We start from the raw sequence: 144,179 nt of genomic DNA, 5'->3' as shown, positions 1-144,179 counted from the left end.
AGCTAATGCAGCAATCCGTGCTCCATTTCCCACTCGTAGGTCGACTTCACCCTTGCTTAACTTTCTACTTCTTCTTAGTCCCTGTGAATTGGAACATAAGTGTGAGCCACAACCTGTATCTAATACCCAAGAAGTTGAATTAACAAGTGTACAGTCTATAACGAAAATACCTGAAGATGGAACGACTGTTCCGTTCTTCTGATCTTCCTTTAGCTTCAAGCAATCTCTCTTCCAATGCCCCTTCTTCTTGCAGTAGAAGCATTCGGATTCAGAAGTGGGTTGACTGACCTTCCTCTTTTCAGACTTGGCGCCAGTTTGCTTAGTTGGGCTGGCCTTGTTGCCACCTTTCTTAGCATTCCTCTTCTTTCCAGATTTCTTGAACTTGCCCCCACGCACCAAAAGCACATATTGCTTATCAGTTTTGAGCGTCTTTTTAGCGGTCTTAAGCATACCGTGAAGCTCAGTGAGCGTTTTGTCCAGACTATTCATACTGTAGTTCAGTTTGAACTAATCATACCCGTTATGAAGAGAATGGAGGATGGTGTCTACAGCCATTTCCTGAGAGAATTGCTGATCCAGCCGACTCATATTCTCAATGAGTCCAATCATTTTGAGAACATGTGGACTTACGGGCTCGCCTTTCTTAAGCTTGGTTTCAAGAATTTGCCTATGAGTCTCGAATCTTTCGACTCGAGCCAGATCTTGGAACATGTTCTTTAACTCACTGATGATCGTGAAAGCATCTGAGTTGATGAACGTTTTATGTAGATCTGCACTCATGGTTGCAAGCATTAGAAATTTCACATCCTTTTTGGCATCAATCCAATGATTGAGGGCTGCTTGAGTGACCCCTTCGCCTGCGGCTTCGGGCATCGCCTCTTCCAGGACATACTCCTTTTCTTCCTGCATAAGAACTATTTGCAAGTTCCTTTGCCAGTCAAGGAAGTTTTTCCCGCTCAACTTCTCCTTTTCGAGAATTGATCGAATGTTGAATGAATTGTTGTTTCCCATAATTAAAACTACAATTGAAAAAGAATAAACAAATAAATAATCATTCACAGTTTCTCTTAATAAACTTAAATTCTAGCATACATGTAATTCAATGTTCATTAAGCATTTTATTCAAGTTATGTGTTCCGGCAGGTGTGAATAAAATGATTCCAAGATCCTAAAAACCATTGAAGAATTAAGCACATTATGTATTTAGACTCAATTCTAAAATCTTTTAGGTAAGCAAAAGCCTTTTGCTAATAGTCTAGAAACTACTCTTGGTTGATAGGTACGTCTAAGAACTTATTAGGTAAACCTATCAATTTTGCCACGACATAAAAGGATTCCTTACTTATATCGTTGAGTTTCACCAAAACTAACATGTACTCACAATTATTTGTGTACCTTACCCCTTTAGTATCGATAAGTAACACCTCGCTATGGCGGAAAACTATTACTAAGATCGATGAAAAAAGGATATCCAAGTAAGTGTTATTTTGGCATGGCACCTTTTAACTCAATTTTTAAGTTTGGAACTTAAGGCTCTTACTATGTTGGTTAGATTTTAAGTGAACTAAAATCCTTAATCATGCAACATAATCAAGCTTCGATCTCATGCATATTTAAGATATATTTAAAAGCAATAAATAATTTAAAGCATGCATAAGATAAATGTGATCTAGTATGGCCCGACTTCATCTTGAAGCTTCAACTTCAAAGTCCGTCTTGAAAATCTCCGTGGGAGGCGCCATTTTCTTCAAATAGGATAAGCTATAATTAAACTAATTACAACTATTTGATGGTACGCAGACCATATTTGAATTGAAAAACAAATTTGGTACTTTAGACCAATTACATTCAAATTAATGGTACGCAGGCCATATTTTCTATACTATTTGGGCCATACTAGTCACTTCATAACCTGCAAAACAGTACATATACAATATATATACCATTCACCTATTCATTATCATGAATGGCCCACATAGCTGGTTAGTAAAACACGTTATGCATCACATAAATATTTGCAGCAATTAATCAAGGGCACCAATAATCTACCAATTATTCAGTCCTTATTAATTCTAATCAAGTTGTTTAACCTTAAAGGATTTGTAGACCTAATCAAGAGTTTATGACTAAAATTGCTCCCACTTAAACCAATAAATTCATATGCTTTACTAATTTTAAACATAAAAATGTATTTCTAGTCTAACCGGAAACATACAAATTTAATTAAAATTTAAAGCTCATATAAATTTATAATTGAATCCACTTATTTAATTTATTTTTCAGTTGGATTTAAATTAAATCAAGGTTTTTAATTTTAGAAAAATAATTAGAATAAATTAAAATTTATAATAATTATAATATTCAAAATTAAAATCCAAGAAAACAATTTAAATTATTAATTATAAAATTAATTAAAATTACATGAACTGAAAATCTCAAATTAAAATTTAAAACGATTTAATCGTAACACAAGGTACGCACATCACCACACAACGCACAACCATAGGCCACACGCACACGCAACCATCGCTGGCCACGATGCGCGCAGCCTCTGTGCTGTGTCGCGTCTGCTGCTGCTCACCCTCGCAAGGCACAGCACGCGAGCCAGCGCTCGCTGCGCGTGGCAGCGCTCGTTGCACGCGGGCCAGCGCTAGCTGCACGCGGCAGTACGCGCTGTGCCGCAGCTCGCTTGCTGCCCACACGCGACTGCTTGCTTGCCTTGCCCCTCGCCCTCGCCCATCGCATAGCACACACGGCCAGCTCCTTAACTTCGCGCGCGCGCCACGCTTTGTTGCTCGATGCATTCGTACCGCACGGGCGACGAGCTCCCTTGCTCGTCGTCGCGTGCCCGCACTATACAACACCCCTTAAGGGTAGCACGTAGCTTCCATTGCTTTGTGCGTGCAACATTCATGAGAGTTTTCATAAAAATTTAAAATTTTTAATTCAAAATTAATGACAAATTAATAAAACATATTAATTTCATAATTTTAGGGCGAAAAATCGAAAATTTATTAATTAATTAGTTTCCGATTAACATGGATTCAAATCTAGGTCATAAAAATTAAAAATTTAACATAAATTAACAATTTTTTATGGTGGATTTTAATCATGGATACCTAATTAAATTATTAATTAATTATGAAAATCAAATCAATTCTAAATTATTCGAATTTCAACAAATTAATCATAATTACAAATTAGGTTGTATAATTAACAAGTCTAGGCATTCATAATTGTTAAACATATACTGTAGGTCAATCAAAAACTCAAGATTTATCAACAAGAATCGCAAATACTTAATTTAACATCTTAAATTTACAAACTTTTGCGTTCGAAAAACTAAAACCTCCAAAAAGTCATAGTTAGGCTTCGAATTTGGGAATTCTGGGTTCGGCCGAAAAATTCTTTTTTTGTCAAAATTTTAGAATGCCTTTTACATGCAGAATTGATATAAAAATCACTCGATTTGGATGAGTAACGAAGAAACTGCCGAAAAACTGCGTACATATAATTAAATAAACGCAATTTGCAATTAATTACGAAAATTAATCACCCCTTTAATTCTTTGCAAATTTGTAAAATTTAACCATGTTCATGTAATTTAGATTATGAAAATAATAAGAGGCTCGTGATACCACTGTTAGGTTATGATACATATGAATAAACATAAATCATGCGGAAAAACCATAAAGCCAGGAAACATATTATTTACACATAATCATATAGCATAATTTAGATGCATACACTTTGTAGCGTGCCCTCCCTAGCTGCGCCCGATCGAACAAGAACAAGTCTTTAGGACTCCAAGTGTCGTCCCTCCGTAGATAGTCCACATCACGTCCGGATCCGCCTTAAGATTGACCAACTAGAATCGCCCTTAAGGTACCATAATTTTCGGGTATTATAGGGCAATAATATGACTGAATTTTGCTCTCAAGAATGTCACTTTGAATACTTGAAAAACTCGTTATAAATTGTGAACCTAGGCCACATATTTATAGGGGTATGGAAAGAGAATTGGAATCCTACTAGGATACGAATTAATTAAATTAGAATCCTAGTAGAACTCTTATTTAATTAATTTATCTTTTAGGATTAGGAATTTAATCATTAAACGAATCCTATACGCTTCAGGTTTCGTATGTGAACACAAACACACACGCACGCACAGCAGCCCACGAGGGGCGCTATATATGCGCGCGCGCACACAACCCGAGCAATGCAGCCCAATTACCACGGAGCCCACGACTGCCGCAGCCTTGGGCGCGCGCTGGGCCTGCCTTGCGGTGGGCCTGGTGCTGCCTTGGCTGTTCGTGTGGAGTGCTGGCTTGCTGGGCGATGGCCCGGCTTCGTGCTGGGCCTTCGTCTGTCAGGCCTTGTCCGATGCTAATTCGTACGATATGCTTCCGATTAAATTCCCGATTCCGGAATTTATTTCCGATACGAACAATATTTAATATTTTCGATTCCGGAATTAATTTCCGTTTCGAACAAATATTTAATATTTCCGTTTCCGGAATTATTTTCCATTTCCATTAATATTTTCCGATACGTACCATGTTTTCGTTTCCGGCAACATCTACGACTTGGATAATATTTATATTTCCGATACGATCCATATTTCCGTTTCCGGCAATATCATCGTTTCCGGAGTATTCATTTGCTTGCCTTTGACGATCTCAGCTCCCACTGGAACCAAGATCCGTCGATTCCGAATATCCATAGATGGAGTATTTAATGCCATTAAATACTTGATCCGTTTACGTACTATTTGTGTGACCCTACGGGTTCAGTCAAGAGTAAGTTGTGGATTAATATAATTAATTCCACTTGAACTGAAGCGACCTCTAGCTAGGCATTTAGTTCACTTGATCTCACTGAATTATTAACTTGTTAATTAATACTGAACCGCATTTATTAGACTTAATATTATATGCATACTTGGACCAAGGGCACTATTTCCTTCAATACGTGCCATGAATCTCAAAGGAGTGGACATGTCCATGTACTTACTAGCCTTCCCTTTGTCTTTGAGAGCAACTCCACTTAAGTTGTTTTATCACCAGGACCCTAAGACCTTCCCCATCGGGGAAGAATTTGTCAATATTTTCACCAAACAATACTCATCTAACATGGCCTTCCAAGTAACCATGCGTGAGTTAGAAGTTCTTTCTCAGAAAAAGAACGAAAGTTTCACAACCTACTTTGCTAGATCGAGGGATTAGGCAGCCCAGCTAATTCAAAGGCCTCTTGAACCCGAGTTGGTCCAAGTTTATTGACAACATGAACCCGGCTTACAAGCAGCACATCCGGTACTTAGGCCTAGACTCCTTCAATAGATACTATGATGTGGGCATCAAAATGGAAGACGATCTTGTCAAAAGTGCCCAAAGTACCTATTGTAGACACCTACTTTTGTCCCTATTCCCGCAAGGGAAAGGTTCGATGATGAAAGCATAAAAACTCCACTTGACAACGCATCTCCTATAAAATAAACGAATCTCGATTCCCTATTTCATTTCACCCGAAACCTGCTATTTATGGAAACCTGCTAAAAATAGTAACTGCCGTAAAAGGTAGCGTCTAAAAGTGGCAAATCATAAAAGATAGAAACCTGTCAAAATTAGGTGTTGCACTCCAACATAAATCCTAAATGAGATAGAAAACCGCGAGAATCCTATTCCTAATAGGATTCGGAAATAAGAGTTACGTATTAATTAAAATCCTAACGAGCCTAGAGTTCGTAACGGGCCCAGACGCATTCCGTCATAAAAATTGATACGCGCTAAAAGACTCGAATTAATCTCAAACTCTTCGGATTTCAGGAATCCGAATCTGACAAAGAATTCGGCCCAGACATCACTTTCAACGCCCAGAGCTGGGCGCCGAAATCTTTGACGCCCAACCCTGGGCGCTTAAATTGCATGGATCTCTATTTTCAACGCCCAGCCCTGGGCGCCGAAATCTTTGACGCCCAGAGCTGGGCGCCGAAATTACCTGGGACGTGTTTTTTCCTAATTCTTTATGGATTAGAACTCTGCAATTCTATCTTTCCACGAACTCTTCCCTATAAATAGACCCCTAGTTTCGACGTGAACACACAACAACACATAATATATTCTGAGTATTGACTCTAAACCCCTTAGCCTAAGCCTCTCGCTGCGAAACTGTTCACGCGTTCTGTCGCAATCGATCCATAAATCGAACAGAACGTATCCTGTCCCATAATCGAGATTCGTTAAATAAAAAGGAGAAATAGCAAAGTCAAAGTGGTTAGTTTTCTGAGAACCCTGACGCACCTCTCAAGGGTGCGTCGTAATGTGTCCCGTTTCGATGATTTAACTGCTTTCCTCGCCCTTTTTATGAACTGTTAAACTAACCTAATATGATTGTTCTATCACGCCTAATAAATATAATATTTTTGGGAAATCGGATTATCATGCTAGGTCCCTTAATGCTATTTAAATCAGATAATCACGATCGAATTAGTATTATATGCTGCATGTTGCTAAAATCAATTCAGATTAGTTTAATAGTTAACGCATGTCCCTTCAATTATTTATGTTGAGCTAGTAAGGATATCCTGCCTCTGGAGTTATCGACGAGCGAATTACTCCTCTCGGTAGTTACAGTCCCCCGAACCCTCAATCTCTACCTTGCGGGTGTATATTGAGAGATCCCCACACCAGGGATCACAAGGGAACCTACGGCCGTCGTGGTCAAACATAATTGCACTCCCTTTATGTCACGATAACCGGGTTTTGTCAGTTTTTCTCATTGTCGTTAAAAACTGAATGGCGACTCCTATGTTACTAGTCAATTGGGTGTATACTCACAGGAAATCCAATTACACTTGATTGAATAAAAAGAATCGTCACACCCACGAGGGACAGGTCACGCATTAGCCTCGCGCTTTTTCGACCCCCTCACAGTGGCGACTCCACTGGGGATAGTGAAGGAAATACTCGTGCTTGTAGGTAATCAAAATAGCCGAAGGGTGAAACGATCCTACCCCGCGTTTATTTCCCCATCAAGTTGGGACGACCTGAAAATCAGCATATTAATGTGAACGGGCAGAACCGCATAACGAATCTCGGCTCCCTCGGGAGTTGGGACTAAGGATGCCTTTTTTCGCCAATAGGGGGGTGCATACGCCGCGCATGTTTCCCACTCGGTACTTGTGCAGGTAGTACACCTACCCCGAACCCAATCGCTCGCCCATTAGGTCCCTCTCGCCTGCATGCCCCCTTGGCTTGCACTTGCGGGTTGGCCTCTTGGGCGAAATTCGTCTGTTGAAGACACTACCTCGACCGGGGCATGTGTTGGATCTACGATAGAAGCGGTACCAAGCCAGGCGCAAATACTACCCATAGAAGCCTATCATAAACTACGTGACATATTTAATTTTCAAATCCATGTTTGTAATGTAGTTATGTGTAGCGAACTATGTGACTATGTTATGATTGTGCGTACGAATAATGCTAGACAAATAATGCTAGGAAACCAACGACCTTAAAAATTGCCCAAACATTCATGAACCAATTGGCCAAAGAGTTATACCAAAATACGTATTCCGCAAGCCCGAACGATCGCCACGAAAATAAGCGACGCTCGGGATGGCCGTAACGAATCCCACAAACGATGCACAACGCGTAAAGGACGTTATAAGGCAAGCACGCAAAATTAAAGTCGCAAAAACAAAAGTATACGCAAACAGAAAGCGAGAACCAGCCAGGGACGCATTTTCAACGCCCCTGGCTGGGCGCCACAATTTCTCACGCCCACTGCCAGGCGCTGAAGTTGCTGCCTGGCCTTTTGGTCAGGCACAGCAGCCTCGGTGCCCACGCATGAAGAAAATACGTAGCAAAAAAAAACTTTTCGTAAAAATGGCTGCAAGGGCGTATGAAAAGGCACTCGGTTCTAAAAGCGACTAAAAAATAAAAAAATAAATAACTCTTTGTGTCGTTGTTAGGCCTCCTACGACGACAATGCTCGGCACCAAAAACCGAGCATGCTAATTAAACGACCTTGAATGTCACATGGGCAAGTATTCAAAAAATAATGTTCGAATAAAGTCTTCAAGAAAAAATAAATGTTCAAATAAATCCGAGTCTAGACTAGGCTATGCCAAAATACAAATCCAAATCCTAAGTCTTAGTTGTCTTATCCAGAGAATCGGTCCTAATGCTTGGTGTCGTTCTGCAAGTTAAAAATTTAAACCATATTGAGTCTCCCCTCCTAACATTTAAATCAATAAGCACCCATATGTAATTGTCATCCCTTGCTAAGAATCCATGGCCTCAATACTCTCTCACCAATAAAAAGAATATACTATAGTATTTGCAAAATGGAAACAGTCACATTCTGGAAATCATCCCCCATAGTCGCACAACCCCAAAGTGAACCTAAGGTGTCAACACCATTAGCAAAGAAAAAAATTAATGGCCTCAAGGCTTATAATCACATTGGGTTACGACTATCATAGTCCTCTCGAGTCACCCACTCCATGAAATACTACTAAGTAGGGACTAAAAGATTTTCCATGAATGCAACATGACCAACCATGAAAATACCCAAATCGGCATGCTATAAGACAACCATTGGGGTAAAAGCAATACACACTAAAAGAGAAGCCGCACTAATGACTCTAGTCTTGCAAAAATAAAATTCGATCTCCCCAATTAACTACCTTGCCAACATTAAGCAAAATGGCGCATGACGAATAAACACACAAAGGTTAAAATCTAAAGTGTCAACCAACGAAAGTTATGGTCCAATTAGCCTAAGTCCGAGAGTCGCTTGGTCAAGTATTATAGGCTTACGCCACGTCATTATTTTGAGTCTAGGCCACCTCCTTGTATTCATACACGGGTTATAATCAGAAAGATTAATGAAAGTTTGAGTCTAAATCACAACTTCCAATTAAATCCCAGAAACTAGAATCTGAAAAGAAACAAAAATTACTTTCGATGTAATTCTTTCGTTAAAATTCAATAAAGTAAAAACAACATTTTGAATCTACGCTATTTGCATGTTTTAAGAAACGACTAAATACGCTTGCAAAGTAAGACAATTTAAAGGTCCACCCTAGGCATACTGAAATTAAAGGTCCACTATAGGCCTACCAAACGAGGCTCACTCAGTCTCGCCTCGTGACTCAAAGACCACAACCATCTACCTTTTAGACCAAATTAAAAATTGAAGAATTTATGTTGGGGGGGAATCCCAAGGAAAAAAGAAAGAAAAAATAGAAAGAGAAAAGGGAGAGCGAAAAGAGCAAGCCATGGAATACTTATCCTGTAGTGCAACATTTACGAAGGAAAAGAATTGAGTCAACCAATCCAAATCATAAAATTCTACGATGTCTACCCTTTCCAATCCTTATGCTCTTAGACGCCTTCGCTCTGGGGTCCCTGTTCAGCTCATTTAACCTATCCATGTTCTCATTGCCATGACTCAAGAAACCATTACCTCGACTCTTGTTCTTGAACTTGTTGTCAACCGCAAACCACGCACGGCCATTGACACGTGCGTCATACCCATCATTTCCAAAGCCCAAAACCCATTATTACACCACCGTTAGCATAATAACCATATACCTTGTTCAGACACATCCTGTTGATATACCCTTGAGCCGTTCCCATGCTACTCGTTGTCCTTGGTTGATGTAAGCTCATGACACTAGCTTGAGGCCGTAAAATGTGAATCCTAGCAGATGTAATCCTTATGCTTGACCAAAACCTATACAAATTACCCTATCTCATTCAACCCATCTTTCAAACCGTCTTGAGTCACGAATAAAAAAAAGAAGACAAATGAAAAGTACAAAAAATAATAAATAATAAAAAAAAACGAACTTTGCAAAGCGCCTTTAAAAATTCGTTTAAAAAGAAAAAGAACATTTAGCGCACAAAAAAAGATTCACAAATATTTGGCACAAAACCAAAAAAATCTGCCCAGGTATCATTTTCATCGCCCAGAGCTGGGCGCCGAAATCTTTAGCGCCCCAGCCTGGGCGCTGAATCTCTCTGCTTGCTAAAATTTGTCCAGAAGTGCTCGTCATCTTATCCGCACATGCACGGAAAAATAACGAACACTTGGGGGGTACAGCACATATTCAGATATACGTACCACCAAAAAAATACATGTACTCAAACGAAAAATATAAAATAAATTTTTGGCTTACGGCAAAGCAGCAAATTAAAATAATAATGAACTTCACTTATCTCATCCTATTTCAAATAATACGTTTCCACCTCAGAACGTACTTGTTTAAAATCGGCATTCCAAGAAACCATTTTCTAGGCTAAGAACTACGCAACACCTGATTCCAAATTAAAATTATTTAAGGCGGATACGTAGGCAATCCATGATTCGGTCCAACCAATTTGCAAAAATATTAAAAGCCTATAGAATAACAAGAATAAAGAATAGAAGTCCCTTCTTGAAATTTAATTACTTGCAATCCAAGTCGAAAGAAAAATTTAAGTCAAAGCAAGAATCCAAGCCATCAATACGCCAAAATAAGCACACATCGAAAAATAACAAGGGCATGTACCCTTGCCAGAAGGAGCACTCACACTCCTAGGCACTTAGCCAAGACTCAAAAGACCGCTTTGCCTCAATTGAATGGGGGCTAGCGCAAACGTCCATGACCTCTAAAATACTCGACTTGACCCTCCCTAAAAGCAAACTAACTCACTTAAAGACTTTCTTTCACCACTAGACATAGTCGTTCGCTTAAAGACCTTCTTTCACCCCTAGACACAGTCATGATCGCCAACAAGTAGTAACGGCAGTAAGCTTGCAATAAAGAGGATTGTTCTACGGCATCGCCCCATCGTTCCTTCGAACTCAGGGCACCCGTTCATGGTAATTCAAAGGCTTGCTAATCTCCTTTGAAAAAAAAAAAATCAGACATTGTCAATAGAACTTGGCGCTTAACCAAGGCTCACTCTACTCAGACATATGGCACGGGCATCTAAAATCGAAATCTAAAAGTATTATTAAAGGGAAGACATAATAGCAACTGGGGGCTAAAAGATTGAACTAGGGAAAGAAATAAGTATACCTTGACCTTTTGTACAGACCTACACCAAGTAAATCTAAGTCAATTTGAAAGCGGTTCATATTCCCGCAATTCTGGAAAAGATGGCCCTAAAAACCCAAAGCATGTGCCACACGGGCACAAGTATGTCTTGACACCTGCACCCTGGCTTCCAGCAAATCCTTAGACAGCATTCCAAAAATCGTAACAGTATTTTGATTCACTCATGTAATCCTGTACGAACCCTTCTATAAGTAAACCTACTTAGGACACCTCGGATTTTACACAGTAGGACTCGTATTTTAAAAAAAAAATTCAAATGATTTTTAAAAGACTTCTTCGAACATAATAAAGTGTCGTTGGTTTAAGCTAAGTATGCGTTCATCTCGATGTTGCAAGTGCGGTTATGGGTAAAGAAAGACACCTAACTTTTGGTCAAGGCACACTTCAACATGTGGCTACCTTGACCATGGCAATGTCGCACAATACGACATTTACAAGAGAAGCAGCAAAATCACTACTCGAACAGACCTCGCACTAAACGAGTCTGGTTCAAACTATTCATGATCCGTGTCACCGTGAATGCATAAAAATGTATGCAAAGCATTATAGCACCAAGCCAATCCCGTAGCTACAATTGGAGGCTTGAGAAAAACACTCTAAAAATGCTCGAAATGACGATTTTATCGCAAATTCTCGACGCTAATGCTATACATACATCATAGGGGCACAATCCTAAGCTTTAATCATGTAAAACGAACCTTAGAATGGCTGCAACCCCTCCCAAATTCTAAGCATTACTTAGAGTATGTAAAGTCGCCCCACTAACAAGGGTAACTGAAAATCGCGAGTCACCAAAACTCCGATCAAGCTACTGCACATAACGCTCGCCCTACAAGCGCCCGTTACACAGTCTACCTCGTTCCAAAGCAAAAGCGTAAGAAAAAAAAATCATCAAAATATACCCAGAAATCGATTTCAACGCCCAGAGCTGGGCGCCGATATCTTCAACGCCCCAGCCTGGGCGCTGAATCTTTCTGCTAGCCAAGTTTTGCCCAGATATAAAAATAAGGGAAGAAACACCTATGAATCCTCGCATCGAACGAAGTAATAAGCCGTGCAAACCCACGCAGAAGGTGCTACACTTGTTCGAGCACCTGAACGAGGCATGATGAAGTACTCCAATGCAAAAAATAATAATGTTATATCCCAACACTTGGAGGAATGTTCTAAGATACGCCGTTGGGCCACACAAGCCTACGTCGCACCATAAGATCAACCGTCCCACGGTACAAGTCTAAAAAAGGAGTAAGGCATATTGCACTAATGCAGGCACAACCAAAAGCATGTGTAAAAGAGGCAAAGACTACTTGTCGCCTCAAATTCAGAATGCAAGCCACACTACTTCTACATTAAGGATTGAAGGTAGCAAAATATTACCTACTACGGAAAGGATAGCTCGCACCTACACGAGCGGAACCCCAAGGCACCTTTCTCGAAGGAACCTACAAAATCGTACGCCAAAAGGAAGCGTCCCAACATGCATACTTGGGAGCTCCAAGCTACGAAACAACCATGGCATAATAAAAAATCTCGAGGCAAATGTTTGAACAATCGAAAGGGCACGATGTTTGAGCCCACTTCATGAATGGACCTGACCCCTATCAAGCTTCTAAGCAAACTATTCAAAATCAGTCATTGCTCAAAAAAAATGATTCAAGCAAACTGATTAATGGACCGCACACAACGGCCATTCTATGAACGCTCGTTCGCACATACATATCATCATTCACGAACACGTTCAAAAAAATATAAGAGCGATTAAAGTCTTACACCTCAAGGTATGTTCCTCGGGCCATATAGACTCGCCCGACTATCGCAATAACTGTACGCCTTAAGAGCAATAGTTCCTTAAAATAATCGCCCCGAAGCGACAAGCACCGTAGTCCACCAATCGGCTACGGCTTCTCAAAGAAAATCATCACGTTCTAAAAATAAAGAAAAAACAAAAGAAAAGAGAATACATAGAACTTCCAAGTGAAATAAACGAATGAACAAGAGGCCAACTGTGTCATCAAAAGACCAGCCCGAACAACACTTTCAACGCCCCACCTGGGCGTGAATTATTTCAACGCCCAGGCCTGGGCGCCAAAAATGTACCCATGCTCAAAAAAGGCCCTAACTTCTAGTGGGCCCTGCCATACTCATTCGACTTGAAAATTGCTGAAAGTCGCACCTCACGACTTTGTTAAGAGTAGCACACCACTACAAAGGTCGCTCGCACATACGAGCATGACCCCAAACATGATTACAAGATACGAAAAACAACCGACGAGCCCCAACACTTGGGGGCTCGCAAAAAGCGGACTCCAACAGGGAGCGCCAATCAAAATCACATTCCCAGACTGCGCCACGCACCATAACATGTTTGGATATCTCAAAAAATATTGTTAAACAAAAATATACACAATGTGGATCCACTTATAGGACACATCTAATCAGGAAATATTACGACCCACCAACAAGTTGTAATCACCAAAAGCCCTTCTACATAGGCAAAATAAGAAATTCAAAATGGGCTTGCCCACCCTCATCGGGAAGGGTCTGCCTCACTAGCCGCGCAGGTCCTCAGTTTTCGAAAAATAAAGTCTTCAAATTTAAAATAGGCTCGCCATCTTCAGCCGGCGGGGTCTACGGCGTAAACCGCGTAGGTCCTTATTTTCAAAAAAATTTAAACAGATTCGTCCACTTCTATCGGACGGGGTGTCCACCCTCAGCGGACAAGGTTCGCCACCTTCAGCGGGCGGGGTCTACGTCACAAACCGCGTAGGTCCTTATTTTCAAAAAATTTTAAACAGATTCGTCCACTTCTATCGGACGGGGTGTCCACCCTCAGCGGACAAGGTTCGCCACCTTCAGCGGGCGGGGTCTACGTCACAAACCGCGTAGGTCCTTATTTTCAAAAACATCAAACAGATTTGTCCACTTCTATCGGACGGGGGGTCCCCCTCAGAGGACAGGCTCGCCCACCTTCAGCGGGCGGGGTCTGCGTCACCAACAGCGCAGGTCCTTAGTCGCTGCAGCGATAAATTTTACTGGATTTTTCTTCGTTTTACTTCCTATAAAAACAAGGGTACTGGATTTTCCTTCGTTTTACATCCTATAAAAACAAGGGGGTTTTCTCGTTTAGCCAGCCCTGAAAATGAGAATCTTTAAAAACGTTTTACCTCGTGATTGGGCTTGGCCAGGCCCAATTACACTTTACAGCTTTAATTTCGAAAACATCTGTAGTTACTCCCAATGACAAAGTGAGGGAGTTTTCTACGCATCTTTAGATCCTTCCAATAACAAAGTGAGGAAGTTTCTATACTATCAGTTGACAAATCCCAATGACACGTGAGGGATATGTCGACACTTCAAGTGATGACCCTTAAGTCAAATGTTATCACTCGGGGGCTCGTGAGACCCTCGCAAAACAGGTCACATACACCATGGCTTGTGTGACGCACTCCGTCTAATACTTTGACCATCGTCTTACTCCAAGACTCAGTCAAAGTGGGGGCTAACTGTAGACACCTACTTTTGTCCCCATTCCCGCAAGGGAAAGGTTCGATGATGAAAGCATAAAAACCCCACTTGACAACGCATCTCCTATAAAATAAACGAATCTCGATTCCCTATTTCATTTCACCCGAAACCTGCTATTTATGGAAACCTGCTAAAAATAGTAACTGCCGTAAAAGGTAGCGTCTAAAAGTGGCAAATCATAAAAGATAGAAACCTGTCAAAATTAGGTGTTGCACTCCAACATAAATCCTAAATGAGATAGAAAACCGCGAGAATCCTATTCCTAATAGGATTCGGAAATAAGAGTTACGTATTAATTAAAATCCTAACGAGCCTAGAGTTCGTAACGGGCCCAGACGCATTCCGTCATAAAAATTGATACGTGCTAAAAGACTCGAATTAATCTCAAACTCTTCGGATTTCAGGAATCCGAATCTGACAAAGAATTCGGCCCAGACATCACTTTCAACGCCCAGAGCTGGGCGCCGAAATCTTTGACGCCCAGCCCTGGGCGCTTAAATTGCATGGATCTCTATTTTCAACGCCCAGCCCTGGGCGCCGAAATCTTTGACGCCCAGAGCTGGGCGCCGAAATTACATGGGACGTGTTTTTTCCTAATTCTTTATGGATTAGAACTCTGCAATTCTATCTTTCCACGAACTCTTCCTTATAAATAGACCCCTAGTTTCGACGTGAACACACAACAACACATAATATATTCTGAGTATTGACTCTAAACCCCTTAGCCTAAGCCTCTCGCTGCAAAACTGTTCACGCGTTCTGTCGCAATCGATCCATAAATCGAACAGAACGTATCCTGTCCCATAATCAAGATTCGTTAAATAAAAAGGAGAAATAGCAAAGTCAAAGTGGTTAGTTTTCTAAGAACCCTGACGCACCTCTCAAGGGTGCGTCGTAATGTGTCTCTTTTCGATGATTTAACTGCTTTCCTCGCCGTTTTTATGAACTGTTAAACTAACCTAATATGATTGTTCTATCACGCCTAATAAATATAATATTTTTGGGAAATCGGATTATCATGCTAGGTCCCTTAATGCTATTTAAATCAGATAATCACGATCGAATTAGTATTATATGCTGCATGTTGCTAAAATCAATTCAGATTAGTTTAATAGTTAACGCATGTCCCTTCAATTGTTTATGCTGAGCTAGTAAGGATATCCTGCCTCTGGAGTTATCGACGAGCGAATTACTCCTCTTGGTAGTTACAGTCCCCCGAACCCTCAATCTCTACCTTGCTGGTGTATATTGAGAGATCCCCACACCAGAGATCACAAGGGAACCTACGGCCGTTGTGGTCAAACATAATTGCACTCCCTTTATGTCACGATAACCGGGTTTTGTCAGTTTTTCTCATTGTCGTTAAAAACTGAATGACGACTCCTATGTTACTAGTCAATTGGGTGTATACTCACAGGAAATCCAATTACACTTGATTGAATAAAAAGAATCGTCACACCCACGAGGGACAGGTCACGCATTAGCCTCGCGCTTTTTCGACCCCCTCACACCTATGCTAAGCCACAATACATGCCTAGAAATAATGCGTAAAAGTAAGGCGAGTCTTCCCAAGCACATGAAGTTCATGCTGTTGACGGTAATTCCCCTCAAAGAACCAAACGTTGGGTCAAGGTAGAAAGTGCGCTTCACTCGGGCCAACTCTCGAAGCAGCCTATGAAATGCTCCATGCCCAAGGAAAAATGACCCAATTGGGCCAGCACCTGAACCAACGGTCAATAGTAGATACTGGAATGGCTTTGTCTATTGCAAATATCACAGAGGCAATGTCCATGATATTGAGGATTGCTGGAACCTTAAAAACACGATCCAATCTATGATAGAGGACAACATCATTCCTCTACCCAACGTTAGCAAGCCAAGCAACGATAAAAGCCCTATGGGAGCTTGCTACATCTCATTAGATCACCTTGAGTGTGCAATGTCTGATCCTATGATCTATATAACTCCTCAAGGAAAACCACTGGCCAAATTACAACACTGGATCTAACTGGTAATATCTGCAGTTTCTGGACCTATAGCTCTACAGACTACACTTGCTATGGCTCTTTGGGGCCACTCGCCATGGATAACGCTTCTATGTTTGTAACATGATGAATTATGAATATCAAAACCATCATTCCTTTGGGCTACTGTTCTGGTTAGAGAAGAAACCAGCCAAGGGAGAAGCTGCAATAATGACCCTGACTCTACAAGATGAAGAATTTGATCCCACAAAGCTGATTGCTCCATCTCCTGCACTAATAAACCAAGTTGAACGTGGCTGGTGTAGCACCAAATATGTCAAGTGCAGGCTCATTTTCAAAATTGGCAGCACCAAGTTTATCAAGTGCAGGCTCATATTCTAAAATTGGCAGCACCAAATTAGTCAAGTGCGGGCTCATTTTCCAAATTGGCATCACTTGAAACATCAAGTGCTGCCAATATTTAGGCAGCACTTGAGAAACATCACGTGCGGGCACGCCATGTGTTGCACATGTAAAAGCCCGCACTAAACCCCTTAAAATGAGGCCGCACTTGAGCTTTTTTTTCTCTCTCCTCTCTCATTTCTTCTTCCCCAAGTTTCTCTGTTTTTATCTCCTCTCTTCTTCTCTCTCTCTTCTTGCATATGCCCAGCCGAGCAACGTCCAATACCCTTGTTGTTGTTGCCTTGTCGTTGTGTGCCTCGGTGCCCATGTGTCATGCTGCTACGTGTCCCAGCACCCCAGCGCCCCAGCGCCATATCCTCTCGTGCACCCCTGCTCCTCGCGCACGCTGCTGCCCGCAAGCAAGCAGCCTTTCTGCTGTGTTGCCGTGCACCATTCACCCCCTTTGCTTCCATTTTTGCGCCTGGTTACATCAACTAAGTAATCATGCCGTGCTATAGGCCGGCTTGGTATAATTTCTCTTCTTCCTAACCTTCTCTATTTTAAAGTTTGGATTTTAATTATGTTTGATGATGGATTTGGATTATTATTGTACTTGCCATTGGTTATGAACACCAAAGTTGTGGATTTTGATGATTAGAATGTTAAGGACTATTTTTGATTTAAGGATATTAATTTTCATATTTGGTTGTTGAATAAAGCTTCAATCTTTAAGGGTTTTAATGATTCTAATGATGATTTAGGGTTAGGGTTTTGGCTTACCCCTTATGGCTAATTGATTAACATAATCAGGTGACAACTTTAATTATGGTAATCAATTATAAATTTCAGATTTGTTTTATGACATAAAGTGTCAAATTTTAATGGTTTTAAGCATGAAATTTTTAATGGTTCTAAGTAGACCTGTCAAACGGGTCGGTCGGGTCGGGTTGTAAAAAATTATTTTCGGGTTCGGGTTAGATCGGGTCGGTCACTTTCGGGTTCGGGTTTACAAATGCTTGTTCAAGACCCAGAACTTTCGGGTTCGGGTCGACCCAACGGGTTGAGAGATTTTAAAACGCGCATTATATTTTCATTAATTTAGGTGATAAATATACAAAATATGGGCACAAATTAACAAATTTTCCTACACAAGTTTATATTTAGTCAAATTCAACCATAAAATGACGTATAATTCAAATTAAAATCATATTACACACAATAATAGTAAAAACAGCGTGTTTATTATGCTTAAATTTTCTCATAATCGCATTTATTACTATAAATACAACGATTTTCAATCGGTCGGGTCCAAAACGGGTTCCGTCGGGTTTTGACCCATTACTTTTCGGGTTGCTCGGGTTCGGATAAAATCGGGTTACGGGTCACAAAATCTTGTTCAGGACCCAGTATTTTCGGGTCGGGTTCGGGTCGGTTTTCGGGTCGGGTCGATTTTTGACAGGTCTAGTTCTAAGCAATCTTCCAAATTATGATCTAGGACAAATTGATGAAGTCAGAGCACAATGGAGACGACATGTTCTTCTCGTATTAATATTGGTGGATCAATTATGTTTTTCGACAAGAAATTATCTACATCATTCTAATTTAATTTAGTGTGTTGATTTGAAATTAAAAGAAGTACTACATGACAAGGATACTTCTTTTTGTTTTTTAGTGTGATTTTTAGGCATACATGATTTTAAGTTAAGAGACATCGAGACGTTTATTTTATCTATGATAGAAATAAAGTTATATATATATATATATATATATATATATATATATATATATATATATATATATATATAAAACTTTATTTCTTAGATATTTGTGGGGAGCAACATATATATATTCAACTCTTAATACAAGTTATTAATTTTTTTATTCTTTTTTACAGGTATTTAATAAGTAAACCTAAAATGAGCCCAAAAATTTAAAAATCACCTCTAATAACATCGCTTTTTATTTAAAAGCTACTAATTAATTTAAATTAATTTAGTTGTTGGGTGCGCAAATTTTTTCTCCATACACTAGAGCTTTAATATAATTTATATATGGAACGATGCTAAATGAGGCAATATTAACAACGCTTTTTAAAGCGCTGTTAACAGCGCTTTAAAAGCGCTATCTTTCATTGGAAAAAGCGCTATTAAAATCTTTTTGTGGTGTAGTGTAAGTTTAATTGAATCACAAAGTGTCCCCACTACTTAGGTACTCAAGGTACGTACAAGTCTAGGGCAATCCAAATTATTCATGTGAATACATGTTATGTTTATGATGTTGTGATTCATGTTTACTTGGATTATTGATTCATGTTTGATTATGGAAGCAATCATGTTAGTGTGATTTATGTTTGTTGAATTTAATAGTAAGCATGTTATCCAAGTATGATTTATGCATTTAAGGTATATGCACGTGTAAGAAGTTTATTTATGCTTTGTGCGTAGGTCAAGCATGTTGAGAATATTATTTATGCTATGTACGTAATGTTTAGATGTAATACCTCGCATTTTTATAATAATTATAAATATATTTTATTATATTTATAAAGCATTTTACGATTTTTAGAATTTATTTCGCATTTAAATATTATTTAAATGTATTTTAATTAATTAGAATATTTATTATTTTAATTAATTACGAAACGAGTTTAATTTTCGAGTCGGGAAATTTAATGGGTCGCAAGTAATTTTAAAGGTTTGGGTTTTAAATGAAAAGTCCAACTCGTTTTATAAATCGAGCCCAATCAAAAGAATTTAATTCTAAGCTTAAGGCTAGCCCAATCATTTAAATGCTAAGGCCAATGTCAAATTGCCAAGCCTAACCCACTAGGGATATGAGAGCCTATAAATAGGACTCTCCTCATTAATGAACCCCTTATTTTTCACTAAACCTTTCCTCTATTTCTTGCCCCACACTCCTCCTCTCCTCTCTCTCTTGTCCGGCTCGCAGCCCGCACACCACGAGCACTCGTGTGCTGCGTGCCTTCGTGCCTTCGTGCCCTCGTCTTCGTGCCCTCGTGCCTTCGTGTGTTGTCGCGCCCAGCGCACTCCCTCACTCTCTCTCTCGCGCCAGCGCCCAACACTCCCCCTCTCGCCCTCTCGTCTCTTGTGCGCACAGCGCCCTCGCCCATCCGTCCCGCGCGCCCAGTGCTGCTGTGCTCGTCCTTCGTCCGTGCGCCCACACGTTGTGTGTGTGTGTGTTTTTGTTCCGTTCGTTCAATTCTTTCGCCCAATCACAATTTTTGTGGTTGTTCCGTGCTATAGGCCGGATTGGTATGATTCTCTTCTTCCTTACCTATTCTATTTCAATTCCGTATTCTAAATTATATTATTATTGTTTTGAATAATTAAAATGCTGGGAATCGGTTGTGAACTCCGTACTTTGAGGATTTATATGTTTTGATTCATGAGGCGTATTTTAATTATTAAAGCATGAATTTTCAGATTTGTTTATTTAATAAAGGTTTGATTTTTTTATGATGTTAAATTGGTTTTATTGAGAATTTCAAGTTAGGGTTTTAACCTAGACTTAATGGGTCAATTGATTAGCATAATTAGGTACGGGTGATGAATTTAATTATGATAATCAATTATATTTTCAGATTTGTATAAAGGTTTAAAGTGTTGATTTTTATTGATTTTAAGGGCGGAAAAAGTATGTTTTCATACTAGGGATTAGTTTTGCAAATTGAGGCGATTATTTTATTAAAGAACGATTGAATTCTAATTTTTTAACAAGGTTTAATATTTTATAAAGTTTCTGGAAATTTAATGAACATGGAAATAATTAAAGTTTCATTATTTTGATGATAGGAGGTGATTTCTAAGTGAGTGCTCGTTTTGCAAAGTGACCCCTACGCTTAGGTATTCAAGGTACGTACAAGTCTAGGGCGACCACACCATTTGTCAAAGACATTACATGATTGTTGTTGGTATGAATTATATTATGTGGATTCATATTTGTTTTGGTGAACGATCATGTGGATTATTATATTGGAATTATTGAATTATTGGTTGAACAAGCATGTTGGGATTATTATGAGTATGGGTTCCATTGTCAATCATGTTGTTCAATATTTATGCATGTATGGTTTGTTTCACATGCAAGGGATGAATTATTTATTGTTATGCTATTGTACCGGATGTCTAGCATACTTTTGAGCCAATTATTCGTACCACGTTGTACTATTTATTTTACCACATGTGAAGGGTTAGCTCACGTAAGCCACTGCACATGTAGGGTTCAGTTGGGAATATTTTTATATGAAATGAATTAGGATTTTTCGTGCAAGGGCACAACCCTCATGTTAATAGGCATGATGTGGAATCTCACTTTGTGAGAAGGAACTTGGTAGTAATTTCAATACGTCTTGATTTATTGATCACAAGTCCTAAAGGAATTAAAATGAATTGTTTTGGTTGTCGTTATTAATTGTATGTATGTATGTATGTTTGTTGAGTCTCGAGTTCGCCTTTAATAAACTATTAATAAACGTAAAGTGCAACCAGAACAAGCTTCAAAACTCTTGGAACGTATATACCTTGAGTATGAACAATGAGGGGAGACTTGCCGGAAAGCTTGATCTCCTACTAATGATACAAGACGTTGTTTCATTTAAATTATGCGATGGAATTCCGTCGGTATGGCCCGACACTCGGTATAGTCCGTTATTTATTATTTATTATGGTGTTTGGTGGGCTCCAAACACCCTTCCTTTATGGAATATTCTTTTGGCCCGTTCGAAGTTTATTCTAATTAAATTGTGAGTCAAGAGTCGAGTCTTGTATTCATGATTTACTTGGTATTTACTAAATGGGTTTTGCATGTTGATTAGTACCTTAGCAACTGATGCATGTTTATAGTTTTATTTCACTCTAGTCTTGTAAGTACTCAGCTTTTTGCTGACTACGTGCTTTGTGACTTTTGTCATGGCCTTTGCCTTAATGACCTTATGATGATCCATCATTTGCACTTGCATTGTTGGGGAGTAGAATAATATAGCAGGTTGGTAGATCGAAGTACGATCGAAATCATGCATGTGGCTTGGGATGATTGAGAGAGTTGCATGCTTTCGTACTTTAAAACTATTTTTATCTATACTTTAATTATGTTTGGGTTTTGTTGAATTTTTAATACTTTGGTTTTTGGGCCGTTATGGTTCCAACTTGTAGGAGGCCTCGATAATTTATTATTTATGTTTTTAAAAGTTAGTTGACATTAAATTCCGCTGCGTAATTCTGGTACTAGCCTTAACCGTTATCACGGTGGCGGTAATACTTTAGTAATTCCTTTATTTAAGTTGGAAAATGGTTTTATAAAAGCAAGGAATTATTAGGGTGTTACAACTGCGGTCTGACAGAGGTGGTGAATATCTGAGCTACGAATTTGATGGCCATCTGAAAGATTGTGGAATCTTGTCAGAATTGACTCCTCCTGGAACACCTCAATGGAATGGTGTATCGAAACGGAGGAATAGAACCTTGCTAGACATGGTTAGATAAATGATGGGTCAGGCCGAACTTCCAATAGAATTTTGGGGACATGCACTAAACATAGCTGCACTCACACTGAATAGAGCTCCGTTAAAAGCTGTCGAAAAGACTCTTTATGAACTATGGTATGGAAAGCCTCCAAAAGTGTCTTTTCTTAAGATTTGGGATTGTGAAATATACGTCAAACGATTAATTTCAGACAAACTTCAACCGAAATCTGACAAATGTATCCTTGTGGGCTACCTAAAGGAAACAAAGGGGTATTACTTCTACAATACATCTGAGAACAAGGTGTTTGTTTCTCGAGATGGTATCTCTTTGGAAAGACAACACATTTCCAAAATGACAAGTGGGAGAAAAGTAGACCTCAAAGAACTTCGAGTCGAACAAAAAACTCTAGAGAATAATCAAGATCATATTCAGGTTGAAACTCAAAGATCTTTAGAATAATCCGGTGAGGTTCAAAGACCAACTGGAATTGTTGCCCCGCGTAGATCGCAAAGGTATAGGTCTCAGGCAGAAAGATACGTGCGGTATTTTATTGTTTGAGAGCCATCAAATTCTATTGTTGGAAAGCGATGAGCCTGCGACTTACAAACAAGCTATGATGAGCCCTGTAGACACCTACATTTGTCCCTAGGCCCGAAGCGGTGAGTTCGATGATGAAACTATAACCCACTTGTCAACAATGCACTCTGATTAGCTGAAGAGCGACCCTCGACTGACTGAAGAAACCATCCGGAGTAGAACCTGTTAAATATAGTAATTCCATAAATAGAAAGCTTCCTAAAATAGATTGGACACATATTTAGTCGCTTCGCATCTCGATACGGATTTATATGTGGTTACGTCGATAGAAAGATAGAATATGACTATCTGCATTACAACACACCTGTACGCGCCACAGTGTTCTAGTGCCTGCCATCAGGCTATAGAATAACATAGCTCGAACAACATAAATTCTCAAACTCATAATTATTGGGCACAATACATGTTAATGTTAACCCAAGTTACTTAAAAATGCTTACGAGTGCCTAGAATACGCTCGTTAGCCCGTTTAGCAAATGATACGTCCTTACGAAGTCAAAGTATGTCTTATAAATTATGATTTGGATCATTCACATAACATTATTGAATAGGCCTTGGAATAAGTTTTTTATAGGCTTATCATAAGCCCAAATCCGATTTAAAACGAATAAGTTATAAGACTTTTACTTGGGCTTCGCCAAAACGGATTGACCTCCACTCTTTGGGCCATAACTCGAGACTTACGAATCCCATTTATGCGAAACCAACGGCAATGGAAAGCTGGATTCCGTAGATTTACAATAAGATATTATTTGCAAGAATCCTAGTTGGTATGAGGAGGTATGAGCTGTTAAAGATCGAATTTTCTGGAAATCCGCAGATCTGCCTGCGCTAGAAATTTCCAGTGCTTGGATCAGAAGTGCTATTATTTTCTAGCGCTTCACATGTGAGCGCCACTTTTTTCTAGCGCTTCATTTTGACTTTTACTGAAACTCAAACCCTTCAAATTCTATCTTATGCGCGCTAGAAATTTCTAGCGCACACAGTGGCAGCGCTGCTTTTTTCCAGCGCTCACATGGCGAGCACTACTTTTTTCTGGTGCATCCATATATATCTTATTTCGACTGCCTACACTATAAATACAACCCTTCTGCACCCCGATTTCAAGAATTAATTCAGTCTCACTCCTCTGATATTCTGAATTCTCTCTTTTCTCTCTGGTATACTGAAATTTTGTTTACGTCCCACCCCGTATTCGTAATAGTTCTGCCGTATTAACTCTTTTTAAGCAGAACTATGTCCATACAAGCATTCAAACCTTCCCAATTACTACCAAAGTTCTAGCCAAGTCATAATCCAAAACTAAGGAATCTAAGAGGAAACTCTGCCGGAACTAAAGGAAGGACTAGGATCTAAAAAGTCAGTATAAAGGTTGTCTAAAGCTAAAAGGAGGCTCTGCTAAGGCAAGTGGTAATTGTTCCTGAGAACCACAGTATAGCCTACGCTATACTAGAACCTTAATCTATATTTTACAGCTTTCACCACCATATAAATATTTTCACTTTAATCTGCTATATTATTCACGCCTAAATCAGATAACTCTAGGACAAACCAGTTTATTGCTAGGCACCTTGAATTAACCTAAATCAGAGTTTTGACATCTGTTTAGTAATATCTGTGCATTAAAATCAATCCAGAGTATTAATATAGCATACCTCATGTCCCATCGTCGTCACAATTGAACTAGTAAGGACCGCGCCGCGTGGGCTAATGCTGTTCACTCCCTGTATTAGTAAACGTCCCCCGAATTCTCAATCTCTGCTCCGCGGGATGTACGTTGAGGGATCTCCACACAAGGGATCACAAGGGAACCTATGGCCGTTGTGAGTCAAATATGTTTGCACTCCAGGCATATCACGATAACCGGGTTTTGTCAGTTTTCTGAAACTGAATGGCGACTCCTACAGACTAGTAAAAAGAGGCTAATTCCCACAGTTAATTCCTATTTACTTAATATGCTTGCCACATCCAGAGGGGAATAGTCATGCGGACCGTATACTCATTAGAGGCGCCCCGTCGTGTTTTTCGACCCCCTCACAAGCCCTAGCTCCAAGCAATGGCTAGAAGCCATGCAATCGTAATTAGACTCCATGTCTGAAAATCACACCTAAATCAGATAACTCTAGGACAAACCAGTTTATATAGCAAATGGGTTTTCAAGTTGAAAAAGGACAAGGACGGGAAACTAGAAGTTTTCAAAGCTAGATTGGTTGCAAAATGATACAGGTAAGTCCACGGTGTGGATTATGATGAAACCTTTTCACCAGTCGCAATGCTAAAGTCTATTCGGATAATGTTAGCAATCGTTGCATATTACAATTATAAAATATGGCAGATGGATGTCAAAACCGCTTTCTTAAACGACATTTTAACAGAAACTGTGTTTATAACACAACCTGAGGGTTTTGAGGATCCAAAGAATGCGAAAAAGGTATGTAAGCTTAAGAAATCTATTTATGGATTAAAGAAAGCATCAAGGAGCTAGAATATACGTTTTGATGAAGCAGTCAATGACTTTGGCTTCATCAAGAACGGAGACGAATCTTGTGAATACAAGAAGGTCAGTGAGAGCAAGATTGCTTTCCTAGTATTATATGTCGATGACATATTTCTTATCGGAAATGACATTCCTATGTTGAAATCTGTAAAGAATTGGCTTGGGAAATGTTTTTCGATGAAGGATCTAGGAGAAGCACAATACATAATGGGAATCAAGATCTACAGAGATAGATCCAAGAAGATGATTGGACTTAGTAAAAGTACTTATATCCATAAGGTACTTGATAGGTTCAATATGGCTGACTCCAAAAGAGGTCTCTTACCCATGTCTCATGGAATGACTCTTAGCAAGACTCAGTGTCCAAAAACACCAGATGAGCGAATACGAATGAGTGGGATATTATATGCATCATTGATTGGTTAAATAATTTCTGCTATGATATGTACACGCCCGGATGTTTGTATGCACTCAGTGCTACGAGTAGATACCAGTCAGCCCCTGGAGAGGCACATTGGACTACTGCCAAGAACATCTAAAGTACCTGAAAAAGCACAAAGATGATTTCCTGGTCAATGGTGGAAATGATGAATTGATTGTTAAAGGCTATACGGACTCAAGCTTCCAAACCGACAAAGATGATTTTAGATCACATTATGGGTTAGTCAACTGCCTCAACGGAGGAGCAGTAAGCTGGAAAAGTGCCAAGCAAAGCACTATTGCGGATTCTACAACTAAAGCGGAGTACTTTGCTGCACATGAAGCAGCAAAGGAAGCAATTTGGATAAGGAAGTTCATTGGTGACATTGGTGTAATCCCCTCCATTAAAGGACCAGTAGCTCTACATTGTGACAATAATGGAGCTATTGCCCAGGCGAAGGATCCTAGACATCAACAAAGAGTCAAACATGTACTTCGTAGATTTCACCTTCTACGAGAGTTTGTTGAAAGAAAATAAGCCAAGATAAGCAAGATTGGAACTGATGACAACATCTCAAATCTATTGACAAAACCTCTGCCACAAGAGAAGCACAACTCGCACAAAGCAGCTATGGGAATCAAGCATGTTGGAGAATGGCTTTGATGTCTTTTGATGTTTTAAAGTTTTAAGTTTCGAATACTTTGTAAAACATGATGGTTAACCATTCATAGAAATGAATTAAGTTTCATTCTTCAATTTAATTTTTATGGTTTTATTAAATGGTGACTCCTTTCAATTTGACAAAATTTAAGATAGACTCTCAAGACCAGTCCTGTGACTAAGAAATTTCTATCAAGTGAACTTGAATGTAAAAAGTTAAAAATGGTCCCTGGTCGGAAGTTTTCTATAAAGGTGAACGCATAGAAAACGCTAGACGACTAGAATGCAAGATGACTAGTAATGCATAGATACTTACTTGACAAGACTAGTATCGGACAAGACCTACGAAAATTTACTGTAAGAGATGAAAATCTGTCATAAGTAAATTTCATTATCTTATTAGACAATAACCCTCAATACCTGAGTGATTTGAGCTTACTTGTTTGAGAACTGGTTGCTTTGACGCTGTCAACCGTCACACCATAAAAGGAGACCATAACGGCAACGATCGGGTAATCACCTATCAAGCGAAGTCTAAACTCAAGATCACAAGATTGGGATTGTGCTCCCATAAATTGGGAAGAGATGGCCAAAAGTTGTATAAAGGCCACTCGGAGAGCTAGAAACTATAAAATGCATGGCCGTGCTAAGATGAATCATATGCTATGATTATCTATTTATTTGACCAGTTAAACTCTGACACCGAGAAATACCTCTGAACGTAATAAGGATGACCAGTCTTAACTTATGTTCATGAGCAGGCATCGAGTGACAAATGAATTAGGAAATGCACACTTGTCCCTAAGGACAAGTGGGAGACTGAAGGAAATAATGCCCTTGGTCCAAGTTTGCATTTAATGCTAAGTCTAATAAATGCAGTTCATTACTAATTAAGAAAGTTAATTATCCAGTGAGATCAAGTGATCTGAATGCCTAGCTAGAGGCCGCTTCAGTTCAAGTGGAATTAATGTTATTACTGCCACAACTTACTCTTGATTGAACCCGTAGGGTCACACAAATAGTACGTGAATATTATATTCAATAAATACTCTGAATTATGGATATTGGGAAATGACATATGTTGGTTTCAGTGAGATCTAAACAAACTTCCAAAAGGCAAAGAAAGAATATTTGCCGAAAACGGAAATATGGTTCATAACGGAAATATAAATATTATCAAAGTCGAAGATATTGCCGGAAACGGAAATATGGTTCGTATTGGAAATATTATCGGAAATAGAAATATTGCTGGAATCATAAATATTATCGGAATCGGAAATATTGTCGGAATCGGAAATATTATCGAAAACGTAAATATTGTTCGAATCGGAAATAAATTCCGAAATCGGAAAAACAAATCGGAAGCTCGACGAGCGACAGGCCAACACATGGGCCAGCTAATCGCTCGACGAGCCAGCCCGCAAGTGCATCGCATCACGCTAGGAAACAAGGCCCAACGCACATCAATGCACGCCAAACCACAAGGGCCAGCGTACAAAGCAGCACGAGCGGCTGGAGCTAGCCAGCACTGCTGTTTGGGCCAGCGCACAAAGAAAGCACCAAGTCCTTGCTTGTGCATCAAGGCTGGTCCGTTTTCTTTCCTTGCAAGAAGACGACCAGCACCTAGTGTTTTAAGGTTTTTGTTTTTTGGTAGTTTCCCAAAACTTTCCTAAAATGTTCTAGGGTTTTGGCTCATAGGGTTTTTCCAATTTCTTATAAATACATGGCCTATGGTCATGAATAAATACAAAGTGTGTTCGCTAAAATGATTATGTGCTTTTAATTTGGATTTTGGCATTTATGGAAGATCACATAAAACTAAGGTTCATCCGGATAGATGGACATGCGTCCTCTTGAATGAAAACTTAGAAGCTATCATATTAGATAGTGATGAACCTATGCCCTACAAGCAAGCTATGACGAGCCCAAGCTCCATAAAATGGTTAGAGGTCATGAAATCTGAAATAGGCTCCAAGTCTGAAAATCAAGTATGGGATCTTGTTGATTTGTCGGATGGGTTACACCCATTGGAAGCAAACGGTTCTTCAAGTTGAAGAATGACAAAGATGGAATTGTATACATATACAACGCTAGATTGGTAGCAAAAGGTTACAGACAAGTTCGCGGCGTTGACTATGGTGCTTAAGTCTATTCGGATAATCCTTGCGATTGCCGCATTTCATGACTATGAAATATGGAAAATGGATGTCAAAACTGCCTTCTTGAATGGTGTTCTTGAAGAGACTGTGTTTATGAAGCATCCCGAGGGTTTTGTCGATCCAAAAAATCATGGAAATGTGTGCAAGCTTAAGAAATCCATTTATGGATTGAAGCAAGCATCAAGGAGTTGAAATATACGATTTGATGGAGCAGTCAATGAATTTGGCTTCATCAAGAATCAGGATGAATCTTGTGTATCTAAATGTTAGTGATTTGCATCTCATTTTTGTACTCACATACTTTGCACATGAGTACATGAGATTTTTTATGTGAAATCTAGGTTGCACCTTATACATAACTTATCGATCTTGTCTATTGGTTAACACGATGTTACATAATATACATTTTCTACTAAAAGTGATATAACTAACATCATGATAATGTGTAGTACAAGTTTAAAGTTTGTCAAATTGTACTAATGTATAGTGTATGAATATGTCAACAAATTGAAAAATAAGCATAAATTTGTCTAGGTTGTTTTACTATTTGTAGGATATATGAGGGACAAGTTTTATCATGTATTTGGATATATAAATAATCTATTTAAAATATCAAGTTAAAAATTTTATGAGAAGAAGACATGATATTGTGTTAGCCCATCGACCCTTGTGTTATAAATAAAATATTTCAAGTTAACTGGAGTAATATGAAGAGAATCCATGAATCAATTAAATTTTTCATGGATAAAATAAATTATTTAATGAAAGAATATAACTCAGGCCGATACAAACTAGGCAATAATATACTCGCCAACTATGACCAAGCGAGGCTTGTCTTACTTGATAAGAGTTATATCTTGGATCTCAGAGGTCTATCGTTCGAATCTTGTCAAATGGTGGTACTTTTTGGGTGGAGATTCAATTCCCTTACCTCTACCCTACTGAAAAGTGTCCAACACACAACTATTGGACCAAGAAAATGTGAGGGTTGAGGGATTTTTTTCTACTAGGCTTTAACTAAGAGTTTTCTAGAAGATTGGTCGGATGACGAATTAGTTTAATCTTGGCATGTGCACTTTCCAGAAGATGATTGGCTTGAAGACTTTGAAGAAGAAGTATGTGATGCATGCCTTGAGCTTGATGCATGACTATGACTATAAAATTGACCTGAATCTTTTCCAAAAATTCTTTGATTTGCAGATGAACCTGAAGATTTACCAGAACCTTCACCAGAATATTGACTAGATTTTTTAATAGAGCCTTGATTTGTTGTGGATCCTAACACTTTTCCTTCACCTGAACCGAATATTGTGCTTTGACCTAACTTGGATGTTTGACTTTGGCTTGATCCTAACACACCCACATTTGGACCCATGTTGGAGCCTACAAATATTCCGGGTTGTTTATGAAAGTTGACATTGCCACCTAATTCTGTTCTATCGTGTTCTGATCCTTTGCTTAAGCTCGATGCTCTTCCTGAATTTGAATCTCTAATACTTCCACCGAAACTAGATCCATGATTTTCAAACTTAATATTGTTACTTGATTGATCTTGACCTTCTCCTGAACCTGGGCTTGAGGTTGATACTTGGGATGACCCTTGCTTTGAACCTTGGCTTGAGCTTGATGTTTTTGTTGACCCTTGTCTTGCACCCAAAGCTCCCAATTCTACACCATAAGTAGAAGTTACAGAACCTCCTTTTTGTTTATCAAAGTTCAAGTTACTAACCGAATGATCCTGACCTTGTACAAGGCCTTGCCTTGAACCTCCAACCTGCTTATTATTGCCATTAAATTGGGATTTTCCTTGACCTTGGCCTGAACTTTGGCCCACACCCGATGGTTGGCCTGAACCTGAGATTTGCTTACTTCCATCGATATTAAAGCCACCAGAGCCTCTAAAGTGTTTACTAAAATCGAACTTGGTACCGAATTGTGCTTCACCTCGGCTTGAACCTTGTCCCGACCCTTGGCCCACACCAGATGCTTGTCCTGATGAACTTGAAACTTGCTTACTTCCATCGATTTTAAAGCCACCAGAACCTCTAAAGTGTTTACTAAAATCCATCTTGGTACCGAATTGTGCTTGACCTCGGCTTGAACCTTGTCCTGACCCTTGGCCTACACTAGATGCTTGCCCCGAACTTGAAGCTTGCTTAGATCCATCGATATTAAAGCCACCGGAACCTCTAAAGTGTTCTTGACCTTGGGCTTGGGATTGTGCTTGACCTTGGGCTTGTGCTTGACCTTGGGCTTTTGCTTGACCTTGGGCTTGGGCTTGGGCTTGGGATTGTGCTTGACCTTGGGATTGTGCTTGATCTTGGGCTTGTGCTTGTCCTTGGGCTTGTGCTTGACCTTGGGCTTGCGCTTGGGCTTGGGCTTGGGCTTGTGCTTGACCTTGTGCTTTGGCTTGACCTTGGGCTTGTTGTTGTGCTTGACCTTGGGCTTGGGCTTGTGCTTGTCCTGACCCTTGGCCCACACTAGATGCTTGCCCCGAACTTGAAGCTTGCTTAGATCCATCGATATTAAAGCCACCGGAACCTCTAAAGTGTTCTTGACCTTGGGCTTGGGCTTGTGCTTGACCTTGGGCTTGTGCTTGACCTTGGGCTTTTGCTTGACCTTGGGCTTGGGCTTGGGCTTGGGATTGTGCTTGACCTTGGGCTTGTGTTTGTCCTTGGGCTTGTGCTTGACCTTGGGCTTGCGCTTGGGCTTGGGCTTGCGCTTGGGCTTGGGCTTGGGATTGTGCTTGACCTTGTGCTTGACCTTGTGCTTGGGCTTGACCTTGGGCTTGGGCTTGTTGTTGTGCTTGACCTTGGGCATGGGCTTGGGCTTGTGCTTGTGCTTGACCTTGGCTTACCCCTTGACCTCCACCATATACTCTGTTACTTCTTCCTACGCTATACCCACCGGATCCTCCAACTTGACGATTATAGTTAAAGTTACCGCCAAAATGCACATCACCTTGATGTTTTACATAAGATGTATAAAAAAATAAGTTCAAATCAATGCAGTTAGATAACTAAAGATTGAACTTATTCTAAAATAAACTTAGAAATTATTTTCTTAAATCTTCCAAAAAAAAAATTAAAGAGCATATGTAGCTACAATGAGATTGCAAAAAAAAAAAAAACGTTCTTTATGTTCCTGTTTTCCTTCCTATAACCTAAGTGTAGGAAAACATGAAAGAAAATAAAGGTGAAATGGGCGGAGTAAAAAATGAAAGAATTGTTATATTGAAAACTACTTGGTTTATGTTCAATAATCTTTACCTCTATGGTGAAATCCCCCTCGCCATATGCCTCCTACAGGAAGAAAAAATGTTGCTTCAGTAGCTGTTATTGTTATCTGCACAAATGAAAATAAAAAGAAGAGAAAATGAACTTCAAATAAATAAAGTGAAAGAAGAATAAATTGGAATTATCACTAAAAAAAGACAATGTTCTTTACATAAAGAATAATTGTGATCTTTATGATGTAAGACTCCATTGAAAGTTATTCAAATAGACTAATAGCTATATGAAATGTAGACAAATGGTAAAATATTTCTTTTTCTATATTCTCTTTTTTTCCTTTTTTTTTTTACTTTAGTAACTAAGATGGCGATAAATAAAAGATAATAAAATAAAAATATGATTTGGTGAGATAAAGAATTTTGGGACTGGGTATTTAAAGGAATTGAGAAAAAAGACATTGATTTATCCTCCACCATACAACAATTTGCGGAAAGTTTAAGGACAAATGCATGGCTAAAACTGTAGTGAGCTTCTCAAACAAGAAAATGTAACTGTATTATTTCTAATCTAGGATAGAACAATATTTTCGCTAAAGGAGAAATTAGAACTATTTTGTTGATTAAAACTGTAAGAAATTTTTTCATACGTTTCAAAGAATGAGGTATTGTTTATGACATCCTTTGTGATGGAATACATTCCTAGTTAAAAAGATGGGATCAACTTCAAATAATACATCTACACCCAAAATCTAGTTTAATTTTTTACAATATTAAAACATTACCTGATTTCAATCGTTAAAAAGAACATCAAAACACAAGAAGTGAATTTTACATATAGTAACTTTTTAAGCAGCTAAATGAAACTATAAAAGCAAATAAATTAATGAACAACTATTGGCAAACAAATAAATTTTGATTATATGATATTTCTCAACTCCATTATATCTAAATGTAGATGTGTTTTTTAGTAGAAATCTAAATAAATGCACATATTTTCAAGATGTCATGTTATTTTTTATATACATGTAAATTAAAATTAATACCAGTATTACCTCGTAAAAAATATTTAGTACATGTTAAATTCTTACTATAAAAAATTATTTTTTAAGTTAATTTAATTTTGGCATAAAGTATGAGTTGTACGTGTTTTAAACTCCACCGGTCTTATATTATAAAAATAAGATGGCAGACAAGAGTTTACAGTAAGAATCATTGTCCACCAAATTAAGAAACCCAAATCCTTGTCCATATTTCTAAACTAAGATAAAACGATATATGTTTTAATTTATATATATATCGCAGATTTTCCTAATTCTAAAATTAATAATATGAAAGATTATATATATATATATATATATATATATATATATATATATATATATATATATATATATATATATATATATATATATATATATATATATATATATATATATAAAATCTTTCATATTATTAATTTTAGAATTAGGAAAATCTGCGATAAATCAAATTTAAAATTATGATGAGAATTACTTGTTGAATTACTATACATCTCTCTTATGCTTTTAAAATTAGGCTCTATCAGGTTTTATTTATTCCTAAAATGGCCTTAGCCAGCATAAGTGTTCTCTATAGACATTTTTGTGTGTGTTCGGGAGGGGGCGGGGGAGATGTCGTTTATAAGGCTCCTCCGGTACTTAAGATAGGGAAGGCAAGACAAAATATCATGAGGGTTAGGGTTTAGAGATTGTTTTTCATAGAATAAAGCTGATCCAGGTAAGCATTTTTGATAGAGTGCTATGAAAATTGATATCCTTTGGGTTAAGTGGATTTACCATAGCTATTCAATTAGTCGCAAAATTAAAGAATAAGTCAATCTCTCTTGAGTATACACGATCATAAAAAGGCAATGGTACTCTCGCATTGAAAGTCAATATTTCGAAATGTAAATGTGCCTTTAAGAGTATAATCTCTCGATTATAACTCATTTTGGCAAATAATTAACTCATGAAATAGGCCTATTACATAGAGTAAACAATTAAAGAACCAAATCAATTGGAAATATGCATTCACCATTTAAATTGCCAAAGAAATTAATTACAAAATTGAATTAATCATGGTACAATCATGACTCCCCTAGTAATCCCCAGAGCAGAACTACTTACTCATGCATAGAATATCAAAAGAAATAATTAGTGATAAAAAATTCATCAGAAAAATACCATAAAAAGTACTTAATAAAAATTAAAGAGAAAAAATTGAATAATACCCTGAATCTCTATCAATGCAGGAAATTCGAACTAGGGTTCACAATGAAGAACATGTATGAAGCACGTAAAAGAAAACTAGGAATAAAAAGCATAAGGAAATTGAGATTTTCTAAAATAAAATAAAATAAGAAAATAAAATAGAAGTCGTTAATGGTTGGTGATAGACGGCGACTAAGCGAGGAGATTAAAAAAACGAGAAGCTGATGCTCGGATTCTAGCTTCGTGGGCGATGGCGCACTGTGTTGGCGTGTTGTGCTGGTGTCCAGGGTGCGAGTAATGGTGTTATGAGGCAACGAGTATTCTCAAAGAAGTGACCATTGGACTTTGATGTGAAGAACGATGGAATGTGGGTATTGATGAACAATAGTGGTCAACAGACGAGGGGAGTGATCGTCCATAATGTTGGTATGTCTCTCCTCCGAGAGAATGGTGGTGTTGCGGCCTTGTGTTTTGACTTTAGGGAATATACCAAATTGCCTTAACAAGCGAAAATATTGATAGTCATCGGGGGAATCAACGTAAATCATTCCGGGAAGCTCAATTCTTTAATCAAACACTTCGATTGTCTTCGACTCGAACCATCAAGTAATTATCTGATCCATGTGTAAACACCTTGAAAGCATTCAAATGAACATAAAATCACTTGAAATATTAAACATAAAATAGAGTATTAGAGTACAACAAAGAAAACTTATGCCTATGCAGCCATAAATGCAAATAAAATGCGATGGGTGCCTAGAAATGCAACCTAAATGTATCAAAACACTCTATGTAAATGTGAATTATCATATTATCTAAGATCATCAAAAGGTATGCCCATCATGTCGGCAGGGAAAGCAACTGATGAAGGAAATAATGCCCTTGGTCCAAGTATGCATTTAATGATAAGTCTAATAAATGCGGTTCAGTATTAATTAACAAGTTAATAATTCAGTGAGATCAAGTGAGCTGAATGCCTAGCTAGAGGCCGCTTCAGTTCAAGTGGAATTAATGATATTAATCCACAGCTTACTCTTGACTGAACCCGTAGGGTCACACAAATATTACGTAAATGGATCAAGTATTTAATGGCATTAAATACTCCATCAGTGGATATTCGGAATTGACGGATCTTGGTTTCAGTGGGAGCTAAGATCGTCAAAGGCAAGTAAATGAATACTCCGGAAACGATGATATTGCCGGAAACGTAAATATGGATCGTATCGGAAATATAAATATTATCCAAGTCGTAGATATTGCCGGAAACGGAAACATGGTACGTATCATAAAATATTATCGGAAATGGAAATATTGTCAGAATCGGAAATATTGCCGGAAACGGAAATATTGTCAGAATCAGAAATATTATCGGAATCGGAAAATAATTCCGGAAACGGAAATATTAAATATTTGTTCGAAACAGAAATTAATTTCGGAATCGAAAATGTTAAATATTGTTCGTATCGGAAATGAATTCCGGAATCGGGAATTTAATCGGAAGCGTATCGTACGAATTAGCATCGGACGAGACTTACGAGACGAAGGCCTAGCACGAAGCCAGGCCCTCGCCCAGCAAGCCATACACATCAAACCACACGCCAAAGCCTCGCCAGGCCCAGCGCAAGGCCAGGCCCAGCAAGGCGTGGCGCGCGCGGAGCAAGTGGGCTGCGAAGCAAAGGGCTGGGCGCCGTGCAGTTCGTGTGGGCCGCGAGGCATGCGCGTGGGCTGTGCGGTGCTTGTGCTCGTGCTCTTGCTCGTGCGCGTGCTATACGAATCCTAAAGCTATCGGAATTCGTGTTATGATTAAATCCTAATCCTAGAAGATAGAAATTAATTATTTAGAGTTCTATAGGGATTCTAATTAGTTAATTAAGTATTCTAATAGGATTCTAAATCTTTTTCCATGATTCTATAAATATGTGCCTAGGGTCACAAATTTAAAAACGAGTTTTAATAAGTATTCAAACAATAAAAGCTAGGATTTTTAAGCTGAAAAATCAGCCATATTACTTGCCTATTTAGCCGAAAATAATAGTACCTTAAGGGCGATTCCAGTTGGTCAATCTTAAGGCGGATCCGGACGTACTGTGGACTATCTACGGAGGGACGACACTTGGAGTCCTAAAGACTTGTTCTTGTTCGGTTCGGGCGCAGCTAGGGAGGGCACGCTACAAAGTGTATGCATCCTAGACTAATTATATGATTATGTGCAATTAATATGTATCCTGACATTAAGGTTTTTCCGCATGATTTATGTTGTTCATATGTATCATAACCTAACAGTGGTATCACGAGCCTCTTATTATTTGCATAATCTATAAATTGCTTAACATGGTTAAATTTTACAAATTTGCAAAGAATTAAAAGGGGTGATTAATTTTCGTAATTGTTAATTAATTGCAAGTTGCATTTATTTAATTATATGTACGCAGTTTTTCGGCAGTTTATTCGTTACTCAACCAAATCGAGTAATTTTATAGACTGTTCCCGTTGTTTGATTGCTAAAAGATAGATTTTCATGTACTACTATCTTTTACTGAATATCTCAACATTCCATGTGTTACGAAATAAAGCAATTAGAATAAACTTATATAGATGTTGTGAATGGCAAACAGAAAAATTGTAGTGTTGTAGATGAACCACTGCGCTAAAAAATAATTCCGCGCTACCCCGATGCAGTAGAATGTTTGTAGTTATCCTTCAGGAATCAAGATTAGCACAACACCAAGGCTCATGTGTACTCACAAGGCTCGATTGCAGACCATTTGGTTGAGTAACGAATAAACTGCCGAAAAACTGCGTACATATAATTAAATAAATGCAATTTGCAATTAATTAACAATTACGAAAATTAAATCTTGAATTTTTGATTGACCTACTGTATATGTTTAACAATTTTGAATGCCTAACCTTGTTAATTATACAACCTAATTTGTAATTGTAATTAATTTGTTGAAATTCGAATAATTTAGAATTTGATTTTCATAATTAATTGACAATTTAATTAGGTATCTATGATTAAAAACCACCATAAAAATTGTTAATTTGTGATAAATTTTAATTTTTTATGACCTAGATTTGAATCCATGTTAATCGGAAATTAATTGATTAATAAATTTTCGATTTTTCGCCCTAAAATTATGAAATTAGTATGATTTATTAATTTGTCGTTAATTTTAAATTAATTTTTTTTTAATTTTTATAAAATTCGCCCATAAAAGTTGCACGCACAAAGCAAAGGACGCTACGTGTTACCCATAAGGGGTGTTGTATAGTGCTGGCACGCGACGACGAGCAAGGGAGCTCGTCGCCCGTGCGGTACGAATGCAGCGAGCAACCAAGCATGGCGTGCGCGAGGCAATGCTGCCTGGGCGTGTGTGCTGTGTGCATGGGCGATGGGGCGTGGCACAACAAGACGAGGCGCGCACGCGAGAGCGAGAGCTGGGTCGCCCAGCGAGCGCTGCTCCGCCGACCAACGAGCGCTGCCTCGCCATCGATCGATTGCTCGCGCCCAGCGAGCGATGCATCCCTTCGGTAGCTGCTGCTAAGCGAGCGAGCATGCTGCGCGCAAGCGTGGCTTGGCTTGCTGCGTTTGCGCGTGGCTGCTGCTGCTTGTGCCATGGTTATGCGATCAGTAGAGGGGCATTGATTCCTCGTGCACTCGACGGGGCTTGGGCGCAAGCCCAAGTGCCTCGTCGTGTTACGATTGAGTCGTTTTGATTTTAATTTGAAATTTTCAGTTCGGAAATAATTTTAATTAACTTTGAAATTAATAATTTAAATTGTTTTCTCGGATTTTAATTTTGAATATTATAATTATTATAAATTCTAATTTATACTAATTATTTTACTAAAATTAAAACCTTGAATTAATTTAAATTTATTTCATTCAACTGAAAATAAATTAAATAAATGGATTCGATTATAATTTTATATGAGCTTTAAATTTTAATTAAACTTGTATGTTTCCAGTTAGACTAGAAATACATTTTTATGTTTAAAATGAGTAAAGCATATAAAGTTATTGGTTTAAGTGGGAGCATTTTTAGTCATAAACTCTTGATTAGGTCTACAAATCCTTTAAGGTTAAAACAACTTGATTAGAATTAATAAGGACTGAATAATTGGTAGATTATTGGTGCCCTTGATTAATTGCTGCAAATATTTATGTGATGCATAACAATGTGTTTTTCTAACCAGCTATGTGGGCCATTCATGATAATGAATGGGTGAATGGTATATATTGTATATGTACTGTTTTGCAGGTTATTGAAAGTGACTAGTATGGCCCAAATAGGATAGAAAATATGGTCTGCGTACCATTAATTTGAATGTAATATTGGTCTAAAGTACCAAAGTTTATTGCTTTTAAATATGGTCTGCGTACCATCAAATAGTTGTAATTAGTTTAATTATAGCTCATCCTATTTGAAGAAAATGGCGCCTCCCATGGTGAAAGTCAAGACGGAGTTTCCAATCCATTTTCAAGACGGACTTTGAAGTTGAAGCTTCAAGATAAAGTCGGGCCATACTAGATCACATTTATCTTATGCATGGTTTAAGTTATTTATTGCTCTAAAATATGTCTTAATTATGCATGAGATTGTGGCTTGATTATGTTGCATGATTAAGGATTTTAGTTCACTTAAAATCTAACCAACATAGTAAGAGCCTTAAGTTCCAAACTTAAAAATTGAGTTAAAAGGTGCCATGCCAAAATAACACTTACTTGGATATCCTTTTTTCATCGATCTTAGTAATAGTTTTCCGTCATAGCGAGGTGTTACTTATCGATACTAAAGGGGTAAGGTACACAAATAATTGTGAGTACATGTTAGTTTTGGTGAAACTCAAAGATATAAGTAAGGAGTCCTTTTATGTCGTGGCAAAATCGATAGGTTTACCTAAAAAGTTCTTAGACTTACCTATCAACCAAGAGTAGTTTCTAGACTATTAGCAAAAGGCTTTTGCTTACCTAAAAGATTTTATAATTGAGTCTAAATAGATAATGTGCTTAATTCTTCAATGATTTTTAGGATCTTGGAATCATTTTATTCACACCTGCCGGAACACATAACTTGAATAAAATGCTTAATGAACATTGAATTATGCATGTATGCTAGAATTTAAGTTTATTAAGAGAAACTGTGAATGATTATTTATTTGTTTATTCTTTTTCAATTGTAGTTTTAATTATGGCAAACAACAATTCATTCAACATTCGATCAATTCTCGAAAAGGAGAAGTTGAGCGGGAAAAACTTCCTTGACTGGCAAAGGAACTTGCAAATAGTTCTTATGCAGGAAGAAAAGGAGTATGTCCTGGAAGAGGTGATGCCCGAAGCCGCAGGCGAAGGGGTCACTCAGGCAGCCCTCAATCGTTGGATTGATGCCAACAAGGATGTGAAATGTTAATGCTTGCAACCATGAGTGCATATCTACAGAAAATGTTCATCAACTCAGATGCTTTCACGATCATCAGTGAGTAAAGAACATGTTCCAAGATTTGGCTCGAGTCGAAAGGTTCGAGACCCATAGGCAAATTCTTGAGACCAAGCTTAAGAAAGGCGAGCCCGTAAGTCCACATGTTCTCAAAATGATTGGACTCGTCGAGAATATGAGTCGACTGGATCAGCAGTTCTCTCAGGAAATGGCTGTAGACACCATCCTCCATTCTCTTCATAGCGGGTATGATCAGTGCAAGCTGAACTACAGTATGAATAGTCTGGACAAAACGCTCACTGAGCTTCACGGTATGCTGAAGACCGTTGAAAAGACGCTCAAAAGTGATAAGCAAGATGTGCTTATGGTGCGTGGGGGCAAGTTCAAGAAATCTGGAAAGAAGAGGAATGCTAAGAAAGGTGGCAACAAGGCCAGCCAGACTAAGCAGCCAGGCGGCACCAAATCTGAAAAGAAGAAGGTGAGCCAACCCACTTCTGAATCTGAATGCTTCTATTGCAAGAAGAAGGGGCATTGGAAGAGGGATTGCTTGAAGCTAAAGGAAGATCTGAAGAACGGAACAGTTGTTCCATCTTCAGGTACTTTCGTTATAGACTGTATACTTGCTAATTCAACTTCTTGGGTATTAGATACAGGTTGTGGCTCACACTTATGTTCCAATTCACAGGGACTAAGAAGAAGTAGAAGGTTCAGCAAGGGTGAAGTCGACCTACGAGTGGGAAATGGAGCAAGGATTGCTGCATTAGCTGTAGGAACTTATTATTTGTCGTTGCCCTCTGGGCTAGTTTTGGAACTGGAAGACTGTTTCCATGTTCCAAGTCTTACTAAAAACATCATTTCTGTTTCTTGCTTAGATGCTAAGGGATTTTCCTTTTTAATAAAAGACGATAGTTGTTCGTTTTATTTTAAAGAGATGTTTTGTGGATCTGCTAGATTAGTCAATGGACTTTATTTATTAGATCACGACAAACAAGTTTATAACATAAATACCAAAAAGGCCAAAAAGGATGATTCAGATCTCACCTATCTGTGGCATTGTCGATTAGGCCATATTAACTTGAAACGCATGGAAAGACTTCAAAAGGAAGGAATTCTAGAACCATTTGACTTAGAGGATTATGGTAAGTGCGAATCATGTTTACTTGGCAAAATGACAAAGCAACCTTTCTCTAAAGTTGGAGAAAGTGCAACTGAACTATTGGGTTTAATCCATACAGATGTATGTGGACCAATGAGTACAAATGCTAGAGGTGGTTTCAGCTACTTTATCACTTTCACTGATGACTTCAGTAGATATGGTTATGTCTACCTAATGAAGCATAAGTCTGAGTCCTTTGAAAAATTCAAGGAATTTCAGAGTGAAGTAGAGAATCAATTAGGAAAAAAGATTAAGGCACTGCGGTCTGATAGAGGCGGTGAATATCTGAGCTATAAATTTGATGACCATCTGAAAGAATGTGGAATTCTATCAGAACAGAACCTTGCTAGACATGGTTAGATCAATGATGGGTCAGGCCGAACTTCCAATAGAATTTTGGGGACATGCACTAAATACAGCTGCACTCACTATAAATAGAGCTCCGTCTAAAGCTGTTGATAAGACTCCATATGAGTTATGGTTTGGAAAGCCTCCAAAAGTGTCTTTTCTTAAGATTTGGGGATGTGAAGTATACGTCAAACGATTAAATTCAGACAAACTTCATCCAAAATCTGACAAATGTATCCTTGTGGGCTACCCAAAGGAAACAAAGGGGTATTACTTCTACAATACATCTGAGAACAAGGTGTTTGTTGCTCGAGATGGTATCTTTTTGGAAAAGGATCACATTTCCAAAATGACAAGTGGGAGAAAAGTAGTCCTCGGAGAAATTCGAGTCGAACAACAAACTCTAGAGAATTCTCAAGATGACATTCAGGATGAAACTCAGAGATCTTTAGAAGTATCTGGTGAGAATCAAGGACCATCTAGAGATGTAACCCCGCGTAGATCGCAAAGATATAGAACTCAACCGGAAAGGTTCTTAGGTATTTTGACGAACAAGAGCTATGACGTTCTATTACTTGAAAGTGATGAACCTGTGACTTACAAACAAGCTATGACGAGAACTAGCTCCAAGCAATGGCAAGAAGCCATGCAATATGAATTAGACTCCATGTCAGAAAACCAAGTTTGGGATTTGGTCGATTTGCCAGATGGCTACCAAGCGATAGGAAGCAAATGGGTTTTCAAACTGAAAAAGGACAAGGATGGGAAACTTGAAGTTTTCAAGGCTAGATTGGTTGCAAAAGGTTACAGGCAAGTCCACGGTGTGGATTACGATGAAACCTTTTCACCAGTTGCAATGCTAAAGTCTATTCGGGTAATGTTAGAAATCGCTGCATATTACGATTACGAAATATGGCAAATGGATGTCAAAACCGCTTTCTTAAACGGCGTTTTAACAGAAACTGTGTTTATGACACAGCCTGAGGGTTTTGAGGATCCAAAGAATGCTAAAAAGGTATGCAAGCTTAAGAAATCAATCTACGGATTGAAGCAGGCATCAAGGAGCTGGAATATACGCTTTGATGAAGCAGTCAGTGACTTTGGTTTCATCAAGAACGCAGACGAATCTTGTGTATACAATAAGGTTAGTGGGAGCAAAATTGCTTTTCTAGTATTATATGTCGACGACATATTACTTATCATGTTGAACTCTGTCAAGATTTGGCTTGGGAAATGTTTTTCGATGAAGGATCTAGGAAAAGCACAGTACATACTAGGCATCAAGATTTACAGAGATAGATCTAAGAAGATGATTGGACTTAGTCAAAGCACTTATATCAATAAGGTGCTTGAAAGGTTCAAGATGGCAGACTCCAAGCGAGGCTACCTACCCATGTCTCATGGAATGACTCTAAGCAAGACTCAGTGCCCAAAAACACTTGATGAGCGTAGACGAATGAGTGGGATTCCATATGCATCATTGATTGGTTCAATAATGTATGCTATGATATGTACACGCCCGGATGTTGCGTATGCACTCAATGCTACGAGCAGATACCAGTCAGACCCAGGAGAGGCACATTGGACTGCTGCCAAGAACATTATGAAGTACCTGAAAAGGCACAAAGATGATTTCCTGGTCTATGGTGGAGATGATGAATTAATTGTTAAAGGCTATACGGACGCAAATTTCCAAACCGACAAGGATGATTTCAGATCACAGTCTGGGTTTGTCTTCTGCCTCAACGGAGGTGTAGTAAGCTGGAGGGATTCTACAACTGAAGCGGAGTACATTGATGCACATGAAGCAGCAAAGGAAGTTATATGGCTAAGGAAGTTCATAGGTGAACTTGGTGTAGTCCCCTCCATTAAAGGACCAATAGCCCTATATTGTGATAATAACGGAGCTATTGCACAGGCAAAGGAGCCTAGACACCACCAAAGAGTCAAGCATGTACTTCGTAGATTTCACCTTCTACGAGAGTTCGTTGAAAGAAAAGAGGTCGAGATAAGCAAGATTGGAACTGATGACAACATCTCAGATCCGTTAACTAAACCTCTGCCGCAGGCGAAGCACAACTCGCACACTGTAGCTATGGGAATCAAGCATATTGGAGAATGGCTTTGATGTCCTTGTTTAATGTTTTAAAGTTTTAGAGTTTAATACTTTGTAAAATATTATTGGTTAATCATTCACAATAAATGAATAGAATTCATTTTTCAATTTAATTTGTGGTTTATTAAATGATGAGTCCCTTCGATTTGACGATATATTCAAGATAGACTGTCAGGACCAGTCCTGTGACTAAGAAATGTCTATCAAGTGAACTTGAATGTCAAAAGATGAAAATGGTCCCTGGTCGGAGTTTTCTATAAAGATGGACGCATAGAAAACGTTAGACGACTAGAATGAAAGATGACTAGTAGTTTTGTTTCTTGAACTATGAGGACATGGCAATGTCATAATCATTTGCATAGATACTTACTTTGGGAAGACTAGTATCGGACAGACCTATGAAACTTTACTGTAAGAGATGAAAATCTGTCATAAGTAAATTTCATTAAAATTATTAGACACTAATCCTCAATACCTGAGTGATTTGAGATTACTTGTTTAAGAACTGCTTACTTTGACGTTGTCAATCGTCGCACCGTAAAAGGAGGCTATAAAGGCAACACTCAGGTAATCACCTATCAAACGAAGTCTAATCTCAAGATCGCAAGATTGGGATTGTCCTCCCATAAATCGGGATGAGATGCTGAAAGTTGTACAAGGCCACTCGGAGAGCTAGAAACTGTAAAATGCATGGCCGTGCTGAGATGAATCATAGGCTATGATTATCTGTTTATTTGATCAGTTGAACTCTGAAACCGAGAAACACCTCTGGACATAATAAGGATGACAACTCTTACCTTATGTTCAAGAGCAAGCATCGAGCGACAAAGGAATTAGGAAATGCACACTTGTCCCTAAGGACAAGCAGGAGACTGAAGGAAATAATGCCCTTGGTCCAAGTATGCATTTAATGATAAGTCTAATAAATGCGGTTCGGTAATAATTAACAAGTTAATAATTCAGTGAGATCAAGTGAGTTGAATGCCTAGCTAGAGGCCGCTTCAGTTCAAGTGGAATTAATGATATTAATCCACAGCTTACTCTTGACTGAACCCGTAGGGTCACACAAATAGTACGTAAACGTATCATGTATTTAATGGCATTAAATACTCCATCTATGGATATTCGGAATCGACGGATCTTGGTTTCAGTGGGAGCTAAGATCGTCAAAGGCAAGTAAATGAAAACTCCGGAAACGATGATATTGCCAGAAACGGAAATATGGATCGTATCGGAAATATAAATATTATCCAAGTCGTAGATGTTGTCGGAAACGGAAACATGGTACGTATCGGAAAATATTATCGGAAATGGAAATATTTCCGGAATCGGAAATATTGCTGGAAACGGAAATATTATCAGAATCGGAAATATTATCGGAATCGGAAAATAATTCCGGAAACGGAAATATTAAATATTTGTTCGAAACGGAAATTAATTCCGGAATCGAAAATGTTAAATATTGTTCGTATCGGAAATGAATTCCGGAATCAGGAATTTAATCGGAAGCGTGTCGTACGAATTAGCATCGGACGAGACTTGCTAGACGAAGGCCCAGCACGAAGCCAGGCCCTCGCCCAGCAAGCCATACGCATCAAACCACACGCCAAAGCCTCGCCAGGCCCAGCAAGGCGTGGCGCGCGCGCGGAGCAAGTGGGCTGCGAAGCAAAGGGCTGGGCGCCGTGCAGTTCGTGTGGGCCGTGAGGCATGCGCGTGGGTTGTGCGGTGCTCGTGCTCATGCTCTTTCTCGTGTGCGTGCTATACGAATCCTAAAGCTATCGGAATTCGTGATATGATTAAATCCTAATCCTAGAAGATAGAAATTAATTATTTAGAGTTCTAAAGGGATTCTAATTAATTAATTTAGTATTATAATAGGATTCTAAATCCTTTTCCATGATTCTATAAATATGTGCCTAGGGTCACAAATTTAAAAACGAGTTTTAATAAGTATTCAAACAATAAAAGCTAGGATTTTTAAGCTGAAAAATCAGCCATATTACTTGCCTATTTAGCCGAAAATAATAGTACCTTAAGGGCGATTCTAGTTGGTCAATCTTAAGGCGGATCTGGACGTGCTGTGGACTATCTACGGAGGGACGACACTTGGAGTCCTAAAGACTTGTTCTTGTTCGGTTCAGGCGCAGCTAGGGAGGGCACGCTACAAAATGTATGCATCCTAGACTAATTATATGATTATGTGCAATTAATATGTATCTTGGCATTAAGGTTTTTCCGCATGATTTATGTTGTTCATATGTATCATAACCTAACAACTTATATTTTAGGTAATCTCTCTTGGGTTTTAGGAAGGAAAAAAAATTTCATTTGCAGGGATGTGCTTGAAAAGATGGTTTGAGAATAAGTATTTTATCTTCAAGGGATAAGTGGGTATATTGGAAGGTTCTAGTGTTCAATTAACATGTCCTCTTGTCTGATGCCAAAACTATGAAGGTTGGCAGGTTTATATTGCGGTGCGCTGTTGGAATACACATTTGATTAGGGATGCCTTTGGACATGAAAATGATGCATTATCAGGGTCGTCTCAAACATTTTGGAGGCCCTGTTCTTAATATATAAGTTGGGGCCCCTAATATAAAAAGTTCGTCAATTTTATCAGTTAGAACTTGATTTTTATCTCTTTAAAAGAGTATTTAGCATAAAAAATTCAAGTAACTAAGGGAAACAAGCATTTTAGCAATTTCTCATGGCCTTGAAATAAAATCTAAAGTTCAACTCTTTTCCGAAAAAAAAATACAACCTTAAGAGGAATATTATGACAAAATAGGTAGTGAATTTTTGCCTTTCAAATAAAACTTGTAGGATAAGTTATGTATGGATTTGGAAAATAATATTCCTTCTGAAAACAAATACTTAAATTGAAATTGTTGAAGAAAATATTGAAATTGGATAGAGATACTATTAGAAAAAATATTATGAGGTACTCCGTATAATTTTTAGCCATTTGCATACAAAAATTATTTAGGATTTTTTAATCTTCCATTAAAAATGTGGTTATTTCGACATTTTTATTCAGTATTTTTTAATCTTACTGGAACTCTTGACATAACCAACAAAACTAATGGGTAAATGGAGGATGACAGAATACAAAAGGTTGGAAGAGAAATTTAAGGAAGAATTAAATAAGTCAATAAAAATAAAGGAAGAATTAATTTGATTCTTGGAAAGAGAGAGACTTTGAACAAAACAAAAGGGAAGCAAAAGACTAGTCCGTACGCAGTAATGGGCTTGCACTTCAAAATCAGTCCGCATGCGATCATCAAAGACCACTGAACAAAAATTCATATAGGCTTCAAAATTTTTTGTGGCCCCCAAAATTTCGGTGGCCCTGTGCCGAGGGTCTGGTTGCACAGCCCTTTGGCCAGCCCTGTGCATTATCCTTGTTACAAAACTCCGTTATCGTGCCAACATGATTTATACTAGGCAATCACGTTGTTTGACGATTAAATGATCTTAATATTTCCACCAACCTAGGATTGGGAAAAGGGACCTATTTAAAGGGATTGGGGTTATGAGATAGATTTTTTTAACCTTTTATTTTATTGAACTCCCACTACAAGAAAAACTCTCATCAACGACGACTAATGCGGTCGTAAAAAAGCATATTTGGTCGTAAAAATTCTTTTACGACGAGAAATGCGTATTTTTGTCAGTCTTCGCTATAGGCTCCGTCACGAAAAGTGTTGGACACTTTTACGACAAGAGTGTTATGGTCGTCGTAATTAGTTTTTTTAAGACGAGAATCTAATCTTGTCGCAAATAATTTTATCTACGACGAGATTTCTCGTCGCAACTGTTGTTTTTCTTGTAGTGTGATCCCGTCAAAATTAAAAAAAAAACTTATGGAAATCGTGTAATCCCCCTACTTAATTTTCTTTACAAGGATTCAACGAACTACTTATACTACCAAGGTGCACGTTTCTTTTAGGGGGCCCGTGTGCTAAGAAGCTCCACAATAAACCGTGCTTGGCTTGGAGTAGTCTTAGGATGGTTGACCTCCTAGAAAATTTTCCAGGGTGCCCATTAGTGAGTATAAAATGCACCGGAAAAACTTATGGTGGTTTATGGTGAAGGAAATGTGTCCTTCACCCAATGTGCATTAGTCTAATACCAAAAGTTCAGATCAATTACGAACAATTAATTCCGTGAGATCAAGTGAACGGAACAGCTGGTTGGAGCAATGCTTCCGATCAGTGAGTTCTAATCCTAATTAGGCTCACATCTTACTCTTGACTAAACCTATAAGGTCACACCATTGGCATGTAACAAATCACCGGATTAAATGAATCGAAAATTCATTTAATAACTTTTCGGGAAATTAGTTCGGAAAACATAATTATAAGATTAAACGTTTGATCGGAAATCGTATATCATATTGCGTATATTCGTAAGCTGGGAGAAACAAATAACCGTATCGTACGACGTTGAATCGTCAAATACAAAACGATAATTAAATTAACAAAGCATAATTTAATCGCAACACGAAGAAGCAACCAAGAGTCAAACGCACGAGGCGCAAGGCCCATGGGCGCAGCGGGAAAGCGTGCAGTGATGGCCCATGGCCTCGCTGCCCAGGCGTGCGCACATGGGGCAAGCAGGAGCAGCGTTGCGGCCCACGGCCCAGCAGCGTGCTCGCTGCGCGTCGGTGCTTCGAGTGGTTTGAGCTGGCCGGTCGAGGCTCTTGCTTTGGCGGGTTAGCTTGGAAAGTTAAAAGGTTATTTTAATAACCTATTAACAAATGTTTTCCTAACCCTAATAGGTTATTCTAACCTAAGCACCTAGAGAGCCCTAATTCTCTCTATGACTCTATTAGAGTGTTCTTCCCAAAAGCAAAATATCTTGAAGGAGATCTAAGCCATCAATCTCAAGACGTATCTGAACGTGTAAGTGAACCAAGTAGAGGAACGACATTTGGATTTCTTATTTGTGTCTGTTGAACTAAGGGGAAAACACGGTACAAATGTAAGTTATGCTTAATTTGTACTTATACATGTTTCATGGCTTTGGGGTTATTCAACTATCATGTTATGTATTTAACTGTAAACCACTACAGTGGTATCATGAGCATCATGTAATTAAGTAAGTTTTAGCATGTTTACATGTTTATGATATTGTCGAAATTTTTCTAAATTTTTTTCGTGACTTTTCGAATATTTTCTTGATTATTGGATGAATCGTAGAAAAGGGTTCTGAATTCGTTAGGTGTCGGAATTTCAACTTTTCTGACCCTAATCTGATTGGAAACACCGTTGTAAGATAAACCCATGAGAACAGAATGGCAAAAAACAGGCCCGAAGTTTGATTTTTTGGGCGTTTTGTTGTTTAATGAATATAATCATTAATTTTGATACGTTTTTAATTAATTATACGACCAAAGCAACTTATAATTAATTGAAATTTTGTCCTACTATTTTTTATGATATTATGAACCTATGGTAATGTTTTCGTACATTAATTTTAATTACAAACCCTAATCCCAATTTAACCTAGATTAATGGATTTTAGATGGAAAATTAATTTAATTGGTTAGATCTGAAAATTTATTTAGGTGAGAAGGGGAATATGATTTCATGTTTAAGTGGGCATATTTAAAAATTAAAGGATTAAAATTTTGATTGGATTCGTTAATTTTAATCATTCACCTAAACCAAATTTGATAAAAAATCTAAAATTTAAATGTTTAGAAGGATTTAAATGTTTGGATTTGATTATAAAAGTTATTCAAATTTTTGTTGATGTTCATCGTTCGTTAAATTTGAGTATTCGTTAGCCTAGATTTATAAATTTCATGAATTGGATTGTTTGAAATTTAATTAAATCACCCACTTTATTTTTTCCATAATTAAACGATTGGAATTGTTAATATTATGAAAAATATAATTCGTGCAATTTTCGTTTCAAACATTAAAATTTAAATTTGTTTTAATTATCGGACAAGCAAGCCACTCGCACAAGGCGAGGGTGGTTAATGTCCATGCGAGACGAGGGCAGGCAACAAGCCTGCATTGGCACGCGCATAGGCTTGCCTTGTTTCCTACAGTGTGTGTCATCGTGCATAGAGCTGGGCGAAGCCTACGGCCGAGCTCACAGCACGCAACAAGCAAGGGGCCAGCGATGTTGCACCAGCGAGAGAGTTGGCATGCCTGCGCGCGATGGCCAAGGGCAGCGAAGGAGTAGGAGCAGCGACGAGCATTGCACTCGTGCACAGGGGGGCGACAGCATTCCCTGTGCGCTGCTGCTAGGGTCTTGCACGACGTTGTGGGCCTTGTGGCATGCGCATTGGTGCGTTGATCCGATGCACAACACATCGTTTGGGCTGGGCGCTTGCCTATCCCACGATGCATCAAATTGTGCAATATTGTTTCGTTTTATTTCAAGGCCTAATTTTTTGGCTTTGGGCTTATTTTTGCACGAAAGGGATAACGGTGGAATTTTTCATTATTTTATTTTATTTGACTTGGGCCGGGCCGCGAGTTTAAATATTTAAAATTAAAGGTACAAATTAAATATTGGTTTAAGTGGGGGCCGTTTAAATGAAATTATTTAAATTAATTAATGTGAATTAATTTTTGTAGGACTCTTTATTTTAATTAAATTAAATTTTTATTAGAATAATTCCAAGGATTAATAATTTGGAAGTGATTAATCTTTTAGGACGCGTTTACATGAACGTAATTTTAATTAATCATGTAAATACTTGCATATTTTACTTGGGCCATTCGTTTTAGGACACGAATGGGTGAATGCATATTATTATTATGTATTGCAGGTATTCAAGGTGACTAGTATGACTAAACTAGGATAGTTGAATACGGTATGCGTACCATTTTATCTTTGAATGTAAAGTTTTAAATATGGTCTACGTACCATGAACTTTTGATGTAATAATTAGTGTATTAAGTTCAAGTTCTTCTAGTTTATTTAAAATTTTAAGTTAGCCTTTTGAATGGAGTTCAAGACGATGCCAAGCTAACAAGGTGAAGGGAAGATTGAATGCTATTATACGTTGATGAATGTATATTGTGCATGAATGCGTTGTTTGTATGTTTGATTAAGGATTTATTTCACTAAATAATCAAACCAGCATAGAAACAACTAGGTCCAAGTAATATTGAATTTAAAATTGCCTTCCAAATCAAGTACTTAAAAAAATCTTCGAACCTAAGATAGTAGGTTTCTGCCAAAGCGAGGTGCTATTTTAGTATTCCTAGATGGTAAGGTATCACAAAGGAACACGTTGACTGTGATTTCAACTCAAACAATATTGGTATATGTTGTGGCAATGGAATAAATTATGGCATTAGTTTATTAACCAAGAGTATTTTGGATATTACTAGCAATTGGTTTTGCTTACCTAGAATCTTAAAAGACTTAAGACAAGCCAAAGCAAGCTTAAGACTTAAAGGCTTTTAGGGTCTTGGAATCGTTTCATTCATTATGGACCATGTTTTTTTATCCATGAATGAAATGTTTAATAGATTTAATGATTGCATGATTGCTTTTATTTCAAAGTTATTAAAGGATTATGAATGGTTATTTATTACAAGGTCTTTTCAAATTGTAGTAATCAATGGCCGCAAACAATAACAACTCATTCAATTTGCGTTCAATTCTTGACAAAGAGAAGTCGAATGGCAATAACTTCCTCGATTGGAAAAAGAACATGAAAATATTTCTAATGCATGAGGAAAAGGAGTATGTCCTTGAGGAAGAGTTACTGGAAGCCGTTGGGCCGGAGGTAACTCATGCTGCCCTTAACCGTTAGATCCAGGCCAACAGGGATGTCAAATATGTGATGCTTGCATCCATAAATCTTAAACTTCAAAAAACTTTCATCAAATCAGATGCTTATCAAATCATCTCGGAGTTGAATAATATTTTTCAGGACCAGGCCAGAATCGAAAGATTCGAAACTCAGAGGTTAATCCTTGAGACAAAGCTCGAGAAAGGAGAACCTGTGAGCGTGCATGTTCTTAAGATGATTGGATTGTTTGAGAACATGAGGGCTCTAGATTCTGATGTCTCTAATGAGATGGCCATTGACATAATTCTCCATTCACTAAATAGTGGATATGATCAGTTCAAGTTGAATTACAACATGAACAGTATGGAGAAAACTCTTACTGAGCTTCACGATATGTTGAACACCGCTAAAAAGACGCTTAAGCAAGAGAATATGAAAGACATGCTTATGGTGCGTAAGGGCAAAGGCTTCAAGAAATCAGGCAAGGGAAAGGGAAAGAAGGGTTTAGGCAAGGCTACGCCCACACCTAAGCCCAACGGCACCAATTGTGGTAAACAAAAGAAGGTTTCTTGTTCTCCCGGTGACTCTGAATGCTTCTATTGCAAGAAGATGGGGCATTGGAAGAGGGATTGCTTGAAGGGAAAAGAAGATGAGAAGAACAGTAACTGTAATATCCCGAATTTTCGGGTATTTTCTAATAAATTATTTTCATAAATTAAGATAATTTTACAATTAAAATAAAGTTTTTAATGAGTTTTAACTACAAGTATATTTTCAGATTTATTTTTCAAATTTTCAGAAATTAGTCTCCTAGTTATACCCTAATACCCTAAGATATAAATACCATGTTATATCAAAAGTTTCCGTACGTAATTGCATTAACCTACTCAAACCCTTCTCCCTCCATCAAATCGCCTCTGCCGTCACCAATTTCCACCATCATCATATCATCGGTAATTCATGGAGTATACCTCCATCTGCCCAACTCTAATTTCTAGCATGATTTCATAGTTAGACCATATGATTAAGGTAGTTAAGTTTTTGCCTTTTCCATGTTTTAATTGATGATATGACTTTCATTGTTTGCCCATTGATAACATCCACCGACTTCCACCCTCTATGTTTCCATACCTGAACTACTCAACTTCGTACGTGTATATATACATTCATTCACCAAATTAAAAGTATTTATACCTTTGTCTTTGTAATTCTATTGGCAGCAACGTCTATCATTGATCTTAAATGAGTTTAACTTGATTTTTCTATAACACTTCTCCTTTGACTTTTATAAATCTGGGTTAATAGTTTAGGAGGGTTGTCCTCCTATTCAATTCGTGAGTAATAGTTGTAGGCTAATTTAGGTTATTTATTTTGTGTAATCGTAGACGAAGGCTACGTAGGGAGTACGCAAGGAGACTACTAGTTTGAATACGCGCGTGTTTAAGGTAATTTTCAATGTCCATCATCTTTAAATCCCGTTAAGAAAAATATTTTGGACATGTCTATGTGCTATTATGTGTTAGGGAGACTAAGTGTTATTTATATAAGGTATACGATTAGAGATTATGAGAATGTATTACAGTACTAGTATTACGATAAGACTATTATTTGAAAACCATGAATATATACTTTACAAAAATGGTATGTGGACATGTTTTATAAAGTGCCCTTAATTAACTTTTGACTAAGTGTTCTTGTTATACTTTGATTGTGGTGATAAGTTGCTGCGATTAATTAATGACCTCTTTAATATCAGTTCGTGAGTAGGGCAAATGGACGCCAGTGTTAATTACATTAGCAGGTAGATTATGCGGTCGAATGAGTAGATAATTTTGGACTGTGACATTGGTAATTGTTTCGTGTGAGTATATACTTGTATTATGTGTTTTGGTCTTGTTAAAATACTATAATTACTTGTCAAAATATCCTTTCTATGTTAGAGTTAAAATTAGACAATATGGGTATTTAGTAATGTGGACATGAACTAATTGTGGATATTTCGCTGGTAATGCATAATTGAATCAGACTTATTGATGATTTTAAATGAGTCTAGTGGTGAATTATGAAAGTATAAGTGACAGACCTCGATTTGGTTTATTGGGTTTACTTGTTTGTACGTTTGGACCTTATTAAAATACTAATGATTTAAAGTGTAATCTTCGAGGGAAAAGCCCGTAAGGGTTAGGAACAGGTTGCCCTTCTAGATGTTGTTCTATCGGTGCACTTTAGTGGAGACCCGGTAGGCTTCTAGTCGGTTTTTATTATTCTGTTAAACTTTCTGCTTAGTCTTCCTCCTAATTCTATTGGTGCGCGGTCGCGGAGACCCATAGTTAATTAGTGAGGGGTGTGCACACTAGGGACATTCTGTACTCATCTTACTTTGGCCATTCTCAAGGGTTACGCGCGACCCTTAGCGTTCTTTTTCCCTCACTTAATTAATATTGATCTTTATGTGATAAGTTTAATAATGGAGTTATTAAATTGGTACTGGTTGTTTAATTGTCTATTTTATGTACTCAAAATGTTTTCAAACTAAAATTATTTATTTTACGGGGTGGAGTTGGAATTACTCATTTTATCTGATTTTTGGGAGTTCGTCTCTCTTGTCTCTATTCTATTTATTTTTGCAGGTTGGTAAAGGTACTTGGCTACGAGTGAGGAGACGCTTAGAATAACCACCTAGTCAAGAGACAATTTCTATTTCAGTTTAAGTTTAAGTTGGTTTTTGTTATTCATTTTATGGGAATTGGTTGTAGTTTTTATGGGGCACCTTTTAGACCACTTAGTTAATTTTGACTTTAATGATTTTAAATTGTTTTGTTGCTTTGCATTTATTTTCTATGGAGAATAAATGTAGCAGTGACACTCCCAAGGTTTGGACGATTGTTTTATGATATAAAAACAGGGTTTTTGATTATATAAAAGGTCCAAATTTTGGGGGTGTTACAAATTGGTATCAGAGCTTAGGTTGTTTTCGAATTTAATTAAAATTATTTTCTCTTAGGAAAATGGGAACTAATAAGACTAGGTAAAAAAAAAAAAAAAAAAAATTGTATAAGGGGTTTCTAATTTAAATAGGATAAAATAAGTACTAAGTTAGTAAAAGCCGTGAGCGTGGAAATACGTTAAGGGGATTTTATGGCTTATTTGAAAGTACTTGTTTAGTACTTACATTATGTTGTTTTCTTCTTTATTTTGTCTGTGCTTAGATGGTTCGTACTAGAATATGCTGAGAAGTTTAATGAATATGCTAGGTTCTGTCCCAATGTGGTACCTGATGAGAGAGCTAAGGCTTCAAAATTTGAAGATGGGTTGATTTCCAGAATTCAGAAGAAAGTGATAGCAGCTGGCGCAACAGCAACATTCCAAGAAGCATACGAAAGGGCTTGTAACACCGAAAGGGTGATAAAACGCGAAGAAGAGGTGAAGAATATGCACAAGAAGAGAAATAATGCTGAAACCTCCAACCAGCAAGGGTATGACAAGAAACCTCGCTATGGAGGAAATAGTAATGGCTATGGCAATGGCAATGGAAATGGCTATGGGAATGGAAGTGGCAATGGTAATGGCAGTGGCTACAGGTCTAACGATCGTTACAACAACAATAACCGCAACTACCAAGGCCAAGGAAATCAGAATCAGCAAGGATCCCTTCCTTGCAAGAGATGTCACAAGAGCCATCGTGGTCGTACTTGCCAAGGAGACCCAATAACTTGTTACGAATGCAAGGAGCCTGGACATAAGGCACGTGAATGTCCCAAGAGGCAGGGGAATAATCGCCAAGGTCATAATGGAAACAATAATAGCAATGGAGGCGGCTATGGAAGGAACTCGAACAACAATGTCAATGGACATACCAACAATGGTAATGCTGGAGCAACAAACACTAACCAGAACAATGGCAATGGGAGGACCAGCAATGGAAGGATATATGTCATGAACCAGAATGAGGCTAGCATCAATGCCAACGTTGTGACGGGTACTTTTCTAGTTAACTCTAAGCCTGCTTACTTACTTTTTTATTCAGGGGCGTCTCATTCTTTTGTATCCACTTCTTTTGTGAGTAAAAATGCATTGAAACCTTCATCGTCGTGTCAAGCCAATATAGTGATACCATCTGGGGAAGTTGTGCTTTGTAAATCCCTATACCAAAACATTCCCATTAATGTAGCTGGGACTGAGTTACCTGCAGACCTTATCCAGTTTAACCTGACTGATTTTGATGTAATCTTGGGAATGGATTGGCTTAGTAAGTACAGGGCTAGAATTGAGTGTCACACCCAGAAAGTGTCTCTTAGGGGGCCAAAGGGGAATAGAATTTCTTACCATGGAGTTGTGTCTAAGCCTGAACTCAGTATTGTGTCAGCCATGACTTTTCATTCTTATATTAGGAAAGGTTACCCCATATACTTGTGCCATGTGCAAGATGTGAATGTAGAAGAGAAAGCCATAGAACAGATTCCGGTAGTAAGAGAATTTCAGGATGTATTCCCAGAAGAAATCCCAGGGATGCCACCAGCTAGGGAGTTAGATTTCAAAATAGATTTAGTGCCTGGGACAGGAGCTATTTCCAAGGCACCATATAGGATGGCACCCGCTGAGATGAAGGAGTTGAAAGTGCAGTTAGAGGAGTTGCTTGAGAAAGGGTACATTAGACCGAGTGTCTCACCTTGGGGAGCACCTGTTCTGTTTGTGAGAAAGAAGGATGGGAGCATGAGATTGTGCATTGACTATCGAGAGTTAAACAATGTCACAGTAAAGAATAGGTATCCGTTACCTAGGATTGAGGATTTATTTGATCAACTTAAGGGTGCTGGGATCTTTTCGAAAATTGATTTGAGGTCGGGATACCACCAGTTGAGGATAGCAGCAGAAGATATACCTAAGACAGCCTTTCGCACAAGATATGGCCATTATGAGTTCACTGTCATGCCTTTTGGACTCACAAATGCGCCAGCAGCTTTTATGGACCTTATGAATAGAACTTTTCAGCCGTATTTGGATAGGTTTGTTGTGGTGTTTATAGATGATATTTTGGTGTACTCGAGGGATAAGGAAGAGCATGAGGAGCATCTAAGAAGAGTGTTGGAGATACTCCGTGAAAAGCAGTTGTATGCTAAATATTCTAAGTGTGAGTTTTGGCTAGAGAAAGTAGCATTCTTAGGCCATGTGATATCGAAAGAGGGAGTTGCAGTTGACCCATCTAAGATTCGAGCAGTGACTGATTGGCCTCGACCTACTAGTGTGACAGAAGTAAGGAGTTTCTTAGGCCTTGCTGGTTATTATAGGAGATTTGTGGAAGACTTTGCTAGAGTAGCTCAACCAATGACAAATTTAATGAAAAAGACAACGAGATTTCAGTGGGATGAGAAATGTGAGCAAGCTTTTCAAGAGTTGAAACGAAAACTTACCTCTGCACCAGTTTTGACATTACCCTCGGGAGTTGATGGCTTTGAGGTGTATAGTGATGCATCAAAGAACGGTTTAGGGTGTGTACTTATGCAACATGGGAAGGTTGTAGCTTATGCATCGAGGCAACTTAAGCAGTATGAGAAGAATTACCCCACACATGATTTGGAGCTAGGGGCAGTGGTGTTTGCTCTTAAGATTTGGAGACACTACTTGTATGGTGTGAGGTGTAAGGTTTATACAGACCACAAAAGCTTGAATTACATATTCACTCAAAAGGAGTTGAACATGAGACAAAGAAGATGGCTAGAACTGATAAAAGACTACGAATCGGAGATCTTGTATCATGAAGGAAAGGCAAACAAGGTAGCTGACGCATTAAGCAGAAAGACAAGCCACACGATGAACACAATGGTGTTGGCAAAGGAGTTATGTAAGGAGTTTCAAAAGCTGAATCTGGAGGTGATGGAAGCTGGTCAAGTGGATGCTCAGTTGAATGCAATGTCAGTAGAACCTACCATATACGATGAGATTCGAGAGAAGCAAGCAACAGATGAATGGTTGGGAAAGGTGAGAAAAATGAAGGAAGAAGGAGCAGCTATTGACTTTGAAATCGACGATACTGGAGCAGTGAAATATAAGGGAAGATGGTGCATTCCAAAAGATGAAGATCTAAAGAGGAAAATCTTAGAGGAGGCTCACAATACTCCATACTCAGTGCATCCGGGCGGAGATAAACTTTATAAGGATCTTAAACAACATTTTTGGTGGTCTAACATGAAGCGTGAGGTAGCTGAGTTTGTAGCAAGATGTCTGACATGTCAGAAGGTAAAGATTCAGCATATGAGACCTGGAGGGAAGTTGCAATCTTTAGAGGTACCAGGATGGAAGTGGGAGTCGATTTCAATGGATTTCGTGATGGCATTACCACTTACCAAGACAGCAAAGAATGCAATTTGGGTCATAGTTGATCGCTTGACAAAGACAGCAATATTCATTGCCATGAAGGATACTTGGAATGTGAACCAACTAGCAGATGCATACGTTCGTGAAATAGTGAGACTGCATGGAGTTACTAAGCACATCATTTCAGATAGGGACCCGAGATTCTTGTCAAACGTTTGGGGTACTTTTCAGAAAGCATTTGGTACTATACTAAAGTTTAGCACAGCATTTCATCCTGCTACCGATGGGCAGACAGAGAGGACGATTCAGACTCTAGAGGATATGTTAAGGGCTTGTGTAATGGATTTTGGTGGGTCGTGGGATTAGCGATTGCCTATGATTGAGTTCTCATATAATAATAGCTACCATGCAAGCATAGGAATGGCACCTTATGAAGCGTTATATGGGAGGAAATGCAGGAGTCCTTTGTGTTGGAGTGATATTAGTGAGTCGTTGACATTGGGGCCATAAATGATAGAAGAAACAATAAGGCAGGTTAGGTTGATACAAGAGAATATGAAGGCAGCCCAGGATCGGCAGAAGTCATATGCAGACCAGAATAGAAGGGTGGTGGAGTTTGAAGTTGGAGAAAAAGCATTACTTAAGGTGTCACCGACCAAAGGTATCATGCGATTTGGAAGGAAAGGAAAGTTGAGCCCGAGGTACATTGGCCCGTATGAGGTATTGAAGCGAATTGGAGAGGTGGCATATCAGTTAGCTTTACCAATGGAGTTAGCCAATGTCCACAATGTTTTCCATGTCTCCCAACTCAGAAAATATATCCATGACCCTAACCATGTAATCCAACCAGAGTCTATAGAGTTAGACGAGTCATTAACCTCCAAAGAACGCCCTATTAAGATTCTTGATACCAAAACCAGAAGTACGCGGAACAAGGCCGTTAAGTTAGTTAAAGTGCTATGGTCGAATCAAAATTCCGAAGAGGCGACGTGGGAAGCTGAGGATGACATGAAAAAGCGTTATCCAGAACTATTTGAGCAGGTATGCTAAGTTTCGAGGACGAAACTCTTTTTAGGGGGGGTGAAATAGGATGCTAACAGGTCAGTATCGTTCTTTTAGCACATTGGGTTAACCTTAAGTTCGAGGACGAACTTTGTTTTTAGGGGGAGTAGATGTAATATCCCGAATTTTCGGGTATTTTCTAATAAATTATTTTGATAAATTAAGATAATTTTACGATTAAAATAAAGTTTTTAATGAGTTTTAACTACAAGTATATTTTCAGATTTATTTTTCAAATTTTCAGAAATTAGTCTCCTAGTTATACCCTAATACCCTAAGATATAAATACCATGTTATATCAAAAGTTTCCGTACGTAATTGCATTAACCTACTCAAACCCTTCTCCCTCCATCAATTCGCCTCTGCCGTCACCAATTTCCACCATCATCATATCATCGGTAAGTCATGGAGTATACCTCCATCTGCCCAACTCTAATTTCTAGCATGATTTCATAGTTAGACCATATGATTAAGGTAGTTAAGTTTTTGTCTTTTCCATGTTTTAATTGATGATATGACTTTCATTGTTTGCCCATTGATAACATCCACCGACTTCCACCCTCTATGTTTCCATACCTGAACTACTCAACTTCGTACGTGTATATATACATTCATTCACCAAATTAAAAGTATTTATACCTTTGTCTTTGTAATTCTATTGGCAGCAACGCCTATCATTGATCTTAAATGAGTTTAACTTGATTTTTCTATAACACTTCTCCTTTGACTTTTATAAATCTGGGTTAATAGTTTAGGAGGGTTGTCCTCCTATTCAATTCGTGAGTAATAGTTGTAGGCTAATTTAGGTTATTTATTTTGTGTAATCGTAGACGAAGGCTGCGTAGGGAGTACGCAAGGAGACTACTAGTTTGAATACGCGCGTGTTTAAGGTAATTTTCAATGTCCATCATCTTTAAATCCCGTTAAGAAAAATATTTTGGACATGTCTATGTGCTATTATGTGTTAGGGAGACTAAGTGTTATTTATATAAGGTATACGATTAGAGATTATGAGAATGTATTACAGTACTAGTATTACGATAAGACTATTATTTGAAAACCATGAATATATACTTTACAAAAATGGTATGTGGACATGTTTTATAAAGTGCCCTTAATTAACTTTTGACTAAGTGTTCTTGTTATACTTTGATTGTGGTGATAAGTTGCTGCGATTAATTAATGACCTCTTTAATATCAGTTCGTGAGTAGGGCAAATGGACGCCAGTGTTAATTACATTAGCAGGTAGATTATGCGGTCGAATGAGTAGATAATTTTGGACTGTGACATTGGTAATTGTTTCGTGTGAGTATATACTTGTATTATGTGTTTTGGTCTTGTTAAAATACTATAATTACTTGTCAAAATATCCTTTCTATGTTAGAGTTAAAATTAGACAATATGGGTATTTAGTAATGTGGACATGAACTAATTGTGGATATTTCGCTGGTAATGCATAATTGAATCAGACTTATTGATGATTTTAAATGAGTCTAGTGGTGAATTATGAAAGTATAAGTGACAGACCTCGATTTGGTTTATTGGGTTTACTTTTTTGTACGTTTGGACCTTATTAAAATACTAATGATTTAAAGTGTAATCTTCGAGGGAAAAGCCCGTAAGGGTTAGGAACAGGTTGCCCTTCTAGATGTTGTTCTATCGGTGCACTTTAGTGGAGACCCGGTAGGCTTCTAGTCGGTTTTTATTATTCTGTTAAACTTTCTGCTTAGTCTTCCTCCTAATTCTATTGGTGCGCGGTCGCGGAGACCCATAGTTAATTAGTGAGGGGTGTGCACACTAGGGAAATTCTGTACTCATCTTACTTTGGCCATTCTCAAGGGTTACGCGCGACCCTTAGCGTTCTTTTTCCCTCACTTAATTAATATTGATCTTTATGTGATAAGTTTAATAATGGAGTTATTAAATTGGTACTGGTTGTTTAATTGTCTATTTTATGTACTCAAAATGTTTTCAAACTAAAATTATTTATTTTACGGGGTGGAGTTGGAATTACTCAGTTTATCTGATTTTTGGGAGTTCGTCTCTCTTGTCTCTTTTCTATTTATTTTTGCAGGTTGGTAAAGGTACTTGGCTACGAGTGAGGAGACGCTTAGAATAACCACCTAGTCAAGAGACAATTTCTATTTCAGTTTAAGTTTAAGTTGGTTTTTGTTATTCATTTTATGGGAATTGGTTGTAGTTTTTATGGGGCACCTTTTAGACCACTTAGTTAATTTTGACTTTAATGATTTTAAATTGTTTTGTTGCTTTGCATTTATTTTCTATGGAGAATAAATGTAGCAGTGACACTCCCAAGGTTTGGACGATTGTTTTATGATATAAAAACAGGGTTTTTGATTATATAAAAGGTCCAAATTTTGGGGGTGTTACAGTAGCGTTGCTTCTACTTCAGTTATATATATGTTATACATTGTAATCTTGCTAATTCTACTTCTTGTGTATTAGATACTAGTTGTGGCTCACACTTATGTTCTTATTCACACGGACGTACTAAGGAGAAGTAGAAAGCTTGATAAAGGAAAAATGGATCTACGTGTGGGAAATGGAGCACAGATTGCTGCATGAGTCGTAGGATCTTAATTTATATATTTGCCCAGTAGTTTTGTTCTAGAACTAGAAAATTGTTACTCCCTCCGTCCCAGATTAGTTGTTACACTTTCCTTTTCGTCCGTCCCTGATTAGTTGTTACACTTCTAAATTAGGAATGACCCCACAATTATTATATTGTCTCTCTCTTCTCACTAACTTTTTTTTGTCCCCACACCCTCTCTCATTCAATTAAAAAAAATACCCCACTAACTCCTATCACATCTAATTTTTCATTAAAATAACAATTGATAACCAAACAACCACTTATCACCTAAAACTTTGTGCAAAGGTAAGCGTAACAACTAATCTGGGACGGAGGGAGTACTATGTTCCTAGTATCACCAGAAACTTCATTTCCGTTTCAAGTTTGGATTCTAAAGGTTTTAGTTTTCAATTTATAGACAACAGTTGTTCATTTTTTTTGAATTGAATGTTTTATGGTTCAGCACAACAAGAAAATGGTCTATATGTGCTAGATACAAGCAAACAAATCTATAACATTAATACCAAAAAGGCTAAAATGGGTGATTCGAATCTCACATGTCTGTGGCATTGTCGATTAGGCCATATAAACACAAAACGCATGGAAAGACTTCAAAAGAATGGCATTCTAGAATCATTCGACTTAGAAAAGATTGATCAATGTGAATCTTGTTTACTTGGGAAAATGACAAAGCGACCTTTCTCAAAAGTAGGAGAAAGAGAAAACGAACTACTAGGGCTAATACATACGGACGTATGTGGGCCTATGAGTACAAAATCTAGAGGTGATTCCAACTATTTCATAACGTTTACGGACTATTTCATCAGATATGGCTATATTTACTTAATGAAACACAAGTCTGAATCGTTTGAGAAATTTCGAGAATTTTAAAATGAAGTAGAGAATAAACATGGCAAGAAAATCAAAGCTCTAAGATCATATCAAGGAGGTGAATATCTTATCCACGAGTTTGATGACCATCTAAAAGAATGCGGTATTCTTTCTGAATTGACAGCTTCGGGGACACCTCAATGAAATGGAGTGTCGGAATTGAGAAATAGGACCTTACTAGATATTCAATTTTGGGGACATGCGTTGAAAATAGCAGTACTCACACTGAATTGTGCTCCGTCAAAAGTTGTTGAAAAGACTCCATATGAATTATGGACTGGGAAACTTCCAAAATTGTATTTTTGTAAGATTTGGGGTTGCGAAGCATATGTCAAGCGATTAATTTTGGACAAGCTATCACCGAAATCTGACAAATGTTTCTTTGTTGGGTATCCAAAAGAAACTAAGGGGTATTACTTCTACAACAAGTCAGAGAACAAATTAAAGTATTCGTTTCTCGTGACGGTGTCTTTTTGGAAAGAAATCACATTTCCAAATTGACAAGTGGGATAATTATATACCTCGAAGAGGTTCAAGACAAACAACGAAGAAATCTTTATAAGAAGTTCAAGATGAAGAACCTCCAAGGCGTTTGGAAGAGCCAGTGGGAGTAGTTCTTAAAGACGGTGTTGCCCCTCGTATATCACATAAAACTAAGGTTCATCCGGATAGATGGACATGCGTCCTCTTGAATGAAAACTTAGAAGCTATCATATTAGATAGTGATGAACCTATGTCCTACAAGCAAGCTATGACGAGCCCAAGCTCCAAAAAATGGTTAGAGGCCATGAAATCTGAAATAGGCTCCAAGTCTGAAAATTAAGTATGGGATCTTGTTGATTTGTCGGATGGGTTTACACCCATCAGAAGCAAATGGTTCTTCAAATTGAAGAATGAAAAAGATGCAATTGTATTCATATACAATGCTAGATTGGTAGCAAAAGGTTACAGACAAGTTCACGGCGTTGACTACGGTGCTTAAGTCTATTCGGATAATCCTTGCGATTTCCACATTTCATGACTATGAAATATGGCAAATGGATGTCAAAACTGCCTTCTTGAATGGTGTTCTTGAAGAGACTGTGTTTATGAAGCATCCGGAGGGTTTTGTCGATCCAAAAAATCAAGGAAATGTGTGCAAGCTTAAGAAATCCATTTATGGATTGAAGCAAGCATCAAGGAGTTGAAATATACGATTTGATGGAGCAGTCAATGAATTTGGCTTCATCAAGAATCGGGATGAATCTTGTGTATCTCAATGTTAGTGATTTGCATCTCATTTTTGTACTCACATACTTTGCACATGAGTACATGAGATTTTTTTATATGAAATCTAGGTTGCACCTTATACGTAACTTATAGATCTTGTCTATTGGTTAACACGGTGTTACATAATATACATTTTCTACTAAAAGTGATATAACTAACATCATCATAATGTGTAGTACAAGTTTAAAGTTTGTCAAATTGTACTAATGTATAGTGTATGAATATGTCAACAAATTGAAAAATAAGCATAAATTTGTCTAGGTTGTTTTACTATTTGTAGGATATATGAGGGACAAGTTTTATCATGTATTTGGATATATAAATAATCTATTTAAAATATCAAGTTAAAAATTTTATGAGAAGAGGACATGATATTGTGTTAGCGCATCGACCCTTGTGTTATAAATAAAATATTTCAAGTTAACTGGGGTAATATGAAGAGAATCCATGAATCAATTAAATTTTTCATGGATAAAATAAATTATTTAATGAAAGAATATAACTCAGGCCGATACAAACTAGGCAATAATATACTCGCCAACCATGACCAAGCGAGGCTTGTCTTACTTGATAAGAGTTATATCTTGGATCTCAGAGGTCTATCGTTCGAATCTTGTCAAATGGTGGTACTTTTTGGGTGGAGATTCAATTCCCTTACCTCTACCCTACTGAAAAGTGTCCAACACACTTCTGTTGTACCAAGAAAATGTGAGGGTTGAGGGATTTTTTTCTACTAGGCTTTAACTAAGAGTTTTCTAGAAGATTGGTCGGATGACGAGTTAGTTTAATCTTGGCATGTGCACTTTCCAGAAGATGATTGGCTTGAAGACTTTGAAGAAAAAGTATGTGATGCATGCCTTGAGCTTGATGCATGACTATGACTATAAAATTGACCTGAACCTTTTCCAAAAATTCTTTGATTTGAATATGAACCTGAAGATTTACCAGAACCTTCACCAGAATATTGACTAGATTTTTTAATAGAGCCTTGATTTGTTGTGGATCCTAACACTTTTCCTTCACCTGAACCGAATATTGTGCTTTGACCTAATTTGGATGTTTGACTTTGGCTTGAGCCTAACACACCCACATTTGGACCCATGTTGGAGCCTACAAATATCCCGGGTTGTTTATGAAAGTTGACATTGCCACCTAATTCTGTTCTATCGTGTTCTGATCCTTTGCTTAAGCTCGATGCTCTTCCTGAATTTGAATTTCTAATACTTCCACCGAAACTAGATCCATGATTTTCAAACTTAATATTGTTACTTGATTGATCTTGACCTTCTCCTAAACCTTGGCTTGAGGTTGATACTTGGGATGACCCTTGCTTTGAACCTTGGCTTGAGCTTGATGTTTTTGTTGACCCTTGTCTTGCACCCAAAGCTCCCAATTCTACACCATAAGTAGAAGTTACAGAACCTCCTTTTTGTTTATCAAAGTTCAAGTTACTAACCGAATGATCCTGACCTTGTACAAGGCCTTGCCTTGAACCTCCAACCTGCTTATTATTGCTATTAAATTGGGATTTTCCTTGACCTTGGCCTGAACTTTGGCCCACACCCGATGGTTGGCCTGAACCTGAGATTTGCTTACTTCCATCGATATTAAAGCCACCAGAGCCTCTAAAGTGTTTACTAAAATCGAACTTGGTACCGAATTGTGCTTCACCTCGGCTTGAACCTTGTCCCGACCCTTGGCCCACACCAGATGCTTGTCCTGATGAACTTGAAACTTGCTTACTTCCATCGATTTTAAAGCCACCAGAACCTCTAAAGTTTTTACTAAAATCCATCTTGGTACCGAATTGTGCTTGACCTCGGCTTGAACCTTGTCCTGACCCTTGGCCCACACTAGATGCTTGCCCCGAACTTGAAGCTTGCTTAGATCCATCGATATTAAAGCCACCGGAACCTCTAAAGTGTTCTTGACCTTGGGCTTGGGCTTTTGCTTGACCTTGGGCTTTTGCTTGACCTTGGGCTTGCGATTGGGATTGTGCTTGACCTTGAGCTTGTGCTTGTCCTTGGGCTTGTGATTGACCTTGGGCTTGTGCTTGTCCTTGGGCTTGTGCTTGACCTTGGGCTTGCGCTTGGGCTTGGGCTTGGGATTGTTCTTGACCTTGTGCTTTGGCTTGACCTTGGGCTTGGGCTTGTTGTTGTGCTTGACCTTGGGCTTGGGCTTGGGCTTGTTCTTGTCCTGACCCTTGGCCCACACTAGATGCTTGCCCCGAACTTGAAGCTTGCTTAGATCCATCGATATTAAAGCCACCGGAACCTCTAAAGTGTTCTTGACCTTGGGCTTGGGCTTGTGCTTGACCTTGGGCTTTTGCTTGACCTTGGGCTTTTGCTTGACCTTGGGCTTGGGCTTGGGCTTGGGATTGTGCTTGACCTTGGGTTTGGGCTTGTCCTTGGGCTTGTGCTTGACCTTGGGCTTGCGCTTGGGCTTGGGCTTGGGATTGTGCTTGACCTTGTGCTTGGGCTTGACCTTGGGCTTGGGCTTGTTGTTGTGCTTGACCTTGGGCATGGGCTTGTGCTTGTGCTTGACCTTGGCTTACCCCTTGACCTCCACCATATATTCTGTTACTTCCTCCTACGCTATACCCACCGGATCCTCCAACTTGACGATTATAGTTAAAGTTACCGCCAAAATGCACATCACCTTGATGTTTTACATAAGATGTATAAAAAAATAAGTTCAAATCAATGCAGTTAGATAACTAAAGATTGAACTTTTCTAAAATAAACTTAGAAATTATTTTCTTAAATCTTCCAAAAAAAAAATTAAAGAGCATATGTAGCTACAATGAGATTGCAAAAAAAAAAAAAAACGTTCTTTATGTTCCTGTTTTCCTTCCTATAACCTAAGTGTAGGAAAACATGAAAGAAAATAAAGGTAAAATGGGCGGAGTAAAAAATGAAAGAATTGTTATATTGAAAACTACTTGGTTTATGTTCAATAATCTTTACCTCTATGGTGAAATCCCCCTCGCCATATGCCTCCTACAGGAAGAAAAAATGTTGCTTCAGTAGCTGTTATTGTTATCTGCACAAATGAAAATAAAAAGAAGAGAAAATGAACTTCAAATAAATAAAGTGAAAGAAGAATAAATTGGAATTATCACTAAAAAAAGACAATGTTCTTTACATAAAGAATAATTGTGATCTTTATGATGTAAGACTCCATTGAAAGTTATTCAAAGAGACTAATAGCTATATGAAATGTAGACAAATGGTAAAATATTTCTTTTTCTATATTCTCTTTTTTTTCCTTTTTTTTTTTTTACTTTAGTAACTAAGATGGCGATAAATAAAAGATAATAAAATAAAAATATGATTTGGTGAGATAAAGAATTTTGGGACTGGGTATTTAAAGGAATTGAGAAAAAAGACATTGATTTATCCTCCACCATACAACAATTTGCGGAAAGTTTAAGGACAAATGCATGGCTAAAAGTGTAGTGAGCTTCTCAAACAAGAAAATGTAACTGTATTATTTCTAATCTAGGATAGAACAATATTTTCGCTAAAGGAGAAATTAGAACTATTTTGTTGATTAAAACTGTAAGAAATTTTTTTCATACGTTTCAAAGAATGAGGTAATGTTTATGACATCCTTTGTGATGGAATACATTCCTAGTTAAAAAGATGGGATCAACTTCAAATAATACATCTACACCCAAAATCTAGTTTAATTTTTTACAATATTAAAACATTACCTGATTTCAATCGTTAAAAATCACATCAAAACACAAGAAGTGAATTTTACATATAGTGATTTTTTAAGCAGCTAAATAAAACTATAAAAGCAAATAAATTAATGAAAAACTATTGGCAAACAAATAAATTTTGATTATATGATATTTCTCAACACCATTATATCTAAATGTAGATGTTTTTTTTTAGTAGAAATCTAAATAAATGCACATATTTTCAAGATGTCATGTTATTTTGTATATATATGTAAATCAAAATTAATACCAGTATTACCTCGTAAACAATATTTAATACATGTTAAATTCTTACTATAAAAAATTATTTTTTAAGTTAATTTAATTTTGGTATAAAGTATGAGTTGTACATGTTTTGAACTCCACTGGTCTTATATTATAAAAATAAGATGGCGGACAAGAGTTTACTGTAAGAATCATTGTCAACCAAATTAAGAAACTCAAATCCTTGTATATATATCATTTTATAATCTTTCATATAATTATTACAATTAATGTAATTAATAATTGATCTATTTGGTACGTTTAAATGTCGTGATTTGATTTGATTTTAGAATTAGGAAAATCCGTTATAAATCAACTTTAAAATTATGATGAGAATTACTTGTTGCATTACTAGACATCTTTCTTATGCTTTTAGGAATATGTAAGTGAATTTTGTACTCATGAGTACCGATTTATATTGGGCTCGGGTTTTCTTTATTCCTATAATGGCCTTAGCTAGCATAAGTCTTCTCTGTAGATATTTTTCTGTGTGTTGGGGAGGGGGTTGGGGGGAGATGTAGTTTGCAAGGCTCCTCCGTTACTTGGTATAGGGAAGGCAAGACAAAATATCAGGCGGGTTAGGGGTTAGAGATTGTTTTTCATAGAATAAAGTTAATCCAGGGAAGCATTTTTTACAGAGTGCTATGAAAATTGATATCCTTTGGGTTAAGTGGATTTGCCATAGCTATTCAATTCACTACTACAGAAATATGCTTTTATAGCGTTTTTTTAATAGCGGTTTTACCCATTTCGCTGTCAAAGATATCAAATAAGGCATTTAATAGCGCTTTTAAAATAAGCGTTGTGATATGTACTTTCTATTATAGCGGTTTCAAATAAAACGCTATTAAACCCTTTAAAAATAAAAATATAAAAAAACCGCCCAAGAAAGCCTTTATTTGGGTTTTAAAAAAAGGAAAATTTGTTTAGATTAAAGTTGTGCTCTAATTCTCCAAACCCAAACCCCCCCCCCCCACTCCTCAAATCAACGAAAACCCCTCTCTCCTCTTAGCATGTCCTCCTAGCATCTCCTCCCCTGTCGTCCTTGATGTTTTACCGTCTATGGAAACAGTTCAGCGACAATGGTGTTGTGGACGGTGATGTTGGCGATTGTGGCGCTGTAATTTCTTGATTAGGGTTTCGATTTTGGTTTTTTATGGGTATGAGTTTCTTCAATTTTCTCAAATTTTGGTTCTTTTGTATAATTCACAAGTTTCAATCTTGGTTTTTCTAAATAGATTTCTGACTTAGGTTTAGATCTTAGGTTTTCACATAATTGGGTTACTCGACATTTGGGGTGATATAGTTTGATTTGCGCTACTCGGAGAAATCAAAGGATAACAGTGTTTACTTGATCTGCAGGTCTGTATTGATAATTTTATTTTATATGGCTTACTTAATACTGCTAGTTTTTTTGTTGAATTTAGAAGTTAAAGGATGCTTTATATTATTGTATTGTTTATTTTGCTCGAATGGGTTGTTAATTGTTCATTGGTTATACTAGTTTTTACTGGATTCAACTGCCTGCTAATGTTTTAATTTGATTATTTAGGTTCTCAAGAAGCAGTATGCTTGAATAGCATCAAAACGTGTTTTCATTGTAGCGTTACTTATTGAAATTTTTTGGAACTTGCTTTAATATAATTTGTATTATGTGTACTAATTTGGGATTTTTTGCCAGAATTTTCTATAGTCTTACTGATTAAGATAATTAACATGTGGCTTAGACTTAGAATGTTGCCTTTAGAGTTCAGTCCAATGTCAATAGTAGTTTTAAACGAGCAAAGTGTTGTTGGTTGGGTGGAAGAAGAGAATTGAACGCAATGAAATGAGCTTTCATGTCACTATGGTATCTCAGATCTGCAATGCTATTGCAATTAAATGCAGACCTGTGAACCTACAACCAGTTATCCTGCAAAAGGGAGGCTCATGAGAATCGAAACCAAACAAATGAATGACTTCGATATACAACCATGCACCAAGGTATGAGCACAGCCTTCAGAATTATATTAATAATATGTTTCTACACAAAACTTTCCTTTGCATTTGCAAATGGTCAGTTAATTCAACAAGAAAAGCATCAAAGAGTCGTAGAAAAGAGTCGTTCTGAAATCAATATGTTGATATGTTCTTTCATTTATGTTCTTTTGCAGCTTTCCACATATAATCATCAAAGGACCATATGTCCATCACAGAATTATAAATTGTATGCCATTGTTTACTTATTGGACTCGATATTGGAGCAACTCCCTTTATCAGCATTCTCAAGAATCTCGTAAATAACTTGAAAGAAAACAATAAATTGTATGCCATTGTTTACTACTGAATCTGATTAGCTTTGTAGTGTTGATTGTGAGACCTTCTAAAATATTGTTTGAGAGAGTGTTCTAAAAACTAGAAGAAAATTACAATTCAAAGATGCTTATTCAGATGCTAGTCATAAAATGAGCAAAATATCATCTTGTTCCAGTGGTTTTATGAGTACTGAACATCTAAATAATTAGCATCTTTGAATTTAATTGTCTTCCATTTTTCAAAAGGTTTGGAGATCAACAGAGAAATAGACTACAAGTGTACAGAACAACTACTCTATCCAGCAAATTTTCTCGGTTCCTACGTAGGAGCTCAAAAATTAGCTTACCAAAATGAACACTGGTTTAGGAGAAATATTAGTATTAGATGCACAACAGAAAAATGCAACTTCGAAAGTATATGTTTGTTTGTGATGACATTATACACAAAAAAGTAGAAATCATTGCACAACATAGAAATGTAACTCCAAAAATAGATCGGGGGGCCATATTTTCTTTTCTCTTAGGAGTATGTATGGATATTGACTTGCAATTGCAAATAGCCTGTTTGAACCGTATAAAGTTCATTGTATAAATTTGGGGTTAAACATGTTTTCCTTATTCAACAATCTATGATGTAAGATACTCTGAATCATAGGCTCATAGCCATCTAATATTTTGCTGTTTCATTCAGACTCGTCGGATGATGGGTAAATTGGATATCTACCGGAAGTTCACTAATGCTTTGGTAGTAGCTATTATTTTGTCTGTTGGTTGGATAAGCTATGAGGTACATAGAAATTGCAACTTCTATATATGCTAAATTGGATGTTTTTGTTACTTTTCTGTTCTCACAAATTATCTGCTTCTTTACATTTAACATTCAAATAATTCCTTAATATTTTGTATGCAGTTATAGTTTAAGGAAAATGATGCATACAACGAGCATGGGCAATGCTTGGATTGTTCCAGCATTCTGGCAGGTTCTTTCCTTCTCTTTATTAACTGTGATTTGCATCCTCTTGGCGCTTTCCCAAAACTCGACAAGGTAAAATATGGGTGTTTATGCTTTTCTTTATCATTTCTTCCAGCTCTACCATTTTTTCACTGCTTCACTTGCTACCCTTTGATGTTTAAACAAGTTAGTTTCTGGAACTGTTGATTACGTAATCAACAGTTCCAGAAACTAACTTGTTTAAACATCAAAGGGTAGCAAGTGAAGCAGTGAAAAAATGGTAGAGCTAGAAGAAATGATAAAGAAAAACATAAAGACCCATATTTAGATACTACCTGACTACTTAACTAGTCTTGCATACTTAAAAACCTGCAGAAGTTCTTAATTATCCAAATTCGTGCACACGTTGATGCTAGTCAGTTGAGTCCTGGTTCTGAATTGAGACTATTGTTCTTAATTCGTCTGTAGTGATAATCAAAAACTTGAAACAGACTGATGTTGCTGATGAGTGTGATACTTTTTATCGCAACTCTATGAGGAATGAGGGTTAAGGGATTTAGTGGAAATATTGGCATGATTTACATTGTCTGAAATATCATCTGTCTTTTTAATACTGCACCGGCTTTATTTTAATACTTTCAGTTTCATTTAGGTTAGCATTATAGAATTGTAGTAATAAGGGTTAGTGCTCAAAAACTACAGTAGTAGTGAAGAGGATCAAAGGTCCTTCGAATAGTGAGTCCTTGATGCTTTCTGGATATTTTCTTTTTCATGTTTAAGACATCTCTCATTCGAGGTCCTTCTAATGAAGTGATTTAACATTTTATATGCTGAAAGTTCTGCAACTAGGATGCTAAGTTGCCAACTCCTGAATTTTAATTTTGTGTTTTGAAATTTCTCTTAATCAACTTCAGGACGTTCAAGATAGGAGTGATACTAAATCAAAAGTCAACGAAGACCAATGGCTTAAACATTCATGAAATAGAAAGATCAGAATCAACCACTTGAAATTTGTGTTGAAGATATTCTTATTAGAATTAATTGGAGGAAAAGATGTCAGATGATCGACTCAAATCGATCTCATTGTCGCCTACTTTGATGTCATTAAGACTCACACAATAGGTAAATTGTAAGTTATGTGCTATTGGTTTTCACCTACTTATATGAGTTAGGGGAATACTGGAATCATTATATGGAAAAGATGTGCAAAAAATGTGCAGGAAGTGTTTTGACTAGGGGAGACAAAGAGTATATTGACGAAGTAAGAACTCAACGGGTGCTTCATGTTGTTCAACAATTGTATATTAGCTAGGTTACCTTAAACGGACCAACAAACATACAACTATGTTAATTAATGTATTTTGCCTAGTTTAATGTTTGTGGTCTTATTTTAGAACATATCTATGTAATCATTTTTATTAGGGTGACAATTGTAACATTATTTTCGTTCAGGATTGAAAATTAATATTCAATTTCTTTTTTATTATCCTCTTCAATGTATGATAATTTTGAATTATGTGTAGTTATTTTGTGCGGTAGAATGAAATATGCAGCCAACGAAATTGTAATTTTAAAAAAAAACAAATCACTTTAATAGCGCTTCATATACATCCGCTATTAGAAAATAATTTAAAAGTTGGCGGCAAACATTTAATAGCACACCTTTAATAGCGCTTATATTGTGCTATAAAAGAAAATTTTGAATTTTCCTAAGGGTACTTTTAATAGCGCTTTTAAAAAGCGCTATTAAAAGTACATTTTACTTTTAATAGCGGAGCCATCAACAGCGCTTCGAAAAGCGCTGTAAAAAGCAAAAATAAGCGCTATTAAAAGCATTTTCTGGCGTAGTGATTAGTCACAAAATTAAAGAATAAGTCAATCTCTCTTGAGTATACACGATCATAAAAAGCCAATGGTGCTCTCGCATTGAAAGTCAATATTTCTAAATGTAAATGTGCCTTTAAGAGAATGATCTCTCGATTATAACTCGTTTTTAGCAAATAATTAACTCGTGATATAGGCCTATTACATAGAGTAAACAATTAAAGAACCAAATCAATTGGAAATATCCATTTACCATTTAAATTGCCAAAGAAATTAATTACAAAATTGAATTAATCATGGTATAGTCATGACTCCTCTAGTAATCCCTAGAGCAAAACTACTTACTCAAGCTTAGAATAACAAAATAAAAAATTAGTGATAAAAAATTCATCAGAACAATACCATAAAAAAGACTTAATAAAAATTAAAGAGAAAAAAAATGAGTAATACCTTGAATCTCTATCAATGCAGGAAATTTTAACTAGGGTTCACAATAGAGAACATGTATAAAGCACGTAAAAGAAAACTAGGAAACTAGGAATAAAAATCATAAGGAAATTGAGATTTTCTAAAATAACATAAAATAAGAAAATAAAATAGAAGTCGCTAATGGTTGGTGATAGACGGCGACTAAGCGAGGATATTCAAAAACGAGAAGCTGATGCGCGGATTCTAACTTCGTGGGCGATGGCGCACTGTGTTGGCGCATTGTGCTGGCGTCCAGGGAGCGAGTTATGGTGTTATGAGGCAACGAATGATACTACTCAAAGAAGTGACCGCTGGACTTTGATGCGAAGAACGACGGAATGCGGGTATTGATGGGAAAAAGTGGACAACGGACGGGGGAGTGATCGTCCATAATTTTATTGTTGGGGCCCCAAGCTAGTTATGGCTCTCCTCCAATCGAATGGTGGTGTTGAGGCCTTGCGTTTCGACTCTAAGGAAGATACAAAATTGCCTTAAAAAGAGAAAATCTTGATAGTCATCGGGGGAATCAACGTAAATCATTTCGGGAAGCTCAATTCTTTAATCAAACACTTCGATTGTCTTCGACTCGAACCATCAAGTAATCATCTGATCCATGTGGAAACACCTCGAAAGCATTCAAATGAACATAAAATCACCTGAAATATTAAACATAAAGTAGCGTATTAGAGTACAATAAAGACAACTTATGCCTATGCAACCCTAAATGCAAATAAAATGAGATGGGGTGCCTAGAAATGCAACCTAAATGTATCAAAACACTCTATGCAAATGTGAATTATCATATTCTATAAGGTCACAAAAAGGTATGCCCATCATGTCGGCAGGGAAAACAACTGATATTTTAGGTAATCTCTCTTGGGTTTTAGGAAGGCAAAAAAATTTCATTTGCAGGGATGTGCTTGAAAAGATGGTTTGAGAACAAGTATTTTATCTTCAAGGAATAAATGGGTATATTGGAAGGTTCTAGTTTTCAATTAACATGTCCTCTTGTCTGATGCCAAAACTATGAAGGTTGGCAGGTTTATATCGCGGTGTGCAGTTGGAATACACATTTGATTAGGGATGCCTTTGGACATGAAGATGATGCATTTCCTTGTTGCAAAACTCCATCATCGTGCCAACATGATTTATACTAGGCATTCACGTTGTTTGACGGTTAAATGATCTTAAGATTTCCTCCTAGCTAGGATTGGGGAAAGGGACCTATTTGAAGGGACTGGGTTATGAGATATATTTTTTAAACCTTTTATTCTATTGAACTCCCACTACAAGAAAAACTCTCATCAACGACGACTAATGCGATCGTTTTCAAAAATAATTTTATCTACAACGAGATTTCTCGTCCCAACTGCTGTTTTTCTTGTAGTGTGATCCCGCCGAAATAAAAAAAATTCTTATGGTAATCGTGTAATCCCCCTACTTAATTTTCTTTACAAGGATTCAACGAACTACTTATACTACCAAGGTGCATGTTTCTTTTAGGGGGCCCATGTTCTAAGAAGCTCCACAATTAAGCATGCTTGTCTTGGAGTACGCTTAGGATGGTTGACCTCCTATGAAATTTTCCAGGATGCCCATTAGTGAGTATAAAATGTGCCGGAATAACTTATGGTGGTTTGTGGTGAAGGAAATGTGTCTTTCACCAAATGTGCATTAGTCTAATACCAAAGTTTCAGATCAATTATGAACAATTAATTTAGTGAGATCAAGTGATCGGAACAGCTGGCTGGAGCAATGCTTCCGATCAGTGCGTTCTAATCCTAATTAGGCTCACATCTTACTCTTGACTGAACCTATAAGGTCACACCATTGGCATGTAACAGATCAATGGATTAAATGAATCGAAAATTCATTTAATAACTTTTCAGGAAATTAGTTCGGAAAAAATAATTATACGATTAAACGTTGGATCGGAAATCGTATATCGTATTGGAGATATTCGCAAGCTAGGCGAAACAAATAATCGTATCGTACGACGTTGAATCGTCAAATACGAAACGATAATTAAATTATCGAAGCATAATTTAATTACAACACGAAGAAGCAACCACGAGCCAAACGCATGAGGCGCAAGGCCCATGGGAGCAGCGGGCAAGCATGCAGCACTGGCCCATGGCCTCGCTGCCCAGCCGTGCGCACATGGGGCAAGCAGGAGCAGCGCTTCGACCCACGGCCCAGCAGCGTGCTCGCTGCGTGTTGGTGCTTCGAGTGAGCCGAGCAGGCCGGTCGAGGCTCTTTCTTTGGCCGATTAGCTTGGAAAGTTAAAAGGTTATTTTAATAACCTATTAACATATGTCGCCTAACCCTAATAGTTGGTTCTAACCTAAGCACCTAGAGAACCTTAATTCTCTCTGTGCCTCCATTAGAGTGTTCATCCCAAATGCTAAACAATCTTGAAGGAGATCTAAGCCATCAATCTCAAGACGGATCTGAACTCGTCGGTGAACCAAGTAGAGGAACGACATTTGGAGTTCTTGTTCGTGTTCGTTGAGCTAAAGGGAAAAACACGCTTCACATGTAAGTTATGATTAATTTGTACTTTATACATGCTTCCTGGCTTTGGGGTTATTCCGTTATCATGTTATGTAGTTAACTGTAAACCCCAATATGTGGGACCAGGTCTTTGTCCAAGATGCTGATTTCATTAAAATCGGATCCACTCTAATTAAGGGTTAGGGAGTTACACATTGTATCAAAGCGACCCTACGACCGTATATTCATTCTCTGGATTTAGGGTCCCAGATGATTCCAAGATTATGTACTTTGTCGCAACACGTATGGAGGACTGGATTTTCGAACATTCAATCAATTCAAAATGAGGATCTTTGTCATACAGAAAGGATCCTTATATATCTTGCAATTTTCTAATGAATAGTGGACTTTGGGAAATAGGTTGTTGTACTTTTTTAAGTACTTTATAACAAGGCTTTATGTGTATCTAGGAATAACCAATTTTTTAGAGGTGAGTGTTAGAGATTGTAGAATAGTGTTTGGAAAAGCAAGGTGGTCGTGGAATATTTTTAAATCTATGTAATGCTTCCTGGGATAAGGGACTGTTTTCTTCTTCCACCAGAGAATGGGTCATTTTACCTTCCGGGATTTCCAAAAGTTGACAATAGCATATTACAAGGAGGTGCGCTACAGTGTGGCCTGCAAGTTGACAGAGCTTGGAAGAAATAGTCCAAAAAAGAAGAAAAGGGGATAAAGGTTCACCAACATGGGTTTGAGATGGAAGAGTCAACGGAGTTAGTTCTTTGGGTATGGCTCATTGGGCAACGCAAGGTGAAGAATGCCTTGAAGGGATGGAATTGCTCCTAGCCTATTCCATTGACAGTATCACTATTTTCATAAACTTTGTTAACCTTGTCACTAATTGGGAGGAAACGCGGTTTCCTAAGTCCAACTACTTTTAATGATTACCTCTATTCTTCTAAAGGAGAAGGACCTTACCCACCACGTCATATACAAGGTGGAATCTTATAATTTAGCCCTAGCATAGTCAATGAAGAGTTGACATTTTCTTCCTTTACTTTAGAGTCAGATTAAGGATTTTTCTTTTAAGTTTTTATTTTTATTATTCTCTTACTTATCATTAACAAATGTAAAAATGAGAAAATACACACACACCCACATATCTTATGGGTGTTTTTTTCGTAAATGCATCACTTCAACATTTGGTTTCTTTATATTTGGTTAATTTCTCTGTCTTCCATTAATCTCAACTCAATATTTTATTGTTTCTCTCTCTCATGGTCCCCACTTAAATAATTAGAATAAAATCATTGTTGTAATACCTCGTATTTTTCAGAATTGATAAATATATTTTAATGTATTTATAAAGTATTTTTACGAATTTTAGAATTTAAAGTGCATTTAATTATGATTTAAATGTATTTTTATTTAATTGAAATAATTTTTATTTTTATTAAATCCGAAACGAATTTATTAATTGAATCGGGAATTTTTATTGGGTCGTATTTTAAACAGTTGGATTAATTCTAAAAGCCCAATTCGTTCAGTTGGTGAACCCAAATGAGTTTCTAAGCCTCAAATTCTAAGTCAAACCCAATTACTTAAGTGTGCAAAGCCCAATACCAAATTCCTAAGCCTAAGCCCACTAGGGATTAAGAACCTATAAATACAACCCTCGTTAATTGATCCCCACTTATTTCATAAATTTATCTCTCCTCCCTTGTCTTGCTCTCTTTCTCTCGGTCCTCTCTCTTTGCCCATCTCCCCTTGCCCGCACGCACACAGCCGAGCTTGTTGCTCGTTGTTGCTTCGCGCCCGTGCACTCGCACCAGCCCTCGCATCCCCTCGCCTCTCTCGTGTCACTGCTGCCTCTCGCACAACACTCCCTCGTCGCACCACACTCGTGCCGCACCGAGTGTTATTGCGTGCTACAGCTATTGCTTGTCGTTGTTGCTGTTGTGTGGCCTCGTCGCCCAGCTCTCACTCGCACACCCTTGTGCTCTCTCTTCTCTCTCGTGCCTCGCCGAGCTGTTGCCCCTGCTTGCCTTCTATGCACCGCACGCACACCACACACACACCCAAAGTGTGTTGTGTGTATTATACTCCATATATTTTGATCCCTTTTGCGCCCAATCACATTCAAATCGTGATTGTACCATGCTATAGGCCGGTTTGGTATAATTCTCTTCTCCCTTCCCTATTATATTTCAATTCCGTATTTTAAAAAAATATTATTATTATTATTATTATTGATTTTGGATTTTTAAACTGTTGGGAACGGTATGAACACCGTATTTATGATGTTTTACATGTCTGGATTGATGAGTAATGTTTTAAATCAAAGTGTTGATTTTTAATGTCCTAAAGTAATTTTTATGGTTAACTAGGGTTAGGGTTTTAATCCCAATTTAACAAGTTATTGATTTACATAATTGAACGTCAATTTTAATTATGGAAATCAAATGCAATTTACATATTTAATACAAATTCCAATAACATAGATGGACATTATCAACATAATTCGAACAATGAAACAATTTATTCGCGAGTAGCTCATACTCATTTTCTTTCCTATTGAAAAAGTATTTGAAATGGAAATAGGATATCGGTTGTGCACATTAGTTGAAGTATATAAATGAAAACAAAAGAAAAAAACATTTATTTCGTAATACTTAGATCTAAACCATATTTAATTATTTAGGGTAACTACCAACAACCTACATGGGCGCCACCGCCAACAATGTCAATCTATATATCGTGTTTTTGAAAATCATAAAAATCACGAACAATGACTTTGTTCTTGGCTTTATGTGTTGGTAATGTCCAATTTAAACTATTGGTAGTTACATTAAATAATTTTTAAATATAAACAATTCTTAATTTTCTAGGTTATTTTCCTATAATTTTTATTCATTTTAAGCTTTATTTCTTATATTGTAGCTTAATTAGTTTGAGCTCGAGTTTGGACGAGCTTAGATAAAAATTTATTTAAAGTTAGGGGTAAAAATCAAGAAAACAATGAAGAAGTACATTGGATCTAAAAGTTGTTTAAGGTAACTACCAACAACATAGATGGAAATTACCACGACATAACCCAACAATAACGTGTGTATGAGGCCATATAAGCTACTGGAAGTATGAGGGGAGAAGATGATGAATATTGTGTTGACACCTTTATTGATTACTTTGTAGCTTAATTAGTTTAATTAAAAAAAAATTCTTTTTAACTTGTAATTATATACTTTTTATGCATTAAAATTAATAAAAATAATAATTAAGTTTATAAATTTATTTAAAACACAAATAAGAAAAATAAAAAAGTAATTAAAAGCTTAACAAATTAAGTTATAAATGAAAATTAAAATGAAAATTAAATTAAGAAAAATAAGGATGGATACTATGTATATGGTGTTTGGATACTATCCATGGATGATGTAGGTAATATCCATAAGAACATAGGGATGGTAACGCACATCCATAAGAAAATGGTTAATACTAATTAGTTCTAAAAATAGTTGTGTTTTGGTAATGTCCTTATATTTTCTTGCAAGTTACCTCAAACAAATTTTTATAATATAAATTTTTATAACATTAAACTCACGAGTGATTCACTATTCAAGTTAATCGCTATATGTCCAAGAGATTATATTTATTGAAATAAGATAACAGTTAAAAGTTAGATATTTAATTAAAAGAATATTAAAAGTAATTTCCATAAGATTTATCTTTTTATTTTAAAATATATAAGTAAATGTAAAAAATAAAAATAAATAAAAATGGTTAATACTTAGTTTTAAAATAGTTTAAGGTAAGTACCAATAATATAGACGGACATTACCATAACATTTTTTTAACATATTGTCAATACTTAATTCTAAAAATAGTTTAAGGAAACTACCAAGAATATAGACGGACATTTGTACCATCGCAAAAATCAACAACAATGTCCAACTATATTTTCGTTTGAGGTAATGTCCTTATATTTTCTTGCAAGTTACCTCAAACAAATAGATCATAATATAAATTTTTATAATATTAATCTCACGAGTGATTCACTTTTCAAATTAGTCGCTACATGTCCAAGAGTTTATATTTATTGAAATAAGATAATACTCCCTCTGTTCCATTATGCTCCACATGTTCACTATTCGTATGGTCAAAGTTTAAAAACTTTGACCGTAATTAATAGTATGATTAAGAGTATAAATGTTAACTTGTGGAATATCATTGGATTCGTTTCAATATAAATTTTCTAAATATCAATTTTTTATAATTTTTACTAATACAAAATTAAAATTATTAACGGTCACATTGGTGCATTAGAGACAGGCATAATGGAAAAGTGAGGAACATTATGGAACGGAGGGAGTAGGTATAAATTTGATATTTAATTAAAAGAATATTAAAAATAATTCTGTAAAATTTATCTCTTATTTTAGAAGATATAAGTAAATGTTAAAAAATAAAACATAAAACATAAAAATAAAAAGGAAATAAGATGGTTATCAAGTAAATGTCAAAAATAAAAACACAAAAATTAATTTCGATATTTAATTAAAAGAATATTAAAAATAATTTATGTAAGATTTATCTTTTATTTTAGAAGATATAAGTAAATGTCAAAAAATAAAACATAAAAATAAAAAGGAAAAAAGATGGTTATCAAATAAATGTCAAAAATAAAAACACAAAAAAAATGGTTACATCAAGGATTGAACCTCCAACCAATTGTGTGCAAAGAATTTTAACATGTTCATAACCACTAAGACATAATTGTTATTATGTTATTAGTTGCAGATTTTTATTATAAACTTATATTAAACTGGGAGACGTTAAAAAACCTGGGCCTAAATTTATCCCAACCCGGTTAGGGTTTCCAGCCACCCTGTCGCCGCCCCCCTCCCCGTTGCAGCCCCCAACAACTCGCACCACAACGCCAGTCGATGGTCGTGCCTACCTGTCGAACCCATTCTCGCGTGGTGGTCCGACGACGGCTTGGCCAAAGGAGAGAGAAATTTACAAACCCCATTCTTAATTAGATTTGGCTAATTATCTTAATTATCCTAATTATTAATTTTTACATTTTGCAAAATACAAATAATTAATTTTGGAAAATTCAGAAATTACAAAACTATTTTTATAAAAGAAATAGTGTATTTAAATTTAAAGATAAAAACAACCATTATTAAAATATATCATTTATATTAAATTTAAAGGTAAAAGAAAAGTTTTTATTGTAGTCCATATTAATTCTGAGCAATGGACAATTTTATGATGACCATAGTAGAATGATCCGCCAAAACCAAACAAAATAAGCTTGAAAAAGCACAATAAGGATGGAATTAGGATAAAAATGAGAGAAAATAAGCACTTAATAGTTGACAAAACTACTCACCCCAACTTATCAAACTCCCCCAAATTAATCATTTACTCGCCCTCGAGTAAACAATACAAAACTATAAGAGAAACACCAACAAAAGAAATAATCCTAACTAACTGTTGTAGGAATCACGATTCAATGAGCATTTCAGACTTCACAAATTCTTATTTACAATTGGTGTTCAATAAATATTGTACGCCGGAGTAAAAGTTAATTCTAAATGCTTAAAAGTTAAGCTTATATAGGTAAAAGTTATCTATTTTTAAGTGATACAATTTTTCATTTTAGTAAAAACTTATTTCTTCAAAATCACTAATAATGTATAAAATTAATCATTTAATCCTTTAAAATATTTATCTATCAATTTTTTTACTAATATAAAAGTTAATCAAAACTAGGTTAAAGTTACAAAAAAAAAGGTTAAAGTTATCTTAGTGTACAATAAATTTATTGTACACCTTGTGCGCGCAAGACCTTTTGTTCAAACTTTTGAGAAGCGAAACTCAAAAGGGATAAAGTGAATTAGAAGGATTACTGAGACATTACATTATTTGGGGACATTATACAGTCAAGAATCAAATTTAATGGTGACCTAAATACTAATATACAACAAAAAGAACTTTTGTTACAAATGCTAATTGTACAAAATTGCAGTATGAGACTATCAGCTTGTGCTACCAGACTGTTCTCCCGAAAAGGCACTTCCATATGATGTTGATCCCGTTTGTGAGGCCGTTCCTCCACGAGATTTCTGCAATTGACGTAATCTGAAGGCATCTTTAGGAAGAGGCACGCTCTGCACTGATGCAGTTTCATCATCATCTTGTCCTGCAAAATAATTCAACATCCTTTATGTTGTAATCTTGAGCAAGTACTAAATCACTGTTAAAATCCAATTTGAAAACTCAAGATGACACCGCATCAAGTTGTTGGGAGCCAAGAGAAAAAAACTGTCTGAGAATTTACAGCATCCCAACTTCAACCATCATTTACGTAAAACAACCAGCAAACTCAAGGTAGCAACTCACCAATGAATACAGTTCTAAATGACATTTCGAACCTGTGGTTCTCTGTTCTCAAGCAACTCACGAGATCAAAATCATTTTTACAAGCAATTTCTTAGTTAACACTAAATATAATGACTTGTGCTTGGTTTCAGCTAAGTGGAGCAGCCAATTTATTTATACATATACTTCTAATTTTTATTCTTTTAATGAAACACATTTAATTTTGAGTTTGACTGTCCTCAGTTTCCTGGTCTTTTGCAGATATCAGTTCACTATATAATGACAACCTTCAGAGTTCAGATCAACTTTATAAGGAAACAAAAAATAGTTATGGGACTAAAAGGTTGGTACCATGGCATACATATTTAACAAGAGGAAGAAGAGAAAGAACAAAAGAAAATTTCTTTGCAGAGCAAACTATCAGATAAACCAATTACTGTGAAACTAAAAACTTGTTCCTAAAGGAGAAGCAATCATGATTTCATTAGAATGACCTCGATTCTCATTTATGAGATTTTTATCATCCCTTGAGACAATAGCATTATCCAGTTCATTGTCAAATAGACCACTCTGTATGCTTAAAGGAATCTTAGTACTCACATCTATCATACCACTCTGTCCCTTTTGAAATTTGAATAAATGGAACTCGAAGTCTTGTCTGATTCTAGTCTTTGGAAGAGGTACAAATGGCAACTGGCGAAGAGGATTACATTATAGAGAAAATGAGAACTTTTAACCCCTTTCAGTTGTAAAATTTATATTTATTTTACTCCACCTCCTTATATTATTATTTCATTTTATATGCTAAAGATTGGATCAAACGTCCGAGGTCCGTGATAAGGCAATAGATTCTGGGTTTCAGACACAACTCTAAAGACTTGCCACAGAAGCTAGTTCACATTGAAACAAGTCTTATGCCATTAGGAAGAATTTCCTGAAAGGCCAGGTGACTCCATTATCAGCTGCCCTGTGATAAGAAAAAAATCTCTAGATGAAATAAGGGGATGAGTCACCATGCATATTTAAGATGCTTGCAAAATCCCGGTATGCCATGTCCATTCTTAACATACGCATGCACTCATGCACTTTGCAAAACAACATGCAGCATGATAAAAAGTGAAGAAACTACATTAAAATACATACTATCTGCATTTTTCCTCTTTCCAGATTGTCCATCTCTTGTCATTCTCACAGATGAACCACTTGGAGCAGGGCGGGCTTTGTGTGAGCCAGAAGGCTCACTTACACCAGAAGCAGCTCCTGCAGGTACTTGCCCTGCTGATGTCATATGCTTCACCGCATGTGCAGTTACAGGGTTGCTTTGCAAACAAATTGACAGCACAAAATCTACATCTGGTGCTGGACCTAAGATTTCAAAATCCAAACAATTAGAGGAGGGGTAGACAACACCTTTAGAGTCGGTGAGAAAACAGCAACGAGTAATTAAAAAAGGCAGCAATAGGCAAAATGCTGAATACTGGCGAACATAAATCATTACATGCAGGCAGAAAATATCATAACTTTTATCAAGATCTGACGCCATTCCTCAAGTTCTCTTTAACTAAGAACAGTACACAAGGACAAACTTCCAGGAAGGAAAAAACAATATGAACATAACCCTCAAAGCCAGTATCGTCCTTCTTACAAGCCCGTCTCCCCCTTCTCTAGCAAACATGCTATAGTTTCTCTTTCCTACTTTCCATTTGAAGTTTCATCACAGTTTTCAAATTCATGAAATTAAAAATTACATACTCCTCAATGCCCATTCCTATGTTGATGATACCATGTTTAATTCCAAGTTGTAAAAAAAAATAAAACTTAAACCTCTCTTTTATCATTTTTTTTAATCTTTGCCCAAGAATTAACGACTTCCTTTTCCAGCTCTATGCAGCATTATATTTTCCCACTATAAAGCAGCATATCCCTTAAGCTTAACTACTACCACCTTAAAAGACTTGTCATCCGAATAGCCCTTCTCCACAAATCCTATGACACCTTGTCACCCGTTTCTAAAAATGCATCGGGATCAAAGTTACGAACTAGTTTTGGAGGTTCTAATTTTGCATCCTTTTTCGCCCTTTTAACATCGGCTTCAAATTTCTTCTTTAAATGTCAGTCCCACATGCTTCCTAAGTACAATGCCAATTCCAATGGTTGTATCTAGCTGCTTAACTATACTGGATAATTTTTCAAATAGAGAACTTAATCTACTAAGATTAAGCAATCTTCCTTGATCAAAAGGCATGTTTTATTGAAAATTATTGGTTCCTTTGTTATGCATACGGTTCTTTGTGGTCTGAAGTGTTTAAATTAGAGACTGGATATTCTTTACTTTAAGACTGATGATCAGGGGTTGTGCTCAACAAATGATAAATTTTTTAAAACACTCAAATAAAAACATGTGTGGATTAAGCCAATGGATACCCAACTTAGAACCTGTGTCTAAGATTTAAACTTTTAAGGGCCGATAACATCTATACGTTTTAACTTTAAAGGATACTTAGTATGTGGGGGTGTGGGTCTGTGGGATACTTGACTAAAAACTCCTACTCCACAACACCCCTCAAATTGAACACTAAATATAAAGAAGAAATGAATTTTGAAACTTTAAGATCGGAATTCAATTATAGTCTTAAAGAGATAATGAAAACTTGTTTTCCTTTACAAAATGGGTTCGACAATAAAATCCAACCGAACTTGCTTTTGTGCTTTTTGAACAATACATGTAACTGAAATTGCATTCACGACTTACTATGGCCTAAGAGTACAGCTGCAGATTGCCTTGTGTTCATACATTTCAATACCGAAAGCCCGGTCAAGAAGTCGCTTCTCTCACTAGAATTATGGCTGAAAATGTATTGGTGGATGGACTTTCCACCCCATGAACTTGAACCAACTTTCTACAATCAGCCGTTATCAAGTCCTGTTTTGGTTAATGAAAACGGCTGATTGTAGAAATTGCAGTTAGTTAGGAATGTGAGTTAGGATTTGCTTAATACTCAGCCATAGAATAGCCAGAACAAAAAGTTACGAATTCCGCTAATTTCATGCATTTGGATCTAATACCATCTTAGCAATGTCTTTTAAATGGGTATTAGGAAGATATGAAGATGAACTGCTAAGAATAAGTTAACTTAACAATAGATGACTCATGAGTCTTACATAGGGATCGCTCGTGCATTAGGATTCAGGAGATACATACAAGGTAAGGCCATAACTAAACATTTCCATACAGGAGACGAATGACAATTATCTTAATCTTAATCCTTAACAGACAAGGGGTTATTTTTATTTTTTTTTGGGTTTGTGCATAAGATCAAAGCATTATTAATCACTGACAAATTGATTACACATATTGAAGCACTCAGAATAAGTTCGATTATTACCTTCTACGGCAGGAAGATTTGCTATAAATGCTACAAGCGCAGGAGGAGCTGCTTTCAAAATCCCATCAAATGTTGACATGGTAGTAGAGACGCTGGGAAGACCACCTACCACTCCACTTGGAAGAACTGTTGATCCTGCAGCCAACGATCAGAACTTCAACATCCAGAAAAAGAATAAAAGTAAAATGCAAGGTTTTAAGTCTACGATGCATCGCTCACATAGCTTAACATGATGTTATCATTGGTTAATTTTGCAAAAGCTGAAAAGGTATGTTATGGTGATGCAATAATTTTTTTAATATTTGCTTGTCATCAGAGAAGTTTAATGCCTTAACCACCAAGTGTATGAAGAACTTGATTCTTTTAAATCTTGCCTAATGCTAGAAGTCAAAATTCTAGTGAATCAAATTAAAGCAGACTCCCATAATATTTCAGCCTCTAAAATATCCATTAGGGTCACATTTATGAGGACAATGAAAAATATATCTGATCATGACTGATCGATAGATGTAATCATTGATTCATTTGAAATATTGCCCATTATACTAAGTTTCTAACTGAATAAAAGATCCAGAATTTGTAGACGACTAACAACTCATATGAGAGGTTTGGATCCTCTAGAGTTCTAAAATAACTCTACAAGGTAGAGTTTGAGCATCTCAACCATTGAATGAAAAATCAATGGTTCATATATTATCTTTCTAAAATTTCCCTTATTTTTTCTCATCAATATAAGTCATTGATTTTAAAATGTATGGTTTAGATACAACTCTACCTTGTAGAGTTTTATTAAAACTCTAGAGGATCCGGACTCCATATGAGAGTATATCATACCCTAATTAAGTGGCATATATATATAGGAGGTTGTTTCATTGCATCAGCGACTTATTCCAGCTCTCTTTGCTCATATTATTTTAATTTCAAGTTTTATTTGCAGTAGAATTGTGTAGAGCAAACAAATAGCTAATTTTATCTTACAATAAGTCTATACAATCTCTTCTTTCATGATATCAGAACCTCACACAACACAGATTGAGCAAGGCACACACGCGGGCTGTGCCTCCTCGGCCATTACTACTGCTTGACTGCACCTACCACCTCAGTGTGTGCTCGAAATTGAACCTTGAGACTTTCATGCAAATAAATGATTTTCTGGCATTGTAAAAGGTTCAACTCAAACTTTGAATTTTGGCTGAACAAATCCAACACATAGAACATAGTATTGTTTGCACCAGGTTGCAATGCATCTAAACAGTTGTAGGGTCTGATAGTTTCGGTATAGAGCATAGATGTATGTACTGGAGATTATTCATGGATTCCACTATCATGACAGTTAATGCAAAAACAGCTACACTAAAAAGTAATCATTGCAGAGTCTGGCTACATACCTTGTTTCTGCCCCGGCTCATATATCACCATCTGGGTAATATCCGGATAAACCACTTTGGAAGCTTGATCCATTACAGTGGTAACTCCTGAAGTACTCTTCTCTTCACCTTAAGTAGCACAACCATACCGCACCGATATTTGATAACATTAGCATGAGTAAAATCTATCACAATCAACCCAGTGTTCAGGAATTCCGTACCTGTAGTAGTTACTCCATTTGGTACGCTAGACTTCTCTGGTCTTTTATTCATGTTCATAGTGAGCCACTGGACGTTTAAACCGAATGTTGTGTTCAGTACTCATGAATCATCAAGTTACCAAATATACAAAATATCTTCAAATCTCAAGAAGTAGTTGTGCTCTAGGATCTGTAACTCATTTTTAGAGTCACCAGGAGATGTCTCTAATGAAATACAACCTTATCCAGTGTGCAAGGAAAAACAAGGGAGAGTAAAGAGCTAACTTTATGTGAGGTATGGTCAATGAATTGAACTGATATCCGTTAAAAAGTGTGTCCAAGCCTCCAATGACCCACCATTTACACAATTAACCACAAACAAAATCTTCTAGATACAGCAAGACTTGGAGTCTTAGACCATGAGTGTTCCAGGCTTCCAGCAGACACCTTTGATGCCATACTAGATTAAACTTAACCAGTATGCAGGTAGAAAATTGTAATGAAGAACACAGAGCTAAACTTCACACGAATAGAGTAAGTCAAAGCATTAAGTAATGCTGTCTTTTTTATATTTTTTGAAAAGGTTCTGAGAACCACCTTTAAGTCAATACAACCACCAAAACAAAACCTTCAAGATGAGGGTGAGAGAGATAACAACAGCTGTAAGATTATGTCATCTGTGGACTGTGATACAAGATGCATGAATTTTAAGAACTTGACTAGGCATAACTCCTAGTTATCCGTTTTCGATTTTATGTCCCTTTTTTTATTTTATACGAGAACTTCTGATTGTGATATAACCTAATTTATGAATCGTTATAGGGATATAAATCAAGGGCATCATCCTTTTTTTCTTAGGAAAATTAACAAGAATAATCCCAGCTATTAGTGGTCTTCTCATTCAATCCCAACTACACTGAGTAATCTCAACTATTGGCGTAACATTCTCATATTAGTCTCAGTCATTTTTAACCTGTTGTGTAGGTTAGTACGTCCACATGTCATTTTCTTATTGGTTAGTTTTTCATTTTATTTTTATTCTCTTATGAAAAATCGCCATTAGAGCTAAAAAGTGAAGAAGCTAAGAACAACAGCAGCAGAGACTTCATCTTCTTCAACAACACACATCACCAACTCTTTTTTCTCTCCTCGTAGCCACAGCAGCCTACACCAACACGATGTGTTTCATCGATTTGTCGGTGGCGAATTGCGCCGGAGTTGCTTGATTCGCGCGACATTCATCTCTCTTCTCTCTCTCTCTCTCCTCCAATCCTCCGCTCTCTTTGAAAACACCCATGATGCTGCTACTTTTGTCTCCAGCTAGCCTTCTTTTCCATTACAACTCCTTTAACATTCAAACTTGGCAACCATCTGTTCAATTACTTCATTCAAAAAAAAATTGACGCAAATTTTTTCGTTCAATTTTAATTCAGAGGCTGCATCTTTTTTTGTAGGAAAGATTGATCCTAATAAACACAAAATTGGTCGGTCTGTTAAAACAGGCTCACTTTAAGATTAACTAGACATAATAAAAACTTTGGCACTCATCCTCTTTTATTGGGTTGGGGTGACCGGTAACCGGAAAACTTTTAAGTTGACTTTATTTGACTTAGTGGACCCCATTTCTCTCACATACTACTTTTTTTCCCTTTTCTTTTACATTTGATTTGGGAAAAGAGTACAGTTGTCGTCATGTGTTAAAAACCAAATCAATTGGCACCTAAACTCTCTCTTTTCTTCCTCCTCTTTCTTGCCAGTAACTTATACCCCAGCCACCACAATAAAGACCTGGTCTCACTATCTCATCACCACCCTGCCACCTTAAAATGATCTATCTTCACCAGCACAACCACCTTGAATATCAAAAAATCACCTCCCGTTTTCTTTCTCCTGAAAACCCCATAAATTGCATCTCGGGTGCCATTCAAACCTTAATCTCGATTCCGGGTCAAATTTGAGCCAATCGACGACCCTAATTTGGAACTTACTTTGTTGGGAGACTACCGGCGAATACAAAGCAACTGAAAAATCCAGTCCTCAATTTATTTTATTTTTCTGAGGGGGATCCAGTCCTCATTTCCTACAAAATGAAGGGGCAGCCGTCGACGCTACCATTAGACTCAAATTTGGGGGCAACTGTCGTGATTCAGGAGGAAGGAAACTAATCATCACCCCTCGTTGTCTTTGCTCTTAACCACCTCTGTCGACAGTCGTCTAATGAGCTCATCCCACAGCAGGGAGGCAAGCTTGCCGCGATGTATGGGCTGCTACGCGTCGATGAGGGATCATGGGGGGTTTGGCTTAATAGGGATAAAAGGATTGATGGGAGAAAAGAAAAGGGGAAAACAAAAAAGCAGTATCAAGAGAAGAGAGGAAAGGAGGATTTTAGTGGCGTTAGAAGAAAAGGGAAAAAATAAATAAAGAAACATGCAACATACATAGCCACATTGTTAAATGCTGTAATAAAAGAGGATGAATGTCAAAGGAAGTATTATTCTCATTTATTTTAAGGTTAGCCCATTTTAACCAGACCGACCAAAGGTTGTATTATTAAAATCAACTTTTCCTTTATGGTTTTTTCATGAAATACCCCAGAGGTTTGACTTTATTCACCAAATACCCTCGTAGTTTCAGGTATTCACACTATATACCCCTGAGGTTTCATTTTCTTGCATGATGTGACCCTCTCGTTAAGGGACCATAAGAAACTTTCATTTTTTCACCATATGCCCCTATGTTATCTAAAACTTTCACCATATACCCCTGTTAAGCAACGGCTAGTTTTAAAAACCGTTGGCCAAAATTTCAAGCATCCTCTCCTCGATATAAAGAAGCAGCAACATTGTTTCCCACACATCTCTTTCTATGATTCCCAAACATTAACCAGTTTGGTAATCAAGAGCCGAGAGGTAATGAGGAGATCATGGAGTTTGCTTACACGCGTTTCACAGCTGAATACCCCATTTTTGACAAGGTATTTTGTTAATCATTTACAAAAACCATAATAGTGCTTTTGCTCATTAGTTAGACAAGGTTGGCTGGCAACTTCATGAATTTGACAAGCATAGTCGGAAACAACATTTTCATATCTTAAAATATGAATGTCGTTATTCTGTTTCATGGTTTTTCTTGGAACATTTTGCCTTTGGTTGACCTCCATGACCTCCTCATTACCTCTCAGCTCTTGATTACCAAACTTGTTAATGTGTGGGAAGCATAGAAAGAGATGTGTTGGAAACAATGTAGTTGCTTCTTTATATAGAGTAGAGGATGCTTGGAATATTGGCCAACGGCTAGTTTTTTTTGAAAAAGTAGTCGTTGCTTAACAAGGGTATATGGTGAATACTGAATACCTAAAATTATGAGGGTATTTTGTGAATAAAGTAAAACCTCGGGGGTATTTCATGAAAAAATCGTTTCCTTTTTTGTATATGAGTAAAGGTAACCTTGTTTTGAACGACATTTTCTTTATCTAGAAATCTAACATCAGATGTGTATCACTTGGAATAAGCCAGCCATGTTCCCAAATCTCCGCACCATTTTCTTATCAGCAAAATGAATATAAAAAAATTAACACCCACACTCAAGTTGGATGAAGTATGTGATTGAATTCGGAGGAAAAAATAAAAGAAGTACTAGATACAGGAATTGAGGTGCCACCGTGCCGGAAGTTTAATACGCCATTAGAGTGAGGATATATCGAGGAGAGAGAATGTGGAGAAATGGGTGATTTGGTTCGTTGCAGATAGCCAGTATTTGGGAGAGGAAGGACTACTGAAGGAGAGAGAGGAAAAAAGAGAGGAGATAAAATAAAAGAAAGAAGTTACCGGTTTTAAAGGTTCCAGGCAATGGGGAACTGTTTTGGGAAGGGTATGGTGATGGTGAGGATTATTCTGAAATAAATTATGGTTGAGATTAAAATGAGAAGACCACCAATAGTTGGGATTATTCTTGTAAAATTTCTTTTTTCTTAAGCATCCTCGCCACAACACTCAAGATTTCCTATTGTTGACTCTTTGAAGCTAAACCCAACTAGAAGCAACAAGAAAGGATTCTGAACTGAACTTTCACACCACAAGTCCACTAAGTTAATAATACCCCCAAAACAGTTACATAAAGACATATGTCGGTATGTCCTCTGTCTGTCAGCACATTAGCCACTATCATACAACCAGTTCTTCAAGTCAGGAACTACTTTAGTCTTTAGCTTCTTTATTAAACAGAAACAAGGCATGGCAGAAATTAGGTTCTCTAGCAATTCTTGATTAATATGAAACAATGTGCAGCACAAGTAAACAGAAAAGCAACATGCTGTCTAACGGTCTAACCACTTCACATAAATTTCTTTATTTCTTTCTACCATATCAAGGAAACTAATGGCATCATCATTTAAATATATATCAAAAATTACACGAAGCACCTGTACAGAATTTTTAGAAAAGAATGTAGAAGTACAAATGCTTACAAAATAGATAATCTGATGTTAACTGCTCTATCATCACTATTTTGTTTCGTTCTTTTTTGCTGGGGGTGGGAGCGGGGTATGAATCAAAGAGAAGAAACAAAGTGAAACACACCTCTTGCCGTGCTAAATGATCCAGATCCTTAGATGAACATGGCCAAAGATCCATGAAACTGTATCGTGAAATTACTTCCTGTAGTGAACCTTCCTGTGCTAAACCCCCATCATCACTTGTCCGGGAAAGAGCCTCTTTCCTTCTTTGCTCAACCTGGCAACAAACATTAGAGATTATGCTAAAAGAACCAATACCGTGTCTATGAATACACGGGTATTAAATCATGCAAGGACCAACTAAATAATCATTTTAAATGTCGCACTGGTTAATGTACACTTTTGACAAAAGCAGGAAAAATAATTATATTCTTTTTCTTAGTTTAGCATGTTCTATTAATGTTTTTCTGTAGTATGCATACAATAAAAATTCATTGTCCTGTAAGACCTCCTCTTCATTTCCAAGTTTTGCAGAACAGTTAAATGCAACAACAGAAAAAAGGTGGGGAACCCCAAATACAACGTGCCTAGGTCTCTGAAGGCCAAAATCCTTGATTAGTTAAAAAGAAAATTTCATTATTATCAGTAACCACTCTCACTAGACCTGCTAAAAATTATTCATAGCAAAAGATGAACTCCTTAGACTGTAATAACAATCAGCAAGCACACCCAATGGCCACCATACACGAAGAGCTATATAAAATTCGGATTTTACAAATAATAATTAGTAAAGATTAACTACCTTCAGCATACTAGCCAGGTCTCCATATGTTTGTTCAAATTGTGCAAACCGTTTCCAAACCTGTGGAAAATATAATCAGTGGAATAAAAAACTCAGTTTACAAATAACCATAGACCAAAATTTATAAAATACTACACAGTGAGAGGATGACTAAGGAAACTGGACATTAGTTTATTGCATCCGAAGGGGAAAAAAACTGACCAGACCACAAAGCCTTTACATTTTAACATATCAGATAGGTATTAAATTTAAACAAGATCTCCCAAGGTACCTTCCACTTAAATTAATATTCTGATAATTGAACCTAAACCTCAAGGCTACTATTATCCAACATTCCAACAGAAGATGAGAATACAAACACGAAAACAAAATTGCATAAAACCAAAAGGGCAATAAAAATGAGTTGATTCAAAATTTTACAAATGTGAAATAGTTTCATAAGAATTCAAGATTGGGCAGGGAACTTCCATGACAGTAGATCTTGACAAGAAATTTTTAGGAAAAAGTCATGCATTGTAAGAAGAACTCAATTAGCATCAACTAGTATTGACAAGAAAGTAACCCCAAATCCTAAACCCTAGCCTTTACAGTCCATCACATTTATCCAAGAAACTCCAGTAGATGAACACACCCTGTCATAACCTTCTCGTATCAAACTCAAATTTAACAACCCCTGCATTTCAAATACTCGCTAAGCATTCCCTTTTGGCATGTTAAAATTTAGTTCCTACATACCTAGTGCTAGCCTTTGAACCCATTTTCACTCCCTCCATTCAAGTCATCTTTGGCCTCCATCAGCCTCTTCTAAAATCCCCATTAACCCAACTCTCCACTTTTGTTACTGGTTGCCTTCAGATCAACATCTCACATGCCCAGACCAACATAGCCAGTTCACTAAAAAGCCTAATAAAAATTATAATAAAGTAAGGAAACCTTGATCTCTAACTATAGCACCAGCATCCTCATACCTCCAACTCTTTGATATCAAATATAATCCTAGCATTTCCCAATTCAAGTCATGCATAAAAGACTACTACGGGAATCCCCCATCCTATCCACTAGGGTTGCACCATCTATCTCACACCCCGTCCTATAGAGAAACCTTTTTCAAGATAATTCATAAGAGAATGTTCCCCATCCAGCTCTTCCATCAAAGCACCGTCTCTCTCTCTATCAAATAAAAGCAACATCAATCTGGGTGAAAAACCCACATATTCTTAATTAAGAAGAGGGTCAAAATTTGAGAATGACTCCAAAAGTATGCAAAAATGATGAGACACGTCTCTATCACCTAAAACCTAACCAGTAAGGTAACTCCTCTTACTACTAATAAGTACTACCTCCGTTCCTATTTCTTCTTTACGGTTACTATTTGCACAAAATTTAAGAAAAAAAGAGAGTATGAAAGTGGGTAACATGTGGGTAAGAGTAAGTGGACAAAAAGTGGGTACTTTGTGTGGGACCAGGGATTAAAGAGTACTAATTCATAACCATAAATGGAATAAAGTGTAAGTGTAAATAACTTCAAGGAACACCTATGTGGGGAGAGAGTAAAGAACAAAAAAGAAAAGAGATAGTACAAAGAAAGGGATTTACGTATCTAACCTAAAATGACACAACCTTTTCCTCCCACCATGGAAAAAATCCGTTGCATTATAGAATGTGCTATTGTGTGTTATATAACGAGTTTCTGAGTTACCGTTCCGAGAAACCCCGTTATACAACGCCGGGATGGAAATCACCCCCAACTCGCCGCGACGGTTGTTCTAATGGTAGAAAGTCGTTCTATAACCTTCATTTATTTTAATGGACATTAAAATTCAGAAAAATAGTTTGTATTGCCGGGGAAGAACAGGCCAAAAGAAACATACTGGAATTTATAATTATAATTTCTTGTGTAGATATGCTCATTAAGATACTTTCTGAAGTCTTTAAGTTGGAGATCTTCAATTTTTCAGATGACAATAATCCATAATTAATACTCCCTCTGTATTTATTTAAGGGATACACTTGTCTTTTCCAGCCGTATTTATTTAAGAGATACACTTGCCCTTTTTAGTAACTTATCAACCCCACCATTTAATTAAATAATCTATCTAATATATATCCTATGTCCCACCACCCTATTAAACAAATAATTTCAGAACTACACCCCACCCCCCACCCCTCTAAAATGACATGGTCCCCACTTGTTTTACTTATTAAAATATCTACCCCAACCCCACTTGTTTTATTACTTTATTTCATTCAATTCTTCTCCTTCATACTTGTGCCCGACCAAGTGTATCCCTTAAATAAATACGGAGGGAGTACTTTGATGGTTGTCCTTATAGATGATGATATTCCGTAATTTTATAGGTGATGATACTCCATAAAATATAAAAATATAAAAATAGGTTATGGGGTTTTTATTTGTTGGTTGCTGCTGTTCAAAATAGGAAGAAAACTGAGGAGAGTGAAAAATAATGTAACTACAGTTGGCTACTACGCTAAAAGGTGACCAAACCACTGGAAAGAGGTTAGGTCCCTAAACTATGCTTAATTCTAGGAATGGCAGTACAAACAAAGAGAGCAAGAATCGAAATGTTATATATCGCACAGAAAGAGTACACAGTATAAACACTGGAAGGTTATTTTCTGGTTACAAATGCTAAATAGCCACAACAATCTGGAAGCTTGTATCAAGAAACTAGATTAAACATGATTGATTTCAGAGCCAGAACAATCTGGAGAAAGAATTTGTACCTCAACAGATTCTTCAGGTGGAAGCGAGTTGAGTGCACGTTCAAACAAAGCTCGAATGTTTCTATCATCATTCAAACGTGACAAAAAATCTGCATATCTGCAACATACTGTTAGGATGAAGAATATAAAGTTCGTGCGCTTACATTTTATTTTATCGTGCTTACACTGAAAAACAATAAAAAGGACTGTGTTCTTAAATGATTGTATAATAATATTTTAGCAATAGTTTGTTCACCATAGCTTGCCACTTGTGCTCTCGTCCATTATGTATTTATGTATGAAGACATCACAATCTTCAAGTCACAGAATGTGTTAAAAAATGCACTCCCTCTGAGTTATATTTGTGTTAGACCTTTATTGGTCAAACTCTCAAAACTTGACCATTGATTTATCTTAAAATCATTTATAAAATACTGGTAAATTTATTTTCTAAAAGTACTTTCAAGTCTTTTCAAAATTTATGATAAAAGGACAGGACGTACCCAGTGTACAAGGCTCCCGCTATTTAAAGTAGGGTATGGGGAAGATCCAAATGTACGCACCCTTACACTTATTTTCATAAAGAGGTTGTTTCTGGAAATCAAACCCGTGACCTAGCGGATAGCATGTAGACACTTGACCACCGGGCCAAGGCACGACCTACTTTCACCTTTCGTAATTTATGATAATAAGGAAAATTTGCCAGAAAACACCTATTAGGCAGTTCACAAAAATTCACTTGATAAATATATTTAGCATAGAACCAACTAACATATTTTCTACAAGGCCGGACAAACCTAAACTTAAAATACCTGATATGTTCTTGTGTAAATGTAGTTTGCACATTTCAAGTCGTCAATTCACAAAAACCATGGCTTGTGTTATGTCTTGAACTGTGTGAAAAATCTAGTTTTCTAGTGGATTTATATAGCTTGAAAGCGAATTACGATTTACACAAATGAGTATTCAAAACATTATTGTCATACATCTACCAAAAATTGGATCAACATTTGTTTGGCATGGTAGAACTGTAGAAGTAATATATAAAGTGGTTATCTACAAAAGGATTTGCATTAGGTGGTCTTTGCCAATGCCTAATATAAAAATAGTTCCTCACACGTTTTTTTGTTACTGAAGGTTCATTAAACTTTTGGTCAAGGATGCTCAACTAATATATAAGGTTCATAAACAAAGATTTGAGCTTACTCGAGGATGTATCCAGGCTCATGCATAAAACGTTTTAGTCCTGCTTCAAATATATTATGAGCAACCTGTATGAAGATACAACAGATAATATCAAGCAACAGGAAAATAACAGCAACAACAATAAACAAAAAGATTAAGAAAGTAACGATCAAAATATGCAGTAAAGAATAATCTTCAGAGAACTTCAACAGTTGCAAGCATATAATTTTTTTTAACGTTACGGAAGTTCAAAACATGTCCTACTTTTCTGAGCCTATCCGAAAGAGAACCCATGGTAACAAATGAAATATCATAATAATTACTCCCCTGTCCTTATGAATTGGGTTGCCCACTGGTGGAGATTTGCAATGTTGTGTGTCACAACTTAAAAGGTGGCAAGTGAAATAAGATGAAAGGATTACTAAACTACTTTAAGCATATACTCCTCTATCTCAATAAAAAAAATGTAAAAGTTTTAGTATACAGAAAATACAAATTTCAGGATAATTTTGTTACCAGCGTCTTTCCGGCCATACTGATTAGAACATTATGACAGAAAGTGGGGCAGTATTTATGGGGTCAAATAATATGTAATTCATAAAACCATATTTCAATTTGTATGCTACAACAAACCTTCATAACTTAATTGATAAACTTGGATGATAGGGTGTTGAACTACCTTCGGATCCTTGTCAAGGCAAAAAGACATCATAGCATATGCAACATAAACATGATAAGTGCAATTTGGTGACTTTCGAGCATCAAGAAAATATTTGCGGGCGGCTTCAACTCCTTCACTTCTTCTAAGGAATCTAATAAACTGAAGCATCAAACAGCACAAAACAAATGTTCAGAGGTTGAAAAGACAAGTTCACAAGTATATTTACGAAAGGACAGAGACTTATAACATGCTATAGAAGCAGTTTCTGAAAAGTGGTGATATTACAGGAACAAAACATCATAAAATACTTACCTCAGGTAAAGACTAAAATCCAAAGATATTTTACACTTTTTTCAATTCCTTAAATAAAAATTCATCACAACTTGATTACTCCATTTCTGATGCATCACGTGTATTTGCACATAGTTTTAGGAGAGTTTTTTTTAAAGTAGTAATATATTTTGCAAATGGGGTAGTTGATGGATTCTTTAATCTAATCAAAGGGGTTTATAAGAGAGAGAAACAATAAAAAATTGTTCGAACCAATGAGAAATGGAGAGAGAAACAATAAAGAAATACTGATAGACCATGAAAGAGGAGAAAGACGATAAAAATTGTAAAAGGTTGTTATATATGGAAGTGACGCATATAATTTAGAAATGGACGAATAAGACAAGTGATGCATCTATTCAGAAACGGAGGAGTATAGTTTAAGCAATCAAATTTCAGAAACAATATTCATAAATGTGGAAAGCCCACTCAGCTTGATTTCTTTGCAGAGGTCTGGTTTTTCTTATCAATTATTTCGTCAAACCAGGATAATCAATATAACTTAACATATCAATTATGTCACAGTTTCTTGCAGAATCTAAATAACGCACACAGAAAAGGTCTCCAAGGAAGAAATATAGCTGCACATACATGTGACTCTTTCAAGTTCCGAGTTTTCAACAACAGCCAGCTGAGTCTAATAAATATTGTTGCATCATCAGCATTCTCCTTATTTGCATAAGCAGGAGGTATTATTTCATGGTTCTGAATATCAATCTTCAAAAGATATCATACTCTTGAATATGTTGAAGCAAAGTTTGCTAAAAGGGACCAGGAATATTAGAACTTCAATTATTTCCATCTTAATTATATTATTATACTATGTCAATTGAATGCATTGTTTGGCTTCTATAGCAATAGGATATTCAACTGTTACGATAAATGGTCATATTTGTGGTACAGTATGCACAGAACATTTGAAAGTGCTCTTTAGCTCAGGATAAACTGTTCCAATCTAGCACCATTTGAGTAAAAACTGTCCTTCGAAATTTCTCCCAAACCTTACTTGTATATGTGAAAGGGCTGTTGCATTCACGGCATCACCCAACAGGCTCTCATAAATCTTCTTCGCAGGCTGCATTGAGGCAGAAAAATTAATCAGGAACATATGCACCCAGATACACAATGCATATAATGGTCAAGACGTCAAGTAGACATAGCAAGAGAGGTTCAAACCTGGACTGCCCCACGGGATTCCTCCAGCTCAGCATAAGCATACTTCAGCATCTCAGAATCTGCTTGAGGAGGAAAATAAAAGAAAGAAAATAAGAGGCATTAAAATGCCCACACGGTATAAAACAGACACTTTCATATCATGAAGAAACCAGAGACTGTCCAACTAACTAAATCATGACCCAAAGCTGTGAGAAGTCTAAAGCAAGAGAGTCACCTGGAAGAGCCTTCAGAGCTCTCTGATAAACTTTGACAGCAGAATCTACAGAACCACTTTTTGCATGCCATGAAGCATAGTCATACCATATATCAGGATAATGATATAGATACATCAGACACTGGTATCAGCCAAAGACAAAGGGCAAGTTAAGAAGTAACAATGGAACAGCATGGGCACGAATACCAAACAAACACCACGAGAAACAAGTCCAAGCAGCAAAAGGGAATGACTAATAGTTTGGCATACGTATTCTCATTTAGATCAACACGCAGTTACTGAAAGTTCAAATATTAGCTGCCCAACAGAAAAGTGATAAAGATAGCCAAGAAAACAACTAATCTCCTTCCACAAAAGCACATATAATGCTGCAGATAGTACGGGCGCATTTTTAAGGTACAAGCAAATGCTGTCTGCCACTGTACAATGTTCAAATTCTATAAGAGGGACTATCATCCAAGTATACTTGAACTTCTTAGGTAATTAATACGCCTCAAATCATATAACTATATCGTTTTTCTTATTTCTCTTCCTTTTTGCTTCAGAATTTATTTTCCTTGCACAGAGCATAGTGTAATCTTTCGTAAGAAAAGACGCTATGAATACTTAAGTATGCTAAATCTATTCACATAAATTAAGAGAGCTAATGAAATTTAAGCAACTTGCATGTTGAAACTAGACCACCACTGAATGTCTGTATATCGATTTGACATTTGGTGGGGTGGAGAGGAGGGAGTTAGATAAAAATGGAAAAACTAAATAGGAAAAGAAACAAAAGAGCAAGTAGATCAGAACAAGAAGAAAATAACAAAAACTTTCAATGTACTTCTGCTGCATAGATGTATACATACTACGTATTACTTTACCTGTTCATAAGCAAAAACAATTCTCTTATTAGATGATGCGCTGTCAATCCTTTGAGGATTCCCCCTGCAAAGCATATATTAGCAATCAGCACAAAAATACATACATCCCGTGTCATATACTGATCTATAAAACAAAATTTCAAAAAAAAACCTAAATTTAATAAGTTTAGTAAGGTTCTTCAGCACAACCATGAGGCTATGCTTACATACTGTGACCTAAGCTTTTCATAACCGAAGTAATCGGGAACTTAATATGTAGGATCGTCCCAATATGGTGCCTTCAGGGAGAAGAGTGAATGTGCACATCTCTGAGAAGAGAGAACCCACCGAAAGAATGCAACCAATGAGAACATGGACTGCCACCACAACAGGAGCTGTTTCAAGTATACAGCTTTGTCTGACACACTAAACCCCCAAAAGTGGCAATGGCCGTATCAACCAACCTCAAAACTTTAAATACTATTTTTCTGGATCCAACATATCTTGTCCGGAAATTCTCTGCATTGGAAGCCAGAACCCTTCTGGTGAGTGTGGCACAGAGAAACAGCAAATCTGAAAATGCTCTACTTTGGAGGCAAAACAGAACCACTTCAATGAGTTTCGCCTAATAGAACCTACCACTTTCTAACACTTGACGAGCTATCCAATGGCCTAAAACTAAAAAGGACCAGGACTTGTTTAGCAAAGTCTATCCTTAAAAATCACCTGGTGTTCTTGCTTTTTAAGTTCACCATCAACGTGCAACCAGAAACATCCTCCACAAGTCAGGGAACCGACCTTTCTTCATTCTTCTTTCAAACCCTTAAGAACGTCTTTGGTGTATGTATCAAGGCTGCACCCAACCATCCCAACCAAGGGTAATGCAAGTTCTAAAGAGAAATAGCCAAAGGACGGGAGGTATGATAACCCCTTTGGATTTTTTAATAAATTAATACATTAAAATTCATTGTATTAATATTTTAAAACTAAAAGACAAAGAACAACAGTAATGAGGTCATCATACCCATTAAAATGTCCAGTCACGAGTTTCAAGGATAATTTTATTGCGAAGGAGAGAGTAGTACAGTAGTACACGATACTATGCTTTTTAAGCTACAAGTATATAAATGAAAAGTGAAAGGCTTACAGCAACAGTACTTACTTTTCGAATGCTAAAAGTTTTTTCCATGTCACCCATTGCTGTTCTTCCTGTAAACAATCAAAAATAAATCAACCATGAGGAATGAAGGCATGGAGTGGGAAGGGAATGAGTTCTAACTACAAACGATATATAACTCTCCAATAAGTGAATGAGTACATATGATTAATCACACTATCCTTGCATGGCCATAGCATACAAATACACAAACAAAAGGCACAAAAATTTAGGACATACTAGATTCAAACTCTTTTGTATGATGGAAAATTGATATGTATATAAAGTACATTCATATATTTTGCAGTCCAAGTTTATTGATCATATTTTATCAGCGGTAAGTCAGGTAAACATTAGCAAACAAACACATGCAAGCGCGAGCATGCACACACAAGCACCGAAACATGCATTTGCACGCATGAACACAAACGAACTTTTACTAATCAATTTCATTTTGACCAAAATTAATACGTATACATTGCCTTGCAAGAACCAGTTGGCGGGACAGCCAGCATGTTCCAATCAATGTCATCAACATATTTCTTCCGCTCCCGATAGACTGCTCTCGCACTATTAAATTTTTGTTGGAACTCCGAAATAAGTCCTTTAGCCTGCAAAAAGGTTATCAAAATGTTAATTATCATATTGTACGGCTTAGCGTTACCTATTCCCTAATCACCCCACGAAACGCGAACCGAAAAGGTGAATGATAACATGAAAATAGTACATTTTTGGTTTAATTTAGCAAATTAGGTAGCGAATTGCAAACCTGTACAGCTGTACCCAATCTCATACAAGCAAATCAGGTAACAATGTTACGGTTTCTCAAGTATTCAACATCGAACCCAATCACAGAAATCAACCCCCCCCCCCCCAAAAAAAAAAAATGAAGAAAAGAAAAGGTGGTAAAGAATCTAACAAAAGAATTATTGCGTATTGCATAACAAGTTTTTGCTTCAAGAGCCTTTTTCTCCTTATAAATATTGGATAGAGCAATATAAATTACGTAGTTGTCATATGCAGAAAAGTGAGACGCATCATTATGCAATATGCATCAACGTTTGTCATTTCGGGACAGTCATCAGCAAATGGTAATTGCCATCAACGGAGAGCACAACCATGGAATTAAGACTCGATCGTTCCGTAACATAACAACGTTCTATAACGGGTTTTGGATTTGATGTTCCGCAGAACCCCGTTACGTAACGGTGCGACAAAAATCACGTCTTTCTCCCCGCATCGTTTGTTACGTAACGATGACTCGCCGTTTTAAAGACCCCAAAAACCTCTCAAAGGTAGCTCATTTGTGCTACTTGGTACAGGTTTGGGCGATTGCATATCAAGGAAAAGGAAGCTTACCTCTCATTCATCCATCTTATTCAGCCTTCCTTCTGTGGTGTGTTTCGTTTCTTACTAGACCCTCCCTCTCTCTCTCCACCACATGTGAAAGGGAACTTCTACACTGAATAAACTCATATCAAAACCCAACTAGCAAGTGGGTAATAGAAGAGATTTTAACCATATATACCAACATCGTCCAAACCAAGTAAGGTGGTTCAAAGAAAACAGGAACTGAAAACCTGGTGGTCGTTGCCCTAGATAAACCATACTAGAGATATGCCTACATAAAGCCTAAAGTCAACTGTCAACCCCACTTCCCTTAGGAAAATATAATTGAAAATCAAATAGCAGTATGGAAGATATACATAGGGCAAGATATCCTCCAATGTTAGACCCAAATATCAGTAGAATAAAGGGACTTGATGCATTGCAACACAACAATCAATCCTCCAACGCCCAACCACACATAATGAACAAGCACTAGAGTATTGCTCTAGAAAAATTAGCCTCACTTACACTCAATCCAACTAACAAGCTCCCCTAAGCAAGCTAATAGCGCAATTAATTCAGACTTTTCTAGGGATGGGTTCCTGGAAAGGAAACACACTTAGCAGCTAGAACTATGAGGAAAGTACCCTCTGTATTCAAGTATTTTTAAATAAATCGGCAGCCAAAGTCTGGTTAGAAAAACAAGCTATCCAACTTGAACCCGCACACAAGTGTGGGAAAAAAGGGCACATAATGCTTTGTGGTGATTTCTACATAAGAAAGGTTCTAGACTCCCTAGAGCTTGGGTGAAGGGATAAGTAGTAGATGCATCACTAAGACATGAAGAATAATTTTAAATGTTTGAGTAATTAAGCTGTGCAAGTTGACATAATTCTAAATGAAGAAAAACTCCGATATTCCTTATGAATATAAACAAGTATACAAGAATAATGTAAAGAAAATAAGCAACAGGCTCGATAGATTGCTTACATGAAAAAATTGTTGAAATATTCTTCAAAAAAATCAAAGAAATTACAAAAAAAAAATAAAAAAAATTACCAGCACACGGCTAACAGAATTTTCAAAATTCTCATAGTCCTTCCATAGTTGCTCGACGAGGTGCGTTGGAGTAACAATAGCTTTTTGATATGCTTTGCGAACAACAGCCATACGCTGAGTCTCATCCTGTGCTGAACGAGCCTGCCAAATCACCATGTTAGAATGCAAAAATCGTTGAAGAAGAAAATGTTAAGATAAGTATGACAAACCGGTAAGGACTTCAAGAAGCTGATGTACTCTATCCATACAGGGCCCGATGCAACATCAGCTCCTGTTACGAGAATATATCATCAGAGAACTTCAAACATCCCTCGACTCTCACACCCTTCAATCAATTGCTTAAAAAAAATCAGGGCCGTTTTCCACCTGCCTTGCATTATCACTATAAATTACAAGCCTTTCTGTAACTTTTATCCAAGTAGGAGAGCTACAAAATCAGATTAGAGACTTTAACAGCTGCTGCTTTATATGGGGGTCGCAACAGCTTAAATTCCAAAAAGTGTTGATCAACTAAAATCATAGGCATGATTAGCAACCTGAAGCCCCCTAAAATTTTGTACACTAACTAAGGACATATAAACAGAAGTTGTTTAGAGGAAGCAATGATGAACACACCCTACTTGTTGACACAACATAGAAGGCAACTAAGTTCAGTTGCTACCGTAAAACCATGCCCAAAATATCTAACTCCTAAATACTAAAATTGCCCGCACGTAATTTGGAGACGGTGAGGATGATAAATAACAACTTTACCGACTGATGGCTATACAATCCTTCTGTCAGACTGGATACTAATCCTATCGCGATTCACCGAACGAACAGGTGGGGTAAAGGTGGTGGTCACACAAGTACATTGGACAAAATTCAGTTGAGATACATCTTACTGAAGGTTCTTAATGTACGACCTGCGAGGAGAGTGAACTTACCGACATAATTCAGCATAAAATCAAAAGCTTTCCTTGTTTCTTCCTGACCGTCAAAGCCCTTCTTTTCATTGACCTTCTTTATAAAACGAATATAGCACCTCCTATAACACAATACGGAGCACACAGTGAGACATATTTAAATTTAACTATACAACATAACAAGCAAAGTATGCATAGAAGGCACCAAAAGATACTCGTGTATCACATACAGGAACTCCAGATAAAAGGCATGTAAGGCACATAAACCAGATTCGCTGAGCAAGTTATAATGTCAGATTGTCCATAGTAAAGCCAAATTGAAATAGAAGAACTCACTCACCAAAGAGGAACTTGAAGACAGTTCAATAGACAACGGCTAAATATTTGTTTTGTAGCATCATCATTATTAACAGCCATTTGTGCCTCCACATACTGCTTCCAAAATTTGGCCTGTACATCGTTTTATTCAGTTTAGATTAATACATACAAAAAATTAATATTCCAAATGCACAATGGAAAAAAAAAAAATTTAAAAAAAGCATACTATCCAGGAAAAATGTTACACCCGTAATCAGGGAGGAAAGATATCAGACAGAACTTCACTCCATACAACTTAGCATGATAGTTATATCTTCTAAGTGAAATTCACTGCCTAAAAAAAGCAAAAGGTCAGAATCTAATGACGATGAACACTCATTAGGGAAATCAGTCAAACAAGGTAGGAATCGGTTTTATATGAACCATTTGAAACTATTCCACCATAAAATAAACAATTGGAAGCCAACTACTTACATGCTCACTCAACCAAGTACCAAAAACCACAGGAAGCATAAACACGGAGCAGACTTCAAATTGTGAAAATCTTAGACCTTTATTTCGATTTTCTTTTCACTTATACTCCACTGACCAAACAGCCTCCCCTCCAGGTCAAGTAAACAAGACACTGTATTTCAGTATATTAAAGAAGGTCACAGGTCATTACCAACTTTACTCAGACAAGTTTACAAGAGTCAAAGTCGTGAGCAGTATGCAGCAGAGAAGCTCGTTTTCTTTATCTATGTTTTCCTGTTCTATTTGAAGGATTATACTAAATATCTGAAGTTCTGAACTCTTTTAAGGTTCAGCTATCCATACAAAGGTGCAGCAGTTATAAAAGGAGATAAATTAACAGATGTTCAAAGCACAAATAAACCTGCCAATCTTCACAAAGTTTACCACCTCAATATAAGTACTCAGTATTTCAATGTAAAGATAAACACAACAACCACCCCGCAAAGTCACCATTAAACCAAAGTCAAACAAGGGTAAGATACACAATTGCACAAATGGGCTTGTTGCACCAAATGCGAAGAAGCAATTGCACCCACAGCAGAAAAAACATGGTATCTCATTGTGTGCTAATAACAAAAAATAGGAGCAAAAGAAATGCTATCAACAAAAAGTAGACATCTGAATTCTGAAGATTCATAAACGCTGTTTGGTTCAAGCATCGCAATGGAATGGAAGTCAAGACCTCAAGACCAAACAAGTTTCATACTAAGGTTATAGCAGTGAGTGCGCCGTAAGAACAAAGAAGTTTCATCCGTCTTTTAAGTCAAGTAGTTTCCAAGACGGCTCTTCTTATTCTACGATAATCAGATTCTTCTACAATAAATCCATGAATCTGCTCAGAACCAGGTCAATTCCTGAGTCATTTGTTCCCCCCTCTCGATCCATTCAGTTAAAGAACCGCAGTCCATTCAGTTAAAGAACAGCAGTTTTGGACAAGATTGTACCTTGTGTAGAAACTAGGAAAGTTTTGAAACGAGTTTATAATTTTAAATCGCATCATTGCTTGAATCAATTTGTTTGGTCAAATTTTTTAAACAGCCGTACCTCTCACATCTCCTCCCAGCCTAGCTAACTTGTCACAGAGTCACTTACATGTACAAGTTTTTAACTTACTCTCCTGTATTTTCTCTCAATCGGCACGCCCTCCCAAAATGGTAGACCCCATTTCAGTTGCTGAAGTTCAGACTTGAGATAGTCATGGGTCAAATCTCCATGGAAGTGTCAGAATCAAGACCTCAATATGGAAATTTTGGTGCTTCGCCGATTCGTCGGAACATTACCCCCCCCCCCCTAAGCCTTCAATTTTCGTCAAATGACTTGGCCTCTCCTGGCTCTTCCAATGTCCGGGACCTCACCCTAGTCCCGCTTAGCTAGTTGGGTTACTCGATCATATCAGGGATGATTCAACTATCAGTGACTGTAGTGTGTAAGCTTCCTCCCTACCATTAAGATAGCCCGAATTGCTATTGGTGAACATCTAAGAGACATATGCTCGAGTCAATGGAGTAAGAACGTAATAGTAAACAAACTTGATAGTTGATACAAGTTAGATCAGTCTGATTGTTGAAGGATGAAATGAGAAAGACTTCGAAATTCAAAAGTCAAAAAATAAAACATTTTAGTATTTGATAGGGCTAAGAACCAATAACAAGGCAAAAATTGATAAGCCACTGGCCACATACAAAACTTGAATGAACATTCTCAGGTTTAACATTAAAAATCCAATTCTTCCAGTGCATCATGATTCCAATATTGGCGAAACCTGGAATTTTATAACTTTGAACACAACAATGATCTATCCCTATATAACAAACTTAATACTCATATAAGAAATTATTTATTCAAATTTACAAAGTATGGATAGAGAAGGCTTACAGCAGTAGGGTAGATGACCAGAAGTTGTTCATATATAAGAGTTGCTTCAGTAATTGGGAGATGCTAATAATAAAAATTATAAGCAACAATATTAGTATAAAGTTGTAAGGAAAATACTAAGAATTTGGAAATCAATCAATTACACCAAAGAAAATTAAAACTTACCAATGCTTCATTAGCCAAAATCTCAGCAGCTTCAACATTGTAAGTATTATTATTGTCGAGATTATCAGCCATGTTAATTTACAGCGGAAGAAAAATAATTCTGAAACGCAAAATCAAACTAAGATTAGCAAGATTAAACATAAAAGGTCGAGAATTATTGTGGACTGCCATAGAAACTGGAGGGTAAATAGTTTGAATTTGTGTGAATCACCCGCGAAAAAATTGAGCAAAAATGTTGAGCAGCAGCAGAATCGATGGACCCGAAAGTTAGTCCAACTACTCTCTGCAATTTGTTCCAATTCTTGCTAATCGAAGGCTTGGATTATGCGCATCTGGGGTGTGGTAACTTTAGATTGGGTGTTGGTATTGTGGTGGTTGCGCGGTGGTGGCCTGGGTTTGTGACAGTGGTGATTGCGGTTGTCTTTGATGGGAGGAGCCACAGTGGTGGCTTCGAATGGTCGCCTGGTGGCGTCCAAAACCTCCACTTCTACCCTAGCGTCGGTGCCGAGGTGGGGGATGGTCTGCCGGAGATCGACACGACGGTTAGGGGCATCCTTGACTAGAGTATGAGGTTATGAAGTGATGAGAGGCGTAGAAGGGAAAGGGGGATATAGGGGGCGTTTGGTTCACACCACTGTAGAGTAAGGATCGAACCAGACCAGAAATCTGAAATAAGTTCATATCAGATCAAATCAGACCAGATCATAAAAAATAAGTTTATATTAGATCATATAAGTTCATATCAGATCAGATCAGACCAGATCAGATCCTTACAATCATGTACAATCCTTACGTAAATAATATGTTCAGATCAGAACTGATTTGTACAGATCATGTCCAGATCATAATCGATATGTCCATATTAGAACTGGTCTAGATATCGACTATGTACAGAATATGTTCATATACAGAGATTATGTCCATATCATAATTCATTTGTACATATCATGTCCAGATCAAAACTGATCTGTACAAATTATGTCCAGATCAAAACTGATATACATATCATGTCCATATCAGAATTGATATACAAAGATCATGTCCAGATACCGATCTGTCCAGATCAGCATCGATATGTCCAGAGCAGAACCGATCTATCCAGATCAAAATCCATACGTGTAGATCAAAAACCATATATTCGGATCAATCTATCTAGATCATGCATAAATTTGTACTGATTTGTCAAGATTAAGTCCATATCAAACCCCATATATCCAGATCATGTCCAAATTTGAATCGATCTATTTCGATCAAAAATGATTTGTCCAGATCATGTCCTAATCAGAACTTGGATGTACAGATCATGTCTAGATTATGTCCAGATCAAAACTTCTCTGTATAGATCATGTCCAGATCTGTACTAATTATGTGGATATTAGAACCGATTTGTCCAGATCAGAACCAAAATTGTACATATGATCCCCAAGTCAGAATCGATCTGTACGGATCATATCCATATCGGAATTGATATGTCCAGAACATAACCGATCTATCTAGATCATGTCTAGGTCTATCTAATATAAGGAATAGTTAAATCATGAGCAAAGTCAAATAAATAATAACAATATTATAAAATTGTGTAACATTTATTTTACACATAAGTCGTTTAATATTAATAAATATAGATTTTTGTTTAAACTTAATTCTGAAAAATCAGATCAGATCAAACCAGATCAGATCAGATCAAACCAGATCAGATCAGACCAAACCAATCCAGATCAGATTAGAAAAAATAAGTTCAAATCAGACCAAACCAATCCAGATCATATTAGAAAAAATAAGTTCAAATCAGACCAGACCAGATCAGATCAGACCAGATCAGACCAGGAGAAATAAGGTGAACTAAACGGGGCCTTACATAATCAATTGAATGAGGATCCTTTTTAAATTAATTTGACAACCACTCCTTTGAGAAAATAGTTTGTCGAGAATAACATAGTGTCACCAATTCGGAAAAAAATATAAATCTTAATTTCATAGTTAATCATTGAGGTTAAATAAATTATTTAGAATTGCAAAATCAAAACCTTTAGATGAAATAATTTCCGACAACTTATCTTGAAGTAAAACTCGAGAAATAAATTTCGAATACCAGGTGAAGAGATAATATTAAAATTTTAAATTCATACACTAAATTTAAAGCTCCAAAGCCTTAATATCGAATTAGTTTTAAAAAAATTAAGTGTGATTTTTAAGAAAACAATTATTTATAGTACGAGCTTAAAAGACGCTTAATTAATTTTCGGACTATTACAATCTCAGATTGAAAAGGGACTCCAATTTGGTGAAAGTTAACTGGAAGCTTTTTTTAAAAAATAAGAGAAACAAAAAGGCTAAACTATTACACGCAAAGTCGTCCTCTACTTTCGCTCTCTTTCTTTGTCCTTCCCAACACCCCAAGGCAGACATGTTCCAACCAAATCTTAATATCTTTCGTTTTATCAGGTTTTTTTTTGTAACTTTTCATTGTTACTTGTAAGAAATATTGTACTCCCTCCATTCCTTTTTGTTGTTCCCATTTCCTTTTTTGGCATTTCTTTTTTTTGTACCCATACTGAATCTTTACTATTTTTAGCCATGATTTTTTTACCAATTTACCCTAAGATTCCCCATTATTTACCAAAAAACCCTAAGATTCTACCCTTTTTCCACCCTCTTTTTCCCCACCACCCTTATTTAATTATTTTCCCACCCCCCATAACCCCACCCCACTACCCGTCTCTTTCACTCCTCTCACCTCTCTGATTTTTTTCTCTCTCTCTCTCTTCATTTTCTCTCTCCTTACTCTCCCTCTCTCTCTTCATTTTCTTGCTCTGTTTCTCACTTCCTCTCACGTTTTTCACTCTCTCTCCTCCAAAACATCTCTATGTTCTTTCATATATGGGAGTGAGATCACCGCCACCACCACAACCAAACCTCTGCCTCCGCCGCCGCCACCACCCCCGTTAAAGTTGTAGAATACGGAAATATGGCTTTAGATGGTGAAATTCGACCATAAAAACTCTAGATCTAGAGTTTTCATGGTCGAATTTGACCTCTATATCCTTAAAATCGTGAGTGTTGTAAGGATCAAGTGGTTATTATTATTATTTTTGTATTTTTTTGTCGAATTTTCTGGGTGGTTTTTGTCGAATTTTCGGTTGATTTTCGGCGAATTATTCGGTTGATTTTCGATGAATTTTTGGCTGAATTTTTGGCTTGATTTTGGTCGATTTTTGGGTTAAATTTGGTCGAATTTGGTGGTTGATTTTGGGTTGAATTTGTTTGTATTTATGGGTTGAATTTGGGTTGAAATAGTTCGCATTTCTGTGTTGAATTTGGGTTGAATTGTGCTCGATTTTTGGTTGAATTTATTCGATTTTCTGGGTTGAAATAGTTCAATTTGGGTTGAATTTGTTGTTCGATTTTCTGGGTTTAATTTGGGTTGAACTTGTTCGTATTTTCTGGGTTTAATTTGGGTTGAACTTGGTTGAATTTGGGTTGAATTCTGGGTTAAATTCTGGGTTTTGATTGTCGAATATTTTGGGTATTGTTTGGTTGAATTTTCTTAATTGTTTGTTTGTTTGTTTGTTGATTTGTTGATTTCATGTTTGTCGAATTCTTGTTTTCATGATTTCATTGTTTGTTTTTTTGGTTTGGTTTATCGATTTCCTGGGTTTTTTTGGTTAATTTTCTTGATTTTTCTGGTTTGATTTTTCTTGATTTTTTTTGTTCGAAATTTGGTTGATTTTTCTGGTTTGAATTTACTCTGTTTTTTTGTTATTAATAATAAAATATCTCCCATTTATCTTATTTCTTTAATATTTTCTCTCTCCTTACTTTATTTTAAATATATAATCTCTTACACCCAATCATTATTCTTACACCCAATCATTACTCATATCCCAATACAACCCAAGATTCTAGTTTTCTTAAAACCCCCCCCAACATTCCTTAGGGGAACAACAAAAAGGAATGGAGGGAGTAGTATATTTGATTTTTTAATTTTTTTTGTAAATAATTTAAAAGTAAATACAGAGTTTGCCTTTAGTTTTGTTTTATAGGGGTCTACTTTTAATATTAATACAGAATAAGGCCTCCACTTTCTCTGAGTCGGACTTGCGGCTCAAAAAGATCAAAGCACTAAGTATAATGTTCTAACTTCGCGCGAGATAACTTATATTCAAGTTAGCATCGCTGTTTTAGGCCGAAATTTCAGATTAGCGTGAACACGTCACACCATCAAGTTGATTGGACTAGACACACAAAAGACGAATTGTTTCTTTTATCATAATAAACATTAAGAATCTTGCGATTCATTGTGACTTGTGCAAAAGGATGTATATTTTTATTTGATTTTAAAAGAATATTTCTAGAAGATAGAGAGTCACATAAGATAAAGCAATTATTCCTAATACGAGATTAAGAGCTGCTTCATTTTTTGACTATTACAACATCAGACTGAAAAAGGGCCTCCAAATTGATGAAAGTTAACTTTAAATTTTAAAAAAAAGGAGAAACAAAAAGGCAAAACTATTACGACATGCTCTCCAGTATTTTGCCTCTCTTTCTTTGTCCTTCCCAACTCCCAAGGTAGATGAAAAGTCAGACAATTCCAACTAAATCTGAATATCTTTCGTTTTAGTAACTTTTTTTTGTAACTTTTAATTATTACTTGTACGAAATACTATATTATATTTAGTTTTTATTTGTAAATTATCTAAAAATAATCATGCCTCTATTTTTTTTTTTAAATATAGGTCTACTTTCTTTGAGTCGGGCTTGTCGCTAGAAGGATTAAACCACTGCTCCAGCACTAAATATAATCTACTAACATTGCGCAAGATAACTTATGTTCAAGTTAGCAACACTATTTTGGGTCAAAATTCCAGATTAGGGTGAACGCGTAATACCTTCAAGTTGATGGGACTTGACACACAGAAGACAAACTATTTCTTTATCCTAATAAATATTAAGAATCTTGCTATTGATTGTGACTCGTGTAAAGTGATGTAATTTTTATTTGATTATAAAAGAACATTTCTAGAAGATAGAGAGTCGCGTTTTTTTTAATTATTAAATCAATATTAGGGTTTAACGTTAGTGTGAGGGGGTCGAAAAAGCACGAGGCTAATGCGTGACCTCGTCCCTCGTGGGTGTGACGATTCTTTTTATTCAATCAAGTGTAATTGGATTTCCTGTGAGTTTACACCCAATTGACTAGTAATATAGGAGTCGCCATTCAGTTTTTAACGACAATGAGAAAAACTGACAAAACCCGATTATCGTGACATAAAGGGAGTGCAATTATGTTTGACCACGACGGCCGTAGGTTCCCTTGTGATCCCTGGTGTGGGGATCTCTCAACATACACCCGCAAGGTAGAGATTGAGGGTTCGGGGGACTGTAACTACCGAGAGGAGTACTCGCTCGTCGATAACTCCAGAGGCAGGATATCCTTACTAGCTCAGCATAAATAATTGAAGGGACATGCGTTAACTATTAAACTAATCTGAGTTGATTTTAGCAATATGCAGCATATAATACTAGATCGATCGCGATTATCTGATTTAAATAGCATTAAGGGACCTAGCATGATAATCCAATTTCCCAAAAATATTATATTTGTTAGGCGTGATAGAACAATCAAATTTAGTTAGTTTAACAGTTCATAAAAAGGGCGAGGAAAGCAATTAAATCATCGAGAAGGGGCACATTACGACGCACCCTTGAGAGGTGCGTCACGGTTCTCAGAAAACTAACCACTTTGACTTTGCTATTTCTCCTTTTTATTTAACGAATCTCAAATTATGGGACAGGATACGTTCTGTTCGATTTATGGATCGATTGCGACAGAACGCGTGAACAATTTCGCAGCGTGAGGCTTAGGCTAAGGGTTGGAGTCAATACTCAGAATATGAATTGTGTGTTGTGTCCTTTCACGTCGAATTTGGGGCTGTATTTATAGGGAAGAGTTCGTGGAAAGATAGAATTGTAGAACTATAATCCACGAGGAATTAGGAAAAAACACGTCCCAAGTATTTTCAGCGCCCAGGGTTGGGCGTCAAAGATTTCGGCACCCAGCTCTGGGCGTTGAAAATATGATCCAGGCAATTTCAGCGCCCAGGGTTGGGCGTTGAAATTGATGTTTGGGCTGTTTTCTTAGTCAGATTCGGATTCCTGAAATCCGTAGTGTTTGAGACTTAATCGAGTCTTTTAGTGCGTATCAATTTCATGACGGAATGCGTCTGGGCCCGTTACGAACTCTAGGCTCGTTAGGATTTTAATTAATACGTAACTCTTATTTCCGAATCATATTAGGAATAGGATTCTCATAGTTTTCTATCTCATTTAGGATTTATGTTGGAGTGCAACACCTAATTCTGACAGGTTTCTATCTTTTGTGACTTGCCACTTTTAGAAGCTACCCTTTACGGCAGTTACTATTTATAGCAGGTTTCCATAAATAGAAGGTTTCGGGTGAAATGAAAAGGGGAATTGAGATTCGTTATTTTATAGGAGATACGTTGTCAAGTGGAGATTTATGGTTTCATCATCGAACCTTCCCTTTCGGGAATGGGGACAAAAGTAGGTGTCTACAGTTAGGGCTTTGTAAAAAACCTGGAGAACCTTGAAGTCGAAAATTGAAAAAGGTTACCAAATAGAAATATTAGGGATTGTTGGTTTTTTTTTTTTTTTTTGCATTTGAACAAAGGGTTTCTTGGATTTTATTAAAATCCGATCCAAAAATAGAATAACTGCACTCGACGATTATAGTCGAATACATATAACCTTATGTATAATAGGTCTCAGGTTCAAATCCTCCGCCTCCTTTATAATTTATATGGTCAACGTGACTCATTTGCACCAAAAAATAATGAGCGATTTCCGTCAATATTGCACAAAGATACATTAATTCCCAAAATACGTTACTTTTCTTGTTAATTCCCACCATACCGTCCACGTCAGCAAGGGAGAGAGAAAACTTTTTTTTCCGGTTCAACACTTAACCGCTTTCTGAGATAGCGGTTTGGTTTAGAACTAAACCGCTATCTCAGATAGCGGTTAATGATACTAAACCACATTCTGAGATAGCGGTTTGGTTTAGAACCAAACCGCTATCTCAGATAGCGGTTCATAATGCATCCTGCATCCAAGGTTGCAGTTTCCAGTGTTCAGCCAGAAAATGGGCTGAGATCTTCCTGCCAAATAGTCCAATTCCAACAACCTGTAAACAACTCCAAGATCTCCAACGTCTATAATCCAACTCCAACGTCTATAATGCAACTCCAACAACCTCCACAAATCATACCAACCAACCAAACCATAACACTTATGCAACAAAATAGAAGAGTGCAAACAAACAATTTCCAAAAGTTCAATCGTTCCAAAAATCGTTCCAATAATGACACATGAGTTTCTAAAAGTTCCAAAAGTTCCAATACTAGCAAAAAGAACAAAAGATTACACAAAATTTCTAATGTAGCTCAAATCTAAGTTCTACGTTGTTTCTTTGCATGCTCGGACGATGAAAATGAGGACTCATCCTCCTCGGCAATTGGCTCGGGACGTTGACTAGGAGAGCAATCCTTTTGTCGCCGGTAAGTGAGAAGCTGCAAAGGAGGAGATGAAATAACTTGTGATGCAGGCGGAGATGCAGTACGAACAGGAGGAGTAAGAGGTGGAGGGCGTGGAGAAGGTGGTGGTGGAGGGAGTGGAGAAGGTGGTGGTGGAGGGCGTGGAGAAGGTGGTGGTGGAGGGCGTGGAGGAGGAGTAAGTGGTGGAAGGCGTGCACGTGGTGGTCGAAAACCACGCCCTCTAGAAACATGTGAGGTGGAGGAGGTGTCGGGTGTACACTGAGACGAGGCTAAATAATATTGTTGGAGGATATGGTCTTGCCCCACTCTTGATAAGGTCTCAATGCAAGAGGAACTCAAATTGCGTAACGTATCAAGAGTGAGAGCAAAGGCCAAACTGGGAGGTAACTCTAGCGCAGAATCCACAGCTCGAGTGCATCTTGAGGCAAGATCAGCCAATGCATGTGACTACAAAAAAGAATGTGAAACAATAATTAGAATTCAACATTAGTTATGAATATAAACATTATACATGAAAACGGAAACAAGGATTAATTTACCAAAATAATATCAGAGGAAGACGACTGATAATGAGTGGTGGGGGGTGATCGTGTAACAGGAGTAATGAGGAGTCTCGTGATGCTACAATACCAATCCATATACTCCTTCATCCTCTCACGATGACCGGCAAAAGGAGTGCCTTGAACAATCCGACTCTCACGATCACGCCACTCCTCCACATATTTGCGATGCATCTCTTCAAACTTCTTGTTCTTATGCCGTCGATCCACATTATGAAGATCAACACTCGTGTCACACTGTAACACCCCGACAATTCTCTCTTTTCTAAAATAATCTTTTAATATAAAACGTAGAAAATTATCAAGGCATTATCGCCCGTGTGAAAACGTAACGGCTTATTCAGAATTTTGCAACGGAAAACATAAAACTAACTTTAGGTTTATAAATAATCGATTACAGGTTTAATCCCAAAAACCAATAAACGAAAAATAAGGAAATATAAATAGTACGACCAATTTAAAGTCCAATTAAACAAACCCAAGTCAACTTAGCAAATCAAAACTAAATACAAGCTCTCTATTCCCGATCCCAATGATGCAACATCTTCAAACCTGCAGATGGACAATGCTTATTGATCCTTAGAGACTGCTCACCAAAGATTGGGTCATCACAGGATCAATAAGGCATAGCCATGATCAACATGCACAAGCAAAAGCACGTAATCAGCAAAGCTGAGTACTACATACTAAATCAATAATAATCCTAACATGATTCTATTAAACGAACAATCATAACATGATGCTGATGAAACATAAGTAAAGGCAAACGACACATATTAATTTTAATACCACACTTGACTAGACTAAGCTAGACTGGACTAGACTTTGATAACAATAATATTATTTTAATTGAAATAGGCAATGGACCGAGTTTTCTAGCTAGGCGAGGTACGGGCGCGACTCCGTAACCTCAGTGACCTGCGATATCGAGGAACGTTTGACTGAAAATAGGACGCGGTGATCAATCCGGTCCGAATGAAAGGCCATGGGCTACCACCATGAACCCCAACTCCTGTTTGTCCGTCACTTTAGACGTGCACAGTCTAAAGCTATTGCTACTCAGTTTCACTTTACATGATTTACAAATTGACACCCTGTTATGACTCAACAATCACATAAGGCATGCAACTCACATTTATTTATAACCGTTTTTATCTTGGAATTGAGTAAGTGATCACAAAGGCATCAAACAAGACTCATTCCAATTAACTCCAATCTTTTCTTTAATACTGATCAACCCCTGAATATGGGTATAAGGTTTCAACTTACTAAATAAGGTCCTCCGCCCTCATAAAGTAGTGAAAAGCTAAAAAGGGAACAACAATTAACTGATCTGAATTATATACTAAATAATCTAGTGTTCCCAATCGAACATGTTTGCATCAATCTTCCATACTAACATGTTATAATCCTCAAAATGCAATAAAGGTTTAATATGTTCATACAACAGTATCAAACATGCAATTTCAACCTGACTAAGTTCATCAACAACATTAACATAACCAAGTTCATCAATAATTCAACATGGTTTCAACAATTAGCACACATTCCAAGCACACAGGTATGTACGTACCTTGCATAAACAACTAATAGGCCACTTTAACACTTTCAAAAGTCGCCTAAAGAGAATTCTCCGCCTAAAACAACCAACAAGGATTCCCAATCAATTTCTAATCATTCACAACTATAATAAAGCATTCTAAATACATCCTAAACATATTTAGAACCTTCCCCAATATCCAAACTTGAATATTTGATTTCCTAACATCATAGTTATTAAATTAATGATTGAAATTCGTTGAAAACTCTTCGCAAACATCATACTTTAAATTTTCAGCAATATGAAATCGTTTAAAGCTTTCCCAAAACCAAATTATCATGCTTAGAACATAAAACTAATAACTTTAATAATTCAAACCATTCTATCATGATTTTAAAACTATTAAAACCTTAAAAATTCATGTTTTAATAATTAAAATCCTTATTTTAATTCAATTATATAATCTGAAATTAAAATTATTAATTGTGAAAAACATAAAATCTAAAATTCATCATTAACCCATAAAAACTATAACTTAATTCAAGGAAAACATGAATTATATTAATAAAACGTAATTAAAACATTAATTAGTTTAGGGTTTAAGAATTAACCAAATCAAGAGGGAGAGAGGAGGCTGGCCGGCGGAGCACAGGCGGCGCTGCACAAGGCGCTGGTCGCGGGGGACGGGCGACGCGGCTGGAGCCTGGTGGTGGTGATTACGGTGGTCGCACTCTATCGTACTTGGCTGCCGTCGTGAGAATGAAGAGACAAGAAAGAGGATGATAGAAAACGTTGGTCGGCGAGCTGGGCGGTGCAACAGCAGTGCACGGTGGCAGTGATGGTGCGGTGGTGACTGCCCGGAGAAGAAAAGAAGAACCAGTAAGTTAGGAGAGGGAACACGAAAAAGAGAAAGAAGAACGGACGAGAGGAGAAGGAATGAGTTACCGAGTGGAGGAGAGCGGCGGCGTGACAACGACGACGGCCAGGCGGTGCCTGGTGCGGCGGCTGACGAAGGAGGAGGCTCGAGAGAAATTTCTTTTTTTTTTTTTTTTTTTTTTTACAGGTTCACGTGAATGGCAAGAAGAAGGGTTTTGTGTATTTGGTTTTGAGTTTCACGTGAAGTTGGAAGGGAAGGGAGGAGAAATTTTGGGCTTACTTGTTTTGGGCTTTGCAACTTGGGCTAGGAATAGAATTGAGTTTGTTTGAATCCAAAACGGTTAGGATTGCTTTCTAAATTCAATCGAACGTGTTTTCGTAAAACGAATTCTTTTCATTGAAAAGTTCTAAAACTATTTTGATTTCATAAATCGTTAAAAATATTTAAAATGTAATCAACTAAAATAAACATACGTTAATTATATATTTATTATTAAAATTCGTAAATTCTATTAAAATATAAATAACTATACGTTAAAATATATTAATAAAATCTATAAATTTACGGGGGATTACACACACGCAACGGGAACTGACTGTTCCAATCCAAACTGACGCATCACTCGATTTGGGTAGTGGCACTCAACAATGTCAAAGCAAATCAACGGTACAACTGAGCGCCATATATCTCTATCACATCTACAAATCTCGGGTAGTAAACCAATTACCGTCTCTAAATATGGCTGCCAAGTCATCTACAATAAGTAAAAAGTGAGTATTTAGGCAATTTTAGGTGAAATTAAGCAATTTTAGGCTATTTTGGTGGATTTAGGCTATTTTAGGTGAATTTAAGCTAGTTTAGGTGTATTTAGGCTATATTTGGTGGATTTAGGCTAATTAAGGTGAATTGAAGCTATTATATGCCATTTTAGGTGAATTTAGGCCATTATTTGCCATTTTAGGTGAATTTAAGCTATTTAAGGCTATTTTAGGTGAATTGAAGCTATTTAAGGCCATTTTAGGCCATTTTAGGTGAACTTAAGCCTTTTTAGGCAATCTTTGGTGAATTTAAGCTATTATATGCCATTTTAGGTGAATTTAAGCTAATTTAGCCTATTTTAGGTGAATTCAAGCTATTCTAGACTATGTTAGGTGAATTTAAGCTAGTTTAGGCCTTTTTAGGCTATGTTTGGTGGATTTAGGCTAATTAAGGTGAATTGAAGCTATTTAAGGCGATTTTAGGTGAATTTAGGCACTTTTTGGTGAATTAAGGGAATGTTTAGACAATTTTTGGTGAATGTAGGCGATTTAAGACAATTTAAGGTGAATTGTCCTAAGTTAACCTAAATTAACCTAAATTAATTAACATAACTTCATCTAGGTCAAAGTTGACCAAAGTTGAGCAAAGTTGACTTAAAATGACCGAAGTTGACCTAACTAATTGATTTTAGGCAATTTTAGTTGAATTTAGGTCAATTTATGGTATTTTAGTTGAATTTAGGTCATTTTATGCTTTTTTAGTTGAATTAATCACAATTTAGACCAAAGTTGACCCCATAAGTGCAAGAATATATGCTCGGCTAAACCTCTCATAAACAATATCAGCAGCGTCATCGGGGGGCCCTGACTGAAGTGTCGCCTCAACCAAGTCATCCTCAATGATGAACCCTGGAGAACAGGTTTTCCATCATCACCAGGCTCTGGTCGTATCCCTAACAACTCCTCGACTAAAGCTGACCACACCCCAGTACCATCCCCTGTGACAGGAGCCCCATGCATTCTGAGCCCCAACAAAACAGCGACATCCTGTAGAGTAATAGTAGCCTCACCAACAGCCAAATGAAAAGTGTGCGTCTCCTGTCTCCATCTCTCAATCAATGCTGTAATCAAAGACCTATCTAAGGCTAATCCACCACCAACCAATCTATGTACACCATAGAACCCTGCTAACCTAACAAACTCCAAGACTCGATCATGTATCACCCACTCTCCTAAACCAAGCACGTGCTCCCGACACGTCAAAAGCCTGCCCATAACCCCTCCCCAAACATCCTCACTCCTATGCTCCGCCTGCAACGTCAAAACCGAAGTATCACGTGGGTCGGGATGGATCGTCGGCTCCATGAGACCTGAAAAAGAAGTTTATTAGAAACTCATAAAATCACAAGTCAAAAGAAATATATGCACAAAAATTAAACTTAGAATCACACATGAAAAGAAACATAAACTGAGTTTATTACCCCGATGATCCAACACCACCCCTAGCTGCACAAGTTTTCTTATTATGCCCTTGACGTCGACAAATGCTACATGATTTTACATTGACACTGCGTCGAGCACTCGAATCCATCTCATTAGGGTATCGAGACGACTTTGGGCGTCCCACACCACGCCGTTTACTAGCATCAGCAACTATTCTCACCCCAGTATAAGGAGGCCAATAGGGAACATCAGGAAGTGGATGAAAGATCTTCAAGTATGTTTGCCTATACTCGACAGTGGTAAAGAAAGGATCAACGAAAGCAGCATAAGATAAGCTGCGAGAACGACAAACCGCAAGCACATGGGAGCATGGAAACTTGTAGATTTTTAATTTCTCACAAGTGCAAGTTTTGGCTACAAGGTTAACAGTGTGTACGTTACCACCTTTACCTGAAGCCCTGCCTTGTAATCCCCCGTAATTTTATACATTTTATTAATATATTTTAACGTATAGTTAATTATATTTAAATAGAATTTACGAATTTTAGAAATAAATATTTAAGTTACGAATATTTATTTTTATACGTTTTAAATATTTCAACGATTTATGAAACTAAAATAATTTAAGAATTTTATGTTGAAAAGAATTTGAATTACGAAAACACGTGAATTTAGAAAATAATCCTTTTGGATTCAAACACTAAAATTCATTCCTAATTCTAGACCAACTTGGTAAGCCCAAAATTCCCCACCCTTGTTTTGTTTCACGTGAAACTCAACTCCTCCTTGCTTCAATTTCACGTGAAACCAAATACACCAAAACCCTCAAACCTTGCTTCCTCCTTCACGTGTAACCCTACTGGCTGTTGTACCAGCCACCGCCGTCGACCCAGCCACCGGACCACCGTCATCCCTCGTCGGTAAACTCCTCTCCTTCTCTTCCCTCTTATTCTTCTTCCTTTCCCTCTCTTTCGATTTCTCTCATTAATCAATGGCTCTGTTTTGATGTCTATGTTGCTCGACAGCCACCTAGAGCACGCAACCACCACCACCGAGTCGCTGCTGGTGCGCCGCCCTTGTCGCGCCGCCTTGCTGCACGGTAGTCTCCCCTCATTTCTTTCCTCTTTCGTTCTTCTTTTCTGTTTCATTTTCGTGCTCCTCCTCACTCGTATTCCCCCTGTTTTCGGCAGCAACCACCGCGCACCCCAGTCGCACCGTCGTTCCGCCGCTGCCTCACTTATGCTCCGTCGCTACCGCACCTATGCTCCGCCGGCCAACCTCCTCTGTTCCCTTTTTGGTTAATCCCCTAAAAACCCAATGTGAATTAAATGTTTAAATTATGTAATTTATGTTTCATTGAATTAAATGTATAGTTTTTATTAGTCAATTATCAATTTCAGATTTATATATTTTACATAATTGAAATATTAAATTTCAGATTTACATAATTTGATTGAAACGAGAACTTTAATTATTAACACATGAATTTTTAAGATTTTAATAGTTTTAAAATCATGATAGAATGGTTATGAATAATTAAAATTATTATTTTTATGTTCTAAGCATGATAATTTGGTTTTGGGAAAGCTTTAAACGATTTGATTTCGCTGAAAATTTAAAGTATGACGTTTGCGAAGAGTTTTCAACGAATTTCAATCATTGATTCAATAATTATGATGCTAGGAAATCAAATGTTCAAGTTTTAATGTTAGGGAATGTCCTAAATATGTTTAGGATGTATTTAGAATGCTTTGTTATTGTTGTGAGTGATTAGAAGTTGATTGAGAATATTTGTTGGTTGTTTTTGTAATCCCCCGTAAATTTATAAATTTTATTAATATATTTTAACGTATATTATTTATATTTAATTAGAATTTAGGAATTTTGAGTAATAAATATATAATTCACGTATACTTATTTATTACATTTTAATATTTTCAACGATTTACGAAATTGAAAAGGATTTTAGAATTTTAAGTTAAAACGAATTCGAATTACGAAAACACGATCGATTGAATTTAGAAAACAATCCTAATCATTTTGGATTCAAACAACCTTAATCCTAAGCCAAGCCCAAATTGATAAAGCCCAAAATAAGTAAGCCCATAATTCCCTACCCTTGCTTCAACTTCACGTGAAACCCATCTCAACCCTCTACTCCACTTCACGTAAAACAGCTTCAAACACCTCCTTCTTCTTGCTTCAACATCCACGACGCACAACCCTGCCCTCTCTTGTCTCAGCCGCCGCCGTCGATCAACCGCCACCCGACCACCGTCGTTCCTCCTCCTCCGGTGCACGGTAATTCCTTCCTCCTTCCTCTTCTCTTTCGTTTCTCTTTCTTTCGTTTTTATTCCCCCTTAATCGCGGGTTCTGTTTCGCACAGCCACCACAACCGTCGTCACCACCTAATCACTGGTGCTGCGCCGCCCTTGCCGCGCCACCTTGCTGCACCTCCCGTCGACCGTCGCGTCGCTGCAGTCAAGCCGCGCTTGCTTCTCCTCCTCCTTGTTTACTCCTTGCGCAAGCCAGTCCCAACCACCTGCAATTACCCGCGACCACCAACACCAGTCGCGCCGCCCAGTCACGTCGCCACCAGCCGCGCCTCCCTCGTCGCCGTGCCTGCACCAGCCGCCGGCAGTCCCTCTCCTCCTCCTCCTCTCCCTCTTGAATTGGTTATTTCTTAAACCCTAAGTAACTAATTATTTTAATTAATTATAGTTGTTAATTTAAATTATGTTCTTGATATTAAATTTATAATTTTTATGGTTTGAACATGATTTTCAGATTTGATGTTGAGATTATAAACGAATTTATTTCAGTTTTGGTTGATTGAATTATAAATTATGGCTTATTTATGATTTATTAATTTGGATTATGTTTTCTTGAATTAAAGTTATGGTTTTGTAATTTAAGTTATAAATTTCAGATTATGCAAATTATATAATAAAGTTATTAATTTTCAGATTATCAAATTACTTTGAAATATTAATTTTGATTGTTTAAAGTATGAAATTCAAGGTTTTTATGATTATAAATCATGTTAGGTTGAGTATGGATTATTAAGTTTGTTGTTTTGAGATACTAGGAACGTTAGGTTTGCATAATTAAATTATTAATTTTCAGATTAGGTAATTGAAATGAAATAATGATTTTAATTATTAAAGTGTGAATTTTAAGGTTTTTAATGATTTAAATCATAATAGAATGGTTATATATTATTAAAGCTATTATTTTTATGATTTTAAGAACATTGATTATGTTTTGTGGACGTTTGAAATTATTTTATATGGCTGGAAATTTTAAAAGGGATGTGTTAATGAAATTTAGAACGTTTTGGGATCATTAGTTTAATAGTTATTATGCTTGGAGGTTATTTAGTTAAGTTTCGATATTGGGGATGGTTCAAAATATGTTTAGGGTGTACTTAGAGTACTATAGTATTGCTGTAAACTGTTGGATATTGATTGGGGAATTTTATTGGTTGTTTTTAGGCGAAGAATTCCTTGTGGGTGACTTTTGAATTCGTTAAAGTGGCCTATCAGTTTGTTTACACAAGGTACGTACATACCTGTGTGCTTGGAATGTGTGCTAATTGTTGAAACCATGTTGAATTGTTGATGAACTTGGTTATGTTAATGTTGTTGATGAACTTAGTCAGGTTGAAATTGCATGTTTGATACTGTGAGATGAACATATTAAACTTATATTGCATTATGAGAATTGTAACATGTTAGTATGGATGATTGATACAAACATGTTGGTTGGGAACACTAGATTATTCTATATGTTGGTTTGGATCGATTGATTATTGTTCCCTTCTTAGCTTTTCACTACTTTATGAGGGCGGTGGACCTTGTTTAGTAAGTTGAAACTTTATACCCATATACAGGGTTGATCATGGTTAAAGGAAAGGTTGGGTAAATTAGAATGAGTCTTGATTGATGCCTTTATGATCACTTACTTAATTTCAAGATAAAAACAGTTGTGAACAAATGTGGATTGTATGCCTTATGTGGTTGTTGAGTCATAACAGAGTCTCAATTTGTAAATCATGTAAAGTGAAACTGAGTAGCAATAGCTTTAGACTGTGCACGTCTAAAGTGACGGACAAACAGGAGTTGGGGTTCATGGTGGTAGCCCATGGCCTTTTCTGGGACCGGATTGATCACCGTGTTCTATTTTTATTAAAACGTTCCTCGATATCGCAGGTCACTGAGGTTACGGAGTCGCGCCCGTACCTCGTCTTCCTTAGTGAAGACTTCTGGACGGTCAACTCGGTCCATTGTCTATTTCAACTAAAATAATATTATTGTTAAAAGTCTATCCTAGTCTAGTCTGGTCAAGTATGGTCGTCAAACTATCATGTTTTGTCTGCCCTTGTTTGTGTTCATTAGTATCATGTTAGGGTTGTTCGTTTAATAGAATCATGTTAGGATTATTATTGATTTAGTATGTAGTACTCAGCTTTGCTGATTACGTGCTTTTGCTTGTGCATGTTGATCATGGCTATGCCTTATTGATCCTGTGATGACCCAATCTTTGGTGAACAGTCTCTAAGGATCAATAAGCATTGTCCATCTGCAGGTTTGAAGATGTTGCATCATTGGGATCGGGAATAGAGAGCTTGTATTTAGTTTTGATTTGCTAAGTTGACTTGGGTTTGTTTAAATGGACTTTAAACTTGTCATACTATTTATATTTCCTTATTTTCGTTGGTTGATTTTTGGGACTAAACCTGTAATCGATTATTTATAAACCTAAAGTTAGTTTTATGTTTTCCGCTGCAAAATTCTGAATAAGCCATTACGTTTTCACACGGGCGATAATGCCTTGATAATTCTCTATGTTTTATATAAAAAGGTTATTTTAGAAAAGAGAGAATTGTCGGGGTGTTACAAAGTGGTATATAAAACGAATTCCGAATGAAGTTCGTTATTATATTGATGATATCCTGATTTATTCAAGGAATGAGAAAGAGCATGTCAAACACTTGGGAATTATATTGGAGACGCTTAGAAAGAATTTATTTTATATGAATTAAGTATACGGATCTTGAAGTCATGTGTGTATAAGTAACATCGACGGAAAAGTGACGACTAAATTGATTGAAAACTACGTTACTTAAGGGAATAAAATTAAGAGAAGATTCGAGTGGTCCAGGATCGTTAGAAATCATTTGTTGTCTTGAAAAGATGGGAATGTATGAATTGGTGGAAGTGCTAAGAGTTAAGACCAAGAGTTATGACATAAGGAGGTTTGGTAAAAAGGAAAAGTTGACCAGAAAGAGTCTCTGTAGATCCTGCTAAGACTCAAGATGTGAGTGAGTGACCTACTCCAAAGAACGTGTCCGATATTTGAAGTTCTCTAAGCCTAGACGACTATTATAGGAAGTTGTGAAAGACTTTTCGAAGTAAGCAAAACCAATGACCAACTTGATGAAAAAGGAATCGAATTTCAAGTGAAGTGAGAAATGTGAGGAAGCTTTCTAGATTTAGTTGTTGTCGCGTCAATTGAAACCTTATAAGGCTAATTACCAAACCCATGACTTAGAGATAACTGTTATGGTGTTATCTACGAATATTTGGAGACATTACCTTTATAGGGCAACATGTAAGATCCTTACCGAGAACAAAAGTCTGAAATTTTGGCAATAAGGTCCAGTTGAATCTTGGGGACAACATTGAAAATGAATATTGCTTCCCACCCTGCAACCGATAGACAGATTGAGATTACTAATGAAATATATGTTGAAAACCTGTGTTATTGACTTTAAGGGTAATTGGGAAAACCACCTAGAGTCGATTGAATTTCTTGCAACAATAGTTACTATGCGAGCTTTAAGATGGAACATGTTGAGGCATTGTATGGAAAGAATTGTAGAAGTCTTACTTGTTGGAATGAGTTTAGTGAGAATATTGTATTGAGGAAATAATTCGTTGAGGAGAAATATCCAAAGTTATTCCCTGAGATGAGTTACGAGGGCGTAACTCGTTTTCTTTAAGAGGGGTAGAATGCGATATAAATTCGCGCTTTTTACCTATTTTTATGGTATTTTTATGCATTTTTTTGCTTATTTTAGCAAATTATACATGTTGATGCAAGTAAATAGATTCTCCGCATAAGAAAAATGTGTTCATGAGTAACACAAGCAGCTTTGAGTTGGCAAAAGAGTGCACATAGGTGGCACAAGTACTTCTTTAGTAAGAATAAGTTAAAAGCTTTTGGGGAAAATGTGGTAAATTTCGTGTCAAGTTTCGGGACGAAACTTCTTTTAAGAGGGGTAGATTGTAATCCCCCGTAAATTTATAAATTTTATTAATATATTTTAACGTATATTATTTATATTTAATTAGAATTTAGGAATTTTGAGTAATAAATATATAATTCACGTATACTTATTTATTACATTTTAATATTTTCAACGATTTACGAAATTGAAAAGGATTTTAGAATTTTAAGTTAAAACGAATTCGAATTACGAAAACACGATCGATTGAATTTAGAAAACAATCCTAATCATTTTGGATTCAAACAACCTTAATCCTAAGCCAAGCCCAAATTGATAAAGCCCAAAATAAGTAAGCCCATAATTCCCTACCCTTGCTTCAACTTCACGTGAAACCCATCTCAACCCTCTACTCCACTTCACGTAAAACAGCTTCAAACACCTCCTTCTTCTTGCTTCAACATCCACGACGCACAACCCTGCCCTCTCTTGTCTCAGCCGCCGCCGTCGATCAACCGCCACCCGACCACCGTCGTTCCTCCTCCTCCGGTGCACGGTAATTCCTTCCTCCTTCCTCTTCTCTTTCGTTTCTCTTTCTTTCGTTTTTATTCCCCCTTAATCGCGGGTTCTGTTTCGCACAGCCACCACAACCGTCGTCACCACCTAATCACTGGTGCTGCGCCGCCCTTGCCGCGCCACCTTGCTGCACCTCCCGTCGACCGTCGCGTCGCTGCAGTCAAGCCGCGCTTGCTTCTCCTCCTCCTTGTTTACTCCTTGCGCAAGCCAGTCCCAACCACCTGCAATTACCCGCGACCACCAACACCAGTCGCGCCGCCCAGTCACGTCGCCACCAGCCGCGCCTCCCTCGTCGCCGTGCCTGCACCAGCCGCCGGCAGTCCCTCTCCTCCTCCTCCTCTCCCTCTTGAATTGGTTATTTCTTAAACCCTAAGTAACTAATTATTTTAATTAATTATAGTTGTTAATTTAAATTATGTTCTTGATATTAAATTTATAATTTTTATGGTTTGAACATGATTTTCAGATTTGATGTTGAGATTATAAACGAATTTATTTCAGTTTTGGTTGATTGAATTATAAATTATGGCTTATTTATGATTTATTAATTTGGATTATGTTTTCTTGAATTAAAGTTATGGTTTTGTAATTTAAGTTATAAATTTCAGATTATGCAAATTATATAATAAAGTTATTAATTTTCAGATTATCAAATTACTTTGAAATATTAATTTTGATTGTTTAAAGTATGAAATTCAAGGTTTTTAAGATTATAAATCATGGTAGGTTGAGTATGGATTATTAAGTTTGTTGTTTTGAGATACTAGGAACGTTAGGTTTGCATAATTAAATTATTAATTTTCAGATTAGGTAATTGAAATGAAATAATGATTTTAATTATTAAAGTGTGAATTTTAAGGTTTTTAATGATTTAAATCATAATAGAATGGTTATATATTATTAAAGCTATTATTTTTATGATTTTAAGAACATTGATTATGTTTTGTGGACGTTTGAAATTATTTTATATGGCTGGAAATTTTAAAAGGGATGTGTTAATGAAATTTAGAACGTTTTGGGATCATTAGTTTAATAGTTATTATGCTTGGAGGTTATTTAGTTAAGTTTCGATATTGGGGATGGTTCAAAATATGTTTAGGGTGTACTTAGAGTACTATAGTATTGCTGTAAACTGTTGGATATTGATTGGGGAATTTTATTGGTTGTTTTTAGGCGAAGAATTCCTTGTGGGTGACTTTTGAATTCGTTAAAGTGGCCTATCAGTTTGTTTACACAAGGTACGTACATACCTGTGTGCTTGGAATGTGTGCTAATTGTTGAAACCATGTTGAATTGTTGATGAACTTGGTTATGTTAATGTTGTTGATGAACTTAGTCAGGTTGAAATTGCTTTTATGATCACTTACTTAATTCCAAGATAAAAACAGTTGTGAACAAATGTGAATTGTATGTCTTATGTGATGGTTGAGTCATAACGGAATCTCAATTTGTAAATCATGTAAAGTGAAACTGGGTAGCAATAGCTTTAGACTGTGCACGTCTAAAGTGACGGACAAACAGGAGTTGGGGTTCATGGTGGTAGCCCATGGCCTTTTCTGGGACCGGATTGATCACCGTGTTCTATTTTTATTAAAACGTTCCTCGATATCGCAGGTCACTGAGGTTACGGAGTCGCGCCCGTACCTCGTCTTCCTTAGTGAAGACTTCTGGATGGACAACTCGGTCCATTGTCTATTTCAACTAAAATAATATTATTGCTAAAAGTCTAGTCTAGTCTAGTCTGGTCAAGTATGGTCGTCAAACTATCATGTTTTGTCTGCCTTTATTTGTGTTCATTAGTATCATGTTAGGATCGTTCGTTTAATAGAATCATGTTAGGATTATTATTGATTTAGTATGTAGTACTCAGCTTTGCTGATTACGTGCTTTTGCTTGTGCATGTTGATCATGGCTATGCCTTATTGATCCTGTGATGACCCAATCTTTGGTGAGCAGTCTCTAAGGATCAATAAGCATTGTCCATCTGCAGGTTTGAAGATGTTGCATCATTGGGATCGGGAATAGAGAGCTTGTATTTTAGTTTTGATTTACTAAGTTGACTTGGGTTTGTTTAATTGGACTTTAAACTTGTCGTACTATTTATATTTCCTTATTTTCGTTGGTTGATTTTTGGGACTAAACCTGTAATCGATTATTTATAAACCTAAAGTTAGTTTTTTTTGTTTTCCGCTGCAAAATTCTGAATAAGCCGTTACGTTTTCACACGGGCGATAATGCCTTGATAATTCTCTACGTTTTATATTAAAAGGTTATTTTAGAAAAGAAAGAATTGTCGGGGTGTTACAAAGTGGTATCTAGAAGCTAAGGTTTTACTTTAATAAATTTTTAGGCGCCTAACTATCTAGTTATTTAAAATAAATTTCTTAAAAATCGAGCTTCTACGGATTATAGTGTTCAAAATTGGTACTTTTTTTTGGGGGGCCGATTTCCTTTTATCCTGTTTGAAAGTATATAATATTTCTTATTTAAGTTCGAAATCAAATTATTATTAAAGTTAAAGTGATACTTTCGACATTTTTATTTTTCTTATTATTTATTATTCAAAAAAAAAAACAAAAAAAAAAATGAGTACATTTTTTTTAGTTGTTTCAAGAGTTAGAATTCGTTATTAGAAAATATAAATTTTTTTCGAATTAATAACTTTATTTTTGAATTTATTCGCTACGCATTTCCTTAATTTATTTTACTTTATTTTATATTTTTATTTATGTTATTATCCTATGTTATAATTTTATTATATCATCGTCCTTTTATTTTGTTATTTAAATTATTCCAATGCTCTAGTTTATGAGAGATGTGTAGTATAAGAAGGGCATATAAGATAGAATTATATGTGCATTAGTAGCTAGCCAAGGAAAGCATAAGAAATTGATTGTTATGTATGTGCGTGTGCTAATTGTTTAATGTTACATTTACATGTGCATAAAGAATTGTTTGATTCCACCAAACTTATTGATCATTGAACCTTGTTTATGTTTTGGCTGGAAAATCGTTAGTGAGACCTTGAATTGTTTATTTCAGGAATAAAATGTTTCTTTCCAAGTACACCAACATAGGATCCTTCGAGAAACTTGATATAGAAACCCCAGATATTTACGTGAAGAAAATCATGTTTGGATGTGAATACTATGCTAAAGTTCAAGGGCAACCTATCTTAATGAGAAAGGATATCATAGAAGCCACTATCATTAATTGCTTACCTAACCAAATGTCATACCTAGAACTCAAAGATATGTTTAAAGACATGCATTCTCATTATGGAACACCAAATTCGGCTAAGTATGGGACTATGATGGTAGTTCGAGATACGACTCAGAGATTATGACCACCACTACTGAGGTAGCAGAAAGTGGATTAATAAGGGTAAAGACATAGGGAATCATGCTTGGGATGCCGTTATAGAGGAACCTATAGGAGTTGGTGTAAATAATGATCTAGAGAAAAATGATGTAGCCGTTGAGGATGAGAATGTAGGTTGAGGCAGAAAATCCTAACCCAAAGACCTATGAGCCTACCATTGAGATCCCTGGTAAGGTGTGAAAGAAGATTCGGATCCGGAGGAAGAGTTCAACGAATACTGAAAATCTAGATTTCACTCCACAAGTTTCCAAGGAAAGAGCAGATAGGCAAGATGCCTTAAACGTTTGAAGTTGTAATAGTTAGTTAGTTCCTTTATGTTTTAAAGAATAAGTAGCAAAGCTATAACAGTTTAAAGTTAAAGTAATATGAGATCGAGTTATTCTTTATTCTTTTCAAGGATGTAATAAACCTTTATAGAATTAACAATAAAAGTTAAAGTATTCGTTTCCAATTTGAGAATTCCATAATTCGCCCAGCGGTAGTTTATATTTATGTCATAGAACCTTTATTTTATTTTGAGGACAAGTACGTTATTATGGTTTAGAAATTGTTATTAATATTGTTTTGAGGAATAAAATTTTCTTTAGGAAATACAAGTTTCTTTTGATGAATTAAAGTTAAATATTTAATTATCCAAGTGGTCAATGATTTAGTTTGGGCACGCGAAGAGGAATAATTTCTTTTATTATTATTATTTGTGATGATTGAATTTGATTTGTTTCCCTCGATCGGATGTCCTTTATGTGAATGTCGTTCGCAAATGATAGAGGAGAATTATTTTGCAATGATTGTTGCACCTTCGTAAATGATTTTATGTGAATATTGTTTATTGAGGCGATCTCTATGGTCAAATCAAATATTGCTTGATATAGAATGACATGTAAGTGAGGTTTAGAACCTAAGATAGAGTATATTAATTTAAGGCCGTGTTATAGAATGACCAACAATGACTTAGTTGTTGCTATTCGCCTCTTGGCGGAAAAGCTGATCCAAGAGAGAACTGACCATCCCGATCCTGCCGGGGGCATGTTTGAGAGACTAGCCAAAGCTAAGTCACCATACTTTAAGGGCAAACTGATCTTACTTTTTAGAGAACTAGGTTAGAGAGTTTGAGAAATTGTTTGGGGCTGTGAACTGTCCTGAGAATATGAGAGTGGGTCAAGTTGTCATGTATTTGAAAGATGAAGCTGATTTATGGTGGAGAGAGAATAAAGTTAGGCTTAGCGCTGCTGAGAGATTCAATTAGGATTCAATTGTTACTGCCTTAAGGGAAAGTTTTACCCTACTTTTTATGAGAAAGCAAAAAGTTTAGGAATTCATAAACCTTAGTATGGGGAGCATGACCATCGATGAATACTATAGCAGATTTATAGCATGACCACCTTAGGATTAGGTGGGGAAACCTTTACATGTTTGGATATTGTGTATGGGGAAGCTGCTCATATTTATGGTTTGCAGTCTAGAAGGGACAAGAAAAATATTGTTGTTGGGGAGAAAAGAAAAGAGTTTAATGTTGGAGAAAACCAAGGGAATCAAGAGAAATATGAATGAAAATGGTAATGGGAATGGAAACTTTCAAGGAAGGAACAAACAGGGTCACAACAATAGGAACCAATCTGAGAGAGTGTATCACTGTAAGATGTGCAATATTAACCATCCTGGTAAGAATTGTAAGGGAGAATTAATAAACTGTAACTATTGTCAGAAAAAGGGGCATAGGAAGTATGAGTGCTTTACTAAGCAGAAAAAGGAACAAAATGGTGATGAGAGTGGTAAACAGGTGAAGTCGGGATTTAACCAGTCAAGAAATTAGAGTTCGAAGCCTATAGGGTCGCAAGACAGCCAAGGAAACCTCCATAAGTCTGCTAATTAGAATAACAACTATAATAAGGCTCCGGGCAAACTGTTTGTGATAAGTCGAAATGAAGCTGAACGACCTGTTGACTTAGCTTCTGTTACTTTTCTATTAACTCCGTGCTAGTTAGAAAGTTATTTGATTCAGGGAAAGCTTATTCTTTTGTTTCGTCATCTCTTATTAAGAGTCTGAAGTTAGTAGATTTTGAGGTGATTGATCTACCCGTAAGTATTCCTACCGTTGTAACCATAAGGTGTACCAAATTGTTTAAGAACTTGCCTTGTGAACCATTTTTCGGTTGTGTGAGCTAGATGTGAGTTAAGAAGTCGGAATGAAGATCGAGGATGTTCCAATTGTGAATGAATTCATGGATGTGTTTCCTAGTGAGATTGCAGGTATGCCACTTGCTAAGAGCCGTTGAGTCCCCTATAGACTTAGTTCCTAGAATGACGCATATATCTAGAGCACCATATAGAATGACAACTCCTGAAATGAGTGAATTGAAGACATAGTTTCAAGAATGGTTCGATGAGGAATATATTGGGCCTAGTGCATCACCGTGGGGAGCTCCTGTGTTGTTTGTTAAGGAGAAAGATAAGAGTATGGAATTATGCATCGATTTTAGAGATCTAAACATCATCAAGAACAAGTATCCTTTGCCTAGGATAGATGACATATTGGATCAATTGAATTGGGCGAGTGTGTTCTCGAAGACTGACTTGTTTTTGAAGTATCACCAATTGAGGATAGCTGATAAAGATATACCTAAGACCTCATTAGGACTCGTTATTGTCATTATGGGTTTAGAGTAACGTCTTTTGGGTTAACCAATGCACCTGCACTAATTATGGATTTGATGAATGAGATTTTCTACGAATTCTGAATTAAGTTTGTTATTATGTTATTGATGATATCCTGATTTATTCAACGAACGAGAAAGGGCATGACAAACACTTGAGGATTATTTGGAGACGCTTAGAAAGAATTTTTTTTTTATGTGAATGAAGTATACGAATCTTGAAGTCATCTGTGTATAAGTGACACCGACAGAAAAGTGAAGGACTAAATTGATTGAGAACTATGTTACGTAAGGGAATAAACCTAAGAGACGATTTGAGTGGTCCAGGATCGTTAGAAATCATTGTTGTCTTGAAAAGATGAAAAGAAATATATGAATTGGTGAAGAGCTAGGAGTTGTGCCAAAAGTTATACACCCATGAAAGGCATAATGAGGTTTGGTAAAAAGGAAAAGTTGACCAGAAGGAGTCTCTGTAGATCCTACTAAGATTCAAGATGTGAGTGAGTGACCTATTCCAAGAACGTGTCCGATACCTAAAGTTTCCTAGGCCTAGATGACCATTATAGGAGGTTGTGAAAGACTTTTCGAAGAGAGCAAAACCATTGACCAACTTGTTGAAAGAGGAATCGAAATTCGAGTGGAGTGAGAAATGTGAGAAAGCTTTCTAGATTTTAAAAGAGCGTTTGACCTCCGCACCTGTTGTCGCGTCAATTGAAACTTTATGAAACCAATTACCCTACCCATGACCTAAAGCTAGCTGCTAGTGCGTTTGTTTTGAATGATTTGGAGACATTATCTTTATGGGGCAACATCTGAGATCCTTACCGACCATAAAAGTCTGAAATTTTGGCAAAAAGGTCTAGTGAATCTTGGGAACGACATTGAAATGAGTATTTATTTCCATCCTGCAACCGATAGACAGACTGAAATTATTACAAAATATATGTTGAGATTTTGTGTTATTGACTTTAAGGGTAATTGGGAAGACCAACTAGAGTGATTGAATTTCTTGCAACAATAGTTACTCTGCGAGCTTTAAGATGGAACCTGTTGAGGCATTGTGTGGAAAGACGTGTTGAAATCCCACTTGTTACGATTTTAGTGGAAATATAGCATTGGGGGCATGATTCGTTGAAGTAGAAATATCCAAAGTCATTCTCTGGGATGAGTTACGAGGGCGTAACTCGTTTTCTTTAAGGGGGGTAGAATGCGATAGAAATTCGCGCTTTTACCTATTTTTATGGTGTTTTTATGCATTTTTATGCTTATTTTTAGCAACTTATTCATGCTGATGCAAAGTACATAGATTCTCCGCACAAGAAAATGTGTTCGTGAATATTACAAGTAACTTTAAGTTGGCAAAAGAGTGCACATTAGTGGCACAAGTACTTCTCCAGTAAGAATAAGTTGAAAACTTTTGAGAAATTGGTGAATTTTCGTGTCAAGTTTCGGGACGAAAATTCTTTTAAGAGGGGTAGATTGTAATCCCCCGTAATTTTATACATTTTATTAATATATTTTAACGTATAGTTAATTATATTTAAATAGAATTTACGAATTTTAGAAATAAATATTTAAGTTACGAATATTTATTTTTATACGTTTTAAATATTTCAACGATTTATGAAACTAAAATAATTTTAGAATTTTATGTTGAAAAGAATTTGAATTACGAAAACACGTGAATTTAGAAAATAATCCTTTTGGATTCAAACACTAAAATTCATTCCTAATTCTAGACCAACTTGGTAAGCCCAAAATTCCCCACCCTTGTTTTGTTTCACGTGAAACTCAACTCCTCCTTGCTTCAATTTCACGTGAAACCAAATACACCAAAACCCTCAAACCTTGCTTCCTCCTTCACGTGTAACCCTACTGGCTGTTGTACCAGCCACCGCCGTCGACCCAGCCACCGGACCACCGTCATCCCTCGTCGGTAAACTCCTCTCCTTCTCTTCCCTCTTATTCTTCTTCCTTTCCCTCTCTTTCGATTTCTCTCATTAATCAATGGCTCTGTTTTGATGTCTATGTTGCTCGACAGCCACCTAGAGCACGCAACCACCACCACCGAGTCGCTGCTGGTGCGCCGCCCTTGTCGCGCCGCCTTGCTGCACGGTAGTCTCCCCTCATTTCTTTCCTCTTTCGTTCTTCTTTTCTGTTTCATTTTCGTGCTCCTCCTCACTCGTATTCCCCCTGTTTTCGGCAGCAACCACCGCGCACCCCAGTCGCACCGTCGTTCCGCCGCTGCCTCACTTATGCTCCGTCGCTACCGCACCTATGCTCCGCCGGCCAACCTCCTCTGTTCCCTTTTTGGTTAATCCCCTAAAAACCCAATGTGAATTAAATGTTTAAATTATGTAATTTATGTTTCATTGAATTAAATGTATAGTTTTTATTAGTCAATTATCAATTTCAGATTTATATATTTTACATAATTGAAATATTAAATTTCAGATTTACATAATTTGATTGAAACGAGAACTTTAATTATTAACACATGAATTTTTAAGATTTTAATAGTTTTAAAATCATGATAGAATGGTTATGAATAATTAAAATTATTATTTTTATGTTCTAAGCATGATAATTTGGTTTTGGGAAAGCTTTAAACGATTTGATTTCGCTGAAAATTTAAAGTATGACGTTTGCGAAGAGTTTTCAACGAATTTCAATCATTGATTCAATAATTATGATGCTAGGAAATCAAATGTTCAAGTTTTAATGTTAGGGAATGTCCTAAATATGTTTAGGATGTATTTAGAATGCTTTGTTATTGTTGTGAGTGATTAGAAGTTGATTGAGAATATTTGTTGGTTGTTTTAGGCGGAGAATTCTCTTTAGGCGACTTTTGAAAGTGTTAAAGTGGCCTATTAGTTGTTTACACAAGGTACGTACATACCTGTGTGCTTGGAATGCGTGCTATTTGTTGAAACCATGTCGAAATTGTTGATGAACTTGGTTATGTTGATATTATGGTTGAACTTGGTGATGTTGATATTATTGACGAACTTGGTTATGTTGAAATTGCATGTTTAATACTGTTGGACGGACATATTGAACTTATATTGCATTATGAGAATTGTAACATGTTAGTATGGATGATTGATACAAACATGTTGGTTGGGAACACTAGATTATTCTATATGTTGGTTTGGATCGATTGATTATTGTTCCCTTTCTATCTTTTCACTACTTTATGAGGGCGGAGGACCTTGTTTAGTAAGTTGAAACTTTATGCCCATATACAGGGTTGCTCATGGTTAAAGGAAAGGTTGGATCAATTGGAATGAGTCTTGATTGATGCTTTTATGATCACTTACTTAATTCCAAGATAAAAACAGTTGTGAACAAATGTGAATTGTATGTCTTATGTGATGGTTGAGTCATAACGGAATCTCAATTTGTAAATCATGTAAAGTGAAACTGGGTAGCAATAGCTTTAGACTGTGCACGTCTAAAGTGACGGACAAACAGGAGTTGGGGTTCATGGTGGTAGCCCATGGCCTTTTCTGGGACCGGATTGATCACCGTGTTCTATTTTTATTAAAACGTTCCTCGATATCGCAGGTCACTGAGGTTACGGAGTCGTGCCCGTACCTCGTCTTCCTTAGTGAAGACTTCTGGATGGACAACTCGGTCCATTGTCTATTTCAACTAAAATAATATTATTGCTAAAAGTCTAGTCTAGTCTAGTCTGGTCAAGTATGGTCGTCAAACTATCATGTTTTGTCTGCCTTTATTTGTGTTCATTAGTATCATGTTAGGATCGTTCGTTTAATAGAATCATGTTAGGATTATTATTGATTTAGTATGTAGTACTCAGCTTTGCTGATTACGTGCTTTTGCTTGTGCATGTTGATCATGGCTATGCCTTATTGATCCTGTGATGACCCAATCTTTGGTGAGCAGTCTCTAAGGATCAATAAGCATTGTCCATCTGCAGGTTTGAAGATGTTGCATCATTGGGATCGGGAATAGAGAGCTTGTATTTTAGTTTTGATTTACTAAGTTGACTTGGGTTTGTTTAATTGGACTTTAAACTTGTCGTACTATTTATATTTCCTTATTTTCGTTGGTTGATTTTTGGGACTAAACCTGTAATCGATTATTTATAAACCTAAAGTTAGTTTTTTTTGTTTTCCGCTGCAAAATTCTGAATAAGCCGTTACGTTTTCACACGGGCGATAATGCCTTGATAATTCTCTACGTTTTATATTAAAAGGTTATTTTAGAAAAGAAAGAATTGTCGGGGTGTTACATGCCTCCTCGTCCAGTTGTAACCTCAAATAGCCCCATCTCATGATCAAAGGCTTGGACCTCGTGAGCACCAGATTTTGCCATGTTCATTTCAATTGTTGTTGTGGCCTTCTCAATGAAATCGTGGCCTTCTTCAATTCTCCTTTTACCCCAACCTCGTCTTGTAACAAAGTAGGAGTTCACTCGGTAAAACGTCATCCGAACAAGGGCGGTTATCGGCAAACAACGAGCACCTTTCATCACCCCATTAAAAGCTTCGGACATGTTTGTGGTTTTCACGCCATATCTAAAACCACCATCATGGTGGATCGACCACCGATGAGAAGAAATATCCATCAAGTACTTATGAGCTTCAACATTCAATTCACCAATTATTCCCAAGTAGTAATCAAACTTCTTTCTTTGACGAGCATCTGCGGCTTTTCCGAAAAGGTTCTTCACATAAGCATTCTTGAACTGAGTGTTGACATTAGAGGCAAGGTGACGAGTACAAAATGGATGGTGGGCACGCGGCTCCTCCCACCCACTATTGACCCCATTCATTGTTTGCAAAATCCCTGCATGTCTATCAGAAATGACACATAAACCTTCCCTCTGAGTAACTAAATGCCGAATGTATTTCATGAACCAATTCCAACTCTCACCATTTTCACTTTCAACAATAGCAAAAGCAAGAGGGAACAATTGAGAATTCGCATCGGTACCCATGGCTATGAGTAACGTGCCCTTGTACTTACCATACAAATGAGTTCCATCTATGGTGATTAGGGGTCGACAGTGCTTAAAACCATCGATGGAAGGCTTGAATGCCCAAAACACTCTCAAAAAAATGTGAACAGAAGGATCTTCATTAGAAGCCAAGGTACACCATTCCACGACGGTTCCTGGATTAGACTCTTTCAATGCTTGCATGTACCTAGGCAACTCTTCGTAAGATTGCTCCCAATCACCAAAAATGCTTGCAATAGCCTTTTGTTTCGCTGACGAAGTGATGAATCTTATTTGTATAGGGTATTTTAGGCGCATTTAGGTTGCATTTCTAGGCATTCGTCTCATTTTAGTTGCATTTAGAGTTACATTTGCATAAGTTGTCGTTATTGTACTCTATTACTCTCCGTTCGTGTTTTCTTTAATATTTCAGGTGATTTTACGGTCATTTGGATGATTTCTAAGTGTTCAAAGTTGATTTGGATGATGAACGAATGAGATTTTGACTCAAGGATCATTACATGTCTCTCGGAATAGCTTTTGAGTCAACAACGAAGCTAAACGTTATTTTTTCTAAGCATCAAAATGGACAAGCGTTCACTCTTTTGATCATATCTCACGTTCTACATATCGGAATCAGACTATTTTGATTAGGCTAGAAAGTAGGCTTAAAGAGCTTTCCAACGATAGGTCACACGTCCATACGGGCATTGTAGAACGAGAGTTATGACATAAACAAAACGCTCAAACATCCAGCGAGGGATGGCTCGACAGCCAGCGAGAGATCTCTCGCCATCCCTTGCACGCAAAGCTTCTGCCTCGCTCGCTGGCAATCCAGCGTAGGCGCTGGAGTTGCCGCCCACCATGCTTCGTCGCTCACAAGATCCCTCGTTGGCTCGCAAGATCCCTCGTTGGCTCGCTACACCTCTCGTCGTGCCTCATCGCTTCATGGTTGCTTGCTATGCACCTCACTAGGCCAGCGAGGGATGGTGCGCGAGATCCCTCGCTGCCTCGTTGCTCCGTTGCTTGTCTTGCTGCACTTCACTAAGCCAGCGAGGGATGGCTCGCTAGCTCCCTCGCTGCTCTACTTTCTTGCTAGTCTCTCATCATCATGCCAGCGAGGGATGGTGCGCGAGATCCCTCGCTGCCCATGCCTCGCCATCTCTCTTGCCGTGTGCGCGGCTCGTGCTCGGGTTTGGCTGCCACGTCATCGCTCCATCGACCAATCATCGACGACTTTTATTTTTATTTTCTTATTTATTTATTTGCTTTATTTTAGAAAATAGGAGCATATAAATACTCAAGGGAATTAATTTATTTCCCTCATGTTATTATTTCCTTAGAATTCTTTTAAACGCTTAGTTTTATTTTTCTCTCTTCATATTATTTAGCCCTAGTACACTCCTTTCGATCGATCAGTCTAAGGTATTTTTCATAATTTCTTTTGCTTTAGTTTATTATTATTGTTTTCGTTCCATAGTTTAATTTTTCCTTTGATTATGAAATTCATGTTTATTATTTCTATCATGTTTGTTAATTCAATTATGAGCGAGTAGTCGTATTCTAGGGCTAAGTAAGGGAAGCCATGTTTATACCATGATTATTATGCATAAAGTTTGTTAATTTATAGACTATTGCTTGAGTATTCCGATTGATTTGTTTTAATTGTTGATTCATGTTATCGGCCAATTTCATGAATTGATTATCTAGCTAATAGGAATTAGAATCGAAAGATCGTATTTTTAGAGGCTTAGTGCAATTGGCAATTCTGATTATGTTAGCGACCGTACTGCATATGTTGAATTGAAAGTGTTAAGACCCGACCGTAGGATTAACATGTAATTTAATTACTCGGCTTAGTTTATTCATTTATGGATTGATTTGTGTTCTTGGATTGGTATAAGCATGGTGAACCGAACAGACGCCCTAGACCTTTTAATTCATTGATAATTTCACATTTACATTATTGCTTTAGCTTCATTAGTTAATAATATCCAAAATCAACTTTCGTTATTGAAATAGTTCGTATAATTAGGCAAAAACTAATAGAACTTGTCTCCCTGTGGGATCGACCCGTATTTGCTAAGTATCTGCTAACAACAGACACCGTGCACTTGCGGTATCACTTTTTAATTCATCAAGTTTTTGGCGCCGTTGCCGGGGAGACGGCTAGATTCTATTAGTTTTAGTTTGATTATTTGAACTGTTTCCATTGTCTCATTGGAACTTTTAGTTCCAATTGAGGCAAATTTTACTGCGTTTTCTTGTCTGTTGTTTATGCCCAGGTCTGCTAGAACGGGTACCTTGGTCCCTCCCGATCCCGATCTTGGTAAGACTCTTCGACAACTCAAAAAGAAACAACAAAAGAAGAAGCAGTCAGGGTCTCAAGACTTACAGACTCCACCGAGTCACACGATGTCTAAATCCTTGAAATCATATGGGGTTCTTTTCTCGAGCAGTGTCCCGAACGGGCTTACGATGCCAACTATCGAAGCAATCAACTTTGAGATCAAGCCAGCTCTAATCTCCATGGTCTCACAAAATCAATATGGTGGTCATCCATCTGAGGAACCCACCAACCATCTGCAAAGGTTCAACCAACTATGTGGTACTATCAAGCATCAAGGGGTCACTCAAGACCAATTGAAAGTTATGTTGTTTGGTTTTAGCCTTCGTGATAAGGCTCAAACATGGTTGAACGATGTCAAGGAGACAGAGTGGAGTGCTATTTCACAGGCCTTTCTAGAAGAATTCTTTCCACCCACCAAGACTGCTGAAATAAGACACAAGTTGACTACATTCACGCAAGAACCTGGAGAGTCACTTCGAGAAGCCTGGGATAGATTCAAGGCTTTGCAGCGGTCGTGCCCGCATCACAACATTGAAAAATGGTTCTTGGTTCAGATTTTCTACCATGGTTTGCAAGATGAAACAAAGAACACGGTTGATTCTGCTGCTGGGGGTGTTTTTCTTGACAAAGAAGTGGATGCAGGTTATGATTTCCTTGCCAATCTTGCTGCCAATCACTATAGCACCACCAGAACCACATCTAAAAGGGGCAAGATGGACGTTGATGCTTATGCTCTATTGTCCTCACAAGTGGCAGCCTTGAACCTAAAGATCGATGCTTTGAAGTCCCCTCAGTCTGGTACTCCCCCAATGAGTATCAATGCTATGTCTAGTGTAGCTCCAGTGACAACTTCTTACTGCAAAGTTTGTGGCATCCAAGGTCACTTTGGTCATGAGTGCTCTTATAGTCCGCAGGATACCACGCAAATGGAACAAGTGAAAGCTTTTCAACAGAGGCAACCCGATGACCTATATTCTAACTCATACAATCCAGGTTGGAGGAATCATCCAAATTCCTCATATCGGAGCAACAATGTTCAAAATTCTCAACCCCAGCAACAATGGTCACAACCACAGTTCCATCCACCTCATCCACATGTTGCTAGGCCTCCATTACCACAAGGAGCCTCACATAATGCTCCCCCGGGGTTTAATATACCTCCACACCAAGGCTATCAACAACAACCTCCTCAGATCAATGCTACTCTAGAGCCTAACATGGGTGATCTGTATAAGCTCATAGAGAATATGCAGAAGACGTCAGAGATCTCTCAAAAGAATCACGATGAGAGCATAAAGGAGTTGAAGAATCAAAATAGAATGTTGGAGAACCAAGTTGCTCAACTCGCTGGTACTTTGTCAAAAAGGCAACCGGGAAAACTTCCAGGGCAATCTACTTCATCTCAAGATCATACTAGAGAGAGTGCTTGTGCCATTGTTCTTCGGAGTGGTACTACATATGATGCCCCCTCGGTACCTACTGATTTTATGGATATTGAAAAGGGGAGAGAGGAGGCTAGAAGGACGAAGGAAAGAGTCAAGGAGAAGGTTATCGATGATTCTCGCCCTTTTGTTCCTCGATTGCCATTCCCTCATCGACAAAATAAGTCAAAGAGTGATCATCAGTTTGGTGAAGAAGCATATGTAGAAAGAAAGATTGTGGATGTAGGGGTTGAAACCCCGGGTGTTGAGAATCTCTATTCTATAAAGGAACAGCTGAGGTCTTTTTTGTAACTTTGCTTTTCGTGTCCCCCAGTTAAAAGACAAAAATACCCCCTCAGTAGTTCTACAGTTTAATTTAACTAAAGATCTAATTTGCCTGAAAGAATGTAACGCCCAGAATCAAGATTATGGGCCCATTACCACATAATACAATCCTATTTATCTCAATTACCAAAGTTGGTGTTGATTGATGGATTAAATCAGGAAATAAATGAAAATAAGGAAAAGAAAATATTACAATTATTACAGTTGCCAAATGAAACTATCAAATTATGAACAATACAGCTAAACGAACAAAAAATTTCAAACTGCAGAAACCAAAAACATTCAAAAAATCTCCATTGTAAACCAGAAGAGGAAGAAAATTTTCAGAAATCAAAAAACATCTCCATCGCAAATCTACTGCCGCGCTGATTCTCAGTAGAAAACCAGAAGGAACCCGTTCTCAAAAGAACCACATCACCGTTCTTCCTTCTTCAAGTCGCTCCCACACGTAAGTATACTTTTCGTACGAATCCTTGCAAATAAAATACAAACAGAAATTAAACAATTCTTTTATAATAATAATTCATAAATTTTAATACATAACCATAAAGAAACAGAAATCAAACAATCATTCTTTTAACAAATTCGTGAATTTCTAATTTAATTGTATGGACATATTCAAATCTGTGTATGCATAAAAATACAAGGAATATTGTACGCATAACAATATACTTTTCATGTATACAAGACTATATAAAAAATAAAAACAAAATTAAATTTGTGAATTCATGCATAAAACAAATGTTCTTTTCTAATATTGTTGTGTTTATTTATTTTGCAGATTTCAACATATAAGGTTAGTAATATTCTTTTTTTTTGAAAGAAAGAGGTAAGTAATATTCTTGCTTTTAAATTATTTTATATTTCAATTTAAGCATTTGGTTAAATAATCTCATAATTTTTTTAATTTTTAATTGCAGATTTCAATAACGAAGGTATATGATAACATAAATTTCTGTTATTAAAATTATGATTTTAAATATAATTGACTTACATTATTGACTTACATTTGTTTTAATGCAGAATTTAATTGGGGTTTGAAGTTCATAACGAGGTACAACGACCAACGACATACGGTAAATTCTTAATCTTTAAAATCTGGAAGGAAAACTAAACCCCTCATCTTTCAGACCTTTGCTTTCCCAAGTCAAATCTGAGATTGTTTGCATTTTTTTTGTTCAATTATGTAAGTAAAAAATCCGAAATAAATTATGGTTTTGCAGGTTATAATTTCGGTTTTAAGTTCAATTTTAAGTTGGGTGTTAAGTTCATCAAGACATACTATAAACAACGGCATAAGGTATGTGGCCCACCAAGATCTTAATAATAATATGCATGCTTAATGTGACTGTATACATGTTTATGATACCTAATGTGACTGTACACATGTTTTGTTTCTGTTTTAATTACATAGAACGAAAAGAAAATCATCAAGTTTTCATTCTAACTAATTGAGAATAAAAATCAACAAATTTGTTCAATGAGAAGGTAAAAACAATGTAATTTTATTCGATTAAAATATAGTGAGTAATTAATAAATAAAAATACATCTAAAAAAAATTACATCAGGTTGATCTCACCCAAGCACATTAATCTCACCTCCTCCCCTCACCCACGCACATTGTTTCAAAATTCAGTATTAAAAACCCATCATCTCCCTCCTCCCCTCACCCACGCACAATGATCTCACCCATGCATAGTGAACTAACCTAATCCCTCATCCCTTCTTGAATTAACCAAAATTACAGAGTGAATAATGGGAGTTCGAGTCGCAAGAATAGTTGTATTTACATGTTTCGGCTCAACAAAGTGACAACGACATCAAGGTACTCAATAACGGGGTTGATCTAGAGCTCAATATGTGATTAACACATCAATTTAGGTAATTTAGTTTTGAATTGTGTTTTAATAAACAATAACATTAAGAAAATCAAGACAATCCACTAGAAAAACACACAAAATAATCTAAACAACAGGATCAAACCCCTAATTAAACCCCTACAAATCACACTAACTGAAAATAATATCATGATTTTCACTAAAGTACTTAATTTCCGCATTCAACTCAAAAAAATGAGGATATTTCTACAAACAAACAACACCAATTCATAATGCTGCTTGGGTAGACCAGAATATTAGGTATACACCAAGATATAAATGGCCCAAAATATTAGGTGTTACATTTTATTGTCATGGCCCACGATTTAACCAACTAAACTTAAGTTATAGACCATTGCTTACAAATATAAGATAACTGAGCATTATTTAAAATAGGAATTTGAGCCAGTAATACTGCAGCAAGAGAAAACAAAAGGCAACAAAAAAACAAATTCCATCAAAAAAAAAAGCCACACCATGTTCAATTCTCAAAGTCCCAATCTTATTAAGACTCAACAACAAATCATACCACCAAATCTAAATAAATTCATACCACCAAATCACACAAATAAAATTAAATTCAAACAACCAAATCAGTTTATAATTTAAAAGAATTGACGAACCCAAAGTAGTAACAAATCTCACCCAATTTAAACAAATTATAACCTGACCAGCGCCTCGGTTGCCTCGCCCATCGCCTTCCCCGCCTCGCCCATCGCCTCGCGCAGCGCTTTGCGCGCGTCTTGCCCAGCATCTGTGCACCTTCCTCTCCAACCAATAGAGGGACTCTACATGCAAACCAAAATTGCAAAAAATTTTGGTTAAGAAACAATAATTTTGATATTCCGCTTAAAAATCAACGGCGGTTTTTGCAAAAAGAATTGGTAAAGCAACAAAAAATTAGTTTATCTGAATATTACAAAAATTGCATGAAGTAAATTCCGATTAAAACCCTAAAAACATCAATCCATAAAACCCTAAAATGCTAAATTAAGTTTATTTTAATCTTTTTAATAATAAACGAACCACAACACCATAGAGAATTTAAGACGAAGATAGAGGAATATACCTGTGCCACAAATCGACGGCGCTCGCATTTTTTGAGGTGATATGGATTCGGAGTTAGAGAAACGAGTGTTGCCTTTTTCGAGTGTTTTTCGCCATTTATTGCTCAAATCAGCGCCATTTCTTGCTCAAACCAGCGCCATTTTAGGGTTTAGATAAGAAGGGGAGCAGCGAAAAGAAGAGAGAGAGAGAGGCGGAGAAACAAAAGGAAATAGAGAGAGGAAGCGGCGGTACAACAAAACAAAATGGG

At 36.9% G+C, this 144,179-nt stretch overlaps 6 protein-coding genes, 1 long non-coding RNA gene and 1 other non-coding gene across 10 annotated transcripts; 1 reads left to right on the top strand and 7 right to left on the bottom strand.

Annotated features, from left to right (window-relative positions):
* Positions 1 to 29,529: 29,529 nt before the first annotated feature.
* Positions 29,530 to 32,449, bottom strand: LOC130460925 (uncharacterized). 2 transcript variants are annotated; one of them, XM_056828752.1, is made up of 4 exons: positions 32,269 to 32,443; positions 32,091 to 32,166; positions 31,381 to 31,782; positions 29,530 to 31,206 (listed from the first exon to the last, which is right to left on the bottom strand). In XM_056828752.1, exons 1-4 carry the CDS (start codon positions 32,305 to 32,307, stop codon positions 29,879 to 29,881), a joined length of 1,845 nt encoding a protein of 614 aa, XP_056684730.1. In that variant the 5' UTR covers positions 32,308 to 32,443; the 3' UTR covers positions 29,530 to 29,878. The 2 variants fall into 2 exon arrangements, with proteins under 2 accessions (XP_056684730.1, XP_056684729.1); XM_056828751.1 differs by having other exon boundaries at positions 29,530 to 31,782; positions 32,269 to 32,449.
* Positions 32,450 to 57,932: 25,483 nt separating this feature from the next.
* LOC110802702 (uncharacterized) lies at positions 57,933 to 61,071 on the top strand. Its single transcript, XM_022008153.1, has 2 exons — positions 57,933 to 58,463; positions 60,952 to 61,071. The coding sequence occupies exons 1-2, from the start codon at positions 57,933 to 57,935 to the stop codon at positions 61,069 to 61,071; spliced, it is 651 nt and encodes a 216-aa protein (XP_021863845.1).
* A 2,597-nt stretch (positions 61,072 to 63,668) lies between these two features.
* On the bottom strand, positions 63,669 to 66,560 carry LOC130460937 (uncharacterized). 2 transcript variants are annotated; one of them, XM_056828764.1, is made up of 4 exons: positions 66,383 to 66,560; positions 66,205 to 66,280; positions 64,709 to 65,896; positions 63,669 to 64,633 (listed from the first exon to the last, which is right to left on the bottom strand). In XM_056828764.1, exons 1-4 carry the CDS (start codon positions 66,419 to 66,421, stop codon positions 64,023 to 64,025), a joined length of 1,914 nt encoding a protein of 637 aa, XP_056684742.1. In that variant the 5' UTR covers positions 66,422 to 66,560; the 3' UTR covers positions 63,669 to 64,022. The 2 variants fall into 2 exon arrangements, with proteins under 2 accessions (XP_056684742.1, XP_056684741.1); XM_056828763.1 differs by having other exon boundaries at positions 63,669 to 65,896.
* Positions 66,561 to 81,153: 14,593 nt separating this feature from the next.
* On the bottom strand, positions 81,154 to 106,928 carry LOC110802681 (cleavage stimulation factor subunit 77). Its single transcript, XM_022008122.2, has 23 exons — positions 106,522 to 106,928; positions 106,311 to 106,410; positions 106,146 to 106,208; positions 103,780 to 103,889; positions 103,461 to 103,561; positions 102,744 to 102,805; positions 102,535 to 102,675; positions 100,629 to 100,757; positions 100,153 to 100,199; positions 99,012 to 99,075; positions 98,146 to 98,266; positions 97,932 to 97,990; positions 97,762 to 97,830; positions 96,444 to 96,584; positions 95,786 to 95,850; positions 94,601 to 94,697; positions 91,856 to 91,915; positions 91,178 to 91,330; positions 86,622 to 86,688; positions 86,422 to 86,529; positions 85,034 to 85,168; positions 82,791 to 83,012; positions 81,154 to 81,468 (listed from the first exon to the last, which is right to left on the bottom strand). The coding sequence occupies exons 2-23, from the start codon at positions 106,380 to 106,382 to the stop codon at positions 81,305 to 81,307; spliced, it is 2,250 nt and encodes a 749-aa protein (XP_021863814.1). The 5' UTR covers positions 106,383 to 106,410; positions 106,522 to 106,928; the 3' UTR covers positions 81,154 to 81,304.
* A 7,976-nt stretch (positions 106,929 to 114,904) lies between these two features.
* On the bottom strand, positions 114,905 to 117,084 carry LOC110802699 (uncharacterized). The gene is made up of 4 exons (XR_002537281.2): positions 116,933 to 117,084; positions 116,599 to 116,840; positions 116,021 to 116,084; positions 114,905 to 115,033 (listed from the first exon to the last, which is right to left on the bottom strand). It is a non-coding gene; the product is annotated as an uncharacterized lncRNA (long non-coding RNA).
* Positions 117,085 to 118,393: 1,309 nt separating this feature from the next.
* Positions 118,394 to 118,987, bottom strand: LOC130461359 (serine/threonine-protein phosphatase 7 long form homolog). The gene has a single exon (XM_056829438.1). It carries the CDS (start codon positions 118,985 to 118,987, stop codon positions 118,394 to 118,396), a length of 594 nt encoding a protein of 197 aa, XP_056685416.1.
* Positions 118,988 to 136,159: 17,172 nt separating this feature from the next.
* LOC110780690 (uncharacterized) lies at positions 136,160 to 137,074 on the bottom strand. Its single transcript, XM_021985025.1, has one exon. The coding sequence runs from the start codon at positions 137,072 to 137,074 to the stop codon at positions 136,160 to 136,162; it is 915 nt and encodes a 304-aa protein (XP_021840717.1).
* Positions 137,075 to 139,645: 2,571 nt separating this feature from the next.
* On the bottom strand, positions 139,646 to 139,752 carry LOC130462280 (small nucleolar RNA R71). Its single transcript, XR_008922377.1, has one exon. It is a non-coding gene; the product is annotated as a small nucleolar RNA R71 (small nucleolar RNA).
* Positions 139,753 to 144,179: the final 4,427 nt, after the last annotated feature.

This window comes from Spinacia oleracea, chromosome 5 (genome assembly GCF_020520425.1).
Source record: "Spinacia oleracea cultivar Varoflay chromosome 5, BTI_SOV_V1, whole genome shotgun sequence".
NCBI classification, from domain to species: domain Eukaryota; kingdom Viridiplantae; phylum Streptophyta; class Magnoliopsida; order Caryophyllales; family Amaranthaceae; genus Spinacia; species Spinacia oleracea.
The sequence above is the reverse complement of the archived record's forward strand: the minus strand, read 5'-3'. Positions and strand labels throughout refer to the sequence as shown.

Excerpts from the sequence above, each read along its gene's own strand:
- LOC130460925 (XM_056828751.1), bottom strand. The coding sequence starts at position 32,307 with ATGGAGTCTTACATCATAAAGATCACAATTATTCTTTAT. Across the intron at positions 32,167-32,268 it reads AGATCACAATTATTCTTTAT|ATAACAATAACAGCTACTGA; the intron begins GTAAAGAACATT and ends TCATTTGTGCAG. Across the intron at positions 31,783-32,090 it reads AGGGGGATTTCACCATAGAG|GTGATGTGCATTTTGGCGGT; the intron begins GTAAAGATTATT and ends TAAAACATCAAG.
- LOC110802702 (XM_022008153.1), top strand. The coding sequence starts at position 57,933 with ATGATAGAAGAAACAATAAGGCAGGTTAGGTTGATACAAGAGAATATG. Across the intron at positions 58,464-60,951 it reads ATCCAGAACTATTTGAGCAG|ATACTAGTTGTGGCTCACAC; the intron begins GTATGCTAAGTT and ends CTTGTGTATTAG.
- LOC110780690 (XM_021985025.1), bottom strand. The coding sequence starts at position 137,074 with ATGCAAGCATTGAAAGAGTCTAATCCAGGAACCGTCGTGGAATGGTGT.
- LOC130460937 (XM_056828763.1), bottom strand. The coding sequence starts at position 66,421 with ATGGAGTCTTACATCATAAAGATCACAATTATTCTTTAT. Across the intron at positions 66,281-66,382 it reads AGATCACAATTATTCTTTAT|ATAACAATAACAGCTACTGA; the intron begins GTAAAGAACATT and ends TCATTTGTGCAG. Across the intron at positions 65,897-66,204 it reads AGGGGGATTTCACCATAGAG|GTGATGTGCATTTTGGCGGT; the intron begins GTAAAGATTATT and ends TAAAACATCAAG.
- LOC110802681 (XM_022008122.2), bottom strand. The coding sequence starts at position 106,382 with ATGGCTGATAATCTCGACAATAATAATACTTACAATGTTGAAGCTGCT. Across the intron at positions 98,267-99,011 it reads TTGTTTTTGCTTATGAACAG|TGTCTGATGTATCTATATCA; the intron begins GTAAAGTAATAC and ends GGCTGATACCAG. Across the intron at positions 96,585-97,761 it reads CAGCCCTTTCACATATACAA|TTTATTAGATTCCTTAGAAG; the intron begins GTAAGGTTTGGG and ends TTGATGCTTCAG.
- LOC130461359 (XM_056829438.1), bottom strand. The coding sequence starts at position 118,987 with ATGGAGCCGACGATCCATCCCGACCCACGTGATACTTCGGTTTTGACG.